This window comes from Emys orbicularis, chromosome 2 (assembly GCF_028017835.1).
Source record: "Emys orbicularis isolate rEmyOrb1 chromosome 2, rEmyOrb1.hap1, whole genome shotgun sequence".
Lineage (NCBI taxonomy): Eukaryota > Metazoa > Chordata > Testudines > Emydidae > Emys > Emys orbicularis.
Genome location: NC_088684.1, coordinates 136,282,712 through 136,411,065, shown reverse-complemented (window position 1 = coordinate 136,411,065; position 128,354 = coordinate 136,282,712). Strand labels below are relative to the sequence as shown.

Genomic DNA, 128,354 nt, shown 5'->3' with positions numbered 1-128,354 from the left:
TATAACCGATCACTGTAAGTGTTATTGAGGAGATCTTACCTTCTAAAGCTAATACAATTTTAATAACAGGTTTTCTTTATATGTAAAAAGCCCAGCTTGTTAGTAGCATTTTACCCTTGTTTCCAGATTTAAACACAGCTTTTTAGCTGTACAACTTACAAGGAGTTTAAAGGAGATGGGGGGAATGATTTAAGGAGAAGTTAGGCTAAATCCTCATGCAAAAATCCTTTTGGCACTTAAATTCACAAAAACAAAGTTTCTCGTATCTCCAGCACAAGCAATTGTGCCTTTTTGTATATTGCAGATAATCTACGTAGCACCGACATGGTATCTATCTGAGCACTTCATATTTATGAATAACTTTATTATCACAACCCTCTGGGAGGCATTATCCCCATTTCACAGATGGAAATCTGAAACACAGAGACTAATGATTTACCTGTGGTCGGAAAGGAAGTCTGGAGCAGAGCAGAGACTAGAACCCATAGCTTCTGAGTCCTAGCCCAGATCTTAGCTTGATGACAATCCTGTTTATTCCTCTCAGGTCAAATTAAGCCTCCTGCGGTATAGCATCCAGGTGTAGGAGGGTTCCAGGTAATTCAAGCGCACACAGAGGCAGAAGTTGCCTGTCTTTCTAAAAGATGTACTCTTGCTCAACCACAAGATAGGGGCTTGATGGGCCTGTGTTTTGGAGGTAGTCCGACTAGATGATTGTAATGGTCTCTTCTGTCCTTAATCTATTTATTAATTTGACTCATGGTTTGTAATTCCTCTCAAATTCCTGCCTGAGACAGGCCCAAGCACAGATTAAGAGAGCTTGACCATTCTGTTCCAGGGGTTTTGTGTTAGACTTGTTTTACAGTGCGAGTCTAGTTTTACCAGTATCTGTTGTAGATGGTTATGTTGCAGCCATGCCTCTGATTGTGAAGGCATAGCTGTATTTTGATTGCTGGGAGGGTTAGTTAAAAACTACCACCATAGTTGGATGGATGATTGCCACTTTGAAATGGAATTGTAATGAAGGCTTAAACTGAACCTTTGAGTAAGAACAAATAGCTTTAAAAAAATGGAGTAGCACATGACATGAAACTGGGCATTTCACCACCTGAAGGAGAAATGTGCCTTCAATTTGTGGTATTTTTCTGATTGCTAGCTAAATGAATACATAAGATAATATCCCTCCACAGCAGCAAGTGGCTTAATCGCTTGCTTCTGATGTCTGGAATGCTAGTACAAACTTGTTGCACTCATTGACCTGATAATGGTTATCAGGACGATTACCCGAATGATTATGGCAGAGCTTGTACTTCCTGCTGAGATGCCGAGAACTGAGTGAGCACAAAAGCATGCTTAGGTAGAGGGCTCCCTCCGGATGTGGGTTGAGGTTAGTGGTGAAGTGGGGAGGAAGTTTGCAGAGTCTGACTGGCATGGGGTATGCCAAGGATCATTTACTGGAAGATATGGAGTGTCTCAAACTCTGCGTGCAAAAATATAAATCTCAAGGGGTGACTTTCACTTCTAAAAACTGCAACAAAAAGTTGGAAGGGAGAGTTTCAGGGCCTAAGTATGTTTCCCTTTAAACAGTGCTCTTCTCTGTGAGGATTTAACCATCTGGTTTTTATCCCCAACACTTACTTTTACAGATAATTCTCCAGTGGAATTGAGGTCCCGTTCCACTAGATGCTTTTTACACACACACTTCAAAGACGGATGGTGCCCTAAAGCTCCATAAGCTTTGAAAATAAGCCATAAATAGCTTTCCCAAGGTCCCACAATTCTTCATCAGGGGAGCAGGGAATGGACCATGAGTTTGTTGACTCTGCACTAGAACGCTGGTTCTCAACCAGGGGTCCGGGGCTCCCTGGGGGGTGGGCCACAAGCAGGTTTCAGGGGGTCCATCAAGCAGGGCTGGCATTCAGCTTGCTGGGACCCTGGGCAGAAAGCCAAAGCCCCACTGCCTGGGGCTGAAGTCTAGGGCTCCAAAAGCTCCACCACCCAGGGCTGAAGCCAGAACTTGAGCAACTTAGCTTCACAGGGCCCCGAACCCCGGCCCTGGCTTTTATATGCAGAAAAACAGTTGTTGTGGCACAGGTGGGCTGTGGAGTTTTTACAGCATGCTGGGGGTTGGGGGGACTCAAAAAGAAAAAGGTTGAGAACCCCTGCACTGGAATGTGTTGTCTCAGCTTCAAAAGTGTGATTCAGTAGTTCAAGCTATGACGAGGATTGGTTGTGCTATTTTAGCACCTTGATTGGTGTCATGGTAATGCCCGCAGGCCCCAATGGGGGATCAGGCCTGTATTGTTCTGGGTGCTGTATGGTAATGTACCCTGGAGGGATGGATGGGGGTAGGATAAAGGAAATGGTGAATAGCTCATAGGGCTACATAGGAAAGCAATGTGTTGAATTTGATCATTCCAGCTTGTTTTCAAAAACTGCTGAGGAGCAGGGGTGTTGTGTGGAACTGATGGGATGAATAGGGAAGGTGGGAGGAACAGGGAGATGAAAATGAGTGAAGGGTAGGTGATGGGTATAGCAAAGTAAAGGAGGGGGAAAGGCAAAGGCTCAAACCAGGGATCAGAAAGATGAAAGCCAGTGGCAGTAATTTAAAAGAAATCAAGGGAATTTCAGCTGGTCAGGGTGAGTCTCTGGCACCCAGAATGGGTGGATCTGCCTCTCTCTCCTTGAGTCTTGTCCCCAAAGGTGCCAGCCATGTAGTGACTCTGAGATGCCAGTGGTTTGGGTCTCCTGGATCTTGTGGGAAAGGAAAGTAAGGATGACATAGCAGCTAATGATTGTTCCTTACCCGCACAATGGACGCACAGCCCTTGAAAGGATCTGTTTCAATAAAAACTGCCAAACTGGGGTTAATTGGAAATTTAAACAGCACATGGCAAAACACTTAAGATCAATCAGGCCTGTGGGCTAAAATCTTAGACAAACTTCCTCATTAATGTAAATTGTATTGTGCTTAAGAGCTTATTTTGCATCCAAAAGCTCCCTGAATTCAGCTGTTGAGGCTTGATTAAGATGAGCAAGCACTGAGCTGCTATAAATTGTGTTGAACTCCAGAGGAAATGGACGTGCTTGGCACCTTTGAAAATCAGACCAGGCATCCTACCTGATTCAGGAATCCTGCAGAGCTAAAAGAAATCTTGTTAGGTACTCACCTGTCCATCTGTGTGCTGTCAATGCACAAGAGGGATCAGTTTGCAATGTAGCCCCAGTCTTAGGCAGTCACTAACATAGCCATAAATGGGTGTGTGTGTGGGTGTGTGTGTGTGTGTGTGTATTTCAAGGATCAATAAACTAGAGATTCCTCAAATTGCTCCTGGCCTCTTGGACAGGCTTCTGCTACATTATGGTTTAAAAATCCCTATTGCTTCATTGATTAAAATCTAGTTATACCTAAAAGAACTGGGAGGTGTGGGGGTATAGTTCTTTTTAAATCAGAAAGCTTAGCAATACATCCAGTCATTCACGATGATACATTTAGTAGCAGGCAACTGGAAAAGAACCAGGAGTATATTGAACTGCATGCAACAGTTTTGTGTGCAACAAAAGGTCTACTTATTTTCAGCAAGCAGGGAGTTAACCCCTTTGCACAGACCACACAGCTGCACAAGATACAGTGAAGAAGCAGTTCTCAAATTGCCTACAGAGAACAGTAGTTTTAGTAAGAAGGATGACGGCCTCAGAAGAGAGCCCCATATTGAGGACCCACAAAAGGTTGTATCCCAACCCTCAGGATCTTTTTGCTATGTTTGTCTGAAATACTCCAAGTCTCAAGAATAAGCCCTTTAGGAAGGAGTCTTGCTGAGGGAGGCTTCAGTTGTTGCTTTTTTTGCGCTGTGGAGCTATCAGATCTGCTCTGTGGGCTGACACTGCTTACTAAAGTTTGCTTGGGGCACATGCAGTGGAACACCAGTGTAATGCTGTGTATAGGATAGCTAATGGTTTTGTGTTTCTTTTGCAGTGAGGTGCACAGTACAGAAGAAAATCTAGAGCCCAATATCAAACTTATCTGATTTACCAGCAGCCTAGAAACAGAAGTTGTGCATGTGCTTTTCCATGAGGAATAATGAGCGAGCCGGGGCAGAGGGAAGGGAATCCAGCAGTTTCCTAGGCTCTGCAGTAAAAACGTTAAGTATCTACTTCAGCTGTATATTTAGAAAGAGAATTATACATAGGTTTAAGGCCTCTGGCTTATGTTGCTCTTGAGAGTCGTGGAGCTGGGATGCTGACACGAGCAAGCTTAGTTCTTTGGGGACTTGTTAAAAATCAACAGCTTGGAATCCATGCCCAGTCCTGTGTGGAAATGTGAGGATATTTGTTTAATTAGTGTGTAGGTTGGGTGCCATCCATACAGTCTCTACCTCCAAAGACCAGACGTTCTAAGGGCCTATCTACATGGGGAAATTATTCCAGAATAAGCAGGGTGAGAATCTATGGCTAGGTCTACACTACCCGCCTGAATCGGCGGGTAGAAATCGACCTCTCGGGGATCGATTTATCGCATCCCATCGGGACGTGACAATCGATCCCCGAATCGACGCTCTTACTCCACCAGCGAAGGTGGGAGTAAGCGCCGTCGATGGGAAGCCGCAGAGGTCGATTTTGCCACCGTCCCTACAGCGGGGTAAGTCGGCTGCGATACGTCGAATTCAGCTACGCTATTCGCGTAGCTGAATTTGCATATCTTAAATCGACCCCCCCCCCCTGTAGTGAAGTCGTAGCCTTAAGCACAAGAGCTATTCTGGAATAACTCCATGTGTCGAGTTCCAAAAGAAGAACATCCAGGTGGGGAGCTGTTGCAGCATAACTATTCCAGTCAATTTCCCCATGTAAACAATTCCTAAGGACCCAGTCCCAAAGTGAGTTCTCCAGTTGTGGCCCCTAGAAGCCAAGGGTCTTTCTGCAGCACAGTGGGATGTCTGTACAGAGCTCACTGCAGGACTGGGGCCTAAACAGCCAAAACCCATGCAAAGGCCTCAATCCTTCAACTGGATCTGTGCTGGTGTGTCTTCATACCAGTGTCGAGTCTCCTGCAGTTCTGACTGTGCAAGGATGAAGAAATGGGTGCCAAGTAAAAAGCCAGGGGACTAAAAGGTAATGGTCAGTGAGGATCTTGCTAGGGCCACAATTTTTCTTTGCCATTTTAGCATTTACTGTGCAAGCTCCCTAAAATGCATTCATTCCCCTTTTCATATTAATATTTGTAAATGTGAGTGTGACATTGGTGAGACCATTCTTTTTTGTACCTTTTGTGCTAAACTGAATGCTGCTAAATTATAGAAGTCAGTCCCACAAGTCCCTCTTTCTAATCACTTCATATGAACTCATTGCATGTTCTTCTTCTTTGTACAGCATAGACCAGGGGTTCTCAAACTGGGGGTCGGGACCCCTCAGGGGGTCGAGAGGTAATTACATGCAGGTCGCAAGCTGTCAGCCTCCACCCCAAACCCCGCTTTGCCTCCAGCATTTATAATGGTGTTAAATATATAAACAAGTGTTTTTAATTTTTAAGAGGGGTCACACTCCGAGGCTTGCTGTGTGAAAGGGGTCACCAGTACAAAAGTCTGAGAACCACTGGCATAGATGGCAGATGGGTGGCTTTCTTCAACTGTTATAAATGACCTCCCCCAAAAGATTTTGGGACATGGGCCCAGATTGCCAAAACTGCTCTTCCTCACCCCAATGGGGGGGGGGGGGGGAGGGGCAGAACTGCAGAAGAGCTCAGCTAAGCCCCAAAATACGTGACCAGGTTTACAAAAGAGCTTGGGGTTCTTGAACCAGTTTGAAAATCTGGCTGTAAATCTCAATAGGAGCAGTTGAGTCCTGAGCACTCTTGCAACTCTGGCTTTTATTCAAGTGCCTAAACGGGGAGCTGAGGGCTGGCAAATCCAGCCCTGAGCGGCTTTGAAAATCTGGCCATGTGATCCTGATATCATACTTTGATCAGTATAAACTGGATCATCATCTTTTACTAGTTCTCTTTTCTACTATAAGTAGTTGTTGTGACCCAACCTGAGAGAGAAGGACAAAAGCCATGTGTTTTTGCAGATTGTGTATTTGTGTAGATTTAAAAGGTCAGGCAATCAAAAGGAAAACCATGCTAATCTCTCCCTTCTCCCAACCCCCTGAAAAATCTGTATTGCTACCTAGAGACTCGCCCTGAGCAACAATACCTGAGTGAAATGCAACACCTTTAAGAGACTTAGCTATGTCAGTTTTCACTTTAGTCCTAACCCTGTGATCAGACCCTGTGGGGACAAAGGCAGTGTTGATCTGTTTGTGTGTGTTTATATGGTAACAAGGTTTGCTTTCTTTTTCCTACCTCCCCCGTTCACCCTTTCCTTTCCCCAGGCCCATTAAGGTTGGTAAGGCATGTGGGAAGAACGCAAAGAAGAGGCGAGGGCATTGCTCTTTGACCTTTGCTGGTGACCTGGCTGGGCAGGTAAGTGACACCTAAGCCTTTAGCTTCATGGCCACTTAAATGTATCACTCATCTCTTCTTTTTGTTGCTGTGTTGGAGAAACATGTGCAAAGCAAACAAAAGATGCAGAAAGGTGCAGCCGTTTTCTTAAATGTGTCTCCTTAATGGACGAAGTAGTTGGAAGACAAAAGTGGACCCCATTTGAAACATACCTGTGGAGCAGGGAAACATTCAGCTTTTAAAACAACACCATTCATTTTACCTAGATTGAAGGGTTGGGGCCTTCAGAACGTGGAAACAAAAGAGCCTTCCTAATTATGCAGGTTTCTCCAGCACTTAGTGAAGGGGACGTTCAATAGCTTTAACCAGCTTGAAGATAAACTTGATCTGGGGCACCCTGTTCCTTCTTGCTTCATTGTTCCTACCATTGTTGCTAGTAAATAATGCATGAAGCTCAGTAAAGGCTGGAGTGTACCCAGCAGTGACTTGCTATATTCCTCTCACTCGAGAACAGGCTTGGGCGCACAGCGGTATTCTGCCCCTGTTCTGGAGAGCTTTGTTTTTCTGATCCCCTCCCTCAATTTGGAGAGCAACAGATGCTTTTCCCAGTCAGTGCCCAACATTCCCCACCCCAGCCCCTGGTGGCATCTGTAAGTTGCTGAGGGCAGGGACATTGGCTTAAATTTTCAAAAGTGACTCTCTGATTTGGGGTGTCCTGAGTTTTAGGTGACCAAGGTAAGATGCCTTGAAGGCCCTGATTTTTCAGGGCACTTCTCTACAAACCAGGCCCCTTTAGGGTGTCCCAAATTAGCCACCCAAACCCATCATTTTCTTTCCATTACACATAAGTCCACCAAGAAGTGAAACAAAAAGTTCCATTGTTAATACTCTTCTTGGAGTGGAGGGAGAAATTGACAATTACTGACATGTTAAAAGTGAATCATCTTCCACCTAATTTTGATACTGTCTTACTGCGGATGTGGTGAAACCAGGGCAGTTCAGTGTCATTCTGTCTCCCCGTTCTTTGGCTGTTGCAAAGAGAAATGGAATATTTAGCCATCGGCCGCAGTAGTGTTAACACAGTTTCCATTACTCGAAAGAGTAAGGATCGATTACACCCAGCTCAGCCACTCCCACTGTGATACCTGTGACCAGATTTTCAGAAGAGCCCTGCACTCGAGGTGCTGAGCCCTTTTGAAAATGTGTCTGCTTATTTAAGTGCTTAAATGTGAGCTAAAATCTTCTGACTGTCTGGTCCCGAGTGTGGGTGCTGAGCATTTTGGAAAGTCTAGTGAACAGAGTGACAGGCTCGAGAGGAAGGATGGTCCAGTTGTTAGGGCAATACCCTAGGACTTTGGAGACCCAGGTTCATTTCACTCGCCCACAGATTTCTTATGTGACCTTGGGCAAGTAACTTAGCCTCTTTGTGCCTCAGTTCCCCATCTGTAAAATGGAGATAGTAGCACTGCCCTACCCCACTTGTCAGTATAAATACATCACAGCTTGTGAGATCCTCAGATATTAGGGTGACAGAGGCCAGATAAGTACCATAGATAGAACTTTTAAAACAATTTGCATCCTGTAAAGTGGTTGGGTTCCCTTTTTTGTTTATTCCCCCCCGCCCCCCAAACCTGAAATGCACACATGCTCTTCTCAAAACAAGGAGTGCATCTGTGGACAGGTGGTCCTCAGAGAGGCTGTCATTCAGCTCTGAAGAACCATCCCAAGGTTTGGGATCCCCAGAGGGTTTGCACATGTTGAGAAGATGCTTTATCCAGTTTTGGAAACATCCATGCTTGTTGCTACTATTCCAATGTAGTGAATTGGTCAACACCTAGCTGGCCAAGATAAATGCGGAGTGAAAAAGACAAACTGGTGACAGGGAGAAAACGAAGGCGTTGATCAGTGTTGATGGGTCAAAAGGGTGTCGGTCTTGGGTATCTCTGGGCGTTAACTGCTCTTGTTCTTCACTTGCTTACAGTTGGGATTTTACCTTTTGAGTTTGTTGTTTGTATTGCTGTAGCATCTAGCTGTGGGCCATGACCCCATTGTACTAGGTGCTGTACAAACACAGACTGTTCCCTCCTAACTACCAAGAATCTTAGTATCACAGGCAGTCCAGGTGGATGTTAACAGGGATCTCGAAAGCTCTGAATGCTCTTTGGGGTGGACTGCACCTGTTGGCCCCCAATTCTCTGCTAGAATTGGCCTGCAAAGTAGAGGATGAACTGGGCCTACTGAAAATAAATTCCACCTTTCTAGGGGCCTGACCAGCCCATTTTCACATCAGCACAAGCTCCCTACAATCTGCTGATGCCATTTGCAAGGAGCATTTTTCAATCCTTTACCAGGCCTTGAACTAGTTGTTACAAGTTCATACTCTTGCATAAGAGCATAATTAGCAGAGACTCTCCTAGTTTAGGTGTGATCTGTGCTTGTCACAATGAATCTGCACCAAATTCCTCAGTTTCCATAACTCTTTTTTGGGGTAAGGGGAGAATTTGTGTGTCCCAGAACTCCTACATTTATGCTCATCCCATGGTGATAGCATTACCCATGCAGCCTGGAATAGAGCCTGTTGTTGTCTCTGAGCCAAATACAGCACTGCTTATGTCTCTGCTGAAAGTAGCAAGGCAGTGTAACTTATACCAGTTTGGCCTCCTGTAGGTGTCACACTCATTTAGCAACTTACATACCAAGGGGAGCAAAGAGAGGTTGTGGCAGAACAAGAAACTGACAGGAAGTGTAAGAAAAAGCTGCCACCATATCTTTAGTTCATGCTGCATCATCCCCAATGCTCCTGCATTCAAATTTAACCTTGATGGAACTGGATACAGCTGTAAATTGCACCCATAAAACACTGAGTTTGCAAACTGAGATGCAGGTTGCCCCTTGCACCTGTTTTTGACCAATTTACACCCAAAGGGCCTGATCCTCCTCCCTCATCAGTTCTCACGCTGGTGTAATCGCATTGCCTACAGTGGAATGACCTCTGCTTCTCGCTGGAGTAGGACAATCAACCCCCAAAAGCAGCTTTAGTCAGTGTTTAAGTCCCTGCTGAATTTGGCCCAGTGGGTGTAAGACAACATTTAATTTTTGGTTTGTTGTGTTGAAATGTAAAGCTCCACATACAAAAGGATATTATTGATATAAGGAGAACTGTTTCCACCTAGTGGTAATTTGTCTCTTTGCACCACTATAAGATCTCCATGGAAGGGGTGCTAAATTCCAAAGGAAAAATGGGATTGTAGTGTCTTCACATTTTTTAAAAAACAAAACACATAGCACTCCCAGGGCCTGTTTTGCTAACAAATGACTTTCCAGTCTTCTACCATATAATCCTAATTGCCAAAGTGATCATTCGGTATGGATCAAAGCTTACCTTCCAGAAGCCAGTTTCTGATTGATTTTTTTTTTTATACACCGCTACCTCAATATAACGCGACCCGATATAACACGAATTCGGATATAATGCGGTAAAGCAGTGCTCCAGGGAGGCGGGGCTGCGCACTCCGGTGGATCAAAGCAAGTTCAATATAACGCGGTTTCACCTATAACGTGGTAAGATTTTTTTTGGCTCCCGAGGACAGTGTTATATTGAGGTAGAGGGGTGTGTGTGTGTGTGTGTGTGTGTATAAAAAATATGTATATAAAAAATAGAACCTAGAGGGCCCAGTTCAGAAGATCTTACAATCCAGGAGCCCGATTCTGTGAGTGCAGATCATCTTAAGTGCCTTATAGCATTGTGCCCTAAATAGATGGTACATTTCCCATATATAAGGAGTATTAACAGTGTCATACCTATTGTGGTCCTATCAATTGACAACTACCAGTGTTGCCAGTCCTGGTGAGCCTTGCAAGATTAGGTGTTCTTCCTAAAGCCCCAGCTCCTGGAGTCATGTGATCATGTGAGTCTCAGCTGTCATTTAAAAAACAGTAAACTTCTAGCTTTTGTGGTTCCAGAGAAAATCTTGAAAACATGACCCTAAAGACTAAAAACCAGACAGGAAACAAAAAACCTCCAAAATTTATTATATTTAAAATCTTATTTTATAACCCAATCTCATTATTTTTTGGAACTTAACTTGTGATTTTTGTTTTGTTTTGTTTTTAACATTAAAGGTTGACAATACTATATGGCATTATTGGTTTTCATTTCCTCTACAGCCACATTGCACTCTTAACATCATGTTGTTTTTTAAAAATAATTCTGCTGAAGATGTATCCTGCATGTAGGCCCCTCTCTGGCATCAGTGATCACAAGAAAATTTCTCTTCCACCAGCGTTGCCTTGTCTCTGGAAGGCCCCAGAATAAAAAGTCTCCTTTAATGCCTACATGGAGCTCATTTCCTTGATTAAAGGCCATGATACTCCAGAGGCTGTGCCTTTCAAAGGAGTTCCTGTTTTCATCAGTGTACAGTGTGTTTTCATAATGCCCATGGGAGTGTTCTTTGAGCATACCAAAAGAATCCTGAGTGGGGAGGCTTGGCTCAGACATATACCAAGGTACTCAAGGAGTGATAAGAGGTTAGGAGCCTTGCAACTATTGTCTTCAAACCTGTTTCAGAATAACAACAGTTTTATTGTGTTTTGGTTGTATTATTAGTGCTTGTGTGCCCTCTGCATTATGTTTATTGCCATATTTCCCCTGGCTTGTGGCTTTAGTTTATAACTGATTGCTTTCTGCAATTGATTAATTTCACTGTCTGGAAGAATATTACAAATATTGCCATTGGAAGACCCAATAGCACTTGGAGTTGTGTGTAACTCTTAGACTTTTTTTTTTTTTAATTAAAGTTCAGGGTTTGGCAGAACTTTTGTGGTTTTCAAAAAATCTTTATTTCCCTGAAATCTAGCTGTTGTTTTCCAGTGGAAATTTAATTTTAAAACAAATCTCTCTCTCTAACCACTAGAGGCCTGTGCTATGCAAGCAATAAAGGGTGTTGTTTGGAAGTAATTCTTCCAGGCTGTTAGGATCACAAGAAGAATACAGCTTTAAAAAACAAAATATTATTAAGGGTAGCACCTTAAAATATTATTAAGGGTAGCACTCAACTGAGATGAGAGCTGCTGTTGCATAAGGTGCTGTACAAAACATAGTAAGAGAGTCCCTGCTCTGAAGAGCTTATGGGCTAAACAGACAAGACAGGCAGACGGTGCAAAAGGAAATATTATCCCCATTTTATAGATGGGAAACTGAGGCACAGAGATGAAGTGACTTGCCCCAGGTCACACAGGCAGTCTGTGGCAGAGCTGGGAATTGAATCTAAATTTCCTGAATGCAGTACCATAACCATAAGATCATCCTTCCTCTCCAGTACAGCACCAGCCTAGGACATGTATTTTGCCAAAGCCAATTTGAAGAAGAACCTCAAAAATGTCGAGTGTTTTCTTCCCTAAATCTAGAAATCATCACTTTTTTGGAGCAGGTTCAAGATTTTGCAAAACGAGTTCTTCTATTCCTAAAAGAAATGCTTCCAGTTAAACTAGGAGATCCTGGGGAGCTTTAGATCATATTAGATGAGACAGAAGTTTTGCACTAAACTTCATTACATTTAATTACCTTAATTTGTTAAATTATTGTTTTACAGATGAATGATGTTGGTTGAGAAATGACAATTCTACATCAGAAACTGTTTCAAGTTCTCCATGTTGCAGGGTGAGATGGACTCTCTTTTGCCGGCTGTCCCCCTTTTCAAAGAGGTCATGGTACTGTCCTGCAGTCAGGGAATGGGTGGGATTTTTTTGAATGCACAACACGTGCAGGACTGGGCCTTGGTTGCAGCCAAAGGGCCAAATCCTGCCACCTGTCCTTGGTTCTCAGTGACCTCATTAGGAGATGAGGATGCTCTGCGCCTTGGATGACTGAGCCTGAATTTCCAGCAAACTCCTCCCGCATACAAAACCTCACCATTCTTCCATTTTGGGGAGCAGACTTTGGTTTTCATAACTCATCCCTACCCCTTATTTATCTTCTGAAAGATTGTTCAGGCACAAGCAACCAGATGTCAATGGTTTGCAGGAAAAGATGTTGCATTAAGCCTTTTCATTAGGAGATTCCTTGGGTAGATTGGCTTTCAACAGCTGACTGTCTGATTCAGTCCCCCAAAGATGGCAAGGGTCTATGAATTGCTTTTAGGGACTGAGTATAAAAAAAGGTCCTGGCCTTTTGGTCTCTGATGCTTCAGTCCTTCTTGACCCGAAGAAACAGGAAGTTCAGACTCCAGTTGGAAAATATCAGTGTTAACTGATCTCTTATTTTCCTTAACATCTGTGGCAAGGAAGATGTATGAACCCACTTTGTCCTAAACTGACTTCTCCATTATTTGAGTGAAGCACTGTCTGTCTGAGCAGGAGCAGCTGTCCCATGTAAGATTAGTAATCTGGGGTCAAAATTGGTTCTTTCTGAGATGTTGTCCCCAATATAGAAATATATCAGTGGCCAGGATTAGGCAAGGCCCAGAATTCTGCCTTTTGATGTGACGTGTGTTCAGGTTTTGTTCTTGCTGTAGTGTTAATCAAGTATATTGATTTTTTTTTTTTAAAGTCAGACAATTTTAGCTAAGGGGGTGGGTAGGAGGCCACATTGTCTGGTGGATAGGACACTAGACTGTGAGTCAGGAACCCTGAGTTCTATGCCTGGCTTTGCCACTGAGCTGCTGGGTGACCTTGGGAAAGTCACTTTGCCTCTTTGTGCCTCAGTTTCCCCTCCCACTCTTTGTCTTGCCTGTCTAGAGAGAATCTGTCTAGATTCTGTTCTTCAGAGTGGGAAGTTTCGCTTACTATGTATTTGTACAAAGCTTAGCACAATGGAGCTTACCTCTCAGCTGCATCTTCTAAGAGCTGCTGTAATAGAAATGAGAAGTCTTTGGCCATTGAGGCCTAAAACTAATTGTGGTGACTTTTTTAATATATTAAAAAAACCCAACCCTATCTAGTTAGGGGTGTGGTTTTACTCTTTCTGTTGCTCAGCTGCAGATTCAGAATTGCACTTTAATTAAAATCTCTGCACAGCAGCTACAACTGCTAATTCTCTGGGATTTTTCTTCGCTAGGTGGAAGAGTTGTATCTGAATTCTCCAGCATTTTCAGCGTTGTGTAGTAAAAGAACAAACAGTCCACTAGAAAACCATTCCCCTTCTTGTGTAGAAAAGACCCATACTACTTAGTAGTGTTTTTAATTCCAAAATGCCTCACTGTCTATTTGCAGACAGCACTGATGAAATGCAGCCACTTCTGGGGTGGAAGGTAACGTTGCACAATATTGGGTGGAAGGGAAAATTTGGTCAGGGAGATCAGCTCAAAGCCACCACTACCAGCTTCTGTTAAAGTCCTGTTGAATTTTATTGGCATTGGGGTGAAATAAGCCACGGTGTCTTAAATAGGATTTGCTTAGTGCATAGACCATTTAGTGGCTCACTTCACAGAGGTGAATTACTCCTTTATAATAATAATGACCAATAAAAACGTAAGAGGATTCTATTTAAAAAAAAAAAAATCTTAAAATCAATGTTATTAGAGAATGAGATCCTGTCTCTAGTTTTCTTGAACCATGCTATGAATTCTAAAGCAGGGATATAGTTCTCAAATTTAAATTTTATAGGCATTCTCTGTAAGGGCCAACTCTCATGAAAAGTGCCACAGCCTCTTTAATGCTCCTACAGAGCAGGTAGCTCCTTCTGTTCTTAAGGTATCATCCAAGCAATCTGTGCACAAAGTAACCTTCACAGAGCTTAGTTTATCTGCTTTGTGATATGAAGGGCCGAGGCGACCTAGATGAGATTTGAACCTGTGGCTCCAGGGAGTCTAGATAACGAAAACACAGGGTTTAGACTACTAAATCATACCTCCTGGTGTTGAGAATGAATTGAAGATTGGAGAGGAATGATCAAGGGACCAGCTATCAAAGATAAGAGAACCAATGGTGTGTACCTAATTTCTGCAAGCAGAGACCATGACTGCTGATGCAAATCTGATATTTGCTTGTCCATGTGGTAAGTTTTGTGTAACAGGGTGTGCGTGTGGTTGTGTGTTTTGTGTTTGCAGTTGCTTTGTCCCATCTTTAAAAACCGGGCTTCAAGTGTGTATGCTCTACTATTGCAGGGATCAGTTCTTGGCCCTACGCTATTTGACATTTTTATCAATGACCTGGAAGAGAACATAAAACCGTTACTGCCAAGGTTTGCAGATGACACACAGATTGGAGGAGTGGTAAATAATGGAGAGGACAGGTCACTGATACAGAGCGATTTGGATCGCTTGGTAAACTGGGTGCAAGCAAACAAGATGTGTTTGAATATCTCAAAATGTCAAGTCATGCATCTAGGAACAAAGAATGCAGGCCATACTTACAAGATGGGGGACTCTATCCTCGGAAGCAGTGACTCTGAGAAAGCCTTGGGGGTCAAGGTGGACAATTAGCCGAACATGAGCTCCCAGTGAGACGCTGTTGCCAAAAGGCTAAAGCAATCCTTGGCACTGGTGCAATTACTGCTGGAATAATGTGTCCAGTTCTGGTGTCCACAATTCAAGGAAGATGTTGCTAAATTGAAGAGGGGTCAGAGAAGAGCTATAAGAATGATTGATTAAAGGATTAGAAAACCTGCCCTGCAGTGATAGACTCAAGGAGCCCAATCTATTTAGTTTAACAAAGAGAAGGTGAAGGGGCGACTTGATCACAGTGTATAAGTACCTACATGGGGAACAAAAGTTGGTTAATTAGCAGACAAAGGTATAACAAGATCCAATGGCTGGAAGTTATTTTATTTTATTTATTTATTTATTTATTTTATTATAAGTTGAAGCTAGACAATTTCAGGAAATAGGGCACCAATTTTTAACAGTGAGGGTAATTAACAATTGGAACAATTTACCAGGGGTTGTGGTGGACCAACCTTCCGGTGGTGGTAGATTAAAATAAAAGACTGCTACATCCGCTTTAGAGCAACCCCGAAATTTTCACTCTCATTTTGTTTGTCCTTCACTTACCTAACCACTTCTGTTAGGCAACAGTTGCCCTAGATGGGATATAAGGGATGTTAATCCTTGTACTTCAGGACATAGGCCAACCACTAATAGGGCTAAGGGAGAAACTTCCCCTATGGACAGGTTATTCTGTAAACATCCTTTAGGCAGCAACTTACCCCTTTCTCTGAAGCAGCAGGTGGGGATCACTTTGGGGGAAAAGATATAGGTTTGGATGGACCATAGGGCTGGCAAAGCCAGTGTTCCAAAGAGTTTTGCTGGACCTTGGTTTAGCCACTATAAACAGCCTTCTCTCTGTGACGACTATTATGATGAAAACAAATTCTGAATAGCATTTCTTTCCTGCAATCGATTGCATTTTGTGAGAGAGTGACTTTCATGTTTGTGAGTTGTCTCTGTCTTGGGCCTTAACCAGATACAAAAATTAAAGGGGGAATGCCCAACAAGTTAGCACGCGTTCAGCATTTTGCCCTTAGGTGTGGTACTGAGCTCTATCTGAACATCTCCTTTTAGATAAAAGGCAAGAACTCTCTTAAGCAGGATGCTTACATGGAATTTGCCTCCTATTTCCTCACCTGACCTCTTTGTACTTGGGCATGCTGCAAACATTCCTGCTGTGGACAGTCCTATTTCTGTGTGCCTAAGCTAGCAGATGCTCACACATTCCATCCTCTGACCAATTTAGCTTCACTTTCCTGACAGCATGAAGTAGATCTGTCATTTGGGGCTTGTGTTGAGACACATTTTTGCTTCGCTGGTCCCATCTTAGTGAGCTGAGCCCCCACATTGAGCTTTAGACCACGAGGTGGCACTCTAGTCACTGGTGACTCTGAAATGCCGGTTGATATCATCACTATTTTTCATTTCTTGACTACCGGTTCCCAGTGCTGAAGGGAAGAAAATGATCAAGGTGGAAATTGGCAGTATCAAGGGTCCATGGGAGCATAGCTATTCAGCTGTCTTGCTGACCGGCCCTTGATTCATGCTGCTCTACTTTCCTTCTTAAACTCTGCTTAACTCTATCATATCAGGCCAGAGGTTTAACTCTAACTTGGTTACGTTGTTGGTCTGGGTTTAACTCCTTGCATGCTCACGTTCTGCATTGCACCAAGAAGGGCTACACTTTCTTTTAAAGTGTTATGGCTGTTTTTTTTTTTAATAAAGCACAAATTGGATATGAAAGATGTTCCCTCCTGCAGCACATAACCCCGTATGATGCTGCCAGGTGATCAGTTCAGTGCTGACTATTCGAAAAGAGAGCACTTCCTGCATCAACCTTGGGTTTCATCAGAGGTCTCCCATCCAAATGCTAACCAGGCCCACCCCTACTTCGCTGAAATCTAATGTGATTACAGCATAAGGAGTCCATAACAATATTTGCTGCTTGATTGCAGGTGAAGGGGTGAAGTTTTGGTATAATGGTAATAGAATTTAGAATGAGTGGTGAACAGAGCAGCAACTAGTTGGGAAGAGAAATAAGAGAACGGGAGAGGAGTGGATGAGATCCAAGTACTGACCAAGGTGAAGACAAATGTCCATTGCACTGAGAAGAATGAGGTCAGCGTGGAGAGGTCTCCATCCACCAGTGGCTGGTGCAGTTTATTATGAATCTGGTTGTATTCTTCCTAATTATGTAGTAGTTTGGTACAGTCTGTCTGTCACTGACTGCTGGCTCGTGCTGCTCATTCCTTAGGGTTCTGTTCTTTCTCAGCGCAGCAGAGCCAATTTTGCATTTAGCCCACAGAGTTCCTTGAACATCCAACATTAAGGGTGAGCAAGAAACCCTCATCGGGGGGAGGGGGGAAAGTGTTATGAAACACGTATTAGATTATGTGCAGCTGTATGAGAACACGGCGCTTCCTGGCCCAAGCTAGAACCAAGTTACCACCATCTGAGGGCTGCTCTGGTATCCGGGGTGTGAAATGAATTGGTGCTGACAGTCCAGTCGGGTCCATGTCATAAAACTGCCAACTAGGCAACTGGCACTGTTCTTGTTTGTTGCATTGTGTATTACTTTAGCACCCAGAAGCCAAAGGCATAGACCAGGGCCCCATTGTGCTAGACCTCTACCAACACAGAACAAAATGATGGTCCCCAATTTAAATAATTGCTCCCCTTGTTGCTTACTTAACAGAGAGGCCAAGGATCGAATGGGTCGTAGAGACCGAACCCAGCTATTTCCCCTACTGGTGTGAGTTTGAAGCACATTGACCCATCAGTATGGGGAAAACTTCCTTACTATCATCCATGCTATATCTCTTTTGTGGATAAGACTCTGCTTGTAGTGATGGGCATAATATCAAGATCTAAGCTGACACAGTTTAGTTTTTAAGGAGGCAGCAGTTAATATTAAAATCACTCCAACAGAATTTCCCTGGCAGACTAAAGCTTCGTGGTGGAAATGAGCAATATGTTGTCTCTGCTTATGATTGTGCTAAAAAACGTTCAGATGCTTGCTCTAGGATAAGAGACCTAATCAGAGACTGATGATGCTTCGCCGGTTGACCTGAGCCCCAAACAACAGCTGGAATGGATAGTTTAATAATACTCCTGAATATGGATCAGGAACAGACAATTGATTGACCCGATCACAAGGCCACTGGTGGTATTCCCTGTGTAAGGAATAATGGCCATATCTGGTGTAAATAAATGATGTTTTAGAAATGAAGGGGCTCTGCTAATTAACAAGAAGCAGGGAAATAGCAGAAATCTGATGTAAGAGTCTGTTCTCACACATTTATAGGCTGACTGCTGGAAATGTAATCAGAGGTTTGGGTTAAGCGTTTTAACTTTTCAGAATAAGTGAATGAATTTGGAAATGAATATGGAACCGGGGGGACCAAACCCTGGGGAATGTGCTGTAGGGAGCAGTCCTGGGCTGGCGGGGACTGTGCATGTGGAGTAGGGGTGGAATGGATTGCCAGCAGGTCTTTTAATACTTTGGGGTCTGATCCAAAGCTACTGAAGTATATGGAAAGTCTCGCACAGACTTAATGGGTTGTTTGCTCAGGCCCTTAGTTCTCAACTTCAGAAAAGGACTAGAAGTCCACCCTTTGCAAGTCTTACCTATACCCATTTAGACCGAGGAGTCAGTAACCCAGCGCCTATTGACTTTCAGTGGGATTTGGGTTCTTAAACACCCCTAGTCTCCTTTGAAAAATCCCAGTATCAGAGCTGGTCAGAAAACAGGATTTCTGTTCCATGGGCTATACTGCTATATCAAAATTTTTGTTCCAATTCAAGACCTAATGGTGAAATTTCCCATAGAACGGAAATTCCAAAAGTTTTTGTTTGAGATGAGGTTGAAAGGGTACAATATAAAATATTAAAATGTTCTATTATACAAGTCAAAATGAAATCAAACGAAACAAAGTTGAAACGAAACATTTTAACATTATCGACAGAAAATGTTTTAACTTCCTTCCATCAGAAACTTAGGTGAAATCAACACATTTCCACAAAATGTTTTGATTTCAATGAAACTGCATTGATGGAAAACTATTCCATCACATTTTTTTGACCAGCTCTACCCAATATTAATCTTCAAAGGCTACAACTGAGAACTGTGCAAATGAGATGATCTGAATTTAAACCTCTCCAGGGCTCAAGGATCTTGGTTTAGTCTGGCCCATTAGAGAGAGAGCGAGTGGTGAAATTTATATTTTAACACCAAATCTCCGGTGTATTTGGATTCAATGGCTGAGGCCGTCTCTGAATTCAATCTTTTTAGTGTTCCTGTATCTGCAGGGGTCAGTTTTTTGACAGAGGGGAAATACAGCTTTAATGAGAGCTGGCTAATCCCCAGGGCATCAGACTTTCTGGAGTAACTGATGATGCAGATCCAGGAGATATATAGCCTGTGAGTACGTGCCTCAGATTTGACTACCCTTGCTACGAAAAAGTATGAAAAACAGCACAGAGCTGGAGGTGCTAGATAGGGCTGAACACAACGCCAAACAGGTTAAAGTGAGATGAGACCTACACAGAAAACAGCTTTGGAGGAGGAATGTTTCAAGACTAAAGCCCTAGAAAGGGAGGTAATTATAACGGATGCTTTGCTGTAAGACCATGTCTTACTATGTGTTTGTACAGCACCCAGCACAATGGGACTCTGAACCCCATTGGAGTCTCTGGGCATTACAGCAATATAGATCTTAAATAATAATACACGGTAAAGTGATCCTGAATGGTCTGTTCTTTAGGGGCCTCCTGGAAAGCAGCTCACATTCCCTGTTCACCTCCTTGGCTGCAAATCATTTCAGTGCAGCGCTCAAGGAATGCCACAGCTCTCCGATTACAGCAAAAGCCCATGATATCACCCATCAGCCTAGCTGGTGTGTCTGAGCTTGGAGGGGGTGGACCCTGGGAGGGGTTTGCTTGGATAACTCCAGTGAAATTTGCCAGGAAGAAGCAGCACCAGGATTTCTGCAGCACATTTCCCTGGCTGCAGAGTATTTTCTAAAGCAAAGGGGACCCCTCAAACTGCACTCTCGGCTCAGAAGAGGCACTTTAGTGCAAAGAGAGCAGCAGGAACTGAGGTCACCCCCCACCAAACCATCTCCAGGTAAGTGCTGTCCTGCTGCATTGCAATCCAAAGAGTGGCATTATTATTACAGAAGTATTGCCAGATTGATTTGTGTAGGTGACTCTTTTTGTTGTTGTTTGACAGCCAGCTTAAACCAACCATCTAGCCTGTGTCGGGGCTGAAAGTCAACCTCGTTTCTCTCTACTCTTTGAACATCTTTTATTTCTCTAACTTCAGTTGGTGATTTAGCATCTGCATCTCAAAAGGAGGGCGAGGGGGTGGGAGAGAACCAGTAAAACAGATCATCTTGTATTCCTTTGGAAACTTGTTCTTTTTAAAAAAAAAAAAAAAAATGCTGCAGATTTTTTCTGTCACTTGGCAAAGATGTTTGTGGTCAGGTAAAACTTTCTCCCCTGTTCACTTACAGGAATGAGTTGGGACTGAACTAATGAAGTGGAAAAGCCGTGTTGCTAAATGCCTACAAGTTGAGACAGCATAGATTCTGTAACACTGGTAGCCTGTGCCTGATTGAGTCTAGGAAGCTACTGACCATGCAATAAACTCTGTGTAAATGTCACCAATTTAAGACTTCAGAAGCAGTTTAAATTCTCTTGCCTGAATAAATGATTCTCAAAAGGAAACATTTATAAGCAAATGTTCCCCTTCCAGGGATGGCGTGAAACATACAGAGATCTATTTCCATAAGAGGAAATTTCTTTCTGTTGTTGTGCTAAGATTCAGTTGAATCTGAGCCGACTCTGTGTTCCTTGAAGTGTGGTCCTTGCACCGAACAATTAGTTCTTTAGAGTGACCATTTTATCCCGAGCTCACACAGCAGTCCCAGTAGGATTCAGGATGACTTTCCACTTGTGAGTATCTTGAGAGAGAATTGTGGAGTGTTACCTAGAGGTTTCAGCATTGAAACTTGTGACAACCTCTTTCTGGAATGAATGCTGCTCTTATATGGCCCCTGTGCTGAGGGTGTTAAAGAAGCAAACTACTCTTCTCTTTTCAGACTAGCGGCTACTACTTAGCGGAAAACAACAGGTGTCACTGTCTGCAGCGCCAGAGGAGAACCTGAGATCAAATAGTTTAGAGGTGAGCTTAAAGCAATACTTGCCTCAGTTATCTGGGAGTATAGGGAAAAAACCAATTAGCATCCCAGGTAGGAATCGGTTCATAAAGACAACATTGCGCTGTTTTCAAACAGCTGCTTGATAGAGACTGAAAATAATTTGCTTTAGGTTTCCGCTCATCGGTTTTATTGCACCCACGTTATACCACCCACATAGTGCCTCTTAGGTGGAGGTTAAGGTGCTGTTACAAATCAGACAATGCAAATATTGGCATGAGCTATTGTAACAGTAGAAAATCTAAGCAGAAACTACATCTTTCTGGATAGTATGCTTGCTGGTTGTTGCTGCATAATAACGAATCTCATCTGGGCTCGCTTAGTGTTACATGAACTTAGAAAACACACGAGAAAAGGGCTTTCTTTTTTAACATTAGCTGTAATGTTTGGGACAGTCAGGTGGAGATAAATGAGTAACAGGATGACTCTTCAAGATCACATACGATACAGAGAGATCTAACATCGAGCCTTTCCATCACTGGCACTTCTTGACTACCAGCAAATAAGAGTACATCTGAATGAGGTCTGTAGCCCTGTGCTGTGGTCTTGGTCAAATCTGACAAGCTAAGCAGAGGCTGCTCCATGTTAGTACTACCAAGGAAATCCAACTGCTGCAGAAAGTTGTCTTAACGATTAGTACATGGCATTCCATCCCTGAGACAATCATGCCCCCCCACCTCCCGCCCATGTTGTTAAATGATCAGTGCTAGGTGCTGTCTTTTGCATGATGAAATAAAACTGATCTCTAGGGCACACGTGGTCATCAGAGTTTCCTGGAAACTATTTGCATGTTGTTAACCTCCAGGTTTCCTGTCTGAATTTCATTCCATCCCTAAATTCTCCTTCCAGCTTTGTGTTTAATCCATTATTAATTCTTATCCTAAACTTTTTTTGCATGGTGTTGCTGTACACTGTTAAACAGCTGCCACGTTCCACCCTAGAAATGGCTACTCTTCAGTAGTAGGTGGCATGATTGCACAGTTCATCACTCAGTTTGTTTGTAAAGCACTTCAGGATGAAAGGTGCGACTGTATAGAAGTGTGAAATGCTCTAGGAATGGGGTGTATACTGTGAATGTGTGTAAATATACATTGTGGGTGAAATTGATGCCCGGTCTAAGCCCCTTGAAGTCAAGAGTTCCACCAAGGATTCATTTAATCCGGTGTTTGAGGATGTAGATAGATATCTATAAATATACAGTCTTCAAATAGTCAATGGCAAAATAAATATGGAAAGTAGATATATAAAAAAATTAAAAATCGGACCAAGTCCCAGACAGAAAATTGTAGTGCATTTTGGAGCGACCGTATACATCATCCCTGTGCATGTGATATCCAGAATACATGATCTCTTTATTCAGTGGTATAAGGTATTAGCTGGCTGTTTTGTTTCTTCCCTATGGTTCTGCTTATTAAGTGGAGAAACCTCCAGACTAGGATCTTCAAAAGAGAGTTCGGTCCAACTCCCATTGACTTTCAGTGGGTCTTAGGCTCCCAACTCCCTTGGGCTTCATGGAAAACCCCAGCTCTCATGCCCATTAATATTAAGGAATGTTCCATCAAGGGGTGAACAAAGTCCAAAAGTGACACAGGCTAGATAGCCGCATAATGGAAAACCAGAAAGATGTACGCATCTCTTAATACCAGGGTCACCATTCCAGTTCTGCGACTGCATGTGTTATTGATGGTTCAGGTACTTTAAACCGAATCAGCATTATGCAGGGATTTTCCTTTTTTTAAAATGGCATTTCATATTTCCTAGCATTCCACAAAATCATTCTGTATCCATAGCGTGTGTGCGCATGCACGCACATGTTCTATTGCGATGAATCCAAGCATGTCAGCTGTGGATTTCATTGTGTTACCCTATTGTAGCCTCTTATTCATATTGAGCAAATCACATGCCATTGAAGAATGGAGTGCTGGACTGGGACTCAAGAGACCTGGGCTCTATTCCCAACTGGCCTTCTGGGTGACTACGGGCAAGTCTCTTTCCCATGCTGCGCCTTGGTTTTCCTATCTGTAAAATGGGGATAACGATACTGAACTCTTTTATAACGCACTTTGAGATCTACTGATGAAAACTATGCTAGGCAGTATTATTAATAAACTAAAAACATAAGTTTCATGGTTCAACTTGCTGCTGCTTCTGTTAAAATGAATAAGGGGTCTGAGCAGATTAATTGTCCTAAAGTTTAAGAAACCATAAGATATTTCTGGAACTTACAATAAATAACTAGAATAACATTAACAACAAGGAGTCCAGTGGCACCTTAAAGACTAACAGATTTATTTGGGCATAAACTTTCGTGGGTAAAAAACCACTTCTTCAGATACAATTTACCCACGAAAGCTTATGCCCAAATAAATCTGTTAGTCTTTAAGGTGTCACTGGACTCCTTGTTGTTTTTGTGGATACAGACTAGCATGGCTATCCCCTGATATTAGAATAACGTTGGGTTCAAAAGTTTAGTTCTGCTTAATCATTTCCGATGTGAATTAGAAGGGTAGCGTATAAGTGTCATATCTGTTGCTGGATTTTTTTCATACTGAGACAGTACTGTCCATTTAGTCACCAAGACCTGTAGATTCGCCAAGAACCAGAATTGGCCAGGAGTCTGAGAGTGTCAGTCATGCCGTAACATGGAGGCTGTCGCTCTCCATTCGGCTTCGTCCTTCATTGCTAAACAAATTGGAGAGGTGAGAAAAATGAAGATCTGTTGCCAAAATAAAACACACATTAGAAAGTGCGGCCCATGGGGGGCTTGATATGTGTCCCTCTGTCCTCAGAACAAAAATTCTTTCTACTTAGCCGTAAAGGAGAATTAAAAAAAAAAAAAAAAAAGAGTAAGGGCTAAAACTGAGAGTGAACGTAAGTGACTTTAGTGCAGTGAGAGAGAGAAAGGAGAGAGCTTTAATGCTAACTGATGCCCTCACATTCTTGTTATCTTTCCACACTTCCATCCCACCCTTCAGGCCAGGTACATTACAGGAAACAGAAAACCTTCAGGGATGATTAGGGAATTCAAAATTAATTAAGCTAATAGTCATGATGGTACTGTCAAAACCAGCCTGAGCAACTACAGTTCCCATCAATGCTTCTGTTCCCATACAATTTCTGAGTGAGTTTGAGATCCTGTGCTTCTCACCCCTCCTAGCCCCTTCTTTGGGCTTTTCAGCTATGTGAGATTGGTAACACACACACACACTGTGAGAGCCATGGCTATTTGAAGGGCATGCTAGAACAGTGTGAATTCATGGACCTGTAGAATTTCCCTGGGTGGTACAAAGGGGTTCGGTCACTTGACTTCCTTCAATGCTGAGTTGTGTGGCTGGACCTATGGCTCGTGAAAAATGTAATCCGCATTTTTAGTCACCAGAGCTGCTCTTTGCAGATCTCGAGTCTAAAGCGAGTGAGGGGAAATCCCAGGCTTCTTTTTTCTTTGTTGTGAAAAGCTGTGTGTGTTGTAAATACATTTATTCCTCCAGCTTCTCTCTTCTGGCAGAGTACTGTGCTGTCTTGTTTCTGTGGGTGTTCCCTCCTCCTCCCCATTCCCCCATTGTACATATTTCATTAAGTCAGTGGCTTTTTTTTACTGTTACCTAACATATGAATGTGCAGCTGAGGCCAGAAAGCTTTTTGTAATTATTTGCCGATTCTATGTTCTTTGCCAAGCTAGATCCTGAGACAAGTCAGATGGTGCTTGTGCTGTAGAACAGCACGATGTCTGTTTGTTACCACATCCCTGCAAAACCCTGAGGAAGTACAAGAGTTTCTAAGTGCCCAAGACTCATCTGTTCTTCACAGTGGATGGGTGGTGTTAGAATTAAATCCTCTTTGCTTTTGAAGATGTTACCAGTTGGGCCTATTCAGTTTGCAGCAGTCTGATGAGATCCTGGGTTTGCTAAAGCAAGTCTGCTTGCTACTGCCAGTCAACTGTGTTCTGTTTTTAATGATAGTTCAGGCAGAACTGAAGCAAATGGAACCCCCCCGATCCTACTTGCTAACATCTGTTGGCTTTTTTTCATATGAACAGTTACATTCATTTTAGGTGATGACTAGCTGAATATATTATAATACTATTGACTGAAAGGTTTGCAGACTAGACTGGGCTTGCGGCCTCCAACGAACCAGGGCCCAATTCTGTAATGAGCACTACACTTTTATTGTCATAGGCCCGGTCTTGCAGCTTTTGAAGCTTGTGGGAGCTTTTACATTGATTTCAGTGGGACCTGGATTGGACGCCATATGAGAGCGCATCTGAGGAGATGTTGCTTGAGGTGCCCCCAGCCATAGTGGTGTGAACTTGATGGGAATACATAACTTGGATCTCAACCATTATCTTTTTTTTTTTTTTTTTTTTTTTAACCAAGCTATAACTATCGATCAAAACTGAATCCAATCTAAGAGGATCCAGTTACAGGTAAATTGCAGGCATGTGGCAGTGAGAGTCTGCATGTGGAATAGTTGCATGCTTCAAGCAGGAGTTGCCTATGGAAAAATTCCAAACTACAGCACTTTGCTCTTCACCTGCAGTATGTGAAGAGCTACGAAACTCTCTCCCCTTTAAAGAGTTTGCTTTATCTGAAGCTACATTTACAGCCTATCAGGATGGCATGTAATCTCTTTGGAAATGCTGCATTTGCAAGCCCTATACATTGTTCACTCCATATCGTATCACGGATTAACATTGCTATAAGGGTGATCTCTGCCAGAGTACTCGCTCCTGCATTACTTGCAAGTATCTGTCTCTCATCAGCAAGCTATACCTCTAAGCAATTGACTCTTCTTGAAAAGCTGGTGATGCACCATGGTATGTGCTCTGTGTTGCCTCAGGTAGGGCAAGGATTGTGGGTCATTAAACTTCCATCAACACTACACATTTTCACTTGCCCGTTGCACAGTGGTTTTTATAAGGCGGGAGATGGGGTAGGGATACTGAGATCTCAGAAGGGAGAATTAAAGAGCTCTGTTGAAGTCACCAATCTTTTTATCGGGGCCTCACTACTTCTGTGGGGAAGCTGCTTGAAGGTACAATTCACAATTTTGCACATTCTAGAACCCTTGGGCCAGGGGTCAGCAACGTTCGGCACGCGGCTCGCCAGGGTAAGCACCCTAGCGGCCCGGGCCAGTTTATTTACCTGCTGACGTGGCAGGTTCGGCCGATCGCGGCCCCCACTGGCCGCGGTTCGCTGTCCTGGGCTAATGGGGGCGGCGGGAAGCCACGGCCAGCACATCCCTCGGCCCGCGCCACTTCCCGCCGCCCCCATTGGCCCGGGACGGCGAACCGCGGCCAGTGGGGACCGCGATCGGCCGAACCTGCCGCGTCAGCAGGTAAATAAACTGGCCCGGCCCGCTAGGGTGCTTACTCTGGCGAGCCGCGTGCCGAACGTTGCCGACCCCTGCCTTGGGCTGTAGTATTTTTGTTCTCCTCCTTTTAGCACACTGAATTGGAAAATCAGGTTCTCCTGACCAGCACGATGCTGCTTTTCTACTTGTGGCTTTCCCATAGTTGCACCAACACCTATGAAATTGTTTAAATGGGTCTAAATCCAGGCCTTTAAGTAATCATACAGGTCTCTGACATGTAATGGACTTAAATCATGTTTTCTCAACAGATCATTATTTCAGGTCACATTAATAACTGACATGAGCATTGAGCTCAGCTAAGTTACTCTTCTAACTGAAGTGGCAGAGGCCTGTGCTGAGGGTCTCTGGTTCAATCCCTGCTAGTGACCTTGATGGCTGGCTGTATCTGTGTATGTTGTGGCACCTTAAAAGGGTTCTTGGGGCCTGATCTTGAAAGCCTAGGAGTAGTGTTTCCTCTCGTGAGTTGTCCCATTGACTTCAGTGGGATTTCTCAAGTGCATAATAGTTTCAGTGAGTGGTCCCTTAGTCCCAGTGCAGGCTGGGAATGATTTAAAGCACAGAACAGGAAGTCCAGAGATCTGGATTCTTTTCCAGGCTCTTTCACTGACTTCTTGGGCAAATTAATGTTCTGTGCTTCAGTTCTCCCTGAATGGGGAGACCTACCTACCCCACATGGGGGTGAGGCTTAAATCATTAATGTGTTTTGAGATCTTTAGGGGGAGATCAGAGTGCTTAAGAGAGAGTGGTTTGCCAAAGTACAAAGGTATTAAACAGTGCTGGCACAAATGGAGCATCTTATGAACATGGAGTGAGATTTTCAGTTGCCTGAGGAATTTAAAATGCTCCGTTCCCACTGAGATTCAGGGGAGTCCCAATCCCTGTGATGGCTTTGCAAATCTCAGCCATAGCATTGGATGAGCCTTTTGCTGTAAATATTTTCCTCACTAGGGTGTTTTTGGTGGCTTTGGAAGATGCAGCCATAAGTCTGTCCACTGTGCTTTTAACCTACCTAATTCAGATAGTTGCCATTTGTTCCTTTAAATGTTCTTGTCCTGGACCCATCACTGAGCTAACCGACTGCCTGTGTGAACTTTAGGCATTAAGATTTGCCTTATTGGATCCCGTCAGCATGTGGGCTGTGGTAGCTGTTTATACCAGATGTTTTGGCAGGAGCCAAGAACAAAAACCAAATTCATAATTCACCTGGCCATCCAGTGCTGTCCCAACATAACTCTGCTGAAAGCAGTGGATATGTGCTGGGAGTGATTTATGCAGCATCTGGTCCCCATGAGCCTTTCGTATATGCAAAAAAAGGCACATTAAGTTCAATCATAACGCATATTTCACTCTACTTTCATTGGCAAACCCCCTTAATGAATTGTCAGAAGAAAAGAAAAGTCATGTGCTTGAGGTGTTGTCCTGGGACTCTGGAATCTGGGTTCTACTCCCAGCTCTGTCACAGACACCATGTGTGACTGTGGGCAAGTTGCTTTTCTCTCTGTGCCTCAGTTCCTGATCTGTGAAATGGGGATAATGCTTCCTGGCCTCATGGGGGGTTGATGTGTATAGTTACCGCAGTGATGAATCCTGTACAACAGCCTAGAAATCAATCTTAGTCCAGTGAAGTTCATGGGAATCCATGATGTTAACAAGATCAAGGTTTGGCCCAAACCCAGCACTTTGTAGCGCTTTATTCCCCCTAGTTTCCCCGAACCAGTTTTGTTTGAACCATAGTTAACGACCCCACTGTGCCATTCACGAATAGGGATGTTTCAAATGCACCCACCTTTGTTACTTGCACTTGGTTCAGAGAGAGAGAGACTTTGCATCCAGAGGTCTCAAAGCACTTTACAAAAGGAGAGTCAGTATCATCATCCCTGTTTACTTAAGGGGAAACTGAGGTGGAAGTGACTTGCCTCAGATCTACTTAGCAGTGTGGTGGCAGAACTGGGAATAGGACCCAAGTTTTCTGGCTTCTGGTCCAGTAGATATCACAGCCTCCTTCAGCCGCTTGGAAGGCTACTTTATCCAGGTTTCCCTGTGCCCGTGTCTCTTTGTCACCTTTTGGGGTAGCGCAGACCTAGCACATACTGACCGATCTTCAATTCTAGACATCTGTATTGGTGACTCTCCTTCCCTGTGTTTTGGCTGCTGCCAGGGAACGATACTGCTTTGGGGAGTTGGGGAGCTTTTTCCCACTGCTCTCTGGCATTGCTTCATTTGGAAACTATTCAGCCGCTAACCTCCACGTGTACTCCCTGACTGCTCCATGTGCTGGTTGCATGAATGACAATGTGGAATATCTGAGGGCTGGGGCAGGAAATGAACTGACATTCAGTTCAGCACCACGTCTGGCTCAAGTTTCTTAACCAGAAAATAACTCCTCCTACCTTAAGTGAACAGTTTCTGAACTTTCACTCACTGCAAGCGTGTAGAAGTAGTTTAACCACTGGACTTCTATCTAGTTGACTAATGGCTGGAGTTCAGCTATAACATTACCAAGAGGCCCGAGAACGTCAGACAAATCTACATTAAAAATGATTCCTGTGCATGGCTGCATACAATAATTCTGTGTAGATGAAGCCAGATGTGCAGTAATGGAAATATGCCGTATGTCATAATATTGGGAATCAGGAAAATTCAAGCTGCAATGTAAATCTCTCCATTCTTGACCACATTATTTTATTTTGTTTCCTCTCTATTTTTCCACCATTTAAAGGATGGATTTGGCTTTTTTTTTTTAATTGTACATTTGCTCAGATGGCCACAGAATTAAAATGGTGAAACTCTTGTTCAATCAGACTGTTGCATAGGTTAGTCTGCTTTAGTCATTATAAATGCAGTTCCATAAAGAATTGTTTTCAGATTAGAGCTGGCTGGAGAATAGGAATGCTTTGTTACACACCATGTTGAGGTTTTGACATTTGTCTCCGCTGCCCTGTGGAACAAACCCAAGACCTTTGATTTCAGAAATGTTTCGCTAAAACACCAGGAGGGGGCAACTTGGACACATCCTTCCATTGGTCAGGTCCCTTGGTTAGAGAGGAAAAATAAGTCTCCATGTTATCATGTTTTACCTCTCACACAGATTTTTCTTTCATTTCAGCCAACCCACGCAGCATCCTACCTGCACTGAACAGCACCTGCTAAAGAGAGGAGCTGGCTCTGAGAACCGTGGGGGCTGAAAATGGGAAGATGCCTGACTTTCAACCGTAACCACTTTTTCATCGGGCTGTTCTTCTTCAGCTGTCTGAGCCATTTGGGCCTTGCCCAGTATGAGCACTGGCCCTATTATTCCGGCTACCCGGAGCAACCCCCTTCAGAATACCATGCCCCCCAGCAGCCGGCCAATGTCCCCAAGATTCAGCTGCGGCTGGCCGGGCAGAAGCGGAAGCACAACGAGGGGCGGGTGGAAGTGTTCTACAACGGGGAGTGGGGCACGGTGTGTGACGACGACTTCTCCATCCACGCCGCTAACGTGGTGTGCAGAGAGCTGGGCTACGTGGAGGCTGTGTCCTGGTTGTCAAGCTCCAAGTATGGAAAGGGAGAAGGTAAAGTTGCCCGGTTTCTGCGGCCCACCTTGTGTTTACGTTCACTCTGCTTTCCTTGGCCTCCTGTGCGTGCCCATGCTGTGGTGGGGTTTCCAGTGGCAAATGATTGAAACAAAATGAACGTAAGGGCTTGTCTACATGAACGCTTCGTTCATGGCAAGCTGGGGTGTACATCTGTTCCGCGCTAGCCTGTTGCGCACTCCAGTATCCGGGTGGACCCTGCTGCTGTGCCCTAACAGTTCTCTAGTGTGCTTTAATCCGCTCCTGTTTCAAAGCGGAGTAGATCGACGCACACGACAGAGCTTGTAGTGCATGGTAGCAGGGCCTGCAAGGACACTTGGCGCACGGCAGGCTACCGTGGGGTTGATTTACGTCCCAGCTAGCCAAGAATTAAGTGTCAGTGTAGACAGGCCTGAGTTGAGTTTAGTGCTATTGAGAGGGGTCCGATTGAGCAAACTGGAGATTAAAGCCCTTGATGTGTCAACACAACAGACTGAGGATGTGGCTCAGCCCTGGCCTAGAGGGGGCCACCTCTAGGAGAAGAGGAAGTGACTCAGACCCCATTCCCAGGCTACCACCTCTGGTGCTAATGGAACTGAGATTTAGGGTACCCAGAAATTTCAGATTGGGAGAGGCTGGGTGGGAGTCTTGTGGTGAAAGCATGAGACTAGAATGCAAGAGATGTGGGTTTAATTTCTGGCTGTCACAGGCTCCCCTCTGTGACCTTTCAAGGTAGCTTGTGATGATAGGGGGCAGGGCTCAGCAGGCCTGGGGCTAACTTCTGGTTTATAGCTTATGTTCCCAAAAGCTTATGCTTCAGGGTTTTGTCCAGCAGCCTACAGGGGTCAGGAAGGGATATTTTCCCCCAAGTCTATTCAGGGGTTGTGGTTGTCGTTGATCACCTTTCTCTGTAATATCATGGATGGCCATGGCTGGAGATTGGACGCTGGACAGGGTGGGCCAGGACACTGAGCTTTCTCTCTCAGGAGCTTGGCTGGTTGGTTCTTGCTCACCTGCTCAGAGTCTAACTGATTGCCATAGGTGAGGCCAGGAAGGAATTTTCCCCCAGCTCAGTTTGGCAGTAACCTTTTGTGGGGGCGGAGGGGGAGGGTTGCCTCCCTCTGCGGCGTATGGGTGCAGGTCACTTGCCAGGGTTCTTTGGGCATCTCTCACTTAACCATTTCCCTGCCATTGTGGGGCTCTTAGGCACTGGTGCACCTCAGTTCCCTCATATTCTCCGCCTGTGGGACATCATAGTCTAGTCTCCCGGGGGTCTCAGTTTCTTTGGTCTAATTTCAGTTGTCAGGTTTAGTGTGCAGGAGCTGGGTGGCGTCGGTGGCCTGTGATATTTGGGAGGTCAGATGATGTGATCTGGTGGTCTACGAGTGTACGACCTTCTTCAAGTCACTTGTGTCTCTTGTTTCATCATCTGTGGAATGGGGATAATAGTCCTTCCTTCTTCCCGCCCTGTGTCTTGACTCTTCAGATTATAAGGGACTGTCTATTACTGGTAGGAAGCGGGCGGCAGACTGAAATTTTGCCGAGTGCAGCAGTTTGCCTTGAGTGGCTTCTGGACTAGCCTGTGAGACCCCCAGCCTGCATTTCTAATTATGTAATTAAACACACTTTATAGTAATCATTCAGGAAACTAACATACTAGCTCTGGCAGGGGAAGAGTTCTCATCAGGCCGAACCTTACGTGAAACTGTCTGTGTTTATTTTTTGTCCTCCTTGATATTGCATACAGATGGCTTGGCTGTAAAGTGGACTGTTACAGACGAGACATCAACCCGATCACACTTCAGATTGGGCCTTCCAAATATGCATTGAATTAAGATGTAGGAAGGCAAATATTGGTTTGTTATATGTAGGAATTGATTATTAAAAGCATATTTGGGGTTTAGTAGCTCCATAAACCTCAATAACTATATGTTTAATTGTCTTATCTACCATAAGTAAATGTTTGCCTACTGAATATTTTATAATTGGTAGCATGAAGCATAGAGCCAGGTTCACGCTAAATGCAACTCCATTCACTCCCTGCAGTTACACTGGAGATGAATTTGGTCCGTAGTTTTTTAACACCATTCTTTAACACCCACACCTATAAAATTACCCGTAAAAAGCAAGCAGGGCTTAAAATTGACTTGAGAGAAATTTGAGACCTCAAATGTTGTCCCACATTGTGGATCTTGGCTCCCACGGTCCAGCAGGAGATTTCCAAGGGAGAGGCCGTGACATTTTAAACAAAACATTGCCCTCTGATTCACTTAGAGTGAGTGCTCTTTCTCTGCGTGCCGCAGGGAGCCTATGCGTGGAGTTGGGATTCACCAGGGCAATTTCTGCATTGCTGTGGGCTGGGGGTGGATCTGAGCGTGGCTTGGTCTGGAAGAGAGGAGGAGCATGGTTGATGGATCTAGGATACGGTGAATCAACCAGCCAAATGTAATAAAGCAGCTGTATGAGGCACTATGGGCTCAGGGTATGTCTACATTGCAATGTGAGCCTGGGGTTGTTAGAACTCAAGTTATCAGATCCTGGCTTTGTTAAGGTTTGGCATGAGCATTTACATTATTTGTAACCCCTGGCTAGGAATTGTTGAAGCCTGGGTCCCAACCTGGGGTTATGGTGTCATGCAGGCCCGAGTCCAACCAACCATATCCCAGACTTCCTAGCGCCCACCCAAAATGTGGCCACTCTAGCCCTTTGTTCATGATGAACAAAGGGCTAGAGGGTGGAAGGGGGGGTGGAAACTTGACTATCCACCAAACTTGACTGTCCAGAGGGATGCTTCTGGCAGACTCCTAGAGAATGTGTCTGTTGTGGCTGCATCTACATTGAAGACATGGGGCTTGAATCCTGGATCCCAGCTTGACTGAGGCTTGGCCCTTCCACCCCCATGGGGTCCTGGAATCCTGGGTCAGCGTGACTTGTGTGTAGATGGAAGGCGGTTAGGCATGAGCCTGAGTTCGAACCTTGGGCTTACATGCACTGCAATCAAACACCCACAGTGGCCCTGTGTCATCTGACTCGGGCTCATGGGGCTATAAAATTGCCATTGGGGTTGGGCTGGAGCCTGAACATCTGCCCTGCAATTTTATAGCCCCATAAGTCCAAGTCAGCTGACACGGGCCAGCCACAGGTGTTTGGTTGTGGTGTAATCGCACTCTCTGAAGCTATGACGATGGGGGATATATAGGAACCTAGTTAGAGAGACAGAGGAGGGACTGCAGCAGTTTCAGAGGCTGCCCTGGTGTTTTCAGTAGCCGCCTCAAAACTGGAAGAAGAGGGGATTCCTTCCATGTGACCACCGTGAGAGTTGCATTGCACCATGGCCATTCCCAGGCTTGGCACAGGGCCTGGGAAAACAGTTCAGATCCCTCGTATAGAACTTGGTAGCACTGACGCCTAGGAGGTCCTATACATCTCTCTTTCAAAGGTGTCAGAATGGATTGTTACAGTTGGGGGAGGGGGAATCTCTTTCTGATTCCCCAAATGTGGGACACCCCCTGTGGTCTGACACGTGGGTTAAGCATGCAGGACTTGATTTTTATTTCAGAGGCCCACAGCTCCCCTTGAAGTCCCGAGGGGCTGCAAATGGTCAGTGCTTCTGAAATCAGCCCCTTAAAGACTCCAGGGATGGGCACTATACAGAGGCCAGAGTGGGGATGGTAGATTCCATGTGATGCTGTAAGTTTTTTCACCCTCATCAGCTATTGCAGGGAGAGGGTGGCCATGGTGTTGAGATGTGGGTTGTGATTTTAGGTGTCCAACTTGTTGATGCCTTAAGGGAGGCCTCATTTTTCAGAAAGTCAGGGCTCAGCGCTGTCTGAGAGTCCGGCCTTGTTAAGGTGTTTCAAGTTGTCACCTGGAATTCCAGGCCTCCCAAGTCATTAGGCACCCATTGAAATTTGGGCCAAAATACACATTTAAAAAATGACCCGATTCAATCAAAACTCAGAGTTCTCTCCAAAAGGAAGTTTAATCAGGATTTGACATATTAGAGAGGATGCAAGAGGCCCTGGATGTAGACAACTGATTCATGGCATGTGCAATTGGAAGCCATGCTCTAATCAACTGAGCCGAAGGGACCTACTGACACCAGACGCTCTGAAGTGGCAGTCATCAGGGGAAGCTAGCTTTTACCACAAGGAAGTTTGATTAAAATCACTTCTGCCTGCCTTTCCTTTATGTGCGGATGCAAGTGGTAGAGGGGATGGTACGCAAGAAAAAAGGATTTTGTTCCACATTGCGAAACAGGACTATCTGCAGCGAGACACGGTGCCTGGTGTACACTCATTACGGATACAATGTGCAAAGCGCAGAACTCTCTGAGCACAGCATCACTGTGATTTCATGTATCTATCTGAAACGACTACACTACATGCTTCATGTTTTAAATTAAGCTTTTACAATACCTAAGGTGGGGAAGATTTGAAAATTTGACTTGATTTTTGGATTCCCGACCTGAGACACATTAAAAGGAGCTGATTTTCAGAGGGTGGGTGCTCAGCACTGTCAGAAAATCAGGCCCCTATAAGGTGTCTCCTCTTGGGGCCCCCAACTCATTAGTCAGTTTGGGAATTCTTGGCTTGTGTCTCTTAATGCAGACATGGTTGCTATTGGACATTGAAGAACAGATCCTCAAATTGGTGTAGCTCCATTAACTTCAATGGAGCGATGCTGATTTACACCAGCTCAGGATCTAACCCTAAATGTGTACCTTATTCAACTTCACCGTTGTGTTTCTGGTTTATAAATACCTGAGGTGGGTCCTGCACAGGCCTGGATAGACTTAATTAACTTAGCTGTTTTCTCAGTTTATTTAAGTAAAGATTTTAGACCTTCCTTTGACAGGATTTACCGTGGGGAACACACACTTAGCAGAACTGGTGTGTCAGGCTCATTTTAGATCAATTGTTAGTGAATCTAGATTTACCATCTCTGCAGTTTGCTCACTGGTGTCTCAAGTCTTTCAATTCTTTCCTCCTCAGGCAAAATCTGGATGGACAATGTCCACTGTACTGGCAAAGAGGTGACGCTGGCAGCATGTACCACAAACGGCTGGGGCGTCACAGACTGCAAACACACCGAAGACGTGGGAGTCGTCTGCAGTGAAAAGAGGATCCCTGGCTTCAAGTTTGACAAGCCGTTTCTCAACCAAATAGAGGTAAATGCACTTATAACTTGAAGGAACTGATCCAGTGCCCAATGGAAGTCTTCCCACGGTGTTTGGATCAGGCGCTTGTATCTGCCAAAGTGATGAAATTGTTGGTAGAGACGGGCTCAACCTGTAGCGTTCGGATCCATGCTCAAACTTTCCTAGTGCATGAGATGTTCAGAGCTGGCATTTCGATTGAAGCCCATGTCACGTGCTGGGTTTGAGGAAATGATCCTATCTGGTATTTAACAGCACTGCATGATGCTTTCGTGACTTGACCTATGGATGGCTCTTTTCTTAGCTACTGAGTCTTAATGTACACGTTACGATATAAGATGTTATATGTTACAGCTCCGCCTCTGTGAAATGGGGATAATAACAGTTTCTATCACCCTTTTGTCTGTCTTGTCTATTGAGACCGAAGGGCCTAGAGGCAGAGACTGTCAGCATCTAGCATGATGTGGCACTGATCTCATTTGAGACATCTAGCTGCTTCTGTAATATAAATAATAGAGAACAATAACATATAGTACCTTTTCAGCCTGAAGAATCACAAGGCTCTTTACAAACTATACACTGTTTACTAGAATCACCTCTATCAGTACTAAAATACAGCTGATTCCAGGGTGGAATATATTTAATGGCAAACAGCTCTGCATGAGTCCTACTTCCTGTCTTAAGAATATATACAATCCAGCTATAACAGCAAGCAAATATTCCAGAGTGTTTTCTTAGACATGAATTTTTTGTCAGCAATAAAATAAAGATACATGTTGATATTTTTAAACAAACATTTTTAGAATTTCTTTGTAGTATATGAGAAGGTACAAACCCCGTTATTTTTCCTTTGTGGATCACCTTTTACAAGAGTAAAAAATTATTATGCTTTAATATTAGTGCGAATCAAATCCGAAAGACACAATGTGTGTGATACTGTCCTTGTAATTAGATGAATTCCTTATTTGTTAAATGCTATGAATTATTGGGTGCCATTTTCTATAGTTGTGATGTGGCTTCTCTTTGGGGTCTTATGGTCACATTTGGGTACAACAGAGTTGTCCACGGATATGAGCAGATTCCGAGAGTTGTGGGTTTGAGTGGATTGACTTATAAGGCAATATTTAAAGAACTGTTTATGTGCTGCTTGGCTAAAGGATGATGAGAGGGGCTGTGATAACTCTGCGGAGTGTCTGAAGGAGTTGAGGGTTAGTGTTAGGAGTGCTGGGAGGAAATTTAACAAGTGTAGGCAGGACATCCGGAAAAAGTTCTTAACTGGGATGTTAGGCTATTAGGCTGTGGAATAGTTTCCCATGGGAAATGGTGGAAGCTCTGTTGCTTGAGTCATTTTAAAACTAGACTTGACAGCCTCCTTGAGAATAAACTGCCAGGAAGAATCCTGTAGTGGAAAGAGGGTGAGCGAGGTGAGCAAATAATTCTGTCCATCTTGGATTTCTGAGTGTCTTCAGGTTGCAAACGACTAGTGCTGACTCCGTGCAAAGTTGCTCTCTTTACAGTGCTGTAGTGTTTTAATATGCAAATAAAGGGATCACCCTTCGTCATCATTTGCCAGCAGATCCCATCCAATTACCACAGTTCTATCCTAGCCTAAGTATAAGGGGGAATCTGTGGTATCTGAGACACCACAGAGTGGTTTCTGTGACTAAGTCCTGGCTTGGCTGGGGACACGTTTTACAATAGTGGATATGGGTTTTTTTAATGCACTTTTAAAACAAGATTATTCAAAGGACTGTTGGCTGTAGAATAACTAGCAATAACCTTTTAACATTTGGTTCCTACAGAGTGCTCCATTGGAGGATGGTAAATATAATGCAGATGGTGAAGAAATATAGCACTCCCTGTTTAAGGATGCGTAGGGCATGGCCTAGTGGGGGCACCACACGCACTAGTTCTGTAGTAATCTCAGATCCTCCCAGTATGTGTGTGGTGTCGACCGGGGGGGGGGGGGGGGGAATCTCAGCCATTAGAAGGAAGAGGGTGCCATTTGCATTATGGAATCCGTCACCTGAGAAGCTGGTCACAGAGCTGCAAATGTAGTGGCTGTTGTGGCATGGGGATGAGTCTGTGAAGGAGGGGGAAAGCTCTCCAGGATGAAGGAGATGGTGGAAGACTCTCACCTGTGCACTCTTCAAACTGTCTGATGTTCCGAGTCACTGTCTGAGTGAATTTATGGTCCATGACTCTTATTGCCAGGCTCATGGGTTCAGGCTCCACATTGGATGGCGCTATGTAGCTGCCCCTGTTTGAGCAGACTGTGGGGTTTGAATCCATGACCTTCACTGCCAAAGCAGGGGCCTCTACTGCTTGAGCTTAAGGACTTAGCCTCCTAAGATGGTTACTGTGGCAGACTCATAAACCTTTTGTGTGGACCAGCCACGAGAGGAGGACATAGGCCCACACTCTCCTAGCATGAGTGGCGTAAGTATTGGCATTCACATCTGAGTGGAAAGAAAACCCCGTGCCAGAAGCCCTAGCCACCCTCCGCTTTGCAGCAGAATCACAGAGGGGAAATACATTGGTGGCATTGTGAAAAAGGAGAAAAATACAATTTTTTTTTTTTGAGTGCTAGTTCAGTGGTTAGAGCAGAGGGCCAAGAGTTCTGGCTCAGCCACTAACGAGCTGTGGCCTTGGGTAAAGCCATTTAGCATCTGTGTATCTCCGTTTCCCCACCCGACACTATTGACCTACCTCACGGTAGGTCTGGGTAACGCGTAAAGAGCTTTGAGACGGTCTTGTGAAAGGCGTCGCAGATGCGCGAGGAATTGCTACAGTGGCTTTCTCCCATTTCCCATCACCATCCCCTTAGCAGCTTCCCATAAATGAGTAAGAAGGGAAATGAGGCCTTTCGTATCCTAACAGGGATCTCTCAGTGACCAGCTCAATGGCACCATTGTTTATAGGGGAGTATATACGAAATCCTGGAATATCAGAGATAGCTTTGGCAGATGCTTGCTTCCCCGTAGCAACCCGGGAATTATCAGCACAGAGGCTGGAGGAAAACATGCATCAGTCTAGACAGAGGTCATCTCGCTCGGGGATGCTTCCGATATTAATCATAAAATCTAGAGCTCTAGTGCTTAGCTAATGGAAAAGCAGAGAGTTGTTTGACTAATGAGTTAAACACGTTGGGTTAACTTAGGGCTGGTTTGTTCCGACTTGCTGCTGCTTTTGAGGCTTTGATTCATTTTATACTTTGTAAGCAAAGTTTAAGCAGTTTAAATGATGCAAATGTGAGTCACTAACAAGATCCCTCAGGAGTAGGAAAAGGTGTGAAATAAGTCAAATTCTCTACAGCCTGGCTGATCTCTGAGGCTCTCGGACCATCCATGCTAAAGGACAGTAGCAGCCCTCCTAGGAATAGCAGAGGAGCGTTGGTGACTTAAGCATATTGTGTTTGCAAAGAAAGTGGAACTTCTCTTTTAGGGGCCTGATCCTACCACAGGGTGAGTACCCTCAATCTGTCTAGGTTCTTATAAGACCCCATTCTGATGTCAGTAAACATTATTACCACCATTACCAGTTGAGGCAGAGGGAGAGTAAATCACTTGGGCCAAAGATCACACAGGAAATCTGTGGACTGAAAGAATTGAACCCGCATCTCCTTAATCTTGGGCCAATGCGGTTAGCACAAAATCATTCTTCCTCTTGCGTCAATGGAAAGTTGCCATGTCTACCTTAGAAAAGACTGCAGAATCAGCTCCTTAGTCCAGCTCTATTGCCATGACGCATCCAGCCCTTTCTTTCTATTAGAGGCTTGAACACGGTGGGATAATATGGATGACCCTTGTAACTAGCTGCATTTATTTATGACCTAGTAATCATAGAATATCAGGGTTGGAAGAGACCTCAGGAGGTCATCTAGTCCACCCCCCTGCTCAAAGCAGGACCAATACCCAACTAAATCATCCCAGCCAGGGCTTTGTCAAGCCTGACCTTAAAAACCTCTAAGGATGGAGATTCCACCACCTCCCTAGGTAACCCATTCCAGTGCTTCACCACCCTCCTAGTGAAATAGTGTTTCCTAATATCCAACCTAGACCTCCCCCACTGCAACTTGAGACCATTGCTCCTTGTTCTGTCATCTGCCACCACTGAGGAACAGCCTCGCTCCATCCTCTTTGGAACCCCCCTTCAGGTAGTTGAAGGCTGCTATCAAATCCCCCCTGCTTCTCTTCTGCAGACTAAACAAGCCTAGTCCCCTCAGCCTCTCCTCGTAAGTCATGTGCCCCAGCCCCCTAATCCATTTTCATTGCCCTCCGCTGGACTCTCTTCAATTTGTCCACATCCTTTCTGTAGTGGGGGGTCCAAAGCTGGATGCAATACTCCAGATGTGGCCTCACCAGTGCCGAATAGAGGGGAATAATCACCTCCCTCGATCTGCTGGCAATGCTCCTACTAATGCAGCCCAATATGCCGTTAGCCCTCTTGGCAACAAGAGCACACTGCTGACTCATATCCAGCTTCTCATCCACTGTAATCCCCACTTCCCTTTCTGCAGCCAGTTCGTCCCCAGCCTGTGGCGGTGCATGGGATTCTTCCGTCCTAAGTGCAGGACTGCTGCACTTGTCCTTGTTGAACCTCATCAGATTTCTTTTGGCCCAATCCTCCAATTTGTCTAGGTCACTCTGGACCCTATCCCTACCCTCCAGCGTATCTACCTCTCCCACCAGCTTAGTGTCATCCGCGAACTTGCTGAGGTTGCAATCCATCCCATCATCCAGATCATTAGATCTCAAGGCACTTCACAAAGGAGCTAAATTGGGGCAAACTGAGGTACAGGGAGGTGAAGTGTCACCAAACATCAGTTGCAGAGCCTGCAATAGAATGCAGATCTCCTGAGTCACAGTCCTATTGTCTTATCCACTAGGCTGCACGGCCTCCCTGCAAAAGTGGTCTGGCTTTCACCTGGAGCTCCAAGCGGAGCTCGGCACCTCTGAAAATCAGGCCTCTCTTATTTAGGTGCCTAAATATGAATTTAGAGTCCTAAGTGTAGGCACCTAGGCTTGAAAAATTTTGCCTCTAATTATAGCATGAAAGAGGCCAGAAAGGGAGATAAAGCCTGAGTTTTGGCTTTGCATGCGACTATCTCAGGGGTAGGCAACCGATGGCCGCATGCCAAAGGCGGCACACGAGCTGATTTTCAGTGGCACTGACACTGCCCGAGTCCTGGCCACCGGTCCGGGGGGCTCTGCATTTTAGTTTAATTTTAAATGAAGCTTCTTAAACATTTTAAAAACCTTATTTACTTTACATACAACAATAGTTTAGTTATATATTATAGACTTATAGAAAGAGACCTGCTAAAAATATTAAAATGTATTACTGGCACGCGAAACTTTATTTTAGAGTGAATAAATGAAGACTCAGCACACCACTTCTGAAAGGTTGCTGACCCCTGGACTATCTCATGAAACCTTTCAAAGGCAGGACAGAAGAAGGGTTTAGTTCTCGAAATCCCTCTCCTTCCCCTGCTAGCAGTGATGCAATTGATTGTTGGTGCACCAGTTGGTGTAGCTTAGTTGAAGTCAATGGAGTGATGCCGCTTTCCACCCACTGAGAATTTGGCCCAATATTGCTGTGTTCCTACCTCCTGCACATTACTTTGCCTGAACTGTTGGGGTCTCCTAAGTAGGATAAAAACATACTATTGCTCCTACTGTGCACAGCCAAACCCATTTTATCACATCCCTCTGAGAGGTCAGGGCATGCTGGAAGGTCCTCTCTTCTGCTGTTTTATTACAGCAGGACCACAGACCGAGGCTAAGGGTGATTGGCTATGAATTTTAAAAATTCCATTCCAAAGGTATTTTTCAGTAACAGCTAGCTGCTAAATATCTAACCTTCTCTCCCCCCCCCCCCCCCCAAGGCTAATCTTCGCTTTATCTTGTTAGCAGCTGGTATGACATAGTTTCAAACCAAAGGTGAGGAGATCAGAGGGTCATAAGATCCGAAACAGGGAGGTCAAGATGCCTGTGCGGATGAATGTTGAAAGTCTTTGCTTTTCCATCGCATGTCTGAGAATCTTGCACATCTTGCTCAGATTCACCAAAGGAAACTGTTTGGTACACTCCTACTTTTTCACTTCTAGTCCACCTGATGCAGTCTTCTCCCACTCATCCACTTTTTCCAGTTGGAAGGTTTCTGGTAGCCTGAAATTCTTTATTAAGTAGGAGCATCACGGCCTGGTCTAAGTGAGAAAATTCCACTAGTTTAACTTAAATCACTTTTTAAACCAATGCAAACCTCCCATGTGGACACCCTTAGTTTAGTTTAATTTAAACCAATTCCTAATCAATTTAAGATGAACCGAAATAAACTTGGTTTAAGCCGAAATAAGGGGCTTTAAAACTACAGCTTTAACAAATCCAGTGCATCTTTCTCTCATAGAAAGGCCTAATTCTTAACAACTGTGGCATTTCCTAAATGAATGCGTAGAAGGATTGTGTGGCTATGTACAATGGAACCTGCTTATGTGGGTGAGTTCAGTTACACCACTTCACTGTCAGGATTTATTGTAGAAGTCTCAGATTTCTTAGGTTGATTTTCATGCTTTATATAGTGATACTCCAGTCCACTTCAGAGTGAAGTTTCTCTCTGGTATAAGTGGGTTCTGAGTGCTAATCCTATGAATTATCAGATGCCGCTGCTAAATATTTTAATCTAAGGCTACACCGCAGTAAAACACCTGCGGCTGGCCCATATCATCTGACTCGGGCTCATGGGGATTGGGCTGCAGGGCTATAAAATTGCAGCGTAAATGTCAGGGCTCAGGCTGGAGCCTGGGCTCTGGGACCCTCCCACCTCGAGGAGTCTCACAGCCCAGGCTCCGGCCTGAGCCCTGACATCTACGCTGCAATTTTATAGCCCTGAAGCCCAATCCCCATGAGCCCAAGTCAGCTGACATGGGCCAGCCGCCGGTGTTTTTATTGCATGTGTAGGCATGTCCTAAGGGATTATATATTCCTGAGTTCTATTACCAGACCTGCCACTGACGCCTTATGTGACCGTTGGATAAGACTTTTAACCTCTCTGTGCTTTAGATTTTCCCATCTGTAATATGGAGATCATATGCCACAGCCCCCTTGTGAGATAGGTAAGGAAGATTACTTGTTTGGAAAGTGCCTGGAGATCCTCTTGGGATAAACACTTTAGAACTGTAAAGTATTATTAAGGTTTAATACAGAAGGCTAGATCATTAGCTGGTGTAAATCAGTGTAGCTCCATTTCAGTGGGACTCAGTCGGTGGAGCTATTCAGGCTTACACCAGTTGAGGATTTGACCCAGGTTCCTAAAATCAAACAGGCAAAATCTTTACACTCTTCAGAAGCAACATTATATCCCTCTAGCAAATGTTATTTTTATTGGGAAATGTCCCTCGGGTTCCTAAGCTGGAAACACTGCAAGTAGAGTGTAGAGTATGAAATTTTCCAGAGATGACTGTAAAAGGTTGGTCTGTGTATATGATCAGAAAGACTTTTTCCATTACAGCTCTTTTCATAGTCTGAGGATTGTCTCTTCTCGTCCCTGCTCCTTCTGACCCCATCCTGACATGAAAGAATATACCTGCTCATTGCTTCTTTGAAGCAATAATTCTTCTAGCAGCTGAACAAAAGGAGCCTTCCCCAGAGCTTTTCAGTCACATGCATCAGTGTCCTTAAGTCCCCTTCTTTCAGCAATGTGGGGGTTCTTGTATTATGGAAAAGCTGATGGTTACAGACAGAACCTTGAGGCACAGCTGTTTAAACTGTTACCACTGGTTCATGCTGCGTGGCAAAGCGGTATTATAATAGCCCTTTGCCCTCTTCATCTGATGGTCTCAAAGTGCTTTATTAATATGGCTTAATTCATCCTCACCCCCCCCCCCCCCAGGGAGGCTATTATCCCTCTCTTACAAATGGGGAAACGGAGGCACGGGAAGGTGAAATCTTTCCTAAGGCCACCTAGGAGTCTGTGTTAGAAGTGGGAACGGAACTCAGAAGTACTGATTCACAGACCCCTGTCTGAACCACTAGATCCCACTCCTTCCATCATGAGAAATTGCACTTTTTAAACTCTTACCGCACTGATATTAGTTCTTTGTGAGCGGCACCTCCTTGAGAGGCGATACCTAGTTTGATGGAACAATTCTTCTGTCGACCTAGCACTGTCTACACTGGAAGTTTAGACCAGCATAGCTACATCTTTCCAGGGGTGTGGATTTCACACCCCCGGCAGACCTAGCTTTGATGAAGTAAGTTTCCAGTGTAGACCAGGCCTGAGTGGAGCTCCTTTTGAAGCTGGATGTTTCTACTGGGGATTGGGAGAAACTTGTGACTATATATGGCTAAGAACTCTAATCATCTCAACAAATGGGGTATCGTCTACACACATTGTTGCTGACGTTGTGTCCCCAGTACACATGGCTTGGTGAATCCAGGCCCCCCGCTGTAAGCCAAGTGGTGAACTCTTGACACCCACTGGTACTGAGTTGTCCCGTTACTTTCATAGAATCATAGAATATCAGGGTTGGAAGGGACCTCAAGAGGTCATCTAGTCCAACCCCTGCTCAAAGCAGGACCAATCCCCAACTAAATCATCCCAGCCGGGGCTTTGTCAAGCCTGACCTTAAAAACCTCTAAGGAAGGAGATTCCACCACCTCCCTAGGTAACCCATTCCAGTGCTTCACCACACTCCTAGTGAAAAAGTTTTTCCTAATATCCAACCTAAGCCTCCCCCACTGCAACTTGAGACCATTACTCCTTGTTCTGTCATCTGGTACCACTGAGAACAGTCTAGATCCATCCTCTTTGGAACCCCCTTTCAGGGAGTTGAAAGCAGCTATCAATGGGGTTTGTGATCTGGTCCTGTGGGGAAGACTCATTGTCATGCAACAGATGGGTTGAGAGAGAGACAGGCTGAAATGTCACAACCAAGAGTTAGTGATGGATGATCTGCAATAAAATGGTGAGACACCAGCCTAGAAAGAACAGATTTATCTTAGGGCAAATTTTCAACCATTCAAAAAAACCTCTTCATTCCTGCCAGATATTTTCTGTGGTCCTGGCATGTTTTACCCTTGAGATTTGTTCAAAGGATCATTTCTTGGGGATGATCCTAAAAATGCACATACCAGAGCAGCCCCATTAATGTGCGGCTGGCTTGTGAGAATTAGCCTGCTGCCCCTTCTCCTTGGCTGTGCAAATACTCAGCTTTCCGAAGTTAGGAAAGGAGTGTTTGCTCAGCTCTACTGGGTAGTTTAAATTACAGTGAGTGGATATTACAGAGGGAAATTTTTCTCTCCTGGGAAAAAAAAACTGTGCATAGTCTAAATACCCAGACAGCATCTCATTTGTGTTACGAGAGCAGGGATCTGTGGCTTGGGCTTGTTTGCTCATACCTCTTTGCCTCGGTGAACCTTAAAAGGGAAAGGCAGGTAAAGCTTCACTGCTGAGAGTCGTCACCTCTCTCCACGTAATCACTCTTACCTGTGTGTAGTAGTAAGCAGCATGCCACTAAGGGGTTAAAAAGCAACAGTCTTGGAGTGGAAGCGTGGCAGGTGTGTGGCTAACCAAATTCTAGTAGGGTTTCTGAGTGTGACAGATGGAGTAGTGTGAAATGCTTGTAAATGCTGAGCTTAGTGAATGAAAAGACAGGCAAACTGAATTGGTAAATCTATTTACTGCAATCTTTACATGTGTACTTACCTGGATAGGGCTAGATGTATGTAACCCTTCTGCCCATCTAAGTTGACAGCAACAAGGGCCGGGTTCTGTATCTAGGGGTTCCGTTTCAATAACGCAATGCAAAAACTGGCTCGAGCCCCCACCCAGTGACCTGGGACAATTACATACCACCCCCTGGGTGCCTCTAAGAGGCAATATTTCCCCTCTCGCAAGCACGGAGTCTGAGTGTAGCAGAAAATGTTTAATAACATGAGGTAAACGACATCAGCATTAAATTGGAAAAACACCACAAACAGGATTCGTAACACAAACCATGAGCAAAAGACCCACCCCAGCAAATTGGGCTGTGTCCTTTCCCTTTGGTTCTTGAATCCAGCAACCCAAAAATCAACCAAAGTCTTTTGGGTCCAACAACCCCCAAAGTCTCTGTCCCTGGTCAGTGTAGCCCCAGAGTAAAAGGGGGGCACGCAGGATGTTAAGGGGCACCTTACGTGATCCGAGGCCGTCCGTCCGTCTCTCTGTGGGGTTCCACCGCAGCCTTCACCACGAGCCAGTCCACTTCCTGCCGTCCCACGAACTGCTCTGCTCTACGAGCTGCTTCGCTCCGCTCCCCGACCTGTGAGCTGCTCCAGCCGTCCCCGCAAACAGCTCCGCTCACCGTTCCTTGGGCTTCTCCAACCGTCCCCGCAAGGCTCCGCGCCGCTCGCTGCTCCTCCAGTCGTCGTCGCAAATTGTTCCGCCAGCTGCTTAGCAATATAGCTTCAGGCTCCCCCACTAGTTAACACAGCACTCAGTGATCTCAGCTCTTAATAACTTTAGCTCTTTTGTGATTTCAGCTCATAGTAGGGGAGCCCCAGTGCTGGTGCACCATTGGCCCAAAGTGAATTCAGCTCAGCAGCCTGTAACTAGACTCCTAATGGAATCAAAGTTAGCTCTGACATTCAACAGTGGAGAGAGAAGGTGGTGCAATTGGTGTTTCAAGCCCTCAAAGGGGGCCCATACCATCTGGTACAAATACCTGTCCCCATCCTCTCTCTCAATTCACTGGGTTTTGTAACCCATGCCCCTTGTCAAGCAAGTGCTACTTAGGTAATGGTGAGTCCTTTTGTCATACAACAGTTCCACTGGCCTTGATTCACAGAATCAGGGTAACAAAACTTTATTCTTCCTGCCCCAATAACAGAGAAATTGGGGATCCCACACCAGCCAAAGTAACCACTTTCAGTTGCTGTTGTTTCATGCCAGGCAGGTGGGTGTGCCTATGCAAACAAGATCAGCCCCTGGAGTTCTTTTCCACACTCGCCATAATTCACCACCAGATGTCAGGGTAGAGCTCATCCTGACTCTGCTTACACGTACATCCACGTTCTAGAATACACATGGCCAAATTCATCCCTGCTGTAACTCCATTGTCTTCAGGGCAGGGCCGGTGTAAGGAAGTTTCGCGCCCTAGGTGAAACTTCCACCTTGTGCCCCCCCCCAAAGCCCTGCGGCAGCTCCCCGCCCTGAGGCACGTCCCCCTCCCCCCCCGCGGCAGCTCCCTCCCTGCGGAGCCGTGTGGCAGCTCCCCACCCCAGCTCACCTCTGCTCCGCCTCCTCCCCAAGCACGCCGCCCCCACTCTAATTCTCCTCCCCTCCCAGGCTTGCAGCGCCAAACAGCTGATTGGTGCTGCAAGCCTGGGAGGCGGGAGAAGTGGGGGCATAGGAACACTGTAAAAAAAAATAAAAAAAAAAAAATTGGGGGCACCACTTTTTGGCGCCCCCAAATCTTGGCGCCCTAGGCAACTGCCTAGTTTGCCTAAATGGTAGCACTGGCCCTGCTTCAGGGAGATGGATTTAACCCATTACATTGTATCCAGGCTTTAGAAATTATTTTGGGTTCCATTTTTTAAACTCCGGATAAAGCTTGAAGCTGTGTGCTCTCTGATCCACATTAGTGGCTTGATTTATAGCTTGGGTCTTACCATGATTGTGGAGCATGTAACCGAGGCTATTTGTAGTGGCATGGCTTCTAGACAGACAATGAGATTGAGATTTAAGGCCCTGCTAGCATTAAACAAGGTGAATGCGAGGGGAGGGGGGAAAGTAAATCCGGTTGTTCTTGGGAGGTCAGTGTATGTCTCTGAATACACCTGTGCATTGAGCATTGGATTTCCTTGGGAGCATATAAGAAAGGAACAATAAGGGCTATAAATACGTACGCTGAGTGGCAATAATAGCTACTCTGGAAAATGTAAGGCCTGGCCATTTTAGATCCTTTCACCCAAGGATCTCCAAGCACTTTATAACCATTTAATTCAGCTTTTCAATGCCCCTTTTGGCCTAGATGCCCATTTTGCAGATGGTGTAACGAAGCAAGAAAGGCTAAGGACCGGATTTTTCAGTGCATTGCTCAAAAATCACAGTAATGGAAGGGAAGAATTTGGAAAAGAGCCCAACAGTCCTGACTCCCCGCCTCTAGACACACTGTCTTGCCCATTCCTCTGCTAATTTATCATGGAAAAATGATACTGACCCAGGGTAGAACAAGAATGATCTAAGCCAAACAATCTCTGCACCCTGGGATTGATTTTTCAGTTACACTAAGGCCCCTTGACACTGTTCTGGCAGTGCAAAGGTGCCTTCAAAGCAGGTGGAAATGTAGTCTATACTTGCCTTAAGGCCCCTTTCCATGCCAGAGTGGGGTAAAATGAACCTTAGTGTAAACAAGACTCGAGTCCCAAATGTTTTTTCGAAAGCTTCACCAGACATTGGCAGCTGTCGAATTCATTCTGATGTTTGTGTTCTCCACAAAAGCATGAGTGAAGGATACGCTTTTGAGGGCCTGCTTTTCAAATAGCTTGTCTCGCCACCTTGTGTTGTCTAAATATAGTGTAAATATACTTAGCAATTTTATGGGCTACAGTAACAGGATCCTACTATAACATTTTTAAAAGTAGACACCTGGTGGGGTTTTTTTAAGTATCTCAAAAACATCCTTTTAAAAATATTTGTTAACTCTGCCCCTTCACTTAATATAGGATTCACTACTAAATATATGTAATGGCTGCAGCTTTTGGATATCTACAAATAAAACTGCTACCTGGGTCTAAATTCCAGCACTAGCTAGACTGTGGGTGGAACTGTCTGTAGGCCTCGTTGAGCGTTCTGCATAATGCCATGCCTTGGGCTGAGGGGGTGTTTGCTGAGCATCAGAATGTCAGATCAAAGCCCGGAGAATGTATCCACTTGTTTCCTATGGCCCTATCTAGATGGTAACAGTAACCAGTTCAAAGGACCTGGTCAAAAGTTGTAGTGTTGATAGGAGCTAACCATGTACCGATTAGCTGCAGTTGTCCAGGTTTCTCCCCCCCCCCCCCCCCCCCCACATTGAGGAGGAACACAGTTAAGTCCTGTCTACATTACAGCTTTTAACCATGTTGTACTGGGCTCTGTTGACTAGGTGGTGTTTGTAGTATATAATCTGCTTCAGACATAACTATTCGGGACTCGGGATGGGATGTGCAAGATTTCGGGGGAACCTATCCTCTTACGATGTTCTGCAAATTTTAAATCTTCCTTATCTAGCTCCTTTTGTATAAATGAATGAGGTTTTCCTGCTGGCATGGCAGGCTTTATCTAATTGGTGGGATTCTAGGCTAGAAAATATGGCCAAGGGCCTATTCTAATTTCCAGCACTGAAGAGTGATGTTCCATACAGATGGTGTGCACTTCTGTCCAAAGCTTTCTCATGCACCCATCTCTGCAGTATCTCGGGAACCACAAACAATAATAATATAATTGTGGTCCGATTCGCTGGCTACTCATAGGCTGCCTTGTCTTCTAAAAGGTCAGTTCAGAGGGTGGTTCATTAATCCTCTGAGCCAATGAATGGAGTCATCTTGTTGATCAAGAATAGAAGTGAGTGCCAGAACTGAATTGGACAGATAGGCTGGTCTATCCCATCTATTAGGGCCGGATCCAAAGCCTATACAATGAATGAAGAGATTCTCATTGATTAAATGGGCTCTAGATCAGACCCTTAATAAACACCCCTCGAAAGAATGACTTAATCATTGGTTAACTACAGAGAGGTGCCCTAGCAGTACCAGTTTAGGGTAAGTGAAGACCCGAGTGGCTATTTTATATGCAGAAAGGAAATGTTTATCACTCTTGCCTATCTAGATTACGGCTAGAAGTTCACAAATAAAATAAAAAGCTTCTCTCTCTCACCAACTGAGCTTTTTAAAGTACCTCTTGGTCACTGGTTAGAATCCAGCGCAAGTCATTGCCGTCTAACGGTCTTCAACGACCCATGTGGCATGAGGTTGGTGGCTCTGAGTCCACCTTACGAAAAGCACCACCCCATGTTTTCCATTCAGCCTCAGCAAAGAGGCCAAGGGTGGAATGGGTTACAGGGAACATCCTCTTCTCTCGCCCCTTGAGGGTTGTCCTTTCATGGTGAGAGGCGGCTGCGAGCTCCTCAAGGCGGGCAACTCTCCTGTGTTTCTGGGGAGCACCTAGCACACTCTGGGCACCAGTGCAAATAAACTATCAGTAACGTGTGGGTGAAGGGAGATACGTGAAGGAAATTGGTATTGCTTTTACTCCTGCGTGTCCTTGTTCTGAGCAAAATGGAGGATTTCAGTCTGCCGGGCCAGATCAAACCATTATTATTATTTATTCATATTATGGCTGCACCTTAGAACCCCAATCATAGGCCAGGACCTGTGCTAGGCACGGTACAAACACCGAACAAGAAGATTGCATGGCTTTTTGGAGCAGGGACTATCGACTAACTTGACTCCTATTTGTCAGGGCGCCAGCAGTACTGGTGAAAGTTGATGACTTGACAGTCCTGGAAACTGAAAAGCCCCATTTATCCATAGAGTAGATTGAATACAGGATACAAGATTTTACATATACATCTTGCTTTCTGACTTACCCACTCTCAAGTATTCTTGACGTGAACAGTTTTATTTTCTTGTTTGTTATGACAAGTCTGTTTTACTCTTTCTCTGAGTCAGTTTAAATGTTTACTTCTCTCTAAATGCAAACCCGCACGCAACATAAATGTGTGTCTGGAGGGGAGGGGGAAATCTGAGCATTTGTTCTGGCAGACAGAGCCCAGACAAACATCAATTAAAGTGCAGCCATGTTAAACCAGTGGGTTTGTTTAATGCTATAAATTTGCAGTGCTGCTTTCCGCTTGCTCAAGTGGTTCCTTCTGTTTGGTTTGTGGCTGTCACTTGGATGGCATGGGAGGGCGGTGGCTCTGATGGCAGGTTTGGTGGTCCAGTGCTGTCTCCTAACAGAAGTTCTGATTTGGGCAGTAGATAGACCTGAGAACGTGATGTTCTCTGGTTAGGAAAGGGATTGAGGTATAGTCTGCTGCAGGTCAGCCTGAGCTTGCCAGTCCATCCAGCAGCAACGGCCTTGTTAGGTTTTCTCATGGGGTACAGTTCACCTTTCTATTTTATATTGCCTCCCCCTAAGCAACTTGCAACCATTAACTTGTGAGCTTATCCACAAAGCCAGGGGTGGCCAACCTGTGGCTCCGGAGCCACCTGCGGCTCTTCAGAAGTTAATATGCAGCTCCTTGTGTAGGCACCGACTCTGGGGCTGGAGCTACAGGCGCCAACTTTCCAATGTGCTGGGGGTGCTCACTGCTCAACCCCTGGCTCTGCCAAAGGTCCTACCCCCACTCCACCCCCTCCCAAGCCTGCCATGCCCTCGCTCCTCCTCCTCCTCCCCCCCAGAGCCTCCTGCACATCACAAAACAGCTGATTGGGAGGTGCGGGGAGGGAGGGGGAGGCACTGATTGGCAGGCCTGCTGGTAAGTGGGAGATGCTGGGAGCTGCTGGGGGGCTGCTGACATATTACTGTGGCTCTTTGGCAATGTACATTGGTAAATTCTGGCTCCTTCTCAGGCTCAGGTTGGCCGTCCCTGCTCAAAGCACTTCTGCGAGGGAGAGAAGTATCCTTCTTCTCTTGGACTGAAGCGACCACTTGCCACAATGAAGAATCTCCATGATACTGCACGCTGCTATTCTCTGTCTCATGTCTGCCAGCTGATCCTCTCCCCTAGCATTTTCCCTTTGTCACCTCCATGCTGGCAACTTCCAGTGCAAAGGGGGAGGCTGCTTGTGAAGCCCTTCACTGTGCAGCAAAAGCCTCTGCAATTTGTATTGCATTAGTTCCTAACAGCTCCCATCGTTCACAAAGACCCCATCATGTTAGGTGCTGGGGTCCCTGCCTCAAAGAGCTTATAATCTAAATAATGGGCTTCTGGCATTCCTCCCTCAAGACTCTCCTGATCTTAAGGACGCTTCCGTGTCCTACCTCATCTATATTACCGTGCTTACTTCTCATCTGGGACGCTGGGTGGTTGTTAATTACTCAAGTCAATGCTACTCAGCAGAAGCATGTATGGCCAGCTCCAGATGTTCAAACCAAGACACATCTGCTATATATTAGTGCATGGGGAATGGGTGGAGAAATAGCTTGGTTTTAAAGGTCACTTTAAGTGTATGGAGTTAGTTGGGTAATGCCTTTGTTGTGATGGGGGAGTCGATAAACTGTTTGATACCTTTGCTTTAATAAAGGAGAGGAGGGCTGCTGGGGCAAGCGAAGGGCTGTATGGAGATGTTTTTTGATAAAAAGTGTAAATAGATGTCCAGTCCCCTCGTGACTTTGTGCTTTGGAAGCAAAAACATCTTGAAGTGTGTTTTAGAACTTGATGGTAACTAAAATAAAAAGATGTTTACGTAGCTGTGGGGACAGTGGGATAGGCCAGGCATTTGGAAAAGAAGCATAAATAGAGAAGATGGATGAGGAGGAAGACGGTGGATCAGCAATATGTGAATTGTGGCTTTTGCCAACAAGGTTGGAGGACTGGGAAATTCAGCCTTTAATTTACTTTCTAAGGTTTTATAAGGAGACAGCATAGCCCAATGGATAGAGCACTGGGCTGGGACTCAAACTGGGTTCTGTTCATGGCACGACCACTGGCCTGCTGGATGATCTTGGGCGAGTCACTTTGCTGCCTTGTGCCTCAGTTTCCCCATCTGTAAAACGAGGATAATGATAGCTACCTCCTTTTGTAAAGTGTTGTGAGATCTACTGATGTACAACATTAGATACAAGCTAGGTAGTATTATAAGAAGGGGGATTATGTACCTACTTCTCTTCATGATCCAAAATATAAGTAGTGCACATCTAGAATGGAGATTAATTTAAATTCCTACCACCTTATGAGGCTGTATCTTTCCATGTGCACTGGTTTCATGACCAGGATTCACACTTACGGGTGGTGATCTCACCAGGAACTTTTGCATTTTGACAGGTGTAAAAGGCCTCATCAGGCCCAGAAATGTAATCCAGTGCTGAGCTCAGCTCATTGTTGGCCTGGCTACTCCTGAAGTGGTCATGAGGATGAAGGAAACACATGGCGTGGCCAGTGCTTTGATAATGAGCAGAGCTTTCATTCCCTTTGATTTCCTCATGTAGCTTCCTCCACTTTTAAACTGGCCTTGGAAGGAGCTGGCACTGTAAATTGATCAAACCTACTGCCTGATGTCTGTATCCAAAAGAAGGATGAGGGTTTTTTCCCCCTGCTAGTCATATATGTTTAAACAGTTTGTGAACTAATTTCAGCCAATGGTGTATTTGCGGATTGTTCGCTTTGAATTTGCTACTTGTTACTCATAGTGGTGCATTTACTTGCAGTATATTATCCAGTCTGACCTCTCCATGTGCTGTATATTGTTCTAGATGTGGTGTGGTCCCTAGTAAACGAGGGAGACAAAGCTGGAATTGAAAACTGTGTGGAAGTCTGTCTGTAGTATGTTTTCTTTAATAAATGCCTCCTGTTTAAGGTATGTAATGATACATGGAATCATACTACTAGTATGATTAGTCACTAAGATCACATGGAATTGTTCCTGCTACCTGATTGGATGACTAAAGCTTTCTAAAACAGGAGAACTGTGAGTCCAGAATAACCAAAATTCCTGTTAGTGTAAAGAGACCCTGGGAATGTGTTAATGCAAGTACCCATACAAAGAATAGCTGCTTCCCAAACTTTCATGTGAATATATACATGAAATATATTCACTTGTATATTTGTGAATAAATAGGATCATGAACATGGTTGAACCAAATAGCTCCAAGCTACATCCAAACTAACACTTCCAAGCATAGTTTTTGCAGTTCTCATTCAGCTCTAATGATGGTAACATAATATTAGAATGTACAGAGGCAAAATCCCACAACATGATGAATGGTCAAGGCAGAAATCCCCCTCTGGGGCTACCTTGACTCTTCATCTTAGGATAAGTCACCAGTTCAGAACCACTGACTCATAGTTGTGTGTTTAAAAGCATTCAGCTTGCTTATGTCAATGAGCAGAAACCCCAAGCTGCTCAGACTAGATCGTCCTATCAGTCCCCTGGCTGGCTCCCTCATGATGTAGTTGCGTGGGTGTATATTTAATGTGGCAATTGAGCTTCTCTTCTGAAAAGCCCAGCTGTTGTGGTTTGCTGAAGTCGCCTAAGGTATCTTCTCCGCTGGAATTTTTTTTTTTTTTAAATGTTGACCAAAAGCCGTTCAGTCTGATGATCAGAGGAAAGCCTGAGGAATGTCAAACTGGGACGGTTCAGCTGGGATGGAAAAAACTAGTTGAGCTGGAGTAGATAATGAAGGGAAACAGTCATAGCTCTTCTAAACGGAATGTTGTTAGCCTGCTAGCTAGGAGGGGAAAATGCATTAGCAGCTGTTTACAGAGTGATGCGGTGGGCCCTGGGCCTAAGGATTTTAATTGCGAAAAGGATATGAACTGTCATTTCTTCTGCTTCCTCTGTAAAAACCAAGGGCTGATCTGTGCTGGGGATACAAGAGGGCACGAGGAGCCTTCTCTATCCTCCCATCTTATGTCCCTGTGCATAGTTTAGACTCATCTCTCCGTCATTGTGCTCCTGTTGCCTTGCTGGATTGCAGACTCTTGCCTTGACAGCTCCAGCATGTGCACCAGCTAGCAGGGCTAAGCCAACGTGTTGGGGAGCAAATGCTGCAATACTGCTGCTGTGTGCCTTGGAGCCCTGGAGCAGGACCGCTCTGAGGAAGTTTCCAAAGAGCCTAAGGGATTGAGGTGCCCAATTCTTTGGGAATTAGGCACTTCACTCTTGGAAAATCCCTGTCTAAAGCCATGATCTAGCCCCTTTGTGGCTATAGCAATACTAAAGGGAAAGGGCATAAACAAGCAGATTTTCTGCCACTCCCTGATTATTTTTTTTTATTTGTTTTTTTTTTTTAATGAACTATGAATAGTGGAGCCTGAGGGATGGGGACCAGATTCCCAGGAATAATAAAACCAGATCCATTCCAATCTGTGCATTAATCTGCATCCACATGGGTGTTTAAATGACAGGACTGTCACCAGGAGCAAGTTGGGGGAGAGGCGAGTAGTGGATATAGAAGGATATGTTTGTACTGCTTAATGCAAAACAGATGGCAAATGGTGATGGGAAAATGTTTGAAGGTTGTGTGAGCCTTTTGCAATTGGATCTAAAGCTGTGAGAAAGCGTCTGATTCAGACAGGGGAACCAAACCAGTTGAGATTCATGTGAACTTATTTGAAGCTGGGATTCTTTCTTAAAAATTCACAACAAAACTTTTATTTTTACTGTCTTCTGCACAATCTGAGGCTGAGATTTGTGGTTTCGTAACAACCCTTGGCCGTTGGTTACGTGGTAGGTGTTGTATCAAGGCTGTAGAGGAGGAGTGAGGAAACCCAATACAGACTTGAGAAAACTGAGGAAGCAGGAGAAAAAAAATAGATGGTTCGAACTGTTACAGTTCTCGGAATTGTAGTTTGATTTATGTATTTGTATTTTAGTAGCTCCTAGAGGTCTCAGTCAAGATTAGGTCCTCATGGTGCTAGGCATTATGCAAACACACACGAGAGACAGCCCTACTGTGAAGAGTTTACAATTCAATAGAAGAGACAGGCAGAAGGTGGAAGAAAGGAGGTATCATTAACCCGTTTCATGGACTGCATACTGGGTAATGACATGACACGGCTCTGTGCTTGTAAAACTAAACTGGCTCTTTATTAAGAGAACTATTTACAGAGATGCTGCAGCTAGCATTCTAGCCATGTGCACGCAGACTGACTTTCCGGTGCATAGGCACCAACTTCTCCTGGCACCAGTGGGTGCTCGACCCCCGGCCCCACCCTGACTCCACCCCTGCCCTGCCCCCATTCCAATCCCTTCCCCAAAGTCCCTGCCCCAACTCCACCCCCTCCCTGCCCCTATTGGACTCCTTCCCCAAATCCCTGCCCCGGCCCCGCCTCTTCCCTGCCTCCTCCCCTGAGCGTGCCGTGTTCCCACTCCTCCTCCCCCCCTCCCTCCCAAAGCTTGTTATGCAAGCGCTGGGAGGAGAAGCAGGGACACGATGCGCTCAGGGGAGGATGTGGAGGTGAGGTAGGGCGGGGCGGGGAGCTTGGCTGCCAGTGGGTGCAGAGCACCCACTAATTTTTCCCCGTGGGTGCTCCAGCCCCGGAGCATCTACGAAGTTGGCGCCTATGTTCCGGTGCTTCCTCCAGAGTCTCCCCTCCTGCAACCTGTGCTCCAGATTTCCATAGCCCCATTTTGCAGAAGGAGAACTCAGGCACAGAGAGATTAAGTGATTTTCCTAAGATCCCACAGGGTGTTTGTGGCAGAGTTGGAAATTGAATTGAGTCCCAATCCAGTGCCTAGCTTTCCTCCTGTTTACATCCATTTAGTTTAGACTGGTGTTTTACTTCACTCAAACCCGTGCCGCTTTAGTTGAAAGTGAGTTGTTTTTGGCGGAGCCATTGCTTAAAAACCATAGCCAAAGATCTGCAGTGCTTTCTCTTGTCCCTAATCCACTGCCTTGCTTCAGTGGGCTTGTCACACCTTTCTTGGGTAAAACAGCTTAAGTCAGGGAAGAGAAAATCTGTTGCCCTGGCCTGAGGATTACTTGTTGCTTTGTATGTTGGCTCTCTCTGTCTGTCTGTCTGCCAAAACTACATTTCGATAAAACAAGAAGTGCAGTTTGTGGAAAGGTGCCAGACAAGGAAGGAACAGACTCATTTATCTCAGTGAGTGGGGTTAACAAGAAACAGGATCCTTTCAGAGAGAAAGTGACTCTAGAGATATTAGTAAAACTGCTAGAGCTGGCTACATATAAAATACACGGGTGGGATGTTTAATGAGCAGAGACAGGGTGAGGTTTTGGATCCAGGTCAGGATTAGGCTAGTACACCTCTGCCCCAATATAACGCGACCCGATATAACACGAATTCGGATATAACGTGGTAAAGCAGTGCTCCGGGGGGGGGGGGCGGGGCTGCGCACTCAGGTGGATCAAAGCAAGTTCGATATAACGCGGTTTCACCTATAACGCGGTAAGATTTTTTGGCTCCCGAGAACAGCGTTATATCGAGGTAGAGGTGTAGTTGAATTCCAAGCCAGAGGGGAACTGAGGTTTGGGATAGATGGGACAGCATCTATCTCTCATAGCTGTTGGTGCGAATGGGTGGAAGTCGTGCAAGACTAGCTGAATAGCTCCAAAGGGGAGGGCTTGTTATGCAAGAGGCATGGTAATTCAATATGTTAATCAAGTCTCTTGTTTTTATCTGTCCTCCACCCCTGCATGAGGAAGATGGGTATTTGTGAGAACCCTTTTACAGTAAGGGAAGTGTTATCTAATCATTGTGTGGGACTGGGTGAGTCAAGAGTTCTGGCTTTTACTCCTTATGCTGTGCTGAGCCCCACAGCTCCAGATGAAGCACATGGGTCTCCAGCATGTCTGAGAATAAGGCCTCAGTTTCCCTGTCTGTAAACAAGGTAATACCTGGTTAATAAAGTGCTTTGGAATCTGCAGATTGGGAAGTCTGGTCTTGTAAGAGGATGGCCTTATGGCTGGTGCACTGGACTGGTACTCAGAAGACCTGGGTTCAAGTCCCTGGTCTGCCACAGACTCCCTGCATGACCTGGGGCAAGTCACTTAATCTCTGTGCCTCGGTTTCCCATTGGTAAAGTGCAGATGATGATGCTTCTTTTCTCCCATACTTTTTATCTGGTCTGTTTAGATAGTAAGCTCTTTAGGACACGAACTGTCTCTTACACTATATGTGCAGCCCCTAGCACAATCAAGCTCCATCTCGCCTCTCAGTGCTAATGTAATACACATCATAATAAGGGTGCGTGTTTGACTTTCAGTGGGATTCAGGTGCCTCATTTCCTTGGGCTCCTTTGACAATCCCAGGCAGCACCTAGCACAACACATCCCCAATCTTTGTTGGGGTTGCTATATGCTACTACAGGGGTCGGCAACGTTTGGCACGCGGCTCGCCAGGGTAAGCACCCTAGCGGGCCGGGCCAGTTTATTTACCTGCTGACGCGGCAGGTTCGGCCGATCGCGGCCCCCACTGGCCACGGTTCGCCGTCCCGGGCCAATGGGGGTGGCGGGAAGCGGCGCGGGCCGAGGGATGTGCTGGCTGCGGCTTCCCGCCACCCCCATTGGCCCGGGACGGCGAACCGCGGCCAGTGGGGGCCGCGATCGGCCAAACCTGCCGCGTCAGTAGGTAAATAAACTGGCCCGGCCCGCTAGGGTGCTTACCCTGGCGAGCCGCGTGTCGAACGTTGCCGACTCCTGTGCTACTGTAATAGAAAAACAAATATTGTATTGTCCCCATAAATGCACTCTGTGTCTATTGATCTCTCTCTACACGTGTACATGAAATATGACAATAGTCGTTTAAACAAGAAATCTGCTCGGGCTATTAAATATTGTTTACCGTGGTTCCTTCTGATTTTATGAGAAATCTGTTTTCCGTATTAGCCCAGCTGTTCTAGACATTAGCGTTGGAAGGATAAAGCGCATGTCTCTGTACTCGCTTTTTCACTGACTACGCACCAATTCAAGTGCAACCTACAGAACCCTGCAGTGGAGGGTTTGAAACCCATACAGAGTTGCAGGTGTAGAGGGGGGGAATCTTACCAGTCCTTTTAAAGAGTTCCCTGAGAAATATACATTTAGTTGTTTTGATTATTCCCCATCCTGTCCCCCCTTTAGTTTTCCAATGTAAAGTCTCAATCTGCAGCTCTTGATTCTGTCTATGGAAGTATTGCTTGAGTAATGACTTCAGGGTTAGATCCATGGTTAAAGCAATTGAAGGGTTGTATGGTTACAAATAGTTAGAGAGAAAACAAATGGGGGGGGGGGGGGAGAATAGATGTGGCTTATACTTGCTCTTCAGGCAGATCATGAAATGATGTTTCGTGCTGGCCTGTTATAGCCATTTGGAGATTGAAGTATAAAAAGGATGATTTATTTCCTGCCAATTTGATAATTTTTTTTCTCCTTGGCCAAGACAAGATACAAATCCGAACCAATGAAAAATGGATCTATTTAAGCTGAGTACAAGTCAGTATGGCTGGCTGGCTTGTTTATGTATTTTGGTGCATGAGCTTCTTCTGAGAGAGGGAGGCATGACCGGAGCCAGGAACTCCTGAGTTATTCTCCTGGCTCTGACACGGATTCCTTTCATGGTCTTAGGCAAGTCACTTAAACTCTCAGCACCCCAGTTTCCCCATCTGTGAAATGGGAAGATAGAGCAAGAGTGACGTGCCCAAGTGAGACAGTGGCACAGCTGGGAATAGAGAACCCCTGGGGTCCTGACTCCTAGGTCCTGGATCTGGCCAGTAGACCACAGCCTCCTTACAATGAGTCACTGGCAGAGCTGGGATGTGTGCCTCTCGCTTCCTAGACCACTTACCCACTCCCTGGGACGTCAGCACTGTCCCAGGAATGGATGTTACCTTGCGCTTCACCTAGCAGCTGCCTGACTAACTACAGAAACAGAACTTGGGCCAGTAGATTTTATTTTCTTAAATAACCTTCCTAAGATGGCAATTCCTTCTCTTGGGGTTTTGTTTGGGTAATTTGGGAAAGTCTCCAATGGGAAATTGCTGGCTTCCTGCTTTGCCTGTTGCTCTGATGTTGGAAATCCCTGGTACGCCCCAGTGAGGCACAGGGTGTTTGCAGCCTTTCCGTGTTAGGATGCTCTCAGCCCTTTTTTTTTTTTGGTTTTTCTAACACACATATTTGTCCCTTGAAAAAAACACAGTTCACAGAGCGAATGGTTTAGCTCTAAGGGGGTAACTGGCTCAAAGCTGCTGGCTAGAGAAAGGGTTGTCTTGTGAAGCCATTGGCCTGGGCCTCGGGGCCTGGGTTCAGTTCCTTGGCTCTGCCACAGATTTTCTTGGACAAGCTGCTTGGTCTCTGCCTCAGTTTCCCCTCTACTAGACAGGGTTAATAACATTTGCTTGCTCCCACCTTTTGTCTGACTTCTCTGTTTAGATGTTAAACTCTTCAGGGTTTTCTACTACTAGGTTTGTTTTCACGACCTAGCACAATAACACTTGGCTCTTACCCAGCACTTTTCATCAGGAGATCTGAAAATGCTTCACAAAGGAGGTCAGTATCAATCTCCCCTTCGCAGATGGGGAAACCTTGACCTCAGTTGGGGCCTGTAGGCTGCACCATAAAAATAATGAATCATTATAATGGAGAAGCAGGGTCGAACTGGGTGCAATATGGGAACAAGGATCCCAGATTTTTTGTTGTTAGCCAGGATAAGGACTGGCCATATGTTCAATATCTGGGATTTGCACTAGGCATCATTCAAAAAAGCCTCACGATTGCTATTGTGGGCCTTCCTCCCAGAACGAAGGGCATTCTAGAAGACGGAACGTCTGGGAGACCGTCCTTTGTTGTGAGGGCTCATCTCCTCCATCTCCTTCTCCAGTGCAGATTTCTGAGCTGCAGAAGGTTGCTGAGTTTTGAAAATTCAAGTAAACTGGAATATGTGGGTGGATTTTTAACCCTGAAGTTTGATTCAGAAGTTGGTGGTGGTGGTGGGTTTTTTTTTTTTTTTTTTTTCCAGGGGGTGGAGGGTGGGGAATAGTCAAGTATAATGAATTGAATATACAGGGAGTGGTGCTGACCTGGCTATTTGTGGATAACGTGCTAATAGAGCCGTATGGGGTAGATGTGCTCTACAGTCATAAGAACGGCCATACTGGGTCAGACCAAATGTCCATCTAGCCCAGTATCCTGTCTTCCGACAGGTTTCAGAGTAGCAGCCGTGTTAGTCTGTATCTGCAAAAAGAACAGGAGTACTTGTGGCACCTTAGAGACTAACAAATTTATTTGAGCATAAGCTTTTGTGGGCTACAGCCTACAGATTGACAGAGCCAGACGAGTACCCAGAAGTCACCTACTCCAGGACAGGCCCAACAAAGAAAGTAACAGAACACCACTAGCCATTACCTTCAGCCCCCAACTAAAACCTCTCCAGCGCATCATCAAGGATCTACAACCTATCCTGAAGGACGATCCATCACTCTCACAGATCTTGGGAGACAGGCCAGTCCTTGCTTACAGACAGCCCCCAAACCTGAAGCAAATACTCACCAGCAACCACACACCACACAACAAAAACACTAACCCAGGAACCTATCCTTGCAACAAAGCCTGTTGCCAACTCTGTCCACATATCTATTCAGGGGACACCATTATAGGACCTAATCACATCAGCCACACTATCAGGGGCTCGTTCACCTGCACATCTACCAATGTGATATATGCCATCATGTGCCAGCAATGCCCCTCTGCCGTGTACCTTGGCCAAGCCGGACAGTCTCTACATAAAAAAATAAATGGACACAAATCAGAAGTCAAGAATTATAACATCAAAAAACCAGGTGGAGAACACTTCAATCTCCCTGGTCCCTCGATTACAGACCTAAAAGTCACAATATTACAACAAAAAAACTTCAAAAACAGACTCCAACGAGAGACTGCTGAATTGGAATTAATTTGCAAATTGGACACCATCAAATTAGGCTTGAACAAAGACTGGGAGTGGATGGGCCATTACACAAAGTAAAACTATTTCCCTATGCATATTTCCCGCCCTCCCCCCCCACCCCCCCCCCAGTTCCTCATATCTCCTTGTCAATTGCTGGAAATGGGCCATTTTCATTACCACTACAAACAGTTTTTTTCCCCTCTCCTGCTGATAAAAGCTCACTTTAACTGATCACTCTTCTTATAGTGTGTGTATAGTAACACACACACACACACACACACACACACACACACACACACACACACAGAACATGAAACAATGGGTGTGGGTGTGGGTGTGTATCTATCTATCTATCTATCTACCTACTGTATTTTCCACTACATGCATCCGATGAAGTGGGCTGTAGCCCATGAAAGCTTATGCTCAAATAAATTTGTTAGTCTCTAAGGTGCCACAAGTACTCCTGTTCTTTTTGTCTTCCGACAGTGGCCAATGCCAGGTGCCCCAGAGGGAATGAACAGAGCAGGTGGTCATCAAGTGATCCATCCCGTCATCCATTCCCAGCTTCCGGCAAACAGGTTAGGGACACTATCCCTTCCCATCCTGGCTAATAGCCATTGATGGGCCTATCCTCCATGAATTTTTTATCTAGTTTTTTTTAACCCTGTTATAGATAGAGAAGTTCCATTACACTACTTAGTCCACTTTCCCTGCTGCCAGTGCAGATTGCCCACACTGCTCTTATGATCTCAAGTGCTTTTCCTAGTACAGTTTTAGACTGATTTTTTTCCAAATAGGACCCAAGGGATTTAGACACCTCGCTCCAATTGGAATGGGATGCCTCCCTACCCCTTCATAGATTCATAGATTCTAGGACTGGAAGGGACCTCGAGAGGTCATCGAGTCCAGTCCCCTGCCCGCATGGCAGGACCAAATACTGTCTAGACCATCCCTGATAGACATTTATCTAACCTACTCTTAAATATCTCCAGAGATGGAGATTCCACAACCTCCCTAGGCAATTTATTCCAGTGTTTAACCACCCTGACAGTTAGGAACTTTTTCCTTATGTCCAACCTAGACCTCCCTTGCTGCAGTTTAAACCCATTGCTTCTTATTCTATCCTTAGAGGCTAAGGTGAACAAGTTTTCTCCCTCCTTTCTCCCTTGTGCCTTTTGAAAATCTCCCCCTTAAATAATAACCCGTAATAAATTTTATATAAAGCTTTTTGTCCCTAGATATCAAAGCCTGTTACAAAGGGGCATGAGGATGTTGCATCCCTTATTTTACAGGTGGGCTTTTTTTAGATGTGTCCACGGTCACTCACTGGGACCGGTGGGACTAGATCGTCCAGTCTGGCCTATCCGCTGGGCCGTGATGCTGCCTCAATAGCTCAAGCAATGGCGCTTCCTCTGTATTCAACCTTACCTTGTCCTGACTGCCTCCCCTCCCCACTAACATAATTGTAAGTGGTCAAAATCTGATATGGGCGAATCCTCCCCAACCCATTTTGAAATGGGCTCTTGTCTTCATTATGTAGTTAATGTAAATGATTCTGAACACTGGCTTGACATCAGGAGGCCATTTCAGGAAGTGCTCCATAAATAAACCCTATACCAGGGGTAGGCAACCTATGGCATGCGTGCCAAAGGCGGCATGCGAGCTGATTTTCAGTGGCACTCACACTCGGGCGTAGCCAGGTGTAGCGAACAGGGGGAGCGATCACAAAAAAAGGCACCACCCGCTGCGGCGCTTTTACTGACGGGGCGGCGCTCCGGGTCTTCGGCAGCAGTTCGGCAGCGGGTCCTTTGGTGCCGCCGAACACACCCGGAGCAAGTGAAGGACCCATCGCCGAAGTGCCGCCGAAGACCCAGAGCGCCACCCCATCAGTAAAAGCACCGCCTGTGCTCGGCGGGAGAGCGGCCGCTGACCCGCTCCCCCTTTAGCTACGCTACTGCTCACACTGCCCGGGTCCTGGCCACCGGTCCGGGGGGTTCTGCATTTTAATTTAATTTTAAATGAAGCTTCTTAAACATTTTAAAAACCTTATTTACTTTACATACAACAATAGTTTAGTTATATATTATAGACTTCTAGAAAGAGACCTTCTAAAAACATTAAAATGTATGACTGGCACACGAAACCTTAAATTAGAGTGAATAAATGAAGACTCGGCACACCACTTCTGATAGGTTGCCGACCCCTGCCCTATCCTGACTGACTTTAAGGGCTGAGTACTCCCTTGGCAAAGCTGTGGTGGAGCATTTGCTGCAAGAAACACTAGGCCAAAGAGTCTCTGCCTCTCCTCAGGAAATCTCAATGGGAAAGAAATGAGGTTTTCTCTCTGGAAATGCAGTTCTATTGCCTGTATCTACAAGTAAACCTGCTCCTTGGCAATGCATCCATCTTCAAGGTTAAGAGTAGGGAGGCTTTTATAAGATGGACTTGGAAAAGAGAGTCTAGATTTCAAATCCGGCCTTTGGAGACACAGCAAAACTGTAATACTCCCTGCCAGGACAGTATGAAGCTGTGCAGTGTTTCAGGAGACTCTACCAGATCCTAACAGGGAGGAGGGGGCCTTGTGGTGCAAATGGGTTTTCCAGATTTGTGCTGAAGGAGCCACACAAATATATAGTCTTGCAATCACCTTCTACTTTGCCATCAGGATCCTGTGCGCTTGCATTGAGGTGCACAAGCAAAAGGCCTTAACGCCCTATGAGCTGGGATTTTCAAAGGGGCCTACTTCAGCTATTTGAATAGTGTTAGCCCTATTTTAAAGGGGGGTAAACTGAGGCAGAGAGAAGATAAGCAATTTGGAGCAGGGACTGTGTTTTGTTCTGTAGTCGTATAGCACCTAGCATAATGGGGTCCTGCTCCATGACTTGGGCTTCTTGGTGCTACTGTAATACACCACATAAATAACGAGAGGTATAGGCCAAATTTTCAAAAGTGACCTCTGGTTTTGGGTGCCCCCTTTGAGACACAGTATGGTTGAATGTTAAGCACCCACAACTGCAGTTAAAGTTAATGGGAGCAACAAGAGGTCAACACCTCTGTAAGATCAATACCTAGGCATGTGTTAAGCCAGTCTATCAAAATGAATGGATGCTTGAAAAAATACAGTCTAAGTGAGTTGCCCAAGGTTACTGAGTGAGTCAGTAGCAGAGCCCACAAGAGAGTGCAGGGATTTGAGCTGAGTCCCCTCCTCTAAACACACTAGGCCAGAGCCTCAGCCGATTGACTTTGGTGGGGCAACGTCTGTTTGCAGCAGGTGAGGATCTGGCTTGCGGCCTGTCGTATTTAGCAAGTTACACACGGCGATCACATAACCAAATGCGGGCTTTCTGGATCCTTCCTATCCAGGGCAGATGTGCTGATTCTATTTCTAGGCAACTCCGAATCCAAACGTGACCTTTCCTGCCTCTAGCAACTTGTATTTTTAATTGATTGCAGTGGATCAAAGCAGCACATGTTCCTTTAAAGTGCTGGGCTTTGTTCACTTTTAAGTGATTAAACTTGGGGAGGGGAGGGGGAGAATTCCACAGCTGTGATGTAACCATTGGGAACCATATACTCTTTATACTGTTGACAAGAAAAAGGACTTCTCCTGGAAGCTTCATAGAAACTTGCATTAGCTTTTTAATTGCTTGCCACAGCAGATTTTTTTTTTTCCAGTCAGCCTGAGCTCAGGGCTTGAATTTCTGAGAGTTCTGCTATATTCCTGCCCTCACATACGCTCAAAATGTGAAATCCATGTGGCCGTTGTGACTCATCTCCTGTCCCAAGTGCATTTCATCTAAAGGAGAAATCCAGTTTGAGCAAACAGCGAGTACACGCAAACAGCAATTGAAGAGACCCGCTTTTAAAACTTCTGCTCTTGGGGGATGAAAGGAGGGAGGAAGGATAACCCAGGGACTTTCATGCTAGCTTGGGATTTGAAACATCTGGGTTCAATTCCCTATCCGCCTCAGGACCTCCTGTGTGTGACCCTGGGAAGTCACTGTGGGTATGTCTACACTGCAGTTGAAGGTGTGATTAACGCTAGCACGTTACAATCTAGTTAGCATGGGTAACAGTAGTAATGTAGATGTGGTGGGCTAACAACCAGAGTACTAGCCCGTCAGGGACCCTGGGTACCATAGTACTGGCGTCCATAGTGAGGAAAGTGATGCACAAATACATTGCTGTGATGATATGAATTTCAGGCCCTGCTCACTTTTATGCTTCTGAGGCCAGATCCTCAGCTGGTGTAAATCAGCCTAGCTCAGTCCCAGGCATGTGAGTTAAGGCACAAAACAAGTAACGCCTAAAATACAAAGACAGTAGCTACCTTTTTTCCCCCCGTTACAGCATGCTAAATGCTGCCACACCTTATGGAAAGACGCAGCCGTAGCTGGCAAGTGCACAGTGGGCGGGAGACCCATTGCAGTTGGATCTTCAATTGTGCACACGTTTGTAAAGTTTCCCCTGGTGCTCAGTGGAGAGGACGTTTTAAGCAAGCTGAAAAACTGAAAATAAAAATATGGCTCTGCTATAGCCAAGGGTGGTGATGTTAAATGAAATAGACTAAAATAAAAATATTATTTAAACAACAACAAATATCTCATGTGAAGGATCTTTTTAGAAACTCCAGAAATGTCCTATTTGTAAAGGTCCATCCGGCCATAATACTTTTTGCATTCATATATAATATGTTTTTTGTCAGGGCATATTAAAGTCCTGTACATAGGTAGGTAAAGTATCATCGCTTTTGTAAGCTGGAGAAACAGACACTGAAAGATGAAGTGACTTGCCCAGGGTTGCTCAGAAGGTCAGTGGGGGAGCTGGGAACGGGACCTTCTGGACTCCCGGTGCTGACTTTGCATAAGCCACTTTGTCTTCCCTGTGTCAATTTATTCAGCAGTAAAACAAGTCAGGTGGAGAACCCAGGTGCCCTAACTTCCAGTTCCCTGATCTAACCATTCGGACCTGTTGCCTTGCTACAATGCATCCCTAAAATACCCTTTTTACCCTTAGAACATGAACATCCAGGTGGAGGACATAAGGATCCGAGCTATTCTTGCTACCTACCGCAGGCGTGTGCCTGTTACGGAGGGTTATGTGGAGGTGAAAGACGGAGGGAGCTGGAAGCAGATCTGTGACAAACACTGGACCGCGAAGAATTCCCGAGTCGTCTGCGGCATGTTTGGATTTCCGGGCGAGAGGAAATACAACGCCAAGGTCTACAAGTAAGAGGGGAGCTTTTTATAAGCCTTGGTCGTGTTTCCCGAACACTCGGGCCTTGTTCAAAAATGCAAATTTCAAATTATAGCGAAGACCTAGAAGTGGGCAAACCTCGGCCAGTTGCTTCATTCCTGTGGATCAGATTTTACTTCTGTGTAAATATTTTAAATGTCGGGCACTTCCTTTTGTAACCAGGGGTACATGAGGCCAGTCTGAGCCCAACCTTTTTGGAGGAGATAAAGTGATGTGAACAAATTATCTAAGTTATATCTGTTTAAAGTCAGACAAAAAGATGGGCTTGGTTCACTGTCTTTCTATTTCCAACTACTAGATAGTCCTAATATTCTTTCTTTCTTTTTTTTCTTTCTTTGTGGGCTCTGTGTGTGTAACGTACGTATATGACTACGGTCTGAGTCCTGCACTTAGATCTTCGTGGAGGCCCATCAATCTCAGAGAGCCTGAGCAGGCATAGAGGTCTGTCTGCATAGATCCAGTTGTATGATCAGGGCCGGTACATGCCGTGACAGCAGTTTTAACCGATTGGAATTGCAGTAAAACAGGTCCTTGTTTTGTCTCATAACGCAAGATTCCTCATTCACACGACTGCATAGAATTCAGGGTTTCACACCTCGGACGAAATGTTTACCCAGGGTTTACCAAGCTTCTCTGGTATTTGCCTCTCACCTGGGCTCACCCTCCGTAGTTCCTGGGTGTCTGGCTGCCAACTCACTGAATTTAAGGATTGTGAGTTAGTTGCTGCTTAGGAGCTGTCTGCCTTGGAGAAATTTTCCAATAATTCTCCCACTGTTCAGCTCCACTGGAGTTAGCAGCCTTGGGAGCTCTTCAATAGCTGGACTGCCAACTGCCTTCACTGTATTAAGCACCATGTCAATTAGCCCTGCTGTGAACAGGGTTAGATGACACGCCGCTTGAAATGTCGGCAGCCTGTCTACGCTAGGCCTCCCAACATGGCTGTTGCCTGTGGATCTGAAATGATGTTAGCAATGGTGGCACATTAGTCAAGTGTCCCTACTGTAAACAGGGCTTTACTGCTACTCTATAGTGCGCTGTCTTGCAATATCCACGGAGGGCATAAAATGAGGGAAGAGAACGAGGGTTATTTAGTCTGCAGAAGAGAAGAGTGAGGGAGGATTTGAAGAGAAGAGTGAAAGGGGGTTCCAAAGAGGATGGATCTAGACTGTTCTCAGTGGTGGCAGATGACAGAACAAGGAGCAGTGGTCTCAAGTTGCAGTGGGGGAGGTCTAGGTTGGATATTAGGAAACACTATTTCACTAGGAGGGTGGTGAAGCACTGGAATGGGTTACCTAGGGAGGTGGTGGAATCTCCTTCCTTAGAGGTTTTTAAGGCCCGGCTTGACAAAGCCCTGGCTGGGATGATTTAGTTGGTGTTGGCCCTGCTTTGAGCAGGGGGTTGGACTAAATGACCTCCTGAGGTCTCTTCCAACCCTAATCTTCTTTGATTCTATGATCCCTGGGGGAAAGCCTGCAGTGTCCTTTTGGCTGCATGCAGAATAAAACTAGCAGGAATCCTGACTGTCCCCCTGCGAGCTAGCATGCTGCAGATTTGTTTTTGTCTCCAGCTAGTAACCTAAACACATTTTGCTCTTTACAGTTTACAACAAGGCAGCTGCAAAATAGCTTATGCTAAGAAATCATCCAGTTTCTCCCCCAAGTCCGTGATCTATGGAGCTGGACCAGGGACTAAGCTGGTGGGGGAGAATTTTATTCGTAAGAGGCAATAGTTGTCGTTTTTCCGCTTGTGCCTTTAGCTCACAGGCGGGCTGTTTCTCTAGGGTCCTGTTGGAGTTGACTGGCTGCGCTTCATGTTTCTCATTAGTAAGATGAAGACAATCGGTTGAAAAGATCCTGGGGCTGGAATACTGTAAAGCGGCACAAATAAAACACCCAAACTAGAGGTTTTTTGTTTTCTGGCGTCTAAGGGATACAAGTGGTGAAGTCGTAATTGCTACCAGGCGGTCTCATGTTTTGTTCTGGACTATTGGAGTAGAGGAACACGTGTTTCCATCCATGCCTGTTTTCTCTCCTGAGCTAAAGAGATACTGTTGTGCTCCTGCACTGCACATCAGAACCACATAATCAATTCGCTCTAATAAGACCAAGCAGATCCTTCCTGCTCGGCACTTAGAGGTGTTTCCAAGAAGGATGGTATCATTTTAATGGTTGGAAGCAACTGTACTTACTAAATGATGGCTTGGTAACTTTCCTTCAGCCCACGATAGTGCATGTGCCAGGGAGATTTAGGCTAGATATTGGAAAGTTTTTCCTAACTAAAGGATAGTTAAGCACTGGAACAGGTTACCTAGGGAGCGTGTGGAATCCCCATCATTGGAGGTTTTTAAGAACGGGTTAGACAAGCACCTGTCAGGGATGGGCTAGGTATACTTAATGCTCCCTCAGCACAGGGGGATGGACTTAGAGCAGTGGTTCTCAAACTTCGTTGCACTGCGATTCCCTTCTGACAACAAAAATTACTACACGACCCCAGGAGCCGGGACTGAAGCCTGAGCCCACCCGAGCCCTGCCACCCTGGGCGGGGGACCAAAACCAAAGCCCAAGGGCTTCATCCCCGGGTAGCGGGCTTGTAATCTGAGCCCCACCACCAGGGCTGAAGCTGAAGCCTGACCCCTGGGTGGTGGGGCTCAGGGTTTGGCCCTGGGAGGTGAAGCTCGGGCTTTGACTTCAACCCCAGGTGGTGGGGCTCAGACTTCGGCTTTGGCCCCGGCTCCAGCCAGTCTAACGCCAGCCCTGGAGCCCCCATTAAAACAGGGTCGCAACCCACTTTGAGGTCCCGACCCACAGTTTGAGAACCACTGGACTAGATGACCTCTTGAGGTCCCTTTCAGCCCTACATTTCTATGATTCTGTGTGCATCATATCCACCAAGATGCCTTTGGTCTATCTGAGGTGGGAGTCGTGTTTCTAGGTACATGCAGTATCTTTCCTTATGTTCTCTATTAAGGATTGGGTTATTTACCTTTAAGCATTGTAAGCTGAATCTCGTGCATGTGTGTGTAGGATGTGTTCAGGTGCATAGTTATGGATGAGATAAAGTATGCTCTGTGTGTACAGATATATATTTAATCAGTACACATTGTGTGTGTGGATTAGGATATTCAGATCAGGGATTTTTGCATATTTCTAGTGCATATAAAAATAAATAATACAGCATTATTAACCCAATGTTACAGATGGGAGAAAAATAAGGCATTATTTAGCCTGATTTTCAGAGGCACTGGGGATGTGCAGCTCCCTGGGACCACAGTCTGAGTTGTGGATACTCTAAATACCAGCCTCTAAGTGACTTTTCTAAAGTCACACAGTAAGTCAGTGGCAGAGAACCTAGTGCCTATTCCCCTGCAGTCTCCCCCTTGTATCTATGTGCCAGGCCCAGCTACAGGTAAAAGGGAGAACTGATATCTGAGGTGTTGATACCCAAATAAAGATATTTGGAAAATGTGTTGAATATTTTCCACAGTGTTGGAACAGCCTGGGGTGTGATTGTGCCAAAGGAGGAGAAGTTTGAATTGTGTTTGTACTTTCCTAAGTACAGATCTGTCAGACTTTATTGGATTGTCACCTCTAAAAGAATTGTTTCCCTTCCTGTGGCATTGCGTGTGTGCTCAAAGTTACTGGAACCCTGCATTTAATGCATTAAGACTCCTTATTAGGGCAAAGCTGTATTGAATAGTGGCCTGCCAGGACTAAGTAAAACTCCAAGGGTCCTGCCCCATAGGCATGTGTAAAATCAGGGCTGGTGTCTTCAGTGGTAGTCTCTGCTTCGGTCACTCTAAAGTCCTTCTCAGGAATCCAGGTCATCTGTCATATCCTGCAAATCCAGGGCTCATCCTCCATTCTGTAGCTTATTCCGCCCACTGTCTAGTCCTATTGAATAGTGGTTTGAGGAAGGAAAGATTTCATCCCTCCCTGGTCACGTGGAATGAGCCTCTTTCCCATGTGAGTATCAAGCCCTGTAACGTTTTTCTCAGGCTTCGCACGGCATAATTTGTAAATAGCCTTTTCCTGCGAGTGGAACCTTTCACACTGTTATCCCACAGCTGGGTAACCAGATTTCAGATCCGGTTCCTAAACCGGCTTCATAATGCTGCAGGTTAGGGGTTGTGAACACCCCCTTCCATACCCACAGTCATCCCCTTTCCTGCTAACTGCAGCTTGGCAGGCTGAGCTAGCAGAAATTCAGCTTTGCTTCTGCACCATGGTGGGAGGTGAAATAATTTGCAGATGGATCCTGCTTGAAAGAAAACAACTTAGCTCATCATCCTCTTGCTGCCAAAGTTTTATCCCTCAATATAACTTAGCTTCTCCATTTGATGGCACAATTTCTGTTAAGAAACAAAACAAACCTCAGTGCATTTTCCATGCTCCCGTTGCTCCTTCAAAGCTATTTATTTAAGAGCTTTCATAAATTCATCTCCCAAACCCCAGTTCCCGTGGTGGAAGGGGAGCAGTATTAGTTCCATTTTACAGATGGGCAAATTGAGGGAAGATAGGTTTATGGTCGGATATCCTGAACCTCTGCAACTCTCACTGGAGTGAGCAGGAGCTCAGTCCAAGATGGTCAAGAGAGTATAAGAGCTGGGAATAGAACTCAGGAGTTCCTGGCTTTCTGACCTGTATTCACATCAAACTATTCCTTTCTCATCTATGGCTGAGAGCTGCCCTCAACCTTAAAATCATAAGATCATACATCTGTGTTTGAATTTATGGGGCAATGCATTACGCCCTGTCTGGAGAACAAATCTCTGCAGGTTTTTACTGGGAAAGCAAGATCCCCAGTAGGCAGAAGACAACAGATCTGGCAGCTCCTCTGCCCTGCTGCACAAGGCTGGAGAAAGGATGCTTGCTAACTTGTGCAGATGCCTGCCCCAGGGGGAAAGTTAATCAGGGTGGAGATGCTGTCTTTCAGCAGAGCCAGAAACCGGTGTCTCAGGCCCACTGAATCAGAGGGGAGAGTATTTGATTGATTTTTTTCCCCCTGTTAATCCATCGAAGGACAGGATTAGCTCCCCCTAAATTCCCGATGATGCTCCATGCTTACCTACAGCAGGTGGCCAAAATCATTGCTTCAGTTCATTATACCATGGAGGAATTTTCCCCAGTGACTTTGGCTGGCTGTAGCCACTGGTTTATGCTCTTCTCTAATGAAAGCCGTTTATGTGGCCCCTGGCCCCGCTCACACCATTCCTACCAAAGCAGGGCTGCTCTTAGCTGAATCTTGAACCTTCCCTCAGACTGATGATGGGGCTCTTGTGTTGTTTCCATTAAAGCTGATAGAGGGACAGTTCAATGGATGGTGAAGATCAGTTTTTAACGACCCATTAAAACACACTCAGTTGATTCTGTCTCTGTCTTTATTCATATCCCTTTGGCTTTGGTAGAGTTACTCCTGATTTACGCCAGTGTCAGTGAGGTTTGGATAGGCTCCTTTCTGGATCATCAGTTCCAGAAAGTCTTCAATAATCTACTGGGTAGCCTAGGGAACTGTAAAGTAAACTGTAGTCTACAACCTTTGAAAACCCAGAATCTGTCAAGGGAGGTGAGCTGACAACAGGCCCAGGGTATTTCCTGGGTATTAACAACCAGTTTACCAAGGGCTATTAATGCCAGCCAGATGTAAATACCTCAAGAAATTCCTTGGGATGAGATCATTATTTGCTATAAAAAGACAGCCCTTCATTTGCTATTATAAGGCAGACCCATGTTCCTTGTCTGCTTGCAAAATTCATGTAACTCTTGGCGTGTGTATGGCGGGTCAAGGGTTTCCAGTGTAAATGCTTATAATGCTTGTATTTTTCTAATGAACAAAAAAACTGAATCCCGAACAGCCAGCTCTCATGAGTATAAATATCTCAATGTAGGGCCAGATTCTGATCTCCATTACACTGATGTAAATCCGGAGTAATGTCAATGTTCACTGAAGTCAGTTTTATTCTCAAGTTTACCCTGGTATGACTGACAGCAGAATCTGGCCCCTTGTTTGTATTCCAAAGTGATCAGTTATTAACTTTGGGGTCACTTCTGCTGGGATTTTCAGACCCCTAAAGGAGTTAGGCACCCAGTTCTCGCTGCCTTTCAATCCCAGGCTTCAGTCGAAAGTGGAACTGGATGTTCCTGTTAAGAAATGGCTGGCCCAAACCCATCAGCTGGGTTTCCTTATTTGCCTGCTGTGCGTGTTTCTTTCTAAACGGGATGTTGACTTCGTTACTTTTGCGCTCTAGCTGGTGACTCCCTTTTAAACTTGTGCCAGGGAGACTTAGTTGGGGGTGGGGATGGATGGTGGAATAGAGCTGTTCGAAAGGTGGTTTAATTTTTGTAATTTCAATGAAATTTCAAAGTTTTGCCATCACCCCGCCTCTGAAAACCAAACAAAGCTTGACTGATTTTTGTCCTGGGTTTCTATCTGTTTGACTTTTAAATTAACTGTCTATTGGTTTTGGGGGTAAATTTAGTGGTGGGGGGAGATTTTATTTTTGGTTTGACAGCCTTGGAGAACTTTATGTACAAGACAGACAAGTTTCCCCTGCACAGCTCCATGATGATGGAAGGATCCAGCTCTAGGAAGGTTACAGCTCCGTATCCAGGAGCCATTGCAGCCTAGACACCGCTGCTGAGACTGATGACAAGGATGGGCCATTAGAACCAACTGTTGAATGGTGGATTCTGTCCTTTTGGACAGCTGCCCACTGGGAAGCAGACTGAGATCCTATTTCACGTGGCCCCTCTGAATGGTCATCAGATGGGAACAACTTTCAGTCGCTTCCAATCTAGGCTGGATTGACACCAACAACCTAGTTAGCGGGAAAAGACTCTCTCTCTCTGCCAGCTCCCTGAACTGTTCAGCTGCCCTCCCCCCGTTTTGGCTTTCCTTTATCAATGCTACAATTAATCAAAACCTTAGCTTCATTTCTTAGCGCTTTGTCCACCTTAATTACACTCTCCTAGCTACCTTTCGGATCACTGTCACTCCTTTGCTACTCACTCCGGAATAGTGGCACATGTGGGCTCTTGTAAAGACACTTCTGGATTACAGTTGTGTGTTGGCTCCTTTGGATTTTGATTAACTTAATTTGCAGAATCTCCCCTCGGGTGGTGGTAGATGTCCATTCATTCCAACCAACCAACCAACCATTTTAGCTCAGATGCAGCCATAAGACAGCCTTGTGTTTTTGGTCGGGAGGAAGTTGAACAGTTTTTGGTTTTGGTTTTTTTCCCATGGGCTTATCTCTCCTCCACTCCCCAGTCACTGGAGTCATTCCCACTGAGCGATCCAGTTTGGGAGCAAGATGTGGAATCTCCTGCCAATCTCCTCTGCTGTAAACGTGTCATAAGGAGAGTTGCTCTCAGAAGCTCTCCTTAGGCTCGAGGCTGTTAACACTGCAGCTCTGAGAAGCGTTGGAGAGCCCTTGTTTTATCTCCAGTTTTGCCATCTTCCCCCCAGCTAGTTTACTGGGATAACAACTATGTCAAGGGCCACATTTTCATGGGGCCTGCAACAATGCACCAGCTTTATTTGCTCTGCACCAGTTTGCATATGCCCCCCCCCAAAATCCCTGCATTTTGTGCAAAGTGTCAGTTTATGCCTGTGCAGCGTGTGGTGCAAGTAGAATTGTACAAGTGTGTCTGTGTCCCTTTGGGTGGCTGATCCAGAGAGAGGATAGTCTCCTGCTACTGCTCCCTGCTCATGGACTTAGTCCTTTCACTCAAGTAGCAGAGGTCTGAACTTCAGACCTGAGATCAGTCCTTGGTGACAAACTAAACAAAGGGTGATTACACAAGGAAATGGATCTGTGGCCAGTCAATCTTAACTTGATTAAATTAATTCTTTTTAAATGTAGTTAAACCAGTGCAACTTCTGAGTGTAGATAAAGCCTGTATCACCCTGCTCTCAGCTTCCCTGTCCAGCTTCAGGAAGCAGATGAGATATGGGAAAGATAGGAAAATTTCTGTACTAATCCATTTGCTAGAAATTTAGCAGTAGTCTTCAGTTAATCCAGGGTTCTTTTAAAGTTCAGCTGCAGTATTTGTCTCAACAACTTCTTGTGGCAGGGAGTTCCACAGGCTGGCGGTGCAGAGAATGATTTCCTTTGAGTGGTTTTGAATGATTTCACTAGCTGTCTGATTTCCTTTTTCTTTCAGGATGTTTGCCAGCAAGAGGAAGCACAATTATTGGGCTTACTCCATGGACTGCACTGGCAACGAAGCTCACATCTCCAGCTGCAAACTGGGCAACCATCTCAGTGTGGATGCCGAGAAGAATATCACCTGTGAAAACGGGATGCCTGCCGTGGTGAGCTGCATCCCTGGGCGTGCCTTTGCTCCCAGCAGCAACAGTGGCTTCCGAAAAGCCTTTAGGCAGGAGGTAAGGAGACAGCTCCAGCCATCCCACTAGAAAGAGCTTTGATGTTATGGGTGTGTGTTTAAACTGCATAAATACGATCAGCTATCGGAGATGTGGAAACTTCAAACATCAAACTAATTTCATCCAGCTCCAATAAGACAAATTATTCTGAATGAATGCAGTGTAGTTTACCATTAGAAACAGTTTTATCCTAACACAAGACAGGCTCCAATCCTGTAAAGGCTCACCCATGGGCATAGCTTTATCCACTGAGTGGTCCATCCACTTAGTGGAGCTGTTCACAGTGAGTAAAGTTTAAGCATATGAGTAAATCTTTGCAGGATCAGGGCTGTACTGTGTTAGGACAAAAATGCTTGTGTGTGACTGACGGTAAATTATGCTGCATGCATTCAGGATAATTTGTGGTGGTGGTAGAGCTGGATGAAATTAGTTTGAGTTTTGAAATCTCCATGAAAAATTTAATCCGTTTCAAATTTCAGCCAAAAATTAAAACAACAAAGGGGGGGGGGGGAAAGGAGTTTTGACAAATTTGTCCTTGTTTTTCAACCAACTATAGCACTGGTCAGAATGTTTTTGAATTCCTATGCAATTCTGACCAGGAAAAAAAATTAGTTTTTTGGGGGAGATGTAATTTATTTCCTGTTTTTGAACATTTCTAATAATAATTATTTATTAGTTGTCACTTGCACTATAATAGTGTTTTGAGGCCCCTCCCCATATCAGGACTGCATTGTGCTAGGCGCTGTACGTACACATAATAAGAGAGAACCCTGCTTTAGGGTAGCTTACAATTGAAAGCTCCAGTCTGTAAATTGTTCTGCATAGGTACTCCTCTATTGATTTCCGCCTGGCTCCACATGGAGCTAGTTGCAGGATCAAAATAGACAAGACAGTCAAAGGGTGGGAGAAGACTGGGAACTGAGGTGCAGTGAGACTGAGGGTATGTCTACATTGCAATAACTGTGTGTGATTGCAGCTTGTGTAGATATAGCCAAGCTAGCTTTAATCTAGCTAGATCAGAACAGTGAAGCTATGGCAGCGCAGGCTGTATAATCCCACCTAGAATCCTGGGTAATTATTTGAATCACTCACCCGCACTGCTAGCTCATTATGCCTACACAAGCTGCAATCAAACCCTGGGATTGCAGTGCAGCCGTGTCTAAGCCATTTCCCCGATGGCGTCAGTGGCAGATGTAGAAATGGAACCCAAACCCGCTGAGTCCCACTCCCAATGTCTTAAAAACAAAACCACCTGCCTTGCGGTTCTTAATTCCCTTCCCCTCCACCAGCAGAGTTCTCTTGACAATGAGCGTCCCAGCACATAGATTGCATTGGGCGTCCATCCTCCAACCTCCCTGCCGTTCTAACTCGGGATGCTTGGCTCAAGATGTTGTGGGATTTGTTTAGTGCTGAAGTTGGCAAGGCAATAAGCAAGTAGGAAGAAAATAAATATCTCGGGGGGGAGGGATAGCTCAGTGGTTTGAGCATTGGCCTGCTAAACTCAGGGTTGTGAGTTCAATCCTTGAGGGGGCCACTTAGGGATCTGGGGCAAAACCAGTACTTGGTCCTGCTAGTGAAGGCAGGGGGCTGGACTCGATGACCTTTCAAGGTCCCTTCCAGTTCTAGGAGATGGGATATCTCCATTAATTTATATATCACAGCTTCGTTTTGAGTTGTTCTGCTGAAGCCAGTTGAACAATTGCCTGGCTGCTGCTGGGCTTGCTGGTTCGCAGTTAGACTCTGCTGGTTAGTCTCTCACTATAGATATTGTAGATACAAAATAGCCAAGATATTGGATTATCTTCTACTGACAAATACCGTTGAGTGACAGAAGATCCTAGCACGAGGGCTTGTTTGGATTTTAAGGGGATTTAGTGCTGGGGAAATGTCAAATTGACCTCACCCATGGAGAATGAAGATTTGTGATTTACACTCATCCCCACCCCGGACAGGCTCAGCACAGGTAGCATGATGCCCTGCCAACCTGTCTCACCCGGAGCCAGGAGAGTGGGCCCTGGGGATAGAACTCCAGTCACTCTTTTTGGCCTCTCTGCTGAGGCTGCCGACAAGTAGGACAGTGAGTAGAGTGGTGGGTTTGGTGAGGTGGACAAAGACAAAACTTGCTTCACAAAGGTCACCAAAGAGTCATGAGGTGGGAAAGGCATTTGATCACTACTAAGCTGTGATAGATTCAAGCTAGTGACCCAAGTCTGGGTTTTCTACATAAAACAGCATGGCCTAGTCAATAGGTCACTAAAATGGGTGTCAGGAGGCGTGGATTCAGTTCCCATCTCTGCCTCTGACTTACTGTAACCTTTGGCAGGTTACTTCCCCTCTCTGTGCTTCTGTTTCCCTCCCACCCTTCATCCATCTTGTCTGCTTAGATCATACGGCCTGTAAAGAAGGGAATGTCTCTTACTATGTGTCTGTTCAGGGCCTGCAACAACAGGGCCTTGATCTCGGTTGGGCCATTGATAATTCACACGCCTGAAGTTATTCACGTGTGTGGTCAAGTGTTTACAGGATCTGGGCCTCAGAGATGAAAGGCTCTGTAAACCATGACTACTCTTCTGAGCTGTTCAAATCGCCAATTAATTCTTTAAGCATTCATGTAGGCTCTGGAGGTCCTTCAGCTGAGCCCGGCCTGGAGGACTGTATGTACCTCCAATTTTAAACACTGGAGGTTCTTTGGTCTCAAGCCTCACTCAAATCATGTACTGTTCACTTATTTATGGCCGGCTCTCCAAAGCAGTAGTGCATTCTCCAGCTGCAACCCCAGCTGCTTATCTCTCTACTTGGAAGGTAATGGGCAGAGTTGGAAAAGGTTTTAATCCTCCCAGTGCTGAGTTTAAAAATAAAATTTTAAATCTATCCTGGTCTGGATTTGAACCAGCAACCCAGCCATAAAAGACTCCATATCCCATTCCCAGTCTCATTCTGTCTCCTGCATCCCTAGCTCATAGGGTGAATTGAAAAATGGGATGTTGTTTTCATGAGTGTTATCCCTTTTTTTAATCAAAATTTGAAATTTTGATAAAGTGTTTGCTGGAATTTAAAAAAATAAAATATTACCACCAGCTCTACAGCAGGTCAAAAAACTAACCAAGGTACTTTCTGTGCCATTACCCTGGTATGTGAGTGCCTCACAATCTTTAATGTATTCAGCGTCACAAACAAACAACCTGGTTTTCATTTAGACTTCAGTGAAAAGTGTCATCAGAACTGTGAAAATGGTTCTGACTGGGTGCCATTACCGCAGTATCTGTGCACCTCAAACATGAACAGTTCTTTTCAGAACTCCCCTGTGAATAGGGAAGTATTATTAATTCTCATTTTGCAGATGGGGAAACTGAGGCACAGGCTTACCCAAGGTCACACAGGGAGTCTGTGGCAGAGCCAGGAATAATACCTAGATCTCCTGACTCCCAGTGTAGTGTCTTAACCACAAGACCATTCTTCTCTTTCCTTGGCATTTAACTGTATATGGTAATTCTTCAGTAATATAAGTTCTATGTAATCATGGGTATGGTGTGATGTCTGTATGCTGACGTGCAGTTACAGTTTCAAAGCCAAAGGTATTTGACTGATGTTGTGCTGTCTTAGGCAGCTTTTACTGGCTTTTATTTAACCTCAGTTCAGGATTGCAGACATGTCTTTTGCACTGCATGCTATAATTATATTGGGTGTTATCTTCTGTTGAGTTAAATATTTCTGTGCCCTTAAACCTCAGCAACATAACTGGTTACTGACACCCACCAGACAGTGGTGGAATGCCTCTTGTGCTACTGTATGGAACAGATGGTCTGTTTTCATGAGATTGCAGGGACTCAAAGCAAATGTATTCTTGGGGAATTGTGCTATTTTTTTCCTTCTGTAAGTGTGAGGCAGGTGAGCTACTGTGGGTTTCTATATTATCATTTACTTTAAAATACAGCTCTTCAACTGGGGAATCTCAAAGCACTTTGGAGACCTAATCAATCAAGCCTCGCAACATCCCTGTGAAGTGCTATTGGTAGAGTTTTATAACCTTTTTCTGAACATGAGATTCTTGTGCTAATCATAGTCTGTTTTAAACAGGCGGCATTTATTAAAGAAACAATTACATCTACAGACAAACAGGCTTCTACTTAGCTTGAGCTCCAGCTTTGTCTCACCTGATTTTCACCTGTCTGGAACAGCAGAGACCTCTAGTGACTGAATAACATACAGCAAGTAAACATATAATTACAACTATCTCAAAAGGCACCTTCAGCATTCTTCTGTGTGATTTAAAAGAATAAATGATTCTCTTCGGTCGAGATCCTAGGGCAAAACTCCCATCGGCCTCAGTGCGGGCAGGATCAGGGCTCATAAGGATTGAAGGATAAGACCCAGCATAGTTTTAAGGTATAATCAGCTGGGGTCAGTGTTCTGGGACAGCATGTTACCATGCAACTTGTGAAAAGGCTGCATTTATTCCACTATTAATAGTTACTTAATCTGTAGCTTTTTGGAAGGGACAATTTCCTCAGATTTATGGGAAAGCATGGACACAGTGTACTTGGATGATGCAATGGTATTTGGTTTGTTTAACACATTTTTTACAGATCTTATGAAAGCTGATGTTCATGCTGGGATTTGGGGCCCCATGTTCTTATCCAAATAGGATCACCGGACCAAATCCTCCTCTGGTGTAAATTGCTGAAGCTCCATTGACTTCAGTGAAGCAGCACCAGTTTATTGTCTCTGAGTATAGTTGAGGAATGTGTTTTTCATTTCACTCTGACTCCCCTTGTGTCTGCAGCACACAGGCCAAATCCTGCCTTGGCTGGCACAGGATGGGCCGCTCCCGGTGCACCCACTGCCACAGGAATCCTGGCTGCCCATTCACTGTCTGGCTGACATTCTTTGCCGTTCCTCTGGGGAAGGCAGCCAAGCCTCCAGGATTGTCCTGGAGCCTCCAGGACAAAGATGAATCTTCAGTTAAAGATGATGTCATGTGATGAAACTTCCAGGAATACGTCCAAACCAAAATTGGCAACCCTACTTCTGGGCAACTGCAACGTGCTCGTGCACACACTGCTGTGGCTAACCAGCATGCTAGCCGGCTGGGGGAATAGACACTGGTCCCAAGCCTCCGACTCCACCCTCTTGGGGACGTGGTGTGAGGGTTGGTTTGTGAGCCACCAGGCCTGTTCCTGTATGCTATAACAGCATCCTGTCTCCCAATGTTTGTCCCTAGGGTGGTTTGTGCCTACGCCCTCTTTGCTCCCAAACCCATGCACCAGAACAGCAGAGAATAAGATTCTAGCACATCTTCCACCCTATTGTATTCCCCATCCCTATGCATGAACTAGGACTATGGAAGAGGAGAACCACACGTGTGCATCGTGAACCTTAGCCATTTCTTGGAACCAGTCCTTTCCTGAGGCATGAAAATATACATTTAAGGAGACTTTTTTTTTTTTTTAAGAGGAACTATAGTGGGAATCCAGAGAGAAGTCCTGTTTTTCATAGATTCTAGGACTGGAAGGGACCTCGAGAGGTCATCGAGTCCAGTCCCCTGCCCTCATGCAGGACCAAATACTGTTTAGACCATTCCTGATAGACATGTATCTAACCTACTCTTAAAGATCTCCAGAGATGGAGATTCCACAACCTCCCTAAACAATTTATTCCAGTGTTTAACCACCCTGACAGTTAGTAACTTTTTCCTAATGTCCAACCTAAACCTCTCTTGCTCCAGTTTAAGCCCATTGCTTCTTGTTTTATCCTTAGAGGCTAAGATGAACAAGTTTTCTCCCTCCTCCTTATGACCCCCTTTTAGATACCTGAAAACTGCTATCATGTCCCCTCTCAGTCTTCTCTTTTCCAAACTAAACAAACCCAATTCTTTCAGCCTTCCTTCATAGGTCATGTTCTCAAGACCTTTAATCATTCTTGTTGCTCCTGTTACAGCAGTTCTGTTATTAGGGGCTCATTAGGCTAGTGCTCCATATTTTCAGAAGTAACCAGTGATTGCGTGTGCCTCAGTTTTTGTGTATATTGTATGAAAATCAAGTCCCATTAAGGTTCTCATGTCGGTCGCTTCTGGAAATCTGGGCCCAGGCGGTCAAGTTTATTAGCAAGTTGGTAAGCAGCATGGCTATACCAAGGCCAAAAGTTTGAATTGTAAATAATTGCTACTTTTGCCAGTTTCGTTCATAAAAAGTGACGTTGCACCCGGGTTTTTGTATTACAGCAGCCGTTGGTCAGGCTGAAAGGCGGGGCCAAGGTTGGAGAAGGCAGAGTGGAAGTGCTGAAGAATGGGGAATGGGGAACTGTTTGTGACGACCGATGGAACCTGATTTCAGCCAGTGTGGTCTGCCGAGAGCTGGGTTTCGGGAGTGCCCAGGAGGCTATAACAGGCGCAAGGCTTGGACAAGGTAATGAGAACGTAATGGACCATCAGCTCTGACCGCCTTCAGAGAACTCCCAAGGGATGTGAAATTAGATGAACAGGAAAGAGAAATTCAGCTGTCTTTTGAACTTCAGTAATGTTATGGGCCAGATCCTGAGGCCCACAATTCCCATTGAAATCATTAGTATGGAGTCATTGGAAGTCACTGAGTTGCAGGAAGAGCTGGTCGGAAACTGGGATTTTCATTCTGCAGGAAATAATAAAAAATTTCTTCTGAACCAGAACAAAAAGCTGAAATTTCCCACAGAATGAAAATTCACTTAAAAAAAATGATTTGGTCAAATAATTGTATTTTGATAAGGTAGAAACATTTCCTTTTGACTTTTTGAACTTTGAATATAATATACATATTTGTCATAGCTACATATATAAAATTATTTAATACAATATAAATTGTTTGTGACAGTTATATAATATGTATTATAGTTAAGATTTTAATATAATATAATAGCCAAAAGGAAATTTTCTTATTGAAATTAAATGAGAAAAATCAGAATCAACACATTCCCATAAAATGTTTTGATTTTGACAAAACTGACGTTTTGATGGAAAACCATTCCATTACAAAGCTCTTGTTCCAGGTGCTCAGCAGTCAAGCTGGTTGAATTGGGGAGCAGAATTGCAACTTTTTTCACTTCATTTTTTCCCCGGTTTTATTTCAGTTGTAGGTGACATTTTGACTCTTAAAAGTCATGTTTCAGAAATGTCAGGCAGCATCATTTGCCCAAGTGTATGGAACAAAATGATTGGAGACCGACCTTTTGTTGGCTTCATTGATTCATAAATATTTAGAGATCTGCACAAACATCAAATCCACCCTTACCAGCACAAGTTTGTTCTCTGAGGCCCTATCCACACAACTTTTGAAATAACAGTTGCTACAACTGTGTTCAAACATGGATGCGTTCTTTTCTTGCCTTCTCTATCTCCTTTCCTTATCTGTTTCCTACTAACTTTAAAAAGACATAGGCATGGGAAGCAATCAAAGTTTGATAAGGCTTGCCTTTATATCAGGTTGTGTGAAAAATAAGCCAAATTGATCTCTATGGCCATGACTATTTGCATAGATTTGAAGGCCAGAAGGAACCACTATTATCAACTCATTTGACCTCCTGCATCATGCAGGCCAGGGGATATGGCTCAGTAACTTCCTTCACCGGAGAAAAATTATTCTTCCCTGCTATTTAAGTGAGACTATTGAGCCCAATAACTTGTGGTTGAACTAGATAGAGCACATCATTTAGAAAGAGACCCAGTCTTCATTTAACGACTTCTAGTGAGGGTGGATTTACCCGTTCCCTTGGACAGCTGTTGCAGCTGTTACTTACTCTAGTTGTTAAGAATTAAAGAATGAAAAATATCTCTTAGAAACTCACTAGGATAAATATTCTGGTGCCATTCACTACTAGAGATTGGCTCCAGCTGCAAAATATGGGTCTGGATCCTGGTTTCAAACACCGTAAAACTCAGATCTGGAGTCTTGGTTCAGCCTGTTGTAACCAGACATGCCAAACCCGTGGGGAAAAAAGGCAGAAATTGGGCTTGTTTTTGGCTTAATTGGCTTGTGAGTTGCTTTTTTGGCTAGTTTTGGCTTGTAGCTTGTTGCACATTGTAGCTTGTTGCTTCTTATTTTTGATTGGCTCCTGGTAAGGGGGGGCAAGCAGGGGCAAGGGGGGGGAGAGTCAGGGGTGCACAGCAGGCCCACCACAGTCCCAGACGGCACGCCGGGGGGAATCTAGTCACATAGAGTGTTGGGGTTCTTAGGGATTGGCTTGTTTTGGCCTTGTTTTGAAATGGGATTAGCTTGATTTTTGGCTTATTGTGGAAGTCGGGGTGCTTATTTACCGCGTGAAAGTTGGCAACTGTGGTTGTAACTATAGGGGCTATTTATACAGTCTGGAAGCAGATCTGGGCTTGGATTTCCTGCATGTGGGGATGATTGAGATCCCAGGCTTTAGTTACCTCAAAATCCAGAGAACTATCTCCCAGGCCTGCCTTTATATGCCCTAGTCCTTGCTCTCATATGGCTAGCGTCAAATCTAAAGAAATCTACCACCAAACAAAAGTCACACTGTAAAACCAAATGAATAATTGAAACTCCTCCAGACTTTTGGTTTGGTGACGGAAAGAGAAAATTAATTACACGTATGAGAAATAGCTAGAATGTGAAAAGCTTTAAATGTGCCCTTACTGAACAAAGTGCCAAGGAGCCGGGTGGTAGGACGCAGAGTGCTGCCGATGTGTATTTGACTGTGGGTATAAGGAAGCATTATCTTCATGCATAAAATGTTACTGCCACATGGTAGGGGAGAGTGTCCTGCTCTCTCATGTTACACGCCCAGAACCTGGAAACTTTTTTAGCGGTGGCTGTTCATTCCCAGTGAAATTCTTTCCTTTTATTTTAAACACTGAGCACAATGAGTCCCCAAGCTCAATTTATCTTGGCCAAAATTTCTCTCTAGGATCAATAAATCTTGATAAGTCTCCTCTCCAGAAAGTCATCTCTGCTTATTGCAGTAGGATAAGAGACTGATTTGACTGCATTTTATATGGTGTAATGGGTGATAGCTCTTAATCCCACATGCCGCACAGAGGTGTGACTCCAGCATGGGGAATCGTCCCCGAGCTAGCTGAGATCTGGCTAACTTGAGTAACAACAGCAGTGAAGCCACAGCGGCAGGGGCTGTACAAACCCATCTGGAATCCTGGCTCTTTACTTGGGCGACTGGCCCAGGCTGCAATTACTTCACTGCTATTGTTAGTCCAGCGAGTGAGATCAAAGCTTGCTCAGGTACATCTACACATGCTGCCGTCACACCTCTGATTGCCATGTGGAGATGCCCTGTGATAGAGGGGAGGTCAGACTAGATGATCTGGTGGTGCCTTCTGGCCTTAAACTCGATGAATGCTCAACCTCACTAAACAAGCCAAACAAAGGGTGGCTATCCCCATTTTACAGATGGGAACTGAGAGGCCGATTAAATGACTCTCCTAGGGTGTCTGTTGAAGAGCTGAGAATAGAACCCAGATCTCCTGAGTCCCAGACCAGTGCCTTAGTTACATGTCCATCAAACCCTGCTAACTCTGAGCGCTCCGTCCCCAAAAGCCTAGGAGAAAACGTGCATCCATAGTACCCAGAAAAGTATGGTATAGTAGAATGGTATATAGGAGTCCAATAATGTACCTCTTGCTCACACAAGTAGTTCCATCAAACTTAATGGGGCCGCTTGCGTGAGTCAGATTTATAGGATCACCTCCTATGCAGCTATACGAAGTCACTCCTTTGCCCAGAAAAAATATAGCCCTGTTTTTCCATTTTATCAGCAACTTTCAGCGCAGACTGTCCTGCAACATGGAAACATTCCAGTGCCAAGGGGGTCGGTCTTTGACATGCAGAGTCAGCAAAGAGACTTAACAGAGAAGGACAAAATTTGCAGGGGTGAGGTGAATCAAAGAGCCAGGTCCCTGCTCCTTTTCCCTGCCTCTTTTCTCTCTCTTCGATTATTGTTTTTCGTGTGTGTGTGTGTTTAGATTTTCTAGGGGGAAAGAAACTTAGGACCCAATCCATCCGACAATCTTGGGCAAGATCTAAACCATCCAGGTTCCCTGATATCTGTGACAGAGGGCAGAATTATTACATCAGTGTCACCCTCTCCAGATGTAGAGCACAGGAAGGATTTTAATATGAGAGAGAAACCAGAACAGATAGAGACACATTCTCTTTGGCTTCCATTGTTAGTCTCCTTTTTTTAATTTGTAAAACCTTTCATTGGCTTCTGCAGAAGCTGGGGCCGGATTATTGGCTTCAGTGAGAGCTGTAGGCAAGCTAGGAATGTAGGGTCATAGAATTTTAGGAGCTCAAGATAGAAATGCCTTTTGGATGATCTAGCCTGTATGGCGGTCTAGTGCTTCACGCAGTCTAGCTGGTATAACATTAAGTGCATTCCCTTCCCTGGACCTCATACTAACTACACCCTTTGGGAAGGGTTCGGAAGTGCAGCACACATAAATGTTGTCCTTATACCATCTGACGTATATGAAACATCTCGTTCCAATAAAAATATTACAAGCAGGGGGAGGAAAGGCTTGCAATTTCCGTTATAATTAGGACCTTACTGGAGAGCTCTGTTTTCTGTGTGTTCCGCTCAGTACATGTGTTAATTACAGAGTCCCACCTGGAGGCATTGCAACATGCACCGAAAAAGGGTTTTTCTGTTGGACAAAATTCCCCCCTCCTCATCCCCCCCCCCCCCCCCGGGTTTTCCAATCTACAGTGTTGGTCAAAGGCTTCAGAAACCTTGGGGACATGGGAGTTGGCTTGAGTGGGGAGCAATGCATGGTGGGTAAAATTCAGTCAAATGGGGGATCCTACTGAGAGCTGTGTGAAATATTTGCATTAAGCCCCTCCAGTCCGAAACTCTTCAGACTCCAGAATGGGTGCAATTGTTGATGAGATCAAACTGTAATTTCTTCTTGAGCTATTTCACAGAGGGCAGAACACTTGTGTCAATTTCACCTTCTGCAGATGTAGATTACAAGGATTTTAATGTGATAACATAGTAAAAACCGGCCCAAATACATTTCCCCCTTTACCTCCATCGTTGTTTTCCCTTTTTAAAAAATCTAATCCTATGCCCTCTTGAAACAGCAAAATACAGAGTTCTGAGTATCGGGGAAGAGAACTATCTGGATATCAAGTCAGGTGATTTAATTGGCACTTTCCATCTTTCGTCCCTGGGATTGCTCTGAGAGAAGAAAGGAGCAGTGAATAGAAACATGCTTCTGGATTCTGCTACTGACCCCCTCTTTACTGGTCTCTGCTGTGATTCAGCAGAAGTCTGAACAGGTGGCAAGTCCTCCAGGTGGATCGTTGAACCACAGCGATTTATGCACGTCTGAGCCAAAGGTGTTCCCGCCTCTACTTTCTGGCTAACACTTAAATTTAGTAGAAGGGTGGGGGTAGGAGCTTTCCAAGAAAGAGTTCCTACCGCTGCTGGTAAACTGGTTACCCGCCTCTGCATTCCTTAGTCAGCCCTTTCCTTTGAGGCTCAGGTTAAAAGGAATAGCTATGGAGATGGGTAAGCTTATTCTTTAATGAGGCCCAAACAAGGATGGCCTTGTGGTTAAGGCATTGGACTGTGAGTCAGGAGATCTGTAGTTCCCAGCTTCCTGCTACAGACTCCCTGGGTGACCTTGGGCAAGTCCTTTAATTGCTCTTTCTCAATTCTCCAGCTGTAAGATGAGGATGATAATATTGCCTTTGTCTGGTCCTTAAAGATTACACATTGTTCAGGGCAGGGACTTTTTCTTACTGGTTATATGTGGAGCTTAATGGGGCCCTGATTTGAGTTGGGTCCTACTGTAATAAAACCAGCAACGGGGAATAAGAAATCAACTGTGGCGGTCGATAGTGGTGACACAAGCATTGCCGTTCTCCCCCTGGTTTGCCCACTTGCTAGTACGTGCTCACAGGACATCTTCAGTTTTTCCAAGGTGATGGTTACAAATGGAGCAGCCTGGCGCCCATTGCTGTGTGCTATACGTATATTAAAAGACAGGGATGACTTTGGAGTGCTTGCCATTTCTGACATCTGCTCCTCTTAACATCCACCTCAAAGGATAAGGGCTGACTAAAGAGGTGGGGGAAGGTAACTTGTGTTTAGAAACAGTGGGTGGACTCCTTCAGCAAAGAGTGGCTGGAACACCTCTGGGTCAGATGTGCATAGCTGTCTGTGGACTACACTGAAATGATTCATCTGAAGAACGTGCCACCTGCCAGTTGTTTGGCTCCTGCTGTGTTGAGAGAGAGAGAGAGAGAGAGAGAGAGGATGACTCCATAGCAAAGTTCAGAAGTGTTTATCTTTTCACTCTCTTCTCATAGACAATCACAGGAATTAGAGATCTGTCAGAGACTAAGATGAGACCTAATATGTGGGGCAGATTATCCCACATCTGCTACTATGAGGTTCTGACACCTGTTGGCGGTCACTATCAGACAGAGGCTACTGAACTGCATAGATCTCAGGTCTGATCCAGTAGGGCAAGTCCTAGGAGATGGAAAAGACCTACTGGATTATCTGATGCCATCCACCAAGAGCAGGGGAAAACCTCTATCCCTGACCAGCTATTGAACCCAGGTCCTGGCTATGAGAGTAACCACTAGGGAGCATTGTGTGTTCGTGCTTTTCTGCTGTCTCTTGCTGAAGAATGATGTGGCATTACTTGGTGCAAGATGCAGCTCTGTGCAGTCATTTGTCATGCTAGGAACCACACTGTTTCAAGTGCCATTGGATCAACTATTGATTACCTGTGGGTATTTTAGTATTCTCTGCAGGTCAAGTAGAAGAGAAATTTGAACATACGCCTATCCCCAGGCCTAGACAATACGGTGACTCCTGCTATAGAAATGCCTAGAGATAGTTCAAAGGATGATAATTGAAGATCAGTCTCACAATCCTTGTTAATGTTGGTGCTCTTGGAATCTTGGGCTGCACACCTGTATTTGAGATTACTTGTTTGGCTGAGTTTTTATAAGGATCTGCATACTTTGTTTTCTTTCCCTGGCACATGTATATATGTCCTGTGATGGGGCAAGGCCAGATGGCTACAGTAAAGTAGTGAGGAACAGGTATGTTAGCCCCAGGCTAAACAAATCCCTGGTACCATGGTAACCAAATGGCAGTTGCTCCAGGTTAATCAAGACACCTGGGGCCAATTAAGATCCTTCTAGAAGGCAGTGGAGACAGCTAGATTGATTGAGACACCTGAAGCCAATCAAGGGCTGGCTTGAACTAGTTAAAAGCCTCCCAGTTAGTCAGTGAGGTGTGGGTGCCAGAAGCTATAGGAGGGAGCTACGGGAGGAACGAAGCAGTACAAATCCATATCAGGTGCAAGGAAGGAGGCCCTGAGGTAACGGTGAAGAAGATATTGAGTGGGGGCTGCTGTGGGGAAGTGGCCCAGGGAATTGTACACATCCTATTTCCAAAGTCAGCTTCCATAGCTGCTAATTTTAGGGTCCCTGGGCTGGAGCCCGGAGTAGAGGGTGGGCCCAGGCTTCCCTCTCCCTTCCCTGATTAATCACTGAGACTGGGAGACAACAGAGACTGCGAGGGAGGGCTGCTTCTCCTCACCTCCCTTGTTGGCTTATGATGAAAATGGCTCAGTAAGCTGTGACCCCTTGCCTCTAGAGAGAGAAGGGCTACGTGGAGGGTCACAGTGAGCCTCTGAGGCTAGCAAAATCTGCCAGGAAACGCAGGACCCACGGAGTCAAGGACAGTACTTCGTCACAGTCCCCACTTAAAATGTCAGGGCTTGATCAACTGCAGGTTCCTGTCCGATAAAACCAGGACCAAAAAACTGGGTCATATTTTTAAAATTTCTCCAGCTGAACTTTGTAAATTACAGAGCAATGGAAACTTGGCTTTTTTTATTTCTGGCACATTTGAAAATCTTAGACTACTGGAAATAATTTCTTAACAGTAAAAACAAGCAGCAAGATGACCTTAGCAGAAATCAACTGAAGTCCTTTCGGGCTGGTGTGTCGAATGCTGGATTCCATGTTGATCATTTGCAATAATATAAACTTTTACTGATTTCAGCTTCCCTCTCCGTGGGGGGCTGTCAGGAAAATGACCATTCTGTATTTCTTTCTCTTAAAGGAATGGGTCCCATTCACCTAAATGAAATAGACTGTACCGGGTTTGAAAAATCCATCACGGACTGCAAGTTCAACACAGAGTCACTGACTTGTAACCATGAAGAAGATGCTGCTGTAAGGTGCAATGTTCCAGCCATGGGTTTCCAGAATCAGGTGAGAAGTCAAATTATGTGGATGTAACAAGAATACAATGTGTTTAGTAACTCTCTCTCTCTCTCTCTCTCTCTCTACTTATATGGCCATCTTCACTATAGTAGCCGAGTACCTATTATGATCTCAAAATGTTTGTGGGAATAGTCACCCAAAGGAAGTGGTGGAAGCCCCATCAGTTGAGACATAAAACTAGGCCAGATAAAAAACTATGAAATGCACAGTTGGGCATAATCCCTGTGTTAACAATGAGAGGGACATGGGGTAATGCTTTCAAAAGTGCCTAAGTCCCATTTTCAATAGTGACTTAGGGCCAGATTTTAAAGGGATTTAGGCACCTAACGTTGCAGCTAGGTGCCTAGTGGGATTTTTCAAAAGCATTTCGGTGCCTAACTCCTATTGATTTCAATTGGAAGTAGGCACCTAGGTGCCCAGTGAGATTTTTCAAAAGCACTTATCTGCATCTTCAGGTGTCTAAATACATTTGAAAATCTGGCCGTTAGGCACTTAGGCACCTACATCTCAGTGAAAGGCAACGGGTGCCTAGATCACTTTTTGACAATGGGACTTGGGAGCTGATGTCATTTAAATGCTTCTGAAAATTTTATCCCAGGTGATTTAATAGGTCTGTCTGCCTCTAGTATATCATAGAATCCTAGAAATGTCAAGCTGGAAGGGACCTGGAGAGGTCATCAAGTCCAGCCCCTTGCACTGAGGCAGGACCAAGTAAACCTAGAGCATCCCTGACAGGTGTTTGTCCAACCTGTTCTTAGAAACCTCCCGTGAGGGGATTCCACCACCTCCCTGGGCAGCCTGTTCCAGAGCTTAACTGTCCTTAGAGTTAGCCATTTTTTCCTAATATCTGACCTAAATCTCCCTTGCTGAAGAGTAAGCCCATTGCTTCTTGTCTTACCTTCAGTGGACATGACAACAATTGATCGCCGTCCTCTTTGTAACAGCCCTTAACATATTGGAAGACTGTTAGCAGGTCCCCCCTTCAGTCTTCTTTTCTCAAGACTAAACATGCCCAGGTCTTTTAACCTTTCTTCACAGGTCAGGTTTTCTAAACCTTGTATGGTTTTTGTTGGTCTCCTCTGGACTCAATATATAGAATTATAATTCACTGAAACAAAAGGAAGTACAGTGTACAAAGTAGCCTATCCAGCTTTGCAATAGATTTAAGTCAAGCAGAGCTAAAATCATTATTGCTTAAATATTAACCCCATCACCCTTGACTTCTGCTAGCACAACACACATGACCCTCAGTTAAGCTGTTGATGGGAAAGCAGTTTTTAAAGACTCTAACCTGGGGTACCTACTGTCATTTAGTCTAGTAGTTTGTGGAGGCGGGATAGATCTTTAATGCTCCAATCAGCCTGCACAGGATATAATCCATCTTTTATGTCCCGCTATCTTTGTACAAGGCATATGTCCTAAAACAATGTTCTTCTAAAACTAGACTGGAGGCTAGGAGAGGAAATATAGAATAAGTTTTGCCAAGAAATGCTAATACATGGCATGGTTGTCTCAAGGGAAAACAAAGCGTTCTGTGACTTTAATGAGCTGCCGTGTGTCAGAGATTATGCAGTTAAGATTGAATCCATGTGATCGCTGGCCTCAAGATAATATTTGTATTTCACATTTCTGAAAGACAAAATACTGGAACTACTTGTTACTTTGGAGCTGCAATCAAATAGCTTTTGGAAGAAGAACCAAATGGTTTTCCTGGGGCTATGTTTTTCCAGTCCCGAAAAATATTCTGGGGAAATAACTGGTTTTGGCAATTGTGCCTTCTAAAGAAAATCCTGCCCCGGACATGCTGTGTCTCAAAGTAAGCCTTGTGTGTCTCATTCTGGCGTTGCACCTGCTCAGGAGGAACGTTCTGCTACTTTGTGTCTGTGTCAAATGAGCCAAAGGTGAAATGAACCTCTCAGCAATGGGCCCGGCGCAAGGTCTGTGGACCACTTAAGTCCCACTTTAACCTTCAAAATAGGGCTTAAGTGGTGCCTGTGTTGGCTCTCTGCATAGTGGGGCATCTCACCCTGTGAGCAACTAAGATTTTTCTCAAGGAAGACCAAAAGGGAGCTAGAGCAGTGAACAGTCACATTTATTTCACGGGGCAGACATCCAGAGTTGAGGTTTTGCATCTGAGTTGGCCTTGTGCTAACTACATTTAAGCTCCATCAGGATATGAAGATGTTTCATACGGAGAGGAAGGATGGTTGATTGGTTAAGTTACTTGATTAGGGTTGCATTCTCGGCTCTAATACAAATGTCGTGGGTAACCCTGCACAGGTCACCTAGGGCCAGATTTTTAAAGCAGCCTCTAATTTTGCGTCTCTCTGGGGTTTTTTGGGTGCCCAGCTTTATACACCCGGGGCCTGATTTCACTTGATGGAAGCCACTGGTGCTTGGTACCGCTAAAAATCAGAGACTGTGTCTAAAGCTGGGCAGCGAAAGACTGGGGGACATAAAGACCATTTCTGATACTTGGGCGTTAACCTCTCCCTGTCTTCGTTTCCCCATCTATAAAAGGAGGGTAAGAACACACCACTCCCTCAGGGGGAGGCACTCAGATACCATGGTGATGAGCAGCACAGAAATGCCTCAGGCATAAACCACCAGTTGCATTTACAACCAAAGTGCTGTCACACATGGGTGGTGTTCCCCTTCCTTCTCCCTGCACAAGTCTGCACAGCAGTGACACTGTCGTGTGGGTTTGTCCTGGGACCCCCAACTCTCATTAGAAGTTAAGAATATACAGATGTGTGTCGGACTAGGTTACTTCTGTGGTCGAACTGTTTACTAATCCAGTGTGGTGTGGATTATTTTCTGTTCTACAAAGCAAAAAGCCAAGACGGGGGGAGTATGAATGGGGGCTTGGTCCATTTGGAAGTATCATGTGGGTTCTTGCAGAGGTTCATACTAACCACTGGTGCTTTGCCACAGCCCTTCAATTCACCTTCAAACACTGACTCGGGATCCCTCTTGCCAGCAAGAACGGAGATTGTGTCGGAATCGTTTGGCTAAACTCTTGTTCCATGAATTTTAACATCTGTATTATATTAGACCAGAGAGCAAAATATGTTTTGAGCAGCATAACAATAATTCCCCAAATGCTGTGCTTCCTAATTTCTGCTAGGCTGCTCCTTGGCGATATTAAAGTCCTACACTTAATGCCATTGAGTATTCCCTGTGGGTGAAATTCATCCCTGTGCAAAGAGTCTGCACATGCCGTACTCAAGCCCTATCCTGAGGATTTCATCAGCACAGAAGTGGTGCGTAGGTTTTGGGCATGTCCTTTATTTGTTGTTTGTATGAGAGCAGTGACTATTGCAGGGGTAGGCAACGTTTGGAACGCGGCTCGCGAAGGTAAGCACCCTGGCGGGCTGGGCCAGTTTATTTACCTGCTGACGCGGCAGGTTCGGCCGATCGCGGCCCTCACTGGCTGCGGTTCGCCGTCCTGGGCCAATAGGGGTGGCGGGAAGCTGCGGCCAGCACATCCCGCGCCACTTCCTGCCGCCCCCATTGGCCCAGGACGGTGAACCACGGCCAGTGGGGGCCGCGATCGGCCGAACCTGCCGCGTCAGCAGGTAAATAAATTGGCCCGGCCCGCCAGGGTGTTTACCCTGGCGAGCCGCGTTGCCAACCCCTGGCCTATTGTATTGTGCTAGGCACTAGAGAATCACCTAGGACGAGACTGTTTCTGCTTCTGTCTAAATGGACAAGAGAATGGGTGGGAAGGGAAACAGAAATAATAATAAGGTCATTGAAAAATGTGCTAAGATTGGCTACGCTGAGTTTATTAATGGTTTCATATGGATAAGCTAGAGGGCCTGCTAGGGTTTAGAAAACAGGGAGGGGTGTGGTGTTCTGCGTTGTATTCTCAGCAGTGCCTCTGACTTGCAGTGTGACCTTGGGCAGTCGCTTCCATTCTCCATGCCTCAGTTTCTCCATCTCTAAAATGGGGCTAATGAGACCACCTTTTAGGAAAGGGCTTTGAGATCCAGGCATGCAAAGTGCTCTAAAAGTGCAAGGGGCTGTCTTATTTATTATTATTTTGTGACCTATCTGCTCAGTGCTTAATAAATATTAATAATTCCAGCATGTCCTGCAGTTTGTGTAGGCCCCTGCTTAGCATGATGAGACATTATTTATTACTTCCATTATAGCCGTGCCTAAAGTCCCCAACCCAAACGTAGGCCCTATTTTGCTAGGTGCTGTACAAACACATAGTGAGAGACAGGCCCTGCCAAGAGGCACTCACTATCCAATCTAATAACACAAGACAATAGTAATCTTAACATGAGTTTGAAAGGGATAGAAAGCCTCCTGTTTCAGGGCTTAAACTGACCTTAGAGAAAACTTTCCCTGGGGAGCCTGTTACCCTAAAACTGTCTACTGCCCAGTGTCTTGCACCTGCTTCAGTCGGTAGCAGCCACTGTCAGAGACAGGATACTGGACTAGATGGGTCTGATCCAAACAGGTAAAGCCTATGTCCCTAAGGGCTGGAGAAGGACGTATTATCATCCCCACTTTACAGCTGTAGAACTGAATTGACTTGCGCCAGGTCACATGTGGAGTCGGTGGCAGAACCAGGAATTGAACCTGATCTCCTGAGTCCCAGTCCAGTGCCTTAACCCTAAAACCACAGCGAGACTAGAAGGATCTTAACTTTTCCCTCGCCAGCTGCTGTAGCTTCATTGCAAACTGTCCCACGTGCCACCAGCTGGGATGGTCCTTTTATAAATCACTCACTTAGATGCGAGCGGAGAATGTGTTTTGCTGCCCACATCTGCGAGCCTGTCTGTTCAGACGTGGAACTAGGTCAGTTGGGAAATTCCTGGCAGATGCTTTCAGAGATCTGATGAGATGATTCCTCTCTTTCCTTGATCATCTGCAGCTGCGTCTGAGCGGTGGCCGTAACCCCTACGAGGGCCGGGTCGAAGTCCTGATGCAGCGCAATGGCACTCTGAAGTGGGGGACTGTCTGCAGCCAGAACTGGAGCACCGTGGAAGCCATGGTAGTGTGTCGCCAGCTAGGCCTCGGCTTCGCCAGCCACGCCTTTCAGGTACGTCTCCTCTCTGTGGCGTGCGCTCTGGGCAGAGAGGAGCGAGGTGACCTTTTGCCCCAGCCCTGTGTTTATCCACAGAGCAGGTACCACACAGGCAGCATCCGGGCACGCTCCCCCCACACGCTGCCCTACCCACATACCTCAACCCTGGGCTAGCAGGAGCACCTGTGAGGTGTGTGGATAGGGCCCACTCTATCCTTGGCCTCCCTGCTGAGCCTGCCAGAAGCGATGGTGGTGTAGGTGATGGGGGGAGGAGGGTTATCCACCAGGCTGTGTGGGGAGCCTCACTGTTCCACACACCACCCCCAAGCGTCAATCACAGGGTAATGGTTTTGCTCACAAGTGCAGAGATTCCCTGGAGCCATCCAGCCCCTTAGCTCCCAGCAGTTGGTCCCATGGGCCTGTCACGTACGCCCTTCAGCCAACGAGCCAGGACTGTACTTCCGACAGCACTAAGGCTTCCTGAGGGTGCCGAGGGAGTTTCTTTAAATCCCAAGGGGAACTCTTTGATCTAGATGGCCCCTTTACTCTGGGCTGACACCAGTTATGCTCTGCAAGTAGGTTCCTACCTCTCTCCATCACCGTCCAAAGCAAATGCACAAGCTCCTCGAATGCCCTCTGCAGGAATGCACTGCTCACAGCCTCCATCCCACGGTGAATTCAAAACGATCTGGTCTCGCCTTGGGTGCATCATGCACTACAACGTATATCATGGCTGATAGGTGCAGGACAGGGCTGCCACCATAGTAGGCACCAGTCTAGCCATGATATCACTTGCCCTAGGGCAGAAATGGCAGGGCTGCCAAGGAAAATAAACCGTCTGGAAACTTGCATCTCAAGGCTGCAGCTCCTAACCCCTTTTCTGCTGGTTTCTGTTGTCAACTTCCATCGTAAGGGACCCCCACAGCACTTTGACTGACAGAGACTATCTATAGGATCAGTTTCTCTGCCCTGCACTTCTAGGCTAGAATGTGGCAGCAGCTTAGCAGGCTGCAGGAACGCTGCAGAACCGCTTAGGACAGGGAGCAGAGAGTTACCCTGTCCAAACGAAATGGCAGTAGGAGACTAGGGAGGCAGAATGCAACCTCTATAAAGGAAGCCGGACAGGCCATACAGCTAGTGAACGGGGCAGAAACGGAGGCCTGTCCCAAGAGAGACCCTTGTCCGGAGCTGAGGCAAACATGTCAAGCTTTTCAGGGAAGGGGACCGTCTCGCTGCGTGTGCGCCGTGCCTAGCACAATGGGGCCCTAATCTTGCTTCACCATAATAAACACAATACAAAATAATACCAGCAGCCTTCCTGGGCTTGTTTAACGTGAGTAAAGAGTGAGGCCTTAAAATGACTAATAGCTCCCGCATCCTGCCGGGGATTGGGTAGCTCGCTCTGAAGATAGGCGAGACAATAGGCAAAACCTGAATGCCACTCTGTGGTAGGTGAGTTATTGTCTCTGTGTAATAAACGACTCCATCGGGGATCTCCACGGAGAATGTTAAATGTTAGGCCCAGTGAACATGGCAGACTCTAGACAACGTCACATTGTAGAGCAATGAACAGGGCCAGAGATGGAGCATATAGGTCCTTGGAAGACCATTGAGATTAAATAGCTGTCATCTAAGCAGGAGGCCCAGACCACCCACCTTCCGGCATAGAGGGTCCCAGGGCCCCTGGCAATCCAAACGTAATTCCTATACAAAGCTTTTGAGGGAGCCGCCCAAAGCTGCACAATGCTCCTATGTTAATGTAGCCAGAGACCCTGCAAAGAAGCTTTTTCCCCAGCCTCCCCTTACCTGGCAGCAGTTCGACTGGACCGGGAGGCCTTACTGCACTCCCTTAGGATCCAGTTCCTCCTTCAGGGGCTTGCCCATGCAGCCACTTCTTCCCCGGTGTCTTCAGGAATCCACTTGATAGGCCGACTACCCTCTCCAGCCACCCGGCCTGCCCCTCTGTGCTTTGAGGGGAAGGCTGAGTTGCTGTTCCCCTCCTTTGGTATGTTGAGGCTGCCAAGGCTCTTCCACCAGCCCACCTTTGGGATGAGTAGCCTGGCGGAGATGCCACTAACCTCATGGCCTTCGGGCTCTTCCGGTTCTCGTCATGCCCTAAGCTGGCGGCCTGTAGCCTGAGCCATGATGCCTCCAGGCAATGATTTCCTGCCACTGTTGGCCTTCAGGTTGATGGGGATCCTCCCTCCCCCATGTCCTAGCACTGGTCAGAAGGGCCTAATTCTTCAGGGATTGGGGGGGAGGGTATTGGTGTCATTTCTCTCACGCCGGGCTTTGAATTCACAGCTAGTTTAGCAATCCACCCTCACAAGCCGCTGCTTTGCTTCTTTTAGTTTATTTTCTTGTGCAGCTGCCAAGCTAGCGTACAAGAGCCCAGGGCAGCTGCATCCATCTAACACCGTCCTTCCCAGTCGCCCGGCTCTATAGGCCGGCGTGAAACAAGATATTTTCCTTTAGCAGGGGCCGCGGGTATTTAGAATAGAAAAGACCCTTATGTGGGACCAGGGTGCATTATACCCATGAACATAAAGCAACACTGTGGGGAACAGGGGCTAGCTGTGTGTGCACAGGGCATTGCTAACAGGGTTAATGAGACAGTGTGTTGCAACAGCAGCAATGGTACAGACCGTTCCTTCTCTACTTGAAACGCATTCCCAGCTCTGACACTTTCACATAGATCAGCATAAAGTGATTTTTTTTACTTCACCCCTTGCAGCTGCAACCAATGTCGGGTTCTTAGCCAGGAGGAACAAGTCTTGGGACTACTAGAGAGGGCAATGCACAGTGGGGAACAATCCTGCATTGGTCCACCAGGGAAACAGTCTGGATGGGACCTAATAGGGGTTTTGCATTGCTTTCTTCTGATTTATATAGTCACAATTAATTTGGGGTTCATGTGGATACAATTAATCCACTATACTCTGTGCCCTCTTCATCTGCAGATCTCCAAGCCCTCCCCAAACGGTATTACAGTAGCAAGTTCAGGGCCCCACAGTGCTGTACATACCCACAGTAAGAGACAGTCCCCGGCCCTGAAGACCTTACAATTTTAATAGGAAAGACAGATAAAAGCAGGGAAGAGGGAATGTTGTTTGCATTTTACAGGTGGGGCACTAAGACAGAGGGAGATTGTGACTTGCTCAAGGTCAAACAGGAAGTCGGTGGCAGAGCCAGAAACTGAATCTAGATTCTTTGCGATCCAAATGAGGGCTATAGGTATTAGACCATCCTGTCTCTTAAACCACTAAGTCTCAAAACGGCCCTGTGAGGTTGTTAAATATAACAATATCGGTTTTAGATAACCTGAGCACAGAAAGGCTAAGTGGCTTGCCCGTAGTTACACAGAGGCAGAGCTGGGAATAGGTGGAGGGATGAGATCTTCAGAGCCGGTCAGGGGATTTAATAACACATCTTCCATTAATTTTAAATCCTGTGAACTGCTTTGAAAATCTCAGCTCAGAAATCCTGGGTCCTAGACTCCAGCTCTAACCAGTAGAGATGTTCCTCTCCTTGTCTAGCTCTCAGCAGACACTACTTCACAATTTCTGGGTACAGCATGCCACCCTTTCAGACTATGCCACTGAACCATTTTCTACCCTTGGAGTTGAGGACTTGAGGATCTGGTCAGTTTGTTTCTGACAGGAAAACTTTTGCTTCTAAACATTCCCTCTTGTTTATTATCTTCTGGGTTTTCCAAATCCTGACCTCGCCAGGGTCTGAACCCCATTTTCCAGCTGACCGCATCTCTGCCTCACACCAGGCCAGTCTGGCTGTTAATTCTCTATCTCTGGTGTTAGTCATGCAACAGCATTCTGGTCTCATGCTGGAGCATCCTGCTGTCCCTCCCTGATACAGATGTTGCAAGGCAGACATGATTTATTTGCCTGACACCCATCCTAACGTGGCAGTGTATCTGCCCATCCCAACAGACCGAGAGGATGAATTCATAAACTGGATGGGTCTGGCTGGGTGGAGACGTGGATGTGGAGTTGGACTACAGCAAAGTGGAATTTAAACATATCCAAAAACAAGGAGAGATGTGTTTTAACCATGTTTAACTGTGACCCGTGCTCAGCACAAAGGACTCCGAGTCAGGACTCCTGGGTTCTACTCCTGCTCTGGGAGGGAAATGTCATCATCTGCCTTAGAGCAGGGGACTGGGAGTCAGAACCCCTGGTTTCTATTCTCTGCAACTGTCATGTGGCCTTTGGCAAGTCATTTAACCTCCGTTAAATTGTGCCTCCGTTTCCCTACCTATACAGTGCAGATAATACCTCCCAGGCAGTTGTGAAGATTAACTAGTTAAAAGGCCATAGAGTGCTTTTTGCAGATGCAAAGTGCTTAGTATTATCATAAGACAGACATCTGATTGTCTCAGATACCCCAGTGGCTTCAGTACATCCACAAAAGGCAGGATGCACCATTTTCTAAAATATCTATTAGGAACAATTCCAGCTCATTTTATATAGACTGCTACAACTTTGCTCTATTTAAATTGCATGGATTGAAGCCCAAGGGAGTTAGTTAAGGATGGTGTGGTACAACACCCATGTCACGAGGGCTGACTGCATACTTTGTGTACAAATATATACACTTGCTACAGAGTTCAGCTGACTTAGGACAGTAAAAAATCCCAGCAGCAAGTTGAACAAGGAGATCGTGTACCCTTGTCAGGGCAACTCGCTGATAACCAGTTAATGAAGATCCCAATCTCTGACCAGCTTGAAAAGCCCTAGCAAGCCTCCTAATCTAGGAATCCACGTGATAATACATTTACAGATAAAGCTGTGGCACCAGAATGTCTGTGAATATTGTTAGATCTATTTTGCTACTATTTCCTCCTTTTTAAAATGGGGGGGGGGCTTTTTAAAGTTTTCCTCCTGCTAAATGGGCACAAATTCTCCTTTCACTCCCTGTATAGTAACTTATATTTTTGTTGCTTCCGGCCTCCCTGCACAGCAGTGGCTGGCCAGACACTCTGGGGAGCCTGGTACCCATATGAAAAAGGAATTCCCATCCAGCTCATTAAACTGGAAGTGGCTCCAGGCTAATTTAATGTGCAGAAAGGCTGATGAATTGCAAAACTCAGCTTGTGCAAATGTAAGCCGAGCTCCAGGAGATCTCTACATGCCAGGTGGCCCATGGCTGAATTAGCACAGAAGCAAGGCCTTCCCACATGGTAGCCCAGAACACTAACCGCTTAGTTACAGAGTTTGCTCCCAAGGGTAGTGGTATCTCCTAAGCCCAGTTCTACACTTGCAGGGGGGGGGGAGGGTCAACCTAAGATACGCAACTTTAGGGTTACCATACGTCCGGATTTCCCCGGACATGTCCGGCTTTTTGGTACTCAAATCCCCGTCCGGGGGGAATTGCCAAAAAGCCGGACATGTCCGGGGAAATAGGGAGGCAGCATAAGCCAGGGTCCGCCTGGCCCCAGCACGACCCGCCGGGTCCGCAGCGCAGCCCAGCCACCCAGCTACATTGTAGCAAACTTGGGCGGGGGAAGGGGGGGCGCAGCCGCAGAAGGCGGCGAAGGGGCTGCTGCTGCCCCCAGAGGCCGGGCGGACCGCGCGCCCCAGCCGAGCCCGCAGGACCACGGGGAGGCCAGGCCCAGCCAACGGCTTGGGCTTCCCTCACGGGCGGGGACTCCCCGGCCACTGGGGGACCCTTCCTGCGGCCCCGTCACCCCGCGCGGCAGGAAGGAGGCTGCGGGGCAGGGAGTGAGGCGTGTGCCGGGGCTGCAGGGACCCGTGCTGCCCCGGTCGCCGCTGAGCATCCGAAGCCCCCGCCAGGCAGAGGCTGCCGGGGGAGCAGGGCAGGCGGGGGGGGGGGTGCAGAGGCTGCAGGGCGAGGAGGAGCAGGGCAGGCAGGGGCATAGAGGCTGCAAGGGCGGGGGGGTGCAGGGGCTGCAGGGCGAGTGGGGAGCAGGGAAGCACTTAGCAACCCCCAACCAAGATCAGAGCGGGAGGGAGGAGGGGGAATGCGGGGTGCTCAGAGGAGGGGGCACAGTTGGGGCAGGGACTTTGGGGAAGGGGTTGGAATGGGGGCGGGGCCGGGGTGGGGCTAGGGTGGGGAAGGGGCGGGGTTGGGGCGGGGCCAAGGGCGGGACCGGGGCCCCATGGAGTGTCCTCTTTTTTAAATGTTTGAATATGGTAACCCTACGCAACTTCAGCTACGTGAATAGCGTAGCTGAAGTCGGCGTAGCTTAGGTTGATTTACCTGGCCGTGAGGACAGCAGCAAGTTGACCGCTGCCGCTCCCCCGTCGACAACGCTTCCGCCTCTCGCGAGCTGGAGTTCCGGAGTCGACGGGGAGCACGATTGGGGATCAATTTTTATCGCATCTACACTAGATGCGATAAATCGACCCCCGATCTGGCGGGTAGTGAAGACCTGCCCTTGAAGGCTGGGGCTAAGGTTTTCAAACGTGACTGATGATTCTGGCTGCCCAACTTGTGAGCTCTTAAAGGGGTGGGGGGCTGAGTTTTTACACAGTGCTGAGCACCCACCCTCTGAAAAGAAGGCCCCTTTAAGGTGGTTTAAGTTTGGCAGCCAAAATCACTGGTCCCTTTTGGAAATCTTGACCCAGGATTCAAACCTGGGTCTCCCCTATGGTGCTGCAAATCATTAATCACTGGCTTACCTGGTTTATGAAGTGAATAAATATGCCCCAAAGTGATAGATGTGGGGACTTATGAGAGCTCTATCTCCCTTCAGAATATTTCCTAGCTTGATGGCCTCTAAATGATTTGCTTTGAGGGGAGCACTCCCTCCCCAGGCATATGAAAAGGGCTCATTCCAAATACAGATGGAAATGTGCATGCGTTGACAAAAAAACCGATGCTGTTTCCCATGCTATAGTCATACACACTTGCCCCTCACTCCAGTGGGAATTATGGGATTTGGATCTAACTTGCATATCAAAACACACCGCTGGGGTCGGTCCTTCTGGCAGTGACCTGTGCTTGGACATTCTCCGTAAGAGGAGCAGCCACGCACCTGCCACTGGAATCAAATGACCCATTTCTCTCTCTCTCCCTAGGAAACTTGGTACTGGCACGGAGACGTCAGCGCCAATGACGTCGTTATGAGTGGCGTGAAGTGTTCCGGGACGGAGATGTCCCTGGCGCACTGCCGGCACGATGGCGCCCGGGTGTCGTGCCCCAGAGGCGGCGGCCGCTTTGCCGCGGGAGTTTCCTGCTCAGAAAGTGAGTTCCTTGCATTTTCTTCTTCCAATAGTCGGGACACCTAGAAAAGTGATACTGATCATGGAGATTTCCCTGGGCTTCTCTTGGGATGCTGGGAGGAAACAGGGAGGCGCATACCACTCATTGGGCCATCTTTCTATTTTAACACACTGGCAAATGTTAGGATCAACTGACTGTCTGTCTGAATAATACAGAGTTAAATGTCCAAAAAGCAGTGGTAGGAACTTAGCTTTTTATTTGGAGTTCAGTTCATTGATTATCTTTCTTCCTCTCGTGCCCCTTCTCCATCTTCTCCAACCCTTGGCTTTCCACCTTATATTTGGAACAGCCTCCGGTTTCCCACGTTCCCTGCCTCTCCTCCTCCAAACTCAGGTATTTGCCACTGCTTCCTGCACTGACCTTCTCACCGGCCACATCTCTGCACTTTCTCAAGCCTGAGCCAGCTGCCTGGTGCATTGCAGTTTATATTGAAAACCTTGGTTTCAAACAGCACAGGTTGTGGCTTTGTCCTGCCCCCGCTAGGCGTGCGCGGTGGGGCAGCTATGGCAATGGCTGCAATTGGGATAGGATTGGAGTGGCAAACCATCGCTTTGGTGTGGGTAGGTCTAAAGACATTTTTCTTTCCCCACCGTCAGCTGCCCCGGATCTGGTGCTCAATGCTGAAATGGTGGAGCAAACCTCCTACCTGGAGGACCGCCCGATGTTCTTGCTGCAGTGTGCGCTTGAGGAGAACTGTCTGGCCACCTCGGCTGCCAACACATCCGTTTCCACTGGCTACAGGAGGCTCCTGCGCTTCTCCTCCCAGATCCACAACAACGGGCAGGCTGACTTCCGCCCCAAGAACGGCCGCCACGCCTGGATTTGGCACGACTGCCACAGGTGAGTGCTTAGGTTCCTCTGCATTTGTTGCTAATCAGAATGCAAGGGCCAAAGACCCAGTCCACTCTGCTGCCCCCTATTGGTCATGAAAGAAATTAGGTGGGTCCATTTCCTCATGGACATGGGGCCCATCCACATCTCAAAGCCACAAGCCCAAATAGTACTAACTGGCCTCTTCTAGATGTTTGCGCCGTTATCGTTGTGCTGCACACCACAGCCACTCAGGCTTCATGGAGACAGCTGGGATAGAACTCAGATCCTTCTGCTTCAAAAGCACAGGCCCGGAGCACAGGAATAAAGGAGAATCTCTTTAAGAGTATATGGCCTATGAGACACACTTGAGCAGCTATGATTCCAACCAATAGCAAACGCGCATACACAGTTTATTACAGTATAAAATTACTGATGAAGCCAGGTAGCACAATTGATTGGAATCTTGTGGCTTGCTTTACTGAGAAATCATAGAATTCACTGAAGGGACCCCAGAAGTAGCCTACGCTGAGAAGTTCCTGGGTAAAATTCCTTACCTCCCCATGGATGATGCAAAGGGGTTTGTGATACAGAAACATCGATGGCTCCATAACCCTCAAACAAGAGCTCTCCACCTGATTGCCCTAAGCTAAAGGACAGGTGCCAAGAATCGTAGGAATGGAAGAGACCTCTAGAGGTCATCTAGTCCAGTCTTCTGCACTCATGGCAGGACTAAGTATTATCTAGACCATCCCTGACAGGTGCTTGTCTAACCTGCTCTTAAAAATCTCCAATGATGGAGATTCCACAACCTCCCTAGGCAATTTATTCCAGTGCTTAACCACCCTGACAGGACAATTTTCCTAATGTCCAACCTAAACCTACCTTGCTGCAATTTAAGCCCATTGCTTCTTATCCTATCCTGTGAGGTTAACGAGAACCATTTTTCTCCCTCCTCCTTGTAATAATTTTTTATATTCTTGAAAACTGTTATCATGTCCTCCCTCAGTCTTCCCTTCTCTAGACTAAACAAACCCAATTTTTTCAATCTTCCCTCATAGGTCATGTTTTCTAGACTTTTAATCATTTTTGTTGCTCTTCTCTGGACTTTCTCCAATTTGTCCACATCTTTCCTGAAATGTGGCAACCAGAAGTGGACACAATACTCCAGTTGAGGCCGTATCAGCGCAGAGTAAAGCGGAAGAATTACTGCTTGTGTCTTGCTTACAACACTCCTGCTAATACATCCCAGAATGATGTTCGCTTTTTTTTTTTTTTTTTTTTTTTTGCAAGTGTCACACTGTTGACTCATATTTAACTTGTGATCCACTATGACCCCCAGATCCCTTTCTACAGTACTCCTTCCCAGGCAGTCATTTCCCATTGTATATGTGTGCAATTGATTGTTCCTTCCTAAGTGGAGTACTTTACATTTTTCCATATTGAATTTCATCCTATTTACTTCAGACCATTTCTCCAGTTTGTCCAGTTCATTTTGAATTTTAATCCTATCCTACAAAGCACTTGAAACCCTTCCCAGCTTGGTATCGTCCACAGATAACGAACCAAACCGGACCCTGGACTGATCCCTGCGGGACCCCACTCGTTAGGCCTTTCCAGCCTGACTATGAACCACTGATAACTACACTCTGGGAATGGTTTTCCAACTAGTTATTCACCCACCTTATAGTAGCTCCATCTAGGTTGCATTTCCCTAGTTTGTTTATGAGAAGGTCATGCGAGACCGTATCAAAAGCCTTACTAAAGTCAAGATGTACCACATCTACCGCTTCTCCTCTTCCCCCCCCCCCTCCCCCCCCGGCTTGTTACCCTGTCAAGGAAAGCTATTGGGTTGGTTTGACACAATTTGTTCTTGACAAATCCATGCTGACTGCTAGTTATCACCTTCGTGTCATCTAGGTGTTTGCAAATTGATTGCTTGATTATTTGCTCCATTATTTTTCTGGGTACAGAAGTTAAGCTGACTGGTCTGTAATTCCCCAGGCTGTCCTTATTACCCTTTTTATAGCTTGGCACTCTGCTCTTTTCCGGTCCTGTGGAATCTCACTCGTCTTCCATGACTCTTTGAAGATAATAGCTGATATCTCCTCAGTCAGGCTCCCAGAAACCTCAGCTCCCATTTCCTTTCCTCTTCCCCGTGACCAGCTGGAGCCCTTCCTCCTGTATCTCCTTCCCATTTGACTCCCCCAGTCAGCCAACCTGCTTTTAACGAACCAAGCTCCATCTTCTGGGCAGACTTTCATTAGAGTCAGGACATCTCCACCATGCTCCAGCTAGGTTGGAGGGGGTAGGGCCCGTTCCACAACTGCACAAACCAGACTGAAAATAAACAGATCCTGCAAGGTGGATGGAAAGGGAAACCAGCTTGAGGTTTACCAATAGAGGGGAGAAACCTGCATCCCTTTTGCTGTAGCTTGGGGACAGGTTTCCACTGTCTGCCAAACCGTAAGTGAGCATTTATAGGGAGGGATCAGTAGAGAGGCTTAGGCAGCACAGTACCTTCCAAAGGGACTGTTCTATCCAGATGACCCACTCCACCAGCTTCCAGATCCTTTGTGGTCCTATATACTGGTTGCCTGCTCTGTTCCTCTCTGAGCCTTCAGTAGTTGGCCCTTTCTCAAGGTGGCTATATTGTGAAAGAGTCCCTCTTCTTACATAGAGACTAATACAATACTATGGCCCAATAGAATCCAAGCAATGAAACTGGCTGCTCAAAAGGAGCAAGGGTCTGTGTCTTTTGGAAGACGTCTTAAATGAAGTGAGGAGAGGCTCGGGAAGAGGCCGCAGGCCATCTGTGTGCTTGAAACTGGATTCTGTTTACATGGAGGAATATGAACTATATTCCTCTTGCATCTTTCCAGTCTGTAAACACTGTAATATAAACACCCGTTTGAAGGATGCAGACATTTTAGGAATTGAGTCAGACCCCAGGTTCTAAATTTTTTTTTTGCAGCGGAGGCAGCCAAAATAGACTACTTCAAAATCAGTAGGTTGGCCACCACAGAATGCTCTTTTTTTTTTTTTTTTTTCCCCAGCCGTCTCAGTCCGGTACTGTAAGCCTCTGTTCAGCAGGCTTTTGACATAGGAGCAGGACAAAAATGGGGAAAAGCCACTTAATGTCCAGGTGAAGGGAAGCTTAAGAACATCTGGCAGCGATTTCAGTGATCGCAATTTTGGAAGGGGCGGGGTGAAGAAAAATCCTCTTTTCCTATAGGAAAAAAAATGCCTTTTGTTGCTTCTGTAAGCACATTTTAGTTAAATGAATACATGCATAGCTTGGTGTTGCAAACATCTGACGGACAGTATTAGGTAGCACCATTTACTGAGAAGCCCTGATTTATTTTTACAGCCAGAAGGCTAGTTCTGCTTTCCGTTAAAGTCGAACCACTTTTTAAAAAACTCTTCAGCAATGTGTTTTGAATTAGGCTCTGTGCAGACGGACTCTTGGGCCCATCCCGAGTACTCCTGAAACCAGTGGGGCTTGGCACTGATCTGCTCACAAGGATCAGATGGCAGGATTTGGGGCCTGTTTTGTTCAAGTGCTTATCACCATGGTATCTGAGAGCCTTTGGTGGTAACCGTGCTAGCAACTACCATGTTCCAGCCACATCGCTCTACCACTGGTTCCAAGGAGGGGGGGACAAATTCTGATCTCAGTTACATCCGTGTAACTAAGCCCTGACTGAGCAAAGCCCATGCTTAACTTTAAGCGTGTACTTAAATCCATCCGTATTCAGCCACGCACTTACACACAAGTCCCACTGACTTCAGCTGGACTTAAGTACATGCTTAAAGTGATTCAACTTTGTTGAATCACTGGCTTGATGCACATCGTTCCCTAACACGCACAAACTATCCGCACTAGTGGAACCATCCTGACTACAATGACATGTAGAGCTGGAACCTGTCTGACAGCCGTGCAGACAGGGTCAAGCTGACTCTGTTAGTGCCCGGTTAAAATAATGAAGTGGACTGTGTATATGAACCCAGCTCTCCTGTTTGAGGCAGAGTGAAATGAGCTCAAAACTAAATTTACCCCATTCTGCTGTTCATTTCCAGCCAGTAAATTAATGTTCTGTACCCTCTGAACTAAGGTTTCCATCTTTCTGAGATGCATATGTGGCCCCCATCACTCTGGGTCTCCCCCTCTTTAATGTATTTATATTCAGAACGCCCTTGTGAGGTATGGTAGCATTCTTCCCTGTTTTACAAGGGAACTGACTTGCCCAAGGTCCTACAAGATGTCTGTGGCAGAGCAGGGAATTAAACCCAGGTGTCCCAAATCCTAGGTTAACGCCCTAGCCACTGGACCATCCTTCCCCTCTAGGAGTTACGCTATGCTTTTAAGATGGCAGTAAGTTAGCAGCTATCCTAACTAAAGACTATATTTCTTTGTGTCTCACAGACATTATCACAGCATGGAGGTTTTCACACACTATGACCTGCTGAACCTCAATGGTACCAAGGTGGCCGAAGGACACAAAGCGAGTTTCTGTTTGGAAGACACTGAATGTGAATCAGGTACCCTCGCTATAGCCACATAGTGTGGGAAGTTTGTGCAGGGAATTTATTGGCGTTCTCGGGATCCAAAGACAAAGCCATGTTCCTTAGCAGGGAAGATGGCAAACTTGGTCATCCAAGAGCTGTGATTGTTCTTGAGGCTAAGGAGGCCAATGCTTCCTAGTCTTTAAACCATGAAAAGAGTTGAAAACTATTGGTGCTTGCAAAAGGTTCCTGGTGCTATTACATTAAGAATGACAAGCTTCAAAAGTACTTAACTCATTGGGTGCAGGGCTGTTTGGAAAATCTGGCCTTACATTTCTGACTCCAATGACACAAGTACTTCCAAGCCACGGATCTGGGCAATCAGGTAGGAAAAATGTGTGCATTATATAGACTTGTTCCCAGCCTCTGCTACCTGTACCCACCCCTGTAGACTTCATAGCCCAGGGAATGTTATAGCTACAACATTTTGGATGAGACCTAAAGTCTCTTGAGAGAGTTAAAAGGACCACTGGCACTTTATACATGAGAAGTGCTAACCTGCTGTCCTGGATAAATTCCAACTCATGTATTTACATTTTGTTTTCCTATAACTCCCCCTCTAATTTCAAAAGGACACAGAATTCTTTACTTCCTGTCATGTAGCATTGTGGCCTGCTGTCACAAACACTGCTACATTCCACCCCAGAAGTGGCTGCATTTCAGGGGGCTTCCTCGCCATTGAGTTCATACACTGCTTTGGGATGGACGCACTATCCTAAGATACGATATTCACCTCAGGAGCACTGTGCATACACTCTTCTGTTCACAGAGGAACTGCCTGTCTCATAGTGAGGTTAGGAGAATACCCACCAAACCAGCTAGGATTGTTCTGACATGCACTCTGTGTCCATACCTCTTTCCTCTGTAGATGTGCAGAAACAGTACGAATGTGCTAATTTTGGGGAACAAGGAATCACAGTGGGATGCTGGGATGTCTATCGTCATGATATTGACTGCCAATGGGTCGACATTACTGATATCCCACCAGGAGATTACCTCTTCCAGGTACATGGGGACTGGGATGTGGGCAACGGAGGTGGACACTTGTCTACTGGTATCTAGCAACAAATTGGTTACATGCCTAACAATGTTAGGTGATTTTAAAAATAAGCTCAAGGTAGCATGGCCAGTCACAATAGACAGATCATGAAACGAGGTCTAGGTTGGATATTAGGAAACACTATTTCACTAGGAGGGTGGTGAAGCACTGGAATGGGTTACCTAGGGAAGTGGTGGAGTCTCCTTCCTTAGAGGTTTTTAAAGCCCAGCTTGATAAAGCCCTGGCTGGGATGATTTAGTTGGTGTTGGCCCTGCTTTGAGCAGGGGGTTGGACTAAATGACCTCCTAAGGTCTCTTCCAACCCTGGTTTTTTATGATCTGTGCCACATTTTGAATACCATACAATTGTTCCAACCTTCTTTCAGAAATGCTCTCAAGTCCTTTTCAGACAAAGATTTAGGTGATTGGTGATTAAGTGTTTTACAAACCCCCATATAAACAGCATTGTCTGGTGGTTTTTTTTTTTTTTTTTTTTTTTTTTTTTTTTTTGAGTGAAAAGAATACTGATCATTCTCATGCACTCCTTTCAACTCTAACATTACAGCACGGGAAGCCACCACTGCTACTTCAGTCACTTTTACTTTAATGCTACTTTCATTGCCCAAGTGGACTGAAATTCAGACAAACCAGGGAAAGGGTGAAAAATCTAAAACCTTTCATGTGCATGAGAGCAGAGAGAAGGGTTTTTTTAATGAATTAGTTTTGTCTTGATAGCTGTCCTATTAAATACAAGTAAGTCTCCCCTTTGCCTGTAAGCTTTGAGGCAGGTACAGTGTCTTCAGTGGAGACTGAGAAGCATGTAGCTCTTTGGGTGCTACCAGCATGCAAATAATACTGCAATCAAATGTGAAAAATCATCTTCCCCATGAAACTGTTTCATTGTGTCTAAGGACATCTCTTGTGATGTAGCAAAGAATTGTAAAGGTTTTTACTAATACAGCTGGTCAGAAAATAAACTGAAAAGTAATTTGGAAAAAAAAAATGCATGCTTTTTAAAATATTCTGACCAGCTCTTCTAATTAATTATTTGTATTACTGAAGAACCTTGGAGCCCTAGTCACATACCAGGACCCCACTGTGCCAGGTGCTGTACAGGATAGATTTGATTTAAATCACTAGTCAGGAAGACTTGATTTAATCATGGTTTTCTACATAAAAGTGAATTCTTGTTGGTTGTTCTAACCTTAATACATTTTCTTCACAACTCAGAGTTAGATGTAGGTTTCATTTTTAGAAGGTAAACAGTGATTTATTTTGAAAACTTTTCAGATTAGTTTGACAGCTATATCAGAAAATGAATGAATGATTGTTTGGTTGTTTCATTTACCAAAGGTAATTGAAGCAGATAGTTCACCTCCCAATGACTTCATACATATCTCCAATTCACAGGTTAATCATTAGTATTTGGACAGTTTTCTTGCTCTGCTGTATTAGGAGGAGAATATCACCAGACAGACATTTTAAATTGTTTTATTTAACTAAATCAACAACATTAAGTATTCTGGATTTTTTTCTTCAACAGCAAACATATAATATTTTAACAAAACAAGCGTATGTCCCTCGCTTCTCACATTTATCTCCAGACTTCTTCTCCTTGTCCAGATCTATTCCACCCCCAACAATCTTCTATTCATTGAACTTTTAGAAAGAGGTAAGGAATTGACAGTGTACACAAATTTGTAGAGGGACAATAGGGTTGAGGTCTGTTATTTCTCATCTCTCTCTATATATTTATTTATTTTAAAACATTTTTGCTGTTAATAAGCGTGTTATCTCTAGAGACACAAATCCACAGTCTGAGAACTGCAAAACTAAGCATCTCTGATGGTATCTTAGACTGAGCACTGAGTCCCATTGGGTAGATAGAAAGATTAACCTAAATAATCTAGACAGAAGCCCATGGAACCCCATAAGATTGGGTCCCTAATCCATGAACTATTGGAACTCATTTACAAAACTTTTCTTAACCATTACCTGAATATATTGTCTTGTACTATCGCATTAGAATTTATAATCCCTATTCCATGATGAGACATTATAGCTCAAAGATATATCTTAATTAAAACTATCTTTAGATAAAATGCTTTTTTGAGGAAAAAGCATATCAAAACTGATTTTTTTTTTTTTAAATAATTGATTTTTATCCACCCTGGTGCTGTACAAACACAAAAGAAAGAGACCATCTTCTTTGCCGTTTACACTTCACTGAGCATCTTTCAATTGCTCTATGATATTGTTTCTTTACTCTTTCCCAGATTGTCATTAACCCAAACTACGAAGTTGCAGAATCGGATTATTCGAACAATGTGATGAAGTGCAAGAGCCGGTATGATGGACAGCGCATCTGGATGTACAACTGCCATATAGGTGAGCAGAAGCACGTGGGAAGTTGAGCTGTTCAAAAAATAGTTATTGCTATGGGATGCGGTGTGAACTACAGGTTAGAGCCAGCAGCTGGGAGTCAAATTCTGGGTTCTGCTTCTGCCACTAACTTGCTGTGTCATAGGGGGCAGGTCACTTACCAGCGGTTCCTGTTTCCACACATCTCAGAAGGAAATTGTAGGACAATGTTCTTAAAGCGTTGGGTGAGGTGTACATCAAAGTGTTAGGTTTACTCTTCCCCTCACTCCTGCAGTAGTGTATTAATAGAAGCCGAGCTATATGCTTATCAAATTTTAATAGAATTAAATAGCCAAAAGGTAGGCAACTGCCCTTGATCCAAGTTCAGAACTCCCAGTGGTGTGGAGGAAAACTGATGTGGCAGCTTAGAAACGGGCGTAATTTACTCAATTTATCTGGTTTGTTGTGCATCTGCCTTTCGTGTCAGAGGCATAATTTACACAGGCTCAGGGGGTACCTTGCTGACAGTACCTGGTTCTCTCTGCCTCTCACAGGTGACTCCTTAGGCCAAGAAATGGAACAGAAATTTGATCACTTCAGCGGACTCACAAATAACCAGGTGTCCACGCGGTAGAGCAGCCGGCCTCCCACCCACTATTTAAGGAAGCAGGGATGCCTGTTTGCAACTTCCCTAACCACTGCACAGAAAAAGAAACCAAGAAAACAACCCTGGACTTTAAATTAGCATTGTAAGTTATTCTCAGCAATACCTTCCATACCCATTTCAGGTGCTCAGCACACTAGGAAACAGAATTCGCTTTGTAACTTCTCACTCCTAATATTAAGATGATTTGGGACCAGACTTTAATTCCACTAGGCCCCATGTCCCTGCAACTAGGGCTTCACTTCCATCCAGTCTAACCTGTTCACTGGAGACTCCTTCCCACCTTGTTCATCTGCACAGGTCCAGGCTGCAGTGAGCAGATCGCAGAGGTGGTGGTGGTGGTTTCCTTTGGGTGAGGACAACCTACCTGTGTCCCTACCATTGACAGTGTTTAAATATACTTTCCTCTCAGCTGCCTTGCTCCTGTCTCAGCATCTTTACGCTTTGATTTGAGTCTGAACACACACCACTGATGCGAAAACGGACATTTGTGACATTGCTTTTCTAAAGGTACTTAAATCCAACTCATTCTTAGTACTGCCATGAAAATACCCAATTTAGCACATAGCTAAGGAAAACTGGAGCAGCCTTCCTGAGACCGGGAAGGTGCAAAGTGTAATTTAATACTGTGACATAACTTGTTCATTTCAAATGCTCCACTCACGTTTTTAGCACGATCTTTAAAGGGAACATCTAAAGCAGGGCTAGTTCGCACTCTGCTCTCTATAGTAATTACCAGAACTCCACAAAGCTACAAGTCAATTATGCAATCTAGACCTGGAAAAGTTCCATTATTTAGTACACATCCTTGTGTTGGGAGACTAAACAGCATTTCTGTTGCACACTAAGCTGTTCACCCAAATGATTTTATGTACGTCTATCTCCTTCCAACACCTTTAAGCTAGATATTACATCTGTGCCTTTTCTTTAAAGGATGAATATAGTTAATCATTGTATCATCAATATACTTTTACAAAGATAATTTATTGGCCTTTACTATCAGGGATCTGGATCTTGCATTATGTCAGACCACCTGTGTAAGCGATTTTTAAAAAAAGATTTTACACTTCGGTAAATGCATAATGGTGCTAAGTGTGTTCCTCTGTTTGTTTGAGGACGCACGTTGCTACATGTCTTCAGACACACGCCTACTTGAATAAAAATCAACTTTGCCCAGAAAAGAGTTTTCTATGCCATTTTTGTGTATGTTCATTGAGTGACCTGGAAGCTTAGTTCTTTCACCCCTCTGCCATGTGGCTAGGGCAAGGGATTGGGAGTCAGGATACCTGGGTTCTACTCCCACTCACTTGCTTTGTGAGTCAACAAACCTGAGCTCTAGTCAATTCTTAAATTACAGCAAGGGCTGGTATTGCATCAGCTGCTGTGTCACCCTTTTTTGAGGCCTTAATCCCATGCCCTAGTTCTAAGAAAAGCTCCTCTCCCTTTGTGTTCGCTGAAAGACTCAAACTGTGAAACTGACTAGATGCAAAGTACTATCAAGTGCAAATAGGAAAATCACTCAGTTATGCTAATGGCATTAGGTGTGTAATAAGATAAAACATTTCAGTCCAAAGTGTGATTGAAGCTGGATGTGTCCCTTTAACCTCATTTTTGCTCTCTCTAACCTACCTCACAGGGGTGTTGTGAGGTGTAAGGAATGCCTGCTACGTCCTTTGCTAATGCCTATCAGAGGATCTTCAAGTATGTAGCTAACAAATACTAAGTTATTCCTCTCTGCTTAGAGAGAGGCATCTGGAAAGCTCCATTTTGTTCTGAGGAGGTGAGACTTTACCTCCTCAGAGCCTGAGCCCCTGTACTGGGAGTTGTGCAGCATCAGGTGCTACAACAATAAAGCAGATGTCAAGTTCTGGCTTTCCCCCCCCTCTAATCAGTGGATAAGAATGCTCCTTGACATACTGCACCATCACAAACTTGAGCATGCTTGTTACGTACTGTGTATCAAAAAAACCTGATGCTGCCACATGCATTTGCTGCTTATCAGTTTTGTGGTATAACTTTATTTTAACAAACGTCAGCTTTACAACTTCAGTAAACATTAAACAGCTATTGACTCCTGCAAATGTGTTGCTCTGTTTTTCTTGCTTACAATCCAGGCCAAAGGTATTCCCTTCTTCCCTCCCACAACCTTCAATCTAGGGCAGCTCTTACTAGAGACTTTATACATTTTAAAAGAATGTAGTGCTTAGATCAAGGAGGCTTTGCTGTTGTACCTATCACAGCCCAGGAGTGGAGATTACCAAAGTGGCTATGAACTGCTTTGACAGGGTGGTGATAAACACCTGCTGGGGAACAAGATAAGATGCTCTCCATAGTAAAGAGCTAGTTTACAGGGGCCTCTGTACCCTGGATTAGTGAGGCATAATTTGAAAAACTAAATGGCCCGTTTCCCAGAATGCAACAAGGGAGTTCAATATCAACAACAGTAAACTTGTTCCCTTCCCCCATTTAAAGAAAAAAAAACCCCACAACTCCACAGTGTGTCCTAATGGCAACTCACTGTTCTGCATGCAGTTCGCTATCCCACCCTGGCTCCTTCAAAGCTTGTCTTCGGCTCCGAGTCAGTTTACTCTTCCAGCTCCAAGTTCTCGGGCTGTAGCATGTCACCACCTGAGACTCTCTTTTTGTGCTGCAAACCCAGAGCCCTTGTCACCAGCCTTCTAGCCACTGCAGTGTCAGTCTGGGGTCTCTCTTTAGCCAGCTGAAGGAGCTCTAAATAAAACAGATGAGAAATCAGACAAAATGGAGGAGAGGGGGAAGTCTCCCTAATTAAATCCTCTTATTTTAGGAACACAGTCTTGTAGTTAAACTGGGCTCTATTCTCAGCTCTTCCACCGAGTCACCAGGCAATTACAGGCAAGTCATTTCACCTCTGTCTCAACTACCTTATCTCACACCAGGGGACTTTAGCCTCGCAGCATCCCATTGAGGCAGGTCAGTAAAGTCATTGTCTGTAATATGTATAGATTCATAGACAAAAGGCAAAGTATTCTATTCAAATGGCTTAAAACCTGGTCCCTTGCTGCAGTGGTAGAGAACCTTCTGTGATTAAAATTCACAAACTGCTTCAGAACCACTCCTGGCAAAATTTAGCAATTCAGATACCAAGACAACTGATTTCAGTTGAGACACTCACTCTGAAAGCCTAGCGCTAACCCCTCAGAACGTGGCGGAGTAGGAAAGCAGACTGCTTCAACTACTAAACATTTTTAAATGATTGTGTATGTTTTAAAAGGCTTTTCTGAAGAGCCCATTCGCCAGGGGTTACCGGCAATCGCTGCTGTTAACCACCAGCTGGCTTGTTTTAAAAATAATGAAGTAATCCAACATTTTACCAAGTCCAAACCTGCAGGCTGAATAAGTCTTCATTTAATATACAGTGGATTTGATACCAGTAGAGTCGTTTAACTGTTTGCAAACTTGAAATTATCCAGTGAGCAATATGGCTTGGCCTGGGTTAAGATTGTTCAAACAAAAAAACGGAGGAGGCCCAAAGGCTCATTGTATCCACCCACAGCTTGGAAAATAAATCACCAATATTCTTGACAAGGTTCTAAAGGGGGCACTGTCAGCTAATTTAAGTTTTGGTAACAAAAAATTTTGTTCAGGTTCAAACATTCCTCTGCAACCCAGACATCACACCCCTAGCCTAGCGCACAAAAATCAGGATGTGAAATAGACCAGTCCCTTCCCCATATAAGCAGAACAAAGTGAATTGGATTCGTTGAAAATTTCAGTTTCAATAATCTAGCAATGCTAGTAACTCAGGAAGTGCTTAAAAAAGCGAGTTTCCTTTTAAATCATTAATACTGAAATGTATTTTGACTGCACTATACTGTACAAGAAACAGTATAGTTATATGTACAGTAAAATTTTATATTGCTACAAGATTAATGGCATTTTTCACTTTTACTGCGGCAAGCATAATTGATTACAGTATGATTTTAAAGTAATAAAATGAACTGAATGTTACTAACGATGAATGGCTAAGCTTAAACAATAATTTTATCTGAATCTGCTACTGAATAATAAAATTATGCCAACCACAAAGTACTAACTGCTATTGGTTTCATTTTCTGTGATATTTTTTAATTGTTTGAACGAATTAGTGTAGGGGGGAAATGTACCATGAGACTCTAACATCAATTAATATACACCCCAGATCCCCAACATCAGTGGTGGAAACAGATCTCATTCTTGAATGCTATTTATGCTTATACAATTGAAGCAAGTGGCATAGAAAACTAGTCCCAGAATCAGTGCTGAAGCCCCACTGAAAACAATGGAATTTAAGCATGTGCTTAAAAGCAACCAACCAATCAATCCCATCTATACTGTCAGAGCTCAACACAGTCTTCCTTACTGTGAATCTAATTCTACCCCCAACACTTTTGGCACCTCTCACTGAAGCCAGTGGGAACGGTGACTGTACCAGAGAGCAGAACTGGCTCCTGTGTTACTGTACACAATGCCTCCTGTTGTGACTTACTGCTTTTCAAAAGGATATTTGCTAATAATGCATTCAGCAGCAGGCTGTATTTAGCAGAGGACACGTGTGGAACAATGCAGAAGTTACAGCGTTTAACAGGCTATGGACAAGATTTTCGAGGGTGGGGATATCCCTGCAGCTCTCACTGAAATCAGAGCTGTATGTGAAAAGCAACTTTGCAAATCAAGTCAGTTATTTAGGTGTCTAACTGTCCAACTTTAAAAATTTTGGCCCTGTGCTAAAAAATAAAAGATCTATGATCTTCCTCTGCATGCTTTGTCCTCCTGTTACAAACACACCAGACTACTACTTGATCATGCCACTTCTTAAGGCAGCAGATGGTTTTGAGGTGTACCACAATAGTCAGAAAAGGGACTTGAAACAAGACTGAGTTGGTGTATTAATACCCTTATTCCACCTCTGATGTGCTCCCCTTCACAGTCACTTTTCTAATCTACAGATCCAGCTGGATCCTTTCTGCCTCAGGCATCATAACTCAATCTTCCACGAGTAGAATTAAGGTGACAATTGATGATGCATGAGGCACAACAGAATTCAGCTCACCCTCCTGCACCAGAACAGCGCCAATAAAGCCACAAGGAGTAAACACCTGCTTTTAAAGCAGTAAAGGTCTTTAGTGTGGGTTTATTTTTAAATCCAGTATAATTAATAAGTCAGTCACAGTAATCACCCCTAGCAGCAGAAGATATGCAAAACAAGGAGCAAACACAAATCAAAGGTTTCTTACTTGGTCGTTGAAGTGCCTTGGTTTTAGACTGTCTTGTCCCGTGAATCAAGGATCGGATCTTTAGAGAAGGATAACTCTGCCCCAAGGCCTGAGATGCTTCAAAGAATAAAGATCGCTACGGTCAACAAGCTGAATTTTTGTAACTATAACAAAGTTCAGTACACAGGTTGAGATCCTCAGCTGGTTTAAAGCAGTATAACACCACTGAAGTCAATGGAATGACACCATTTTATCTCAGCTGATGATCTGGCCCAAGATTTTTAGTGGAACAGCAGAATTTAGTCAATTCACTCAGATGTTGAATCCTGCAGTCCTTGGGCCTGCAAACTCCCACTGAAATTCATAACTGTTTTGTTCAGGATGGGTCAAGGATGATAGGATCAGGCTCCAAATATAGAATGAAGGCTTTCTGAATATATGCACAACCAGACATCAACTGCTCCTAATGAACGTTATGAGCTGAAGCTCAGGATGGGGGTCAGTTTGCCATAAGGTCAGGTATTTGACCTAGATGTCACAAGCGATTAATGATGTCCATAGAGGGTCACACATCCCCTTTGTTGTAGGCTTGCTAGAATTTTGTTCATTTTAGAGAATAAACTCAGTTGGCAGAACGGATTCCTTTCTAAAATGGAAAATGATTCACACACTAACTCCTTATACAGGGATTCCTAGCAGCCTGTTTATTACCCAAGCCAATTAAAAACCTGCTAAGTAGAGTTTCCCCAGAACACTTACTTAATAGAAGAGAACATCAACAATGCAGAATTAATTCTAGGTTCTTGTGTCAGAAGTTGAACATGTGGTTTAAAGTTTGGGGGAGGGGCAGTATAGGGGGGAAATGTATCATGAGTCTCTATTAACATCAATTAATATACACCCAAATCCCCAACATCAGTAGTGGAAACAGATCTCAGTCTTGAATGCTATTTATGCTTGAACTGGCATCAGTGTTTTGCAGCTGCTTAAATTCAATACTGGAATGACTTGCATGCACTGTCAGTGGTATCTTCCATGCCTGTTACAGAAGGTTACTTCATTCAGGGATCAGGACACCTAACAGATGTGGGAGAAAGGCTTCCACTTCCATAGGGCGTGTGAGGGGGATGAGAAGTTACAGAACTCTCCACGCCCACATAGGGAAATGGATTTCTTTTCAACTACCAATGAGAATTTGGGATGAAACTGGATTTAATTCTAAATACGATTTCCTTACCAATACCACTCTGTGGACCTGGCTCTTTCACATTCCACCTTACCAGAAGGAACAGGGTGTCTTCTTTTTAGTAACAGAAACCCCATGACACTCACTGCAATTCAGCTTACAGGCCAAGTGGAATTTTAAGGCTCCGCAACTATTTACCATGCGACATTGGTGAAGTTCCACCAACACCAGAAGTTATTAGCATCTTGGCAAAAAATCAAGTCACATTACCTGCTGCCAGACTGGAAAAGATACCCAGGGCATGAGTGTCATCGACCCACTGAATTTTGAAACCACTCTTGCTACAAAGAAAAAGGAGAGCAACACCATAAACAATCTGACGAATAGTCTCCGTTAGTAATATCAGTACTTAGGGGTACTTAGATACCCCGTGCTTTACAAAGCATTATCCTCTTTTTATAGGTGGAGGAAGATAGAAGTAGTGGGGCTAAGTGGAACTTATTCAAGGCCACACAGCGACTTAATAGAAGAGGCGGGTACAGAATCCACGTATCCTGAACCCCACTCATATGCCCCCCCACCACCACCAGGGACTTGTTGCCCCCAGTGATTATACATTTCTTTAATTTCAATCCCAGATTTAGGATTTGTCATGGAAAGTGCTAAGCATTATTTATCATTTGCACAACGATTCAGACATAAACGGATTCCTCCAGTGTTAACAGGAAGTGCAAGCGTCAGAAAGGGGTACCCAAAAGATGGTACAAAACCTAACGGGGGGGAGAGAGAGTTTTTAATCGCATGAAAGCCAACCAAACAAAACATTCAAAGATTCCCCAGCCGCACTGGAAACTCAAATGCCGTTGCTGTGTGCTAGGGGCATGAGAATTGGAAAATGATCAGTTTCGTTTTAATGGTAGCGTTCAGCCCAATTCCGCTATCAGAGCTAAGTGCATAAAGTAAATGCAGAGGACAGACTGTAAAAAGTAGCTTGTGTCTTTAGGAGTGTTACTATTAAGCTAAAGGGGCTCATACAGAAACTTACCACCACACCATTATGTACATTAAGCGGGCGGTAGGGGAGGGGAAGAGCATGAGTGTGTCTCCATCTGCAGATCAAACATTTTTGCAGAGTGGACATAGTGTATTAGAGGCGCACCGGTCACAGCTCCACAGTTAAGGGGATGAATTTTGTTCTGACCCTATAATCAATGCACTCCTTAAGGAGCTTTGATTGGATTACTGCCTGTGTGCTACACATTTACATGATCAATCTTAGCAAAATAAGGACCTAATCCTTACTGCATTTTCAGCAGAGAAGCCAAGGTCTGAATATACTTTAGGAGTTGAACTCAAATCAATGGGTGTAATTTTACTCAGGAACTCAGATACTACAGTGATGAGGGCCATTTAAGAAAAGAGCCCCGTGGTTAGCACACTAGCCTAGAACTTGGGAGAGCTGCTCACGTCATTCTGGCAACTGGCACCACTGATGTCAAGCGAATGGCTCTAAGCATGGCGAGCAGGAACTGCCCTGTTCTGAGGGAGGTACTTACTGGAACTCTGAAAATGCTTCCATCAGATGCTCCGTTTTCAGGGATGGCAAGAAATCGTAGATCTCTATAACATGTCCAAAATCTCCCTCATTGATCTGTGCATCCCCGTAGCTGGAATAATCGAACTGGATCTTCTCGACGCTAATGTCCTTTACAGTCAAATAAGTTGCAATCTGGGAGGAGAAGCATGTTAGATGTCAAGGTGCACTTCTAACATTGCAGGAGAAGCCAATGAGCAAGGACATTTAGGGGTCTTCAAAAATGCAATGTTCTATCAAGCACAAAGTATGCCTGCATATTTTACATAGCTAGGGGCTAGGGTGTGAGCCTGGGATGAGGCCTGAGTTCAATTCCCTGCTCTGCCACAGCCTTCCAGTGTGACCTTGGGCCGGTCACTTAGTCTCTCGGTGTCTAGGTTCCCCACCTGGACAATGGGGATGATAGCACTGCCCTGCCTCCTGGGATAAATGCAATAAAGATCGTGAAATGCTCCGATATGGAATGGGAGCCATGTACGATACTTAGGACTGATCCCACCGGAAAATGGCATAACCAGTTTAACCACCAGCTTTCCCCTACACACTGCCCCGGAAAGACCCCTCTAGGGATGAGAGGGGAGTTCAGCTCCCAACGCCCATTCAGTCTTTGGCCTGTGCTGTTCAACAGACCCAGTTAGCAGCAGAAGGGCTTTAAGATGGAGACTCCTGGCTGCTAGGAAATGGATTGAGACCCACCTGTGTGTACCACACTGCCCACTGCCTGAGCCATCCACTCCCCAGTCATTTTACAGTCACAGTGTAGAGAATAGTTGGTCCTGCCATGGCTGCAGGGGACTGGACTAGATCTCTCGAGGTCCCTGCCAGTCCTAGGATTCTATACTTTTAAGTGCTTCAATAAAAGCAAGCAGGAGCCATAACCAGAGGTCTGCCAGAGCCATGACAAAGAGGTGTCCCAGGGACTCCTCCTCTCCCTTTTAGAAGATGACAGGGCCTATTAAAATCACTGCCACATCTCTAATTCACAGCCTATCTGCTGGTCACTACTGTCACAAATCCAGTCTCTAAGGTAACATTCACATCCAAACCTTTACCTCTTGCAAGAGTTCAGCACCACAGTCATCCTCTATGCTGCTCTGCTCATCCACTGCAGGGTTTTCGGTGCCTCTATCCTCTGCAGACAATTCCAACCCACACCGCAGTCTGCCCGCCAGGACTGTACAGTCCTCATCCTGATCTTCTGGTAGGGATATCTTTTGGGCACGATCCAGTACAGAGGTATCCATGCAGTGCTTATCCTGGTCTGCCAGTACAGATGGTTTTTTACCATACTCCATTCCACGGGCATCCATACAGCTTTGATTCTGATTTTCTGGGAGACTTAGGTTTTGGCTACGCTCCAATACGATGGTGTCTGTACAGCCCTCATCCTGGTTTTCAAGTACTGAAGAGTTCTTGCTGTGTTCCAATATGGAGGCATCCACAGACTCCTTATTCTGGTCTTCTGGTAGGGATAGGTTTTTGCTGCACTCTGATAGAGTGGCATTCATAGAGCCTTTATCCTGGTTTTCCAGGACCAGTACATTTTCACTACACTCCAATACACTGGCATCCATGGTGTCTTTATCTTGATCTTCTATTTGGTGCAGGTTTTTGCTACACTCCAATACAGTGGCATCTGTACTGCTGTTATCCTGGTCTTCATGTTGGGATAGAGTTTTGCTACACTCCATTACAGGGGCATCTGAACAGTCTTTATCCAATGCAGATAGGTTCCTGGCACACTCCAACACAGAGACATCTGAACAGTCCACTGGACACTTGTTACTTTTATCACCACCGATTTCACTCACGATATGTTCTTCATATGCCTCTTTAGGGCCCTGGACTTCACGAAGTTCCTTGCCAGGGACTGGATCAAGATGACTTGCTACCCTGCTGGAATCTGTAGTGGCCTCAAAGTTACCCAACTCCGCTGGGGTCCCATCGGTTGCACTTTCAATGTAGCTCCCTGCCTCTCGCACGACATCATCATCTGGCTCAGCTCCAGCTCCGGCCAGGCTTTCATTTCTCAACTCCTCCAGTTTTTCGCGCACCACCCTGGGAACATACAAAGCTTTATCCGGCTTCCTCCGGGGCGGTCGCCTAGTCCTGCCGATACCTCTGTTGACTCGAAAGCCATCGGCAGGCATCTCCGCGTGGCGCAGCCCTGCGGCTCTGCCTCCCCTGCCTCTTGACTGGAGAGGGCGGTGGGATCTCGCCGTGTTGCTGGAGGAACTGTTCTGATCGCCAGGCTCCTCGGGCAACCTAGCACCAAAACAGGAGGGAAATACATGATGTGCTGGGACGCTTCATGCTGTAGTCAAACTTCAGCAGGAGCAGCTTCCCCTCCCTCCTATTACAAGTCAGTGTTATTGACAAGATCAAGAGTATAACCACACACACACAGTCACCAACGTACTGCACGCTTGCATCCTTCACAGCAGCAGCAGCAGATCCAAACTGCGGCCCACAGATCACTTGCTGGTGCTCTGAGCAGAGCTGGCTAAGTCACTAGAGCACTGGCTCCACACCCTCCTCTCCAGCTGCTTCCGCCAGGGTCTAGGCTCTTCATTGCAGGGGAGCCTGGAGGCCTGTAAAAGCAACTGCATAGGAGGAGGAGCCATTTTAGCAGACTGTGCTACATAGGAGGAGGAGGAAATCGAGAGGAACGTCCACGGAAGATGGAGAGAAAGGAAAGCAGCTACTTGGCAGTATGTCCAGGGCACAGCGGGAGAAAAGGACCAAGTGTTAAGCTGCATACACGGGGAGGAGGGAACCAAGCACGTGCATTAGCACATGAGAAGGGGACCAGGTGGCAGAGAAGCCTGCGGAGCAACAGATGAGAAGGGGAGACAAGAAGCTATTAATTCAGAAAACCGGCTATGCCGGGGTGGGCAAAATTTTTGCCCCGAGGGCCACATCTGGGTATGGAAATTGTATGGAGGGCCATGAATGCTCACGAAATTGGGGGTTGGGGTGTGGGGGGGGTGAGGGCTCCGGATGGGGGTGCCGGCTCTGGGGTGGAGCCAGAAATGAGGAGTTCAGGGTGCGGGAGGGGACACCGGGCTGGGGCAGGAGGTTGCGGTGTGGGCTCTGGGATGCAGGAGGGTGCTCCAGGCTGGGACTGAGGGGTTTGGAGGGTGGGATGGGGATCAGGCTCTGGGCAGCGCTTACCTCAAGCAGCTCCTGGAAGCAGTGGCATGTCCCCCCTCCGGCTCCTACGCGGAGGTGTGAGCAGGCAGCTCTGCGCGCTGCCCTGTCCGCAGGCGCCGCCCCTGCAGCTCCCATTAGCCGCGGTTGCTGGCCAATGGGAGCTGCAGGGGCAGTGTGCGGAGCCCCTAGCTGCCCCTCGACATAGGACCCAGAGGGGGGACATGCTGCTGCTTCCGGGAGACGCAAGCCCCAGACCCCACTCCCCGGCAGGAGCTCATGGGCTGGATTAAAACATCTGAAGGGCCGGATGCGGCCCCCGGGCCGTAGTTTGCCCACCCCTGGGCTATGCTCTGTATTCATCGCTTGACGCGCCACCCAACTGATCATCACCAAAAATTGTTCATAAAGTGAGGGACAGAGTAAACCGCTGGGCTCTAATTCCTGATGGGAAAAAAATTCTACATCTCCTCCTATTCACTGGGGACAATACAATAATAGTGGCTTCAGACACACACCCTGGTGGGTTAAAGGGACAGCCCATCCACTTACATTTGGCCCAACATTTAACTTCTGATGAATCCCCAAGACTAACAGGCATTTTTCAACAATTTTTTTTAAAAAGGGGTCAAGGAAAACAATTGTTTTAACAACAAACATTCATCTCCTGCAGGGTCTGCGGCCCAGACATTGCAGCACTAAGATGCTTCCCTCCTCAATCTAGAATTCCATCTGTGCACCTAAAAGTGACATCACAGCCACTCCGGCCTGAATCCAAGCGGATCGCCAGACTAACACTGAAAGAGACACAGTCAACTCACTTTTGACTCAGAATTTTTAAAAAGAGCTTCTACAGAATCTAAGTCCGACAGATGTGTTGAAATGTCCCATGCTGTTGTTTTAGGTTGTAATAGGAACTTTTGTTTTTAAACACATACAAACGTCCCTCTGGAGGTTTTGCAACCCAAACATTGCAGCAGTGGGTATCTGAAAACAAAAATGACTGTGCACAAACGTGAAAGTGATTCTGCTGATTCTTCACAGAGAGAAATGCTAGGAAAAAAAACAACGTGACCAAATAGCATAAGTTACTGACAAACAAATTCAGTTTTTTAATTCTCTCACTTTTAATCTTAAAGTGCGCATAACAAATAGATATTTAATACATATGACTTTTAAGCGGACAACGTCCCTTTAGCTGGGGCACCATAAGGTTAAGTAACTTGTCCAAGATCACACAGGAAAAGAACAGAACAGGAATGGAATTCAAGAGTCCTGACACCTGGCTTTAACCACTAGAGCACACTTCCTTCCAGTTCTGGGTATAGATCCTGTTCCCTGCCTCAGATCTGGGTCTAGATCCCAGGAGTCCTGACTCCCTACTCTAACCACTAGACAACACTCCCTTACAGATCTAGGTACAGAACCCAGGCCTCCTGATTCCCTGTCCTCTGCTCCAACTAGACCGAACTCCCTCGCCTTACACATCTGAATAGAATTCACTGCATTACAAAAGTAGGATACGGCTATTAGCTTTTTCCCTGTTTTCAGTACAACTAGGCAGTTTGGCGATTGTCATGGCGTCGCTTTGATTGCACACCCCCAACGTACTGCTTGAACCCCAAGGGGTGAAATTACCCACAGTTGTAAATTCAGACCTATTGCGTGAATTGGGGATGGATTGTTTTGTTGTTCAGGTATGTGACTGGCAGTCAGGACTCCTGGGTTCTATTTGTAACTGACTCGCTGTGTGACCTTTGCAAGTCACTTAACCACTCACTGCCTTTTTCCGTATCTGCAGAATAGACCAGGGATCAAGCCATCCTCACGGGGTGCAGTGAGCGTCAGTGCCTTGTGCACAGTAAGGGAGCAGTAGTGTTGTACCTTATGACTGAGTGACATATAACAGTCCTCCTCTTCCATCCTTCCCCGACAGAAAAGCTGCTTAACAAATCGACATTGTCCACGGTCCTGTGGATCAGGTACCTGAGGCGGCTGGACAAGGGGGGGAACAAGAGAACTCTGAAAAAGGAAAACAGACAAGGCATCATCAGCTTGGAGTGGGCAGGGAAGGGGAAGCAGACCCTGCAAGTCCCCATTAGTGACCCCAAGTTGCTCCTGGAGTAGGGTCCTAATTCCATTCCCAGTGGCCAGCGAGCCACATCCCAAAAGCCAATTGGCCCCCTAGCTGGGAGCAACAGCAGAGGGACTAGAGAGCGAACAGTCTGTAGTGCCTGACGTACCCTCTCACCCCTCCAGGACACGACTGGGTTGGGTTAGACTGCTCTGCTGTTGCCCACTGTTTTATCTATCTAGGTACTTTTATGCCCCCTCCGTCACTGTAATGATGTGACTTGCCAACACTGGCAAATTTAGCCTCACAACACCCCTGCCAGGCAGTGCAGGGTTATTACCCTGGGTTGCAGGTGGGGAGCGGAGGCCCAGGGAGATAAAGGGACTTGCCCAAGGTCACACAGGACAGAGTCTGGAATAGAACCGGGTTTCCCGAGTTCCAGGCCAGTGCTTTCACCACAAGATTATCCTTCTGCCTTTATCTGTTCTATGGATAAACACGAGGGCATCAAGGTGGAGGCCTGTCAATCTGGCACCTTTCACCAGTGCTAAATTCACAGAGAAACCCTTTATTATGTGTATCTTCAGAAATTAGGAGGTCAGAAAAAAGATATTCTGTTTCACACTGCATGGCATTTATACACACAGTAAAATCAGATCTAGTTTCACTCCCAGGTACCTTGCAACTGGACTTTAATATCTTCCTCCATCTAAAATACTGTGATAAGTATCCAATTCAAACAACTGGAGTCCAAGCAAGTCTACCTGGAACACAGCGTCCCTCTCTCCCATCTAGTCCCTACTCTGTGACAGAAGCTCATCTGAATCTTCTTATCTGTGCACAAGCAGACAGGCAAAACATACTTCTGGAGCTCAGCCAGGCCAAGGGGTTTGTGTTCATCATGCCCCATAATCGTTTTCTGCTGGGACAGAGAACACTGTGCACAGGAAGGCCTGATGAAGAACAGTTTGATCTTAAACTATTGGTAATAACTCACCAAGCGGGGACATCAAGTGAACAAGGCTGTGAAGTGGCTGGTGCAGAAGCTGCCAGCATCCAGGATAATCCCACCCAGGGAAGAATAATAGTTAGAGATGGGCCCATGGCAAAAAAACCCAGGTACAAAATGCCTGCAGTTTGGGGAAGTGCAGATCCAGCTCAAACTTGGTAACTGACCCCTCTTGCTTTAATGGCCCAAACCATAACCCAGTTCTGAATGGTCTAGGACAGTGGTTCTCAGCCTTTCCAGACTACTGTACCCCTTTCAGGACTCTGATTTGTCTTGTATACCCCAAGTTTCACCTCACTTAAAAACTACTTGCTTACAAAATCAGACATAAAAATACAAATGTGTCCCAGCCACACTATTACTGAAAAATTGCTGACTTTCTCATTTGTACCATAAAATTATAAAATAAATCGATTGGAATATAAATATTGTACTCCCATTTCAGTGTATAGTACACAGAGCAGTATAAACAAGTCATTGTCTGTATGGAATTTTAGTTTGTACCGACTTCGCTAGTGCTTTTTCTGTAGCCTGTTGTAAAACTAGGCAGATATCTAGATGAGTTGATGTACCCCCTGGAAGACCTCTGCGTACCCCCAGGGGTATGCTTACTCCTGGTTGAGAATCACTGGTCTAGGACATGGGATCTGGCTCCAAATGTTGCAGCTCAGCCCCCCATCTCTAATAAAATCTTTCATCCTGTAGGGCCCATCTGAAGTTACAGACATACAGCAGCAAAGAATTGCTGCCACCCCTGGGTGGAACGCACAGCCACCTAACGGCACAAAGCACCCTGCATGACAGTGGGCAAAGGGGACCACAAACATCTTATTATTCACATGGGGTAAAAAGGGCCCAGGTTTTGTGACCCTTATCTGAAAGCTCCTGCAATGTAAATGGCACAACATAAGCCACCTACTTCTCATGCTGGTTTTGGAGCAGAAAATGGTCCAGTTCTTCAGCGACCTTGCACACAAAGTCATTCTCATTGGGAGAGAGGAAGACGCCATCCAAGCAACGCAGCGCCAGGGTGACAGTGGGGGGGGTGGCCTGATGGAGAGTGGGATGCAGAGGAAGAGGGTGACAAAAGGCAGCAGGGGAGGGAACGGAGGGAAACGCAAATGCTTTAACTCCTTGGTGCTACTGAGGTCTACAGTGGTTTGGCACTTCAGATATAGGCTGCATGGCAGAGACCACACCCTCCACCCAAAGTCTTATTGCTTTCTGTACAGACATCAGCAAGGCCCAAAGCAAATTCCCTGCCCTCCCGGGATCCACCGCAGCCCCCACCCCCAGCAAGACCCACAGCAACCCTCCCGCCTCTCCAGCATCCACCTCCCTGCAGGACTCCCCCCCCCCCACCCCACCTCCCAGGCATCCACCACCCGAACCCTCGCAGGACCCACCCCCAGCAACCCTCCTGCCTCTCCAGCAACCACCCCCAGCAGGACCCCTCCCAGGCATCCACCACCCCAACCCTCGCAGGACCCACAACAACCCCCCCTCCCGCTTCCCCAGCACCCACCCCCAGCAACTCCCCCGCCCCACATCCACCCCCAGCAGGACCCAGGCAACCCCCCACCCCCCGCAAGCCCCACAGCAACCCCCCCCCCCAGCAAACCCCCCTCCCACAGCAGGCCCCACAGCAAACCCCCCTCCCCCCAGCAGGCCCCACAGCAAACCCCCCTCCCCCCAGCATCCACCCCCAGCAGGACCCACAGCAACCCCCCTGCCCCCGCGGCATCCACCACCCCCAGCAACCCGCACTGTGGTCGCAGGACCAGACACCGAGGGTCGGCCCCTCTCAGCTGCCCCGGGCCCGGGCCCGGTGCTCGGAAGGACGGGGGGCAGCCGGAGCGGCGGCAGCGGGGGGCCGGGGCCGGCCTGCGGGGCGCAGCGGGGCAGGGGGCCGCACTCACCGGCAGGCCGGGCACCGGCAGCAGCTGCACCGCGCGGCGTCTGAGTCCCGCTTCCCGGCCGCGGCTTCGGCTTCGCCTCCGCCTGCGCCGCCCCGCGGCCCGGGGGAAACACGGCGGGCCGGGCTCCCTGCAGAGCCGGGCGGTGGGAGGGGACTGACTTGTGCCTGCCCCGCTTGCAGCAGCCGTGAAACGGGGCCCCCCGCACCGGGTCTGTTGTGCTCGGGGAGAAACGCTCCTTCGTTATTTGCATGAAGGGTTATTGCTTGGGATTACCGGGGCCCCTGTGCTCGGCGCTGTACACACCGCACAAAGCAGTGGCTCCCTCCCCTAGAAGAGCTGACAGGCTGCAAGGCAAACACGGCAAGGGCCACAGCTATGCCCCTGTAGTGTGGACACTTACTACAGCGTCTGAAGGGGAAGGGGAAGGGGTTCCCGTAGGAAATTCATCCCAGGGGTCAGCAACCTTTCAGAAGTGGTGTGCCGAGTCTTCATTTATTCACTCTAATTTAAGGTTTCACGTGCCAGTAATACATTTTAACCTTTTTAGAAGGTCTTTCTATAAGTCTATAATATATAACTAAACTATTAAATTAATGGAGCTATCCTATCTCCTAGAACTGGAAGGGACCTTGAAAGGTCATTGAGTCCAGCCCCCTGCCTTCACTAGCAGGACCAAGTACTGATTTTGCCCCAGATCCCTAAGTGGCCCCCTCAAGGATTGATCTCACAACACTGGGCTTAGCAGGCCAATGCTCAAACGACTGAGCTATCCCTCCCCCCATGTAAAGTATGTAAGGTTTTTAAAATGTTTAAAAAGCTTCATTTAAAATTAAATTAAAATGCAGAGCCCCCCAGACCAGTGGCCAGGACCCGGGCAGTGTGAGTGCCACTGAAAATCAGCTCGCATGCTGCCTTTGGCACGCGTGCCATAGGTTGCCTACCCCTGCCCTATCCCCACAAGAGGCAGAAGCTAGGTCCACGGATGAATTCTTCCATCCACCTAGCTGCGTCTACAGGTAAGTCAACCTAACGGCAGCATGCAAGGGGTGAAATTTTTCACAGGCCTGCGTGCTATCCCTAGGTCACCTAAGCGTTAGGTGTAGACCATGCCTACTTCCAGGCAACAGATGGGTACAGACGGACGGGGGAGTACAAGGAACCAGTGCTGACCAATGGCCTCTGCTCAACAACAGCCTAACCGTTGTTTTACCTTTTGTAGGCATCACAGCAAAGACGACGTGTAAGGAGGACAATGAGGTAAGTTCACGGATGATAGGTGGATAGTGTGTCCTAATCCTTGCTCTCACCCTTTACACTTGGCCCTCCCGCATCAAACCATTCTAAGGAGCGCTGCACAGCTAGATAGAAGCCTTATAGATTTGGGGAGGGGGCCTGGAGTCCCCTCTCTTCCCTAGCTCTCCTAGTCCCACCCCAAAGGTGCCCCCCTATAACACACCAGCTTCCAGATGCACAGCAGCATTCGGGGGAAGTGTTGTCCTGCAGCTTCCATTTTAAAATTTGGACCCCGGTCCTGTGAACTCCAACGGTAACCATTACTCCAGGTGAGACATCCCACCCAGGCAACAGGACAACTCTCCAAGGAAGGGTTCGCAGGACTGGGGCCTCAGCAGTGCTTAATTTGTAATGAAAGATGTGCTGGGGCTCAAGCAATTGGATACCAGGACTCAAGCCATTTTTTTACTTTAATAACCGACGCAGCAGGCCCAGAGGTGCCAGGGCTATGAACAGTCCAGCCCAGAGGTGCTGGGGCTCAGCCCTGGCCAGCCTGGGCACAAATTAAGCACTGATCCTTAGGCTCAAAT

At 45.8% G+C, this 128,354-nt stretch overlaps 2 protein-coding genes across 2 annotated transcripts; one reads left to right on the top strand and one right to left on the bottom strand.

Annotated features, from left to right (window-relative positions):
* Positions 1–29,631: 29,631 nt before the first annotated feature.
* On the top strand, positions 29,632–110,335 carry LOXL2 (lysyl oxidase like 2). Its single transcript, XM_065399002.1, has 13 exons — positions 29,632–29,995; positions 34,990–35,165; positions 65,737–65,948; positions 74,139–74,361; positions 80,582–80,765; positions 88,459–88,610; positions 93,511–93,678; positions 100,722–100,887; positions 101,523–101,766; positions 106,163–106,278; positions 107,171–107,307; positions 109,617–109,728; positions 110,256–110,335. The coding sequence occupies exons 1-13, from the start codon at positions 29,632–29,634 to the stop codon at positions 110,333–110,335; spliced, it is 2,334 nt and encodes a 777-aa protein (XP_065255074.1).
* A 2,033-nt stretch (positions 110,336–112,368) lies between these two features.
* On the bottom strand, positions 112,369–126,781 carry R3HCC1 (R3H domain and coiled-coil containing 1). The gene is made up of 8 exons (XM_065398349.1): positions 126,380–126,781; positions 125,532–125,662; positions 123,414–123,551; positions 119,432–120,644; positions 118,342–118,514; positions 117,056–117,126; positions 115,621–115,716; positions 112,369–113,095 (listed from the first exon to the last, which is right to left on the bottom strand). Exons 1-8 carry the CDS (start codon positions 126,779–126,781, stop codon positions 112,950–112,952), a joined length of 2,370 nt encoding a protein of 789 aa, XP_065254421.1. The 3' UTR covers positions 112,369–112,949.
* Between the last annotated feature and the right edge of the window lie 1,573 nt (positions 126,782–128,354).

Excerpts from the sequence above, each read along its gene's own strand:
- R3HCC1 (XM_065398349.1), bottom strand. The coding sequence starts at position 126,781 with ATGCAAATAACGAAGGAGCGTTTCTCCCCGAGCACAACAGACCCGGTG. Across the intron at positions 117,127-118,341 it reads GAAGCATTTTCAGAGTTCCA|CAAGAGTGGTTTCAAAATTC; the intron begins GTAAGTACCTCC and ends TTTTCTTTGTAG. Across the intron at positions 115,717-117,055 it reads CTTTTCCAGTCTGGCAGCAG|CATCTCAGGCCTTGGGGCAG; the intron begins GTAATGTGACTT and ends TATTCTTTGAAG.
- LOXL2 (XM_065399002.1), top strand. The coding sequence starts at position 29,632 with ATGGGAAGATGCCTGACTTTCAACCGTAACCACTTTTTCATCGGGCTG. Across the intron at positions 100,888-101,522 it reads GGGAGTTTCCTGCTCAGAAA|CTGCCCCGGATCTGGTGCTC; the intron begins GTGAGTTCCTTG and ends CCCCACCGTCAG. Across the intron at positions 106,279-107,170 it reads AGACACTGAATGTGAATCAG|ATGTGCAGAAACAGTACGAA; the intron begins GTACCCTCGCTA and ends TTTCCTCTGTAG.